This window comes from Scophthalmus maximus, chromosome 15, assembly GCF_022379125.1.
Source record: "Scophthalmus maximus strain ysfricsl-2021 chromosome 15, ASM2237912v1, whole genome shotgun sequence".
Classification (NCBI taxonomy): domain Eukaryota; kingdom Metazoa; phylum Chordata; class Actinopteri; order Pleuronectiformes; family Scophthalmidae; genus Scophthalmus; species Scophthalmus maximus.
This window is the reverse complement of record NC_061529.1, coordinates 14,797,460-14,941,281: the sequence shown is the minus strand read 5'-3', so window position 1 is coordinate 14,941,281 and position 143,822 is coordinate 14,797,460. Positions and strand designations below refer to the sequence as shown.

General features: G+C 45.9%; 5 protein-coding genes and 1 long non-coding RNA gene across 8 annotated transcripts; 2 read left to right on the top strand and 4 right to left on the bottom strand.

The window, feature by feature from the left end:
- Window positions 1-26,224: 26,224 nt before the first annotated feature.
- Window positions 26,225-40,407, bottom strand: LOC118286654. The gene is made up of 3 exons (XR_004785426.2): window positions 40,337-40,407; window positions 28,021-28,552; window positions 26,225-26,731 (listed from the first exon to the last, which is right to left on the bottom strand). It is a non-coding gene; the product is annotated as an uncharacterized LOC118286654 (long non-coding RNA).
- A 1,658-nt stretch (window positions 40,408-42,065) lies between these two features.
- On the bottom strand, window positions 42,066-44,789 carry foxa2 (forkhead box A2). Its single transcript, XM_035611244.1, has 2 exons — window positions 44,439-44,789; window positions 42,066-43,729 (listed from the first exon to the last, which is right to left on the bottom strand). Exons 1-2 carry the CDS (start codon window positions 44,508-44,510, stop codon window positions 42,551-42,553), a joined length of 1,251 nt encoding a protein of 416 aa, XP_035467137.1. The 5' UTR covers window positions 44,511-44,789; the 3' UTR covers window positions 42,066-42,550.
- Window positions 44,790-55,361: 10,572 nt separating this feature from the next.
- On the bottom strand, window positions 55,362-92,133 carry prkd3 (protein kinase D3). Of its 3 annotated transcripts, none has more exons than XM_035610103.2 (19): window positions 91,190-92,133; window positions 89,615-90,247; window positions 72,270-72,408; window positions 68,041-68,172; window positions 67,288-67,445; window positions 66,293-66,485; window positions 66,086-66,163; window positions 65,815-66,001; window positions 65,201-65,324; window positions 64,886-64,963; window positions 61,943-62,219; window positions 61,164-61,216; window positions 60,713-60,785; window positions 60,489-60,595; window positions 60,187-60,348; window positions 59,044-59,142; window positions 58,662-58,929; window positions 58,128-58,213; window positions 55,362-57,148 (listed from the first exon to the last, which is right to left on the bottom strand). In XM_035610103.2, exons 2-19 carry the CDS (start codon window positions 89,888-89,890, stop codon window positions 56,975-56,977), a joined length of 2,664 nt encoding a protein of 887 aa, XP_035465996.2. In that variant the 5' UTR covers window positions 89,891-90,247; window positions 91,190-92,133; the 3' UTR covers window positions 55,362-56,974. The 3 variants fall into 3 exon arrangements, with proteins under 3 accessions (XP_035465996.2, XP_035465999.2, XP_035465997.2); XM_035610106.2 differs by having other exon boundaries at window positions 61,164-61,213; XM_035610104.2 differs by having other exon boundaries at window positions 66,293-66,482.
- Window positions 92,134-92,253: 120 nt separating this feature from the next.
- On the bottom strand, window positions 92,254-99,462 carry mocs3 (molybdenum cofactor synthesis 3). Its single transcript, XM_035610107.2, has 13 exons — window positions 99,009-99,462; window positions 97,933-98,065; window positions 97,727-97,819; window positions 96,792-96,912; window positions 95,921-95,995; window positions 95,168-95,285; window positions 94,975-95,083; window positions 94,806-94,868; window positions 94,151-94,314; window positions 93,907-93,954; window positions 93,226-93,322; window positions 92,999-93,106; window positions 92,254-92,441 (listed from the first exon to the last, which is right to left on the bottom strand). The coding sequence occupies exons 1-13, from the start codon at window positions 99,099-99,101 to the stop codon at window positions 92,284-92,286; spliced, it is 1,380 nt and encodes a 459-aa protein (XP_035466000.1). The 5' UTR covers window positions 99,102-99,462; the 3' UTR covers window positions 92,254-92,283.
- A 586-nt stretch (window positions 99,463-100,048) lies between these two features.
- qpct (glutaminyl-peptide cyclotransferase) lies at window positions 100,049-107,564 on the top strand. The gene is made up of 7 exons (XM_035610108.2): window positions 100,049-100,249; window positions 102,556-102,702; window positions 103,114-103,395; window positions 104,847-105,014; window positions 105,499-105,598; window positions 106,194-106,310; window positions 106,411-107,564. The coding sequence occupies exons 1-7, from the start codon at window positions 100,118-100,120 to the stop codon at window positions 106,608-106,610; spliced, it is 1,146 nt and encodes a 381-aa protein (XP_035466001.2). The 5' UTR covers window positions 100,049-100,117; the 3' UTR covers window positions 106,611-107,564.
- A 2,434-nt stretch (window positions 107,565-109,998) lies between these two features.
- LOC118286093 (connector enhancer of kinase suppressor of ras 3) lies at window positions 109,999-142,081 on the top strand. Its single transcript, XM_035610219.2, has 13 exons — window positions 109,999-110,346; window positions 125,907-126,070; window positions 129,801-130,003; window positions 131,611-131,698; window positions 135,388-135,429; window positions 136,284-136,403; window positions 136,620-136,679; window positions 137,380-137,448; window positions 137,564-137,710; window positions 139,077-139,201; window positions 139,638-139,825; window positions 139,941-140,021; window positions 140,819-142,081. Exons 1-13 carry the CDS (start codon window positions 110,295-110,297, stop codon window positions 141,106-141,108), a joined length of 1,629 nt encoding a protein of 542 aa, XP_035466112.2. The 5' UTR covers window positions 109,999-110,294; the 3' UTR covers window positions 141,109-142,081.
- The last annotated feature ends 1,741 nt before the right edge of the window (window positions 142,082-143,822 follow it).

Sequence of the window (143,822 nt, the reverse complement as noted above, 5' to 3'; positions counted from 1 at the left end):
CTCCATACAAGCAGCCGGTTATGGCTTTATTGCCCGCCACACATCCCCTTCGTATCTGCCTGCTCCCCGGCCACAGCCAGGTAAGACCACCTGTCGGGCCCACAATGAGACAATAAGAGGGATTGTGTGGGATGGTAGCCTGGCAAGCGCTGGATGTGACTGCGGGCATAATAAAGTGTGTGTTTGGATATCTGTGGCCATGTTGGACTAACCTCAGTTCATTTAGTCAAGGTCATAATATTTACAGTGGGATGTATTTTCATTTCCTCACATTATAAGATTTGGTCCAATCGCCTATGATTTCCACTGGAGGGCAGTGTTGCTCACTGTCGCAGGATCATCTTTAATTATTTTCATCGCTTTTTGTCATTGCACTTGGTGTTCGCCCCCAATGATGTTATTTCGATTGAAAACATCAGAAATGTCAAATTAAGCGAGAGAAGAGGGAAGTCGAGACTGGCATGGCTACTTCCAGCATATGAACACAGCGTACGAGCAAATGTGGCTCCCTGTCGTCCACTTTGCCGGGGAGATCACGTAAAGGCGCCGCAGCCGTCGCCCGCCGCGGCTTGGTCAGCTTAGGCCGTTACACAAACAGAACATGGCTGATTATTTTTCTTGCCTTGATTTACCAACATGCCTCCGAGATCAACAGATCAACGGCCATAGCTTTGCGAGCGCGCCACTTCTCGGCGCGCTGCGCGGTAAGTCCGAGGATCTCTGTGCAAACAGCCCCTTTATGACAGAGAGTGAGGTGAGTGGCTTCAGACACTACAAGCCAGACAACTCATCAAACAAACACACTAAAGGCACTGAGCACACTCACCATGTACCGTCTGATTCGTATTATTAGAGCATTTATTGACATTAGCACAACATGAGAGCCGGCTATCAGTCACCCCGGCGCTGGTCCTGTGCGTTTCACACGTGTGTGTATGTATGGTGATTTGCATTATTACCTATAGAGAATAAAGCAGAGGTGTTTTTTTTTCGCGTCTGCACCGCACATTTTTCTCACCCCTCGCCCCACGATCGTGATAAGATCATAAGCTGCTGACTTTATTCCTTTCTTGACACTTGTGGTATTAAGAGGCATTTAGTGTTGATACAGCACATAGGGAGGTGCCATCTTTTCTACACGGGCCTTAGCACCTTTCAGCACCTCGCCAGCTGGCTCGACTCGCTATCTGAGTCTCGTCCGACGGATTCGCACAGGCTCCCGTTTCTTTTCACCACATCAACAAACCTGGCAGCGGCTTCAGCAGCTCGTCTCTCACCCTCCCCTGATTCCTCTATCAGTCGTTTCACCTTATTGTTTCTGGAATGTGAATGTTGAAGACTTGTCACCTTTCAAATCTCTCAGTGGGCCTCGTCCCAAGACGAAATGCCTGCTAATGGTTGAGGTGAATGCAGGTGCACGCGGTGTTCCTTTGCAAATCATCGCGGGGACAATCCTTACAACCACAGATGTATAAACTTAAAGCAGGCCGCATGTACTTTGAAGAAATGTGCAAAGATTTCTGCCTGCCAAAAAGAAACAAACGAGCTTAACATTAAGAATACCTGCTATTTGAAATGAAATTAGTCTTAGTGGTCAACACGTAGCACAAGCCCTGTCATATTCTCTTAGAAAAGCAACCACAACAGAGAGTTCAGAGAAGAGGCAGCCGCATCCGAGTCCGAGCAGCGTCAGCAGCCCGTGAGCGGGATGATGCTACAGCCACATCGGGAAAAACACACGTTCCCACTGGGTGAATCGTTCTCTATTTGAGTGTTTCAGAGCGAGCGCTTGGATGCGAGAAGTCCAAACAAAGGACATGGCGGCGGCCTCACAACGGCCAATCAAATCAGACTAATGCTGATGATGCAGGCCCGTCCGCATCGTTTTCCTCATATCCATAAACGGATGTTTTCGGAGCTGCATTCAAAGTGCGTAAACCAAAGTAGCAGTCAAATGAGCAACAACATCTGCTATACGTTAACGCCAAAAACGATTTCCCGGAGACAATGCAACGACCAAAAAAAAGATGCGACCGCGGATTCAAATGCCTCTATTTTCTTTTCAATTGCCGGATTTAACAGGGTTCCATCATTCTGATGACCATTATGAGGAATAGGTAAATATCATTCACGGAATCAATATCTATTTCCATATGGCATCAGAATGATAAAAGGGCCACAAGCTCGTGCAGATGGGCCGGCGTGGGCCGGTGGTTGGGGGGGCGTTTCACCGGTTCGCGTCCATGAAAACACGAGGTGCTATGGTTGAATCCTGTGGTCGCGAACAGTGAGGAGAGGAGCAACTGCCACAACTGTCAGTCTGGTGCCTTTAACTCCGCGAGCAGCTTTCTAACTGCCACCATCCATCTCACTGACATTCATCCTGCGCTGAATGATCAACGCAGCTTCTCTTCTTCTCGCAAAGTCTCCAGTTGCCCAGAATTGGGAAACAAATCTCACTCGCGTCCACACTGAATAACCCTTGAATGCGTTGATGGACACGTTAAGCGGCATCGGTGGAAGCACTGAGATGGCCCCCTTGTTTTTGTGCTGTTTTCCTTGGGGTCTTTTCCACGGTGCCAAAGTGGGCCTGGTCTGCAGCCATGTGTGACCGGGGCACTTACCGGCTCACACTAATGACCCTAATTGGGAAAGTGGGCTCCGTTTCAGGGTCACTGACAGACTGACTGGCATGTGAGGAATGTGAGCGGGTGGCACCCGCCCATTGTCTGGGCCACCATATCAATTAGCTGCTCACTGCAATGGACACCTTCCCTCCTGCTTGTCTCCACAGGTGGAACAAAAACTGACCCTAGTGTTTTTAAACCAGCTCACCAAGCCACAAAATGTCAAAGTGTGCAGCTTGTGTTTGGCTTGTGTGTTATATTTACCCCCCCCTTCTTGGAACTTTTAAAGATGCACATGTCAGAAACACGCAAGAGTCAAAGCGTCCCTCACACTTTTGTCTGAAACCTCCAAACCACAGATCTCGCTGTCATGGGAAACTTACTCTCACCTGACCTGGGAGGTTTCAGCTCATTCAGCGATCACCTCTGAAACCCATCGCCACGGCGCAGACGTGCTTTGTCTCCTTTGTCACACGGCTCGGCCACCGATTGATGCGCTTTGTTGCTAAAGGGAGTGGTGGTGGGCTACGCGCTCGTTGCTTCACTCTCGACGCGGAATCAGGTTTTCGGCGCGGCACTGCGTGGGATGACGTCCAGGTGACAAGTTCGGAGAGACAAAAATCCCGTCACTGTGGGGAGAAACCGTTGCGCGGTAACGATTCCGTGTTGCAACCCCCGGTCGGGAACACGTCGCCAGTTAATCAAGTGTTTTGATGTGGTTGGCCTCTGGTTGTGCCTCACGCCCTGGAAGCCTTCATGAATGAACCCGTTGTAGCAACTGCAGTCAGGAATTTTCTGACACTTCTTTAGTTTTGCCCTGCAAGATTAATATATGTTTGCACTTCTATGTCAGTCGCGATTGTGTGCCGTCTTCTGCGACTGGTTTTGATTAATAATCAAAAATGTCTTTGAAGCTTTTACTTGTTGTATAAAAAAACGCACATTCTGACTCCAGTTCAATAATTCAAGTAACATACAATGTGTTGTTAATCACTATCTTTATGATTAGGGTCTCTAGGAGCATTTTTACCCCCTATAGGCCACGATGTGCACCATAAACAGGCTTCTGTGTGAATCTGTGAATCCTATGTGGCTGCCGAAATCCATTCGGCGCTCTTCCTGAGCGTGCTACTCTCTGCCACCTGCATCCCCACAGTGACGCTCAGATGTGGTTTTACTAATACCCGTGCTACGCTCCTCTTATTTCCGACCCAGACATGCCTCAGAAGATTGATAGGCGTGTATGAAATGAAAGGCCCCTCTTTGGAAAATGCACTCTCTCATGACTTTAGGACAATATAGCCATCGCCACAATTGTGTGGTTGGTCACATTGTAGTTAACAGCAACCGTGTGGCCCTGCGAACGTGATGGGAACCCCTTTATGATCTATAAAGGAGATTTTTCCTCAGCTTCCAGCAGTAATATCCCCGAGAATCTTTCATAGAAATAATCGACGCCATGCAGCTCTTGATGGCGAAGAGTTGACATTCTGTGATGATTTATTTTTTCCCCCCCTTGCTGCAGCTTAGCACAAGTCTCTGAAAGACATGGGTGTTAGCCACGCGCAATAAGGTATGTGTGTCAACAGTGCTGGCCTGGAGGTGAACCCTTGGATACACCTTGTGTGCAGGGAGAAGAAAAGGGAAAGGCAGTGAGAGAGAGAGAGAGAGAGAGAGAGAGAGAGAAAGAGAGAGAGAAAGAGAGATGGAGAAAAGCGGGTGGAGGCCTGCTGTGCTAAGTGACTCGGGCCGGAGCCTGGAGTCTGCTGAGTGACAAATCAAATGCCGAATGACAGAGCGCACTCTGGCTCCAAATTCACTGGCTCCCTCCACTGCACAGGTGGTCTTTGTCTCACACATGCACACACACACACACACACACACACACACACACACACACACACACGCACTCGCTCGCACACTCATGAACACACAGACACACACACACACACACACACCTACAAACCACAACACAGTGCAACCTCAATGGGTGATTGCTCTCTGCATTAAACAGGTTAATCTCTCTGCAGGAAAAACAATACTATTTGAGTTTGGCAAACATTCCTGATCACACAAGGTGAATCAATATTCAACAGGAAAACAGAGACACAATTCGCACTTTTTCCTTTTTTTTCAGGTCTTTTTTTTTCCATTATTAAGACATTGTGGGTGTAATCCAGTGCCCTGCACATGACCCAGCAGTTGCAACACTACATGCCAGGATCTGACCTCATCCAAACTCGTGACACTTGATTAATGGGCTCTGAGGTGAACCCTGTGTGTCTGTCCCAGGTCAGTCTTTTTGTGCTGATCCTTGAAGGGAGTGGTCAAGTTGTCCCCAGTAAATTGATGGTGCTTCCAGGAAGGAGGGAGCTAAAATAAGTGCCACACAGCGAGACTCGCTCAACCTCTTTCTCTCTCTCTTACTCTCTCAGTCACACACACACACACACACACACACACACACACACTGGAACAAAGAGAAACCACTTTCAGTTGTCAGTCACCGGTCTAGTTTGCCTTGATAACTTTGGCATAATGTCAAACTTTAATCCATAATAGGTGTGTTTGCAGAGCAAAGAATCCCTAAGAATTATCTATTTGCTCTATTTCTTAGGTCTTGTTTAAATAAATGCATTACATAAACTCTTTCTGTATTTGTTTGTAAACACCAGGAGATGACGTGCTGAGCAAATTTACTCGTGTGTGTGTGTGTGTGTGTGTGTGTGTGTGTGTGTGTGTGTGTGGTCACGGGGGCGCTGAAGTAGCTCCAATTCATAACGCCATGCACCTCACAGCTGTGGGACTTTCGGGCACATTGGCATTTTGAAGATTTCCCTTAGACTCGGTTTTTCATAAAGTGAAGGTGAGTTTGTAAACATGATGGACCTGCTGAATGAAGTAGAATCAAAAGTTTCTTCTCTGACTGGTATATGAAAAATATGAACTAGTTGTGGGTGTAAAGTCAGAATGTGAAGCGCTGTGCCACTCCTAGCCCTTAAACCAGTTTCACAGCATCTGCAAAGTCCGATGGGAAATCCACTCTGCAGCATGATGCCCCCTTTGTGCATCTCTGCACACCATTGTACGAAACCGGATTTCCACTCGCAGGAATAACCAAATGTTCCGCAGCCTCACGCTGATACCATTTTTTGGGGGTAATTCTGTACATGTGAAATGCCCCGTCACGCTCGGCGTGTTAAACATCTCATGAACAGACTTGCAACCTGCCTGCCTGGCTGTCTGGGTTCCCTGTCTGTACTCCACCTCGGGAGACGGGGATTAGAGGCCTTGGAGGACTGACTGTATGGATGGTGTATGAATAACTTGGAGAGAGAGGTGACAGACGGGACAGATCGCGTCTCATCACCAATAAAGCCTCGGGGCTCCCATAGGGGACCGGTGCATCACACAGAGAGCTGCATAAAGGGCCGCCGCAGACGAAGGCCTGGTCAAGGCCTAAGCTATAGAAGCCCTGACATCTGGCTTTCTTCTATGCTTCACCGCCAACCTGCTACCCCAGTCTGGCAGCTATATGCACTTCATTATTGTGCCTTAATGCGCTTTTGAATCACAGTCAAAATTCAGTCCGGATATGTGTCTTTATTGCCATAAGATACACAGTAAGTTTTACCGGCATACAGTATATGGCGCCGCCGGCATCATTATATGGCCCACTTATGTACAAAATGTGCAATGTGTGTTGTGTTTTGGCCAACGCACTGTAAAGATGAAATTATGATGAAACAATAAAGGCAGGCTCAATCATTTTTGAGAGGGAAGACACACAGCAGGTGGTATGAAAATCTCTGACAGAACCCCTGATTTGTGCAGAATTGCGTTGCTTAAAGGATATGGCCACCAGATGCCCATTTGGATGAAAATCTAGGTTTCAGTCTAATCTGTCAATTTCCGAAGCCAAAAACGTGTCGGCTCTGTGAGCAACGCAAGAAACTTTGGTGCGAACGCGGTTCCAAAACACTTTTTTCACTTTACTAGATTGAGAATTGTCAGGCATGTGTTAACAATTTTATAATTACAATTATATTTTATTAATCTTATATACAAATATCAAGCAATAGCATCTTTTGGTCTTCCCATGGAGTAGTTGATTGCCTTTGTGCCGGGTGCACAGGACCTTAGCAGTCCTCGGAACATAGCCATAGATGGCAGTGTTTTGCCTTATTTTTAACAGCCCAGATCAGCTCTGTGGCTGTGCATACATTGAATATTGTTGAATACTGTTGATGTGGGGTGGAGGTTTACATTTTATTTAACAATTCGGAAATGCTCTTCTCTAAATTACTTCAGTACAATTTACTAAATTTATGAAGCAATTTATAACTGGAAACAGTCATTTCCATTACATTGATGTGAGTGCCTCATATGCTACGTCTTCCCACTGTTTTAAATTCTTAATATCAGATCATACACTGTTTTTCCCACTTTGAATTTTATAATTATATAATTCAGAAATGTGTCAATTGGCTTTTATATTTTTATTTTGATAAATCATTTCCATGATAATTTTGTCAATGATATATAGTACCACTACGCTTTTTCACTGAACATACTATTTTATTTGTTCGTATCAAATATGAATAATATTTTATAATGATCACGGATCCTGGAATTACTTAAATTGGAAATTTAACACAATTAAACAATTAAGACATGAACCTTCAAATACGGATTCTGCTAAATCCACTTTCAGTAAAAACATCCTGATATTCTTCTTCTTATTTGCCCAGTGATAGACAATTTGTTGACAAGTTCTACTTGAATAAATAGTGTTTAGACAACAGTACATTTCCTTGGTCTTGTGCTCCGACTGGGCCAAGGTCGGTTTTTATATTCGACTGAAATCATAAATTGACACTTGAGATAAACAGAATGTTTACCCTCCCCATGTGAGCTGAGGCTGATATGTAAATGCAGCCTTATTCTTTCATCAAATTTGCATTTACCCTCTTAACCAAACACTACAGGGCTCCAATTCAAACACCACTAATGATGGCTGGCCCTTTATGACCGATTGCCGTATCGGCGGAAAAGGGGAAGAGCAATTTAGCCCGGAATGAAAAGGAGTAAAGCATAGTAGCTATCTGTGAGCGGCTGACAATAATTGGATCAACTTTGCAGAGAAATGGATGTGTTTTGATGCTCTAGTGGCTGACTGGCAATCGGCTGGCTTTTCGCCTATTTATCATTCCCCTTTTATCTGCTGCTGCCAGACCTTTCCGCAGCCGCCATTCCAGGGCCGGCTAATCAAACAACTTTTTAATAAGACTAAACAGCATCTCCACCACCAGAGAACAGAGCAGGGCTTCACAGCGCAGGGAGGCGGAATCTTGGGGTGAATATCAATTAACGCTCCGACACGCCGGGTTCTTCCCCGCGATGGGAAGTTTGACACAGTATCAAGGGAGATTCGGCGGACTTTGTTTGCTGCTTGCAGATCTGCCCGGCAAGCTGTGCTCCGCAAGGCCACGGCGTTTTGCACATTAGGGCCACTTAGAGCTCATCAGCGAGAAAAGACCCCGACATCGCCGGACTTGACTTGACTCTTCGGCCTGGACGTCGACCAGAGCTGCTTTGTTTGCCGCAGCTGAATTCACACCTTCCAGTGACAGGACTCTGCTGCTGCTGACGCATTTGCCTTTCTTTTGCATTCTCCGAACATTGCTCAAACACACCAGGACATCCAGATAAACCCCTGCAGCCACTGTCAAAAAAACTAAGTTTTTGTATTTTTATTTTGTGTGTGTGTGTGTGTGCAAACTCAATTAAAACATTTTTTGAGAAGAAGCATTTTTCATAACATAGTTTCAATGGGCTAAATCGCCAATGCCAGGTGACATTGCCCGTGGTATTTGCACCGTTACACCTCTCACCGCTCACTAATCTGTGCTGGACTCATGGCTCCTTGGCAACAAGGACGGATGGCGTGACAGCGAGGAGGTTCAAGGCGCCGTCGAACGCGAGCCAGGCCCTGTTTTTACCTCCTTGTCCCGGGACAAAATTGATGCCTCGCAGTCCCACCGCGAGCTCACCAGCTGCCGCCTGTCCGTGCGGCTATAGAGAAGTTAACAAGCTGAAAACAAAACAAGTGACAAAACGCAACAAAGGGCAGCAGGGAGGGAACGGGGCCTAACGTTGCTGTCTCTTAGGGAGGATCTCCCCGTTGGTCGCCTACCACCAAAGGAGGGCAAGGCAGGAAAGGGGGACCTCGATTCGAGTCCTCGCTAGGTAACTGAGGGTCTTATGTTTGGAATGTGTCCTCCCTGCTCTTGTGATATCCCACCCTGCGAGTCCCGTGGCCACAGGTCACACAATTTGTCTTTGTTCCCAATGCCTCAATTATGTATTTCCTTTTTGAGTAAAAAAAAAGAAAAAAGGAAAAAGGAAAAACCAAAAAAACCGAGGTGGTGCCCTTGGATGAGAACAACAAACTCTCATTTTGAGTGTGCCTGTCAAATTGCTATCTAATTGTTGCAGGGCTGCAGGGGGAGCTGATATCTGCTTTTCTCTCGCCGCCGGCTGCCGGCCCCGGCGCTCACAAAGCCCGGGGATGCCACACACATTCTGTTTGTTCTACATGAGCAAACAGATTGTAAACTGGCTGATAATTTTTGTACTGACAATGTCATTTACGGCTGTCAGCCTTTTGTCTGCTCTGTTTGCTTTATTCAAATATGAACCGAGTGGACCTCCCCTCCGCCGCTCACTTCTGCATTAAAATCACATCAATTCCCTTCCATTTTGTCTTATCTGAAATTCATTGGAGGCAATCACTTGGTTGAATGCCCCGCCGTTGCCGTGGCGACCAAAGGTCCCGCGTGGACTTCAGGAGGATTAGGAACTTGTAAGATTTAAGTCTTGAAGTACACAGTTGCTTTGTTGTGTCTTCCTTTGATTTGATGGGGAGGAATTTGCCTTTTCTAACTTTGGACTGAGGTGAAATAAATCTCTCCCCATATTAGCATGCTGTGACAGGATTGATAAATATTCATCTACGTCCCCCCCTTGAACTGATTTATCTCTGAATTTATCAATTTCTGTAGAAGGCACTATAGTTATTTGCCTGACCCTGATCTTCATTCATATGGCTTAGGGAGATCCCAGCAGTCCGAAACAGACTGCTGCACCGCTCGGCTTCATTTGACAGGCAGCCATCTTTGTGCTGAAACTATGACAGTCCAAGTGGCATGCAGTGCCTGGGTGCCCTGGTGGCACCTCTCCGCCCTGCCGGGGGACAATAACTCCAACTCAGCGAAACGAGCAGGGGTGCCTTCTGGGTGCTCGCCTCCCCGGGCGTCCCGCTCCGATCCTGAGGCCCCCCCCCTTTGTTCGCCAAGGTCAGGGCACAAAGTGCTGAGTTATTCACATATTCACATCAAACTGTCTGGCTGGAAGCGGCTGCAGATGTTAATGTTTTTGTGTTTGGTTTTGTCTCCTCGTTCTCGTCTTTGCATCTTGTCAGCGCTGGCTGCCGGGGCGCTTGGCGTGTGAGTTTTTAAAAAGCTGAAAAAACGTGGCCAGTGAAAGAGACGTTGAGGCCTTGGCTCCTGCAGCTCGTGAATTGGGTTCCTTTTTTTCTTTCTTTTTTTTTTTGTGACTTTCTTTGCCTTTACAGCCAAAAGTACAAAGTAAACAGTCTGAAGTAAATGGATTCATTTTTAGTTGCGCCAGGCAGTTTGTGCACAACGGAGCGCTGCTTCTTTTTGTCCCCTTGACCATCAATGCTAACATTTATTAGGCTACCCTTTATTGTCGGCCATGACAGGCGGTTTTCAGAACTTAATGCATTCCAAATATTTTCCCCACTTTCTAACAAAGGTTAAGGACAAAGGGAATCTTTTGAATAGTTTGTACATTTTAACCAACAAAAGGATTGTCTAGATCAAAACACTGAATAACGTTTCTAAAATATGCTGTAGACATATGGAGTAATTTGCATCTCATTTCCTTATTGAATTGCCCCGTAGGCACTGGCCAGCACAGAGACAGCCAGAAGAATAGTGAAGATGCCTGGATACTATATATTATACTTTATACACATTTGACTAACAATGTGTTTGAAAAATGCATTTTATAGAGAGCATGTATAGGTGCTGTATTTCTGTTTTTGTCATCATTTAAAAACCTTTTATTTTTTTTAAGAGGGTTGAATTTGACGTGTAAGATTTATTGCTTAATCTGTCTTTGAGCACTGACACTTTGGCAATGTGTCAATAACTTTTTAGTGCCACTTCAACGTTCTGTGAAATTTGAGGGGTAAACAAAAGTTGTCTCTCTGTTGGCGCGGTGTCACCTGGAGCATCTAAACAATCAATGCACATTTGCAACTTGGTATTTACCTCGTGTTGACGTCAATGGCAGCCCTTTAAATTAAGGTCACTTTGTCAGATATTGCATGACATTACGCGTGGCATTTTGAGAGGATAACGAGACGCTGAATATAAAACAAAGGCGTCAATTTCACCTGCGTGTGTTAATTCAAACCTGGTAAAGTTTCGGAATGACGGGAAATCAGTAAAGGACATGTAAGTTGTTTATGAAATACATTAATTATGTATAATGGGAAGAAAATCCACTCTAGAGGGAAGCAGCAACAGTGAACAAAGCAAACATCCAACTTCTTGCCAGCGCTTTAATTGCACACTTCCTGTACTCAAAGCCAGGTGGCAAGTTTACATCATTTGTTTTGTCATTAAAAAGACATATTTCAACCTCGATCTTTGCAGATCTCACTAGGATTCGCCCCTGGAAAGGTTTTGACAGAGTCTTGCCGCTGCCTGTCGAGGCACTATTTCATCTATGGAAGGAGGATTATTCTCAAATACCAGCCCCTGTTTGAACAAAAGAAGCTGATGATGGCAAATTAGGCTTGGGCTTTTTTGACTGTTGGGAAAAAGAGGAGAAACCTCTAAAGTCTAACTTGGTGGTCTCCATTTATTCATAATGATATATCCACCTATGGTTTACATGATCACAGAAGAGAACGATCAAAGTAAACAGTAATGGAGAGTTAAATCTGCTTTCTTTTTTCAATGGATCACTGCACCAGGAACAAGGTTTTCACTGAGTGAAATGCTCCAAATCCAAAGCAGACATGGCAAAGCGCTGCATGTTACACTTTGGTCAAGGACACATCTCACGGGTTCGTTGACAGTCTTTATTGTGCCAAGAGGGAATGGGAAATCAATGGAACTGACCTGTCCAAGCCAGTGTACCTATAGGCTGACTGAGGTCACTGTCAGGAAAGATCCGGCTCAGCAGAGTACACAGAAAACTTTGAAAGGTCCTCAGGGACATTTTCCAACTAAATGGAGATATGGGCACATCAATATTGCAGCTGGACTGCGGCGGCGTTCCGTTTTTCCCACACAGCGAACTGCAACGGAGTAAAACGGATTGAAAAGTTCTCTATGAAACCAGAGCATTGCACAAGTAGATCAAAGATAGAGATCTGACAATGTGTCAGAGTCTGATCAGCTTTATCTCCTCTGTGGCGCGGCACGGCGCGGCTGCGGCCGCTGGCTGCTGCGCAGTTGTCTGTGCTATTGATCTCATTGAGGCTAAAGACACTTCATGTACCCTGAAAGCCTGCCACACAAAGCGGCGACATTGATAGGGCCACACTGAGGTGGGTCTTTTTGTGCCTGCCTGTGTGTGGGAGCTGGACTGAGGATGGGGGTGGGGACGGCGCCTTGTGCTGACCCACGCAGGACAACAAACAAAGTTCAAGAAACTCAGAAACTGCTTCGGGCTTCCTTTTCAAATCTCTCAATTTTATTTCTATCTTTTTGACTCATTTGAGGTCATCAGAGTTGCTGAATGACTAATCCCGTCCATCTACTGCGATATCTGCTGTAGACTTGTCGTCTTTGGAATGCTGAGCATCAAACGCTATGTTGTGAAAAATGTAAAGTGAATGTATATCATCGCATGCACAAAACACAGCATGACTGAAGTGCTGCCAAGTTCAACTCTCGCAGTGTCAGCTATGTTTGTACATTTTGTTCGTTACTAAAGGGTTAAACCTTTCTTTGTACAATGTCTGAAAGGGAAAGTCCGTTTGCAAAGCAATGGCTGTTGACAGGGCTGCACAAGTAGCCTGCGTGTAGCCACATGACACTGCTGCCTGCACATCTGGCCTTTATTTTCACAGCTAAGGTGTATCTAAACAGTGCCCAATTCGAAAAAAAAAACGGATCTGTTGTTTTAGGCCCAGGTGGAAGGGATGTCGGTCGACGCACAAGGAATTTTCGTCGCGCGCTGATTTCTGCCTCCGCTGCATTCCTTGCGTAACTTATCACTGTCATTAGTGCACACTTGCTCTTATTGTTTTCCTAAAAGGAGTCCATTTTGATGGGATTAGCCATCGCTAGCGGCCTTGTTGTAGTAGACTTAGTTTACCCAAATGTAGGAGCTGCATTGTGCCGCTCTGAAAGAGCCGCGGCCACCCAGATTTCTGGTGTTGCAGGGGATGACTCGGCAGGCAGGGCGTGACTGATGCGCCTCCCAGAGGAGGACATCGCCTTCCGAAAGGCAAGTGGGTAATTGATTTGGTGCTTTGTTAATCGCTCTTGGCTAATTGGGCACGCCGTGAGTGGCAAAATCAACAAAAGTACAGAGTGGGTTCACCTGAGGCAAAACGATCGAGAGGGCTCGATGAAGAAAGGCTTGTTGTTCTTATTGTTTTCTAAGGTTGGAGGCAGAGCATATGTCGTGAGACGTGGTGCACTACCGTGACTTACCCCTGACCTTTTCATCATCTTTTATGTCGGGGAATGGCCCCTTGCTGCCACAGAACGGCGAGAGATGAAAAAAGGAAAACCACTTTAGGTCGGGTCTTCTTTTCTTTTGTGGTAATGAAGGCGATAAATCAAAAAATCTTGAAAGTCCTGCAGTTAATTCAACTCTGCCTCATTTAACTTCGCGGAATTCAGTTATTTTTTGGCAGCCAGAGTTTGGTCTCGGATAATGCCACAGCATTACATCCAGCCTTTTCTTCTCGTCTCGCATTTCAATGCCATCCTCCGCTGTTTACAACGCCCTGACATTTCATCACTTCAGTGGCACATAGGGTGTCCCTAATTAGATCATAATGCTGATCTGCTGTCCTGATTAGCATTGAATAGACTTTGATCAGCATGTATTATCAGATTACCGTGATAGCCCACCTTTTGGATTAAGACAAGGTCCACGCTCATTGTGCTGTCTTGCTGGGAAGAAAGAAGGGGGTGTGGGTTGGCTGAGGATTAAGCCCGATGCCTCCTTTGTATGCGGGAAATACCACTTTATCAGGGAGGGCTGTGTCGAGCGGCGGGGTCCGGCAGTGAGAAGGGGGAGCGGGCTGCTCTTTCAGGAGACGCAGTCTTCTGTACCCTGGCCTCTCTTCCAGGCCCCAGCCTCCCTTTGTGGAGGCCCAGTGAGCAGCAACTTGCACAAGGTATGACACCTCTCGATCTGGCCTGTTTACCCAGGGAAATAATCACTAATTTCGGAATAATCACGCCTCCCGCTGTCCGAGACTAATTGAATGGTGGTATGCCATGGAGGCGCTGGGCCAGCTTTGCATCACGTCCGCCTTGTCAGTGGTGTTTGGCCAGGCAGCTCAGAGTGATTGATCCCCAGGGCCAGAAGACGCTATTGAGCTCTGAACATCGAGAGGCGGAGACGGAAGATATAGAAACATAATTAGTCTTGAATATGCCTCCATGCCCCTGCTGTGATGATCCTGAGATTTGGGGATTGAGGAATGCTGGATTACCCATCAGTGCTATTTGGACAAGCTGGCCGCATTGTGGCACTCGGGGATAGTTGGAAGAGAAATGTGACCCCAGCCTAACCCTTTTTCTAGAAATCCAAATTTCATATGTAGAGATTCTCTATTCATAACCATTGAGAGCACTTGCATTTCGTCATTATGATGTGATGCCTCGATCTTACTGCCAGCTTTGGAAAAGAAAAGAACCATCCCTTGCCAATAAATGGGTCATTCCTGTTGACATTTTTCCCAGCATGAGCCATTTCAAACACCCAAAATATCTTTGGGTTCAGACTCAAAAGAAAGAGGATTTAAGAACTTTATTCCGTCATTCAGCTGATAGACAAGGTATCATTCAATCTCCTCAGTCATTTTACCGTCCAGCTCATTCACTGAAACTGAAAGGGCAGCTTTGAGTGAAGTAATGGAAAATTTCAATCCATCTTTTCGCACTCACAACCCTTCCCTCTTTTACACGCAGCTTAATGCCACAAAGGCAGCTGATGTGTGTGTTTCATGTGCTTTGTGTGGTATTTTTGAAAGAAAAAAAATAGGCCTCTATGTTGAGATTGTTGTGAAGGAGAGCAAGGGTTTGATTTAGAAAAAAAAAAGTCAAAGAACATCATGTCGCATGTAAGTGTGAACTATTCTTTTGCTCAAACATTTTACATGTGATATTGTAAATAATATTCAAAATGAAATTGTACACTGTCAGCCCTGTTGCTTTTATCTGTACTACTAATGGAAGAGCAGATCATACCACTGTGTGCTCAAAGTGAAATTGAATGTGAAATACTCGGGATTAACCGGCGAAAACAAACACACAAGCTGCACTTCAAAATATTTTCGCAAACACATTTGCCATAAATATTCTAAAACATGCACATACATAAGAATACACAGACAGGGGGGGAAACTGAACGGCTGATATCAAGGTTCCCATCTGCTGTCAGATCAATATTTTGTGCAAGCCTTGTAGGCCTGTCTGTTTACCCTAGGCATCTGTGCCTAGCATACCAACCCGGTGCAATGTTTGAGCATGTGACTGTGTAATAATGGCAGATAGGGGAACTAATAGCCACTGCAATATCTGTAGCTTGACCCAGTGTGCCTCTCCCTAATTGATCTATAGATTAACATCAGACACATCAGTCAGGGGTTAACCTTTTCCGTTAGCTGCACTGTCTTTGCTGTGGATTATCAAGCAATTGGATGGCTGACAGCGGCCGGCCAAGAAGGAGAAAGCCATCCGCAGCCTTCATTTTAATTTGTTTCAAAAGGATGAGGTGCAAAGAGAGAGCAGCGGGAACATTATAACCACATCCAATGATAGACGAAGAAGGGTTAGGGTTAACAACTGTTTTTATGATAAATTTTGTTTTTTGTTAATCCTCGATTTGCAGACGTAAACTTTATCTGTAGACAGTCTCTCCCCTCTCGGCCCAGGTCTTTGGGTAATCTTCCTCCTCTGTGGCCTCTACTATAAAGTATCCGTTTCACCAGTATGGACTCGCCGAGGTCAGGCCAGTTCAGCCCCGCTCTGCCCCGCAGTTCTCCTGCCCTATATGTACACTTGCTCCGGCTATGCAAACTTTGACATGTGGGTGTCAATCTCTCCTATATTTACCATGGGCTTTATCGGACCATGATTAGTTTTCCGAGCAAATTTGGAGGTAAAAAAGGAAAACACCACGAGCAGTGTGTTGGCCAACACTGCGTGTGCCACTGTTGGACACTGCATATTTACAAGGGTCCTGCTTGTTTTGCTAAGGCTTTCTCTGTAGGTACATGTCAACTGAGGGCTTTTGGAAGAAGCAGGGGTTTATCAACAAAGAAAGGGTACGGCCGCGCACGCCGTCCACCCCGGCAGCTCCGTGTTTGTTAGCTGTGCCGTTGCTCTGCTTGTACTGTAAATACTTCAGACGTGGTGGATGTCAACAGTGGGATCCAGTGAAAAACCATCGCAATATCATCAACGAGTTTGTCCGGCACTGGGACAAATAGAAGAGGGACTCGGATGAGGTTCATAATGTACTCGAAAAGGAGTTAGTTCTATATTAAAACAAGCCAGATAGGATTATTTCCATTTATTGCATTATGAAAACAAAGGCGTAGAACACCCTAAGATTGAACTTGATAGGATTATATTTGTGGACACTGGTCAATGACATACGAGGGCCCTAAGTGTTTGCCTCAAACAAATGGTCCCCACTAAACGTGTACTCAAGCCAGAGTAAATTTGATTGTGGTGAATGGAGAGAGGAGGGGTGGCCTGGCCATTCCTGTAAACACTGGAGAAAGAGAAACATTTGCCATGACACGGATAAAGCAAAGATGATAATAGCATGCAAATGTTGGCAGATGCAACAGAGCAGTTTGCTCTTACAGACCTTGAAGAGTCCTCGTGGAATAATGACACTGGCGGCTGTTTGCACATTCCAGTAATACTGCGATTGGTCTGCAATGATGTCAGGAAATGAATATGTATTTTGCAGGGAAAAAAAAAAGCTTTTGAATGTCTAATGTTGTAAATCACACTTCCTTCAGAATGACCTCTGATTATCTTCTCAGTGTGACTTATAAACGCAACTACGAATCCGCCTCCCTGTGCCGAGCCTAATCCAGAAGTCAACTCCATGTATCCTTGTGCAATCTCAGCGCCATTGACTCGCACTTTTTAAAAGTTATTAATGTTGAAGTTCGACTTTCCTCACTCCCACGTTGCCATCTAGTCTGGACCAATCCGCTTCCACCCGGCACGGTGTCATGGCAACCAGAGCGGAACGCTTGGTCTCTGTTTAATAAACGTGGTCGGACCACGGCGAGGGTCCCATATTGACCACTCAGGAAGAGATTAAACGCCGTTGACATTTCCGAGGTGGAATTTGCAATTTCCACAAATATGAGGGCGTCCTCGAGCGCGGCATGACGGCACATAAAATCAATACAAATAACCTGAATCCCTAATACCATGATCCCTGTTAGTGGAGGGATGCATTACAACTAAGACACTGGGAAGTGGAAAACCCAGCCCTCCATACCCCCCCCAACACACACACACACACACACACACACACACACACACACACACACCGCCTCACCGCCACCAACGGGCTCTCTGCTGATTCCTATCGACTGTCTCCAGGCCAAACACAGACGCAATAACAATTAGGTGGGACACCGGCCCAATTCTCTCCCTCACCCTCTTCTCCTTCCCACATACACAAACACACACACACACACACACACACACACACACACACACACACGTCAGAACCCCTCATAAAACACACTTCTTTAAATAAATGGGACAAGTGGGAGAAATCAAATATAGATTTTCAGATTTGTTCGTTTAGGCGTAAATATACAGATATAAATGTAGGACGAGGTGATCGGCAGCCACTAGAAACTATTAAATGCCACACAACATGATTCACAAAGCCAGCATAAACATTCCTATTGATATTCACACTGTGGAAGAGATATCTTCTGGAACACATTGGCCACACCCGTTGTGAGTCATCACACCAAGCGAGATTAGTGGGCTTACCCCAGACTTAGCTGAGGGGAGACACAGAAAAGAAAACAGCCCTCCTTCTCTATAACCTTTTTTTTTTTTTTTTTTCCTGTGTGTTGCAAGAGCCAAAATTGTGTGTGTGTGTGTGGGGGGGGGGATTTTGGAGGTGTACAGGAGCTTCTGGGCAGGGTCTATCTGACACTGGAACTCTGGAGTTTTCTATTCACTAAGCCTTCGCAGAAGGGCAGGTGAGGAGAGGCAGGTGGCTCTTTTACTGCGTGGAAAGCAGTTGGCTGCTCTTCAAAGCCGGCGCCCGTAAAATGTCACACCGCTTTCTTGCGTCTGCGTGGAGCTCTCATAAACAAAAGGGGATACAACTGCGAGGGGCACGGGAGTTGGGAATTTCCCCCCCCCCCCCTTATCACGAGTGTTGATGTCTGGTCACGTGCGAGTCCTTTTATACATGTCTTAACTGTTGTTCGGTGTCACAGAGCGGCCTATCACCCTCAGCTGCTCTGCTTCGTTTCCTGCCGATTGTGACGTGGCCTCATTACCTTTCTATGGCAGGTGATAACGGTGCACCTGCTGCCTCTGCTTCCTGCGTCTGACCACGGCAGGCCCGAGCCCCTCCCTGGCAGCATGGTCGTGTGCCTACAGGTGGCGGAGGAGCTGCTGACCCCCGCGGCACTGCCAGATACACACACACACACACACACACACACACACACTCATCGCAAACAGCTCTTATCACCATGACTTTGTTTTCATCTGGGATTAGCCGTTATAGTCATTTCCAAGAACAAGTCAACTGGTTCAAATATGTCCTGAACATGAACTCGACAAATGAAGGTCAGTTGTCGTGAACGGTCCACAACTGCTCAGTTTGTGAAAAGAGTTATATGATGTTGTCTGCGGCTCTGGAGGGAGCTCTTTCCAAAATCTGAAACAACCCTGATGATTTCACGTTGTTGACCCCTTGTACTATCTTTTTTGCAGCTTGACCCCACTCAAGACTCTCCTGCCTCAGTTTTGACTGTTCTTTACCCTCTATAAGTGATGCTTACAAATATCTTTCATAAGATATGGAGTTTTGCATCTGCTACTTTTCAAAGTTTGTTTTCATATAAATTCTCAGTAATGGCAGTTATCATTCCTCTATATTTTACTGAACTCAGTGTCAACCATTGATGAACCCTTTCCACAGGGCCGGCCTGACACACAATAATAATTATTTGGTCCATTTGCTTGTGGATTTCGTCTTTATGCATGTCCGCGCATTTCTATTGCATTCAAATCTTCCTTAATCAAACACGTTCACTGAAGTGGGTATGTCATGATCCACCTCACTTGCCAACTTTCCCTCTCTTTAATACAAACACAGACACGCGAGCATCACTTTTCAGTAGGAGCAGTTCCTTCATCCCCTTCCCTCATGTGTGCGGTGAAGTCCGCATATTTATGTGAGTTGTTTCTTTTTCCGACTGCCTGAGATGAGGGATCACTGATGGATGTGAGAATCTGAGGCCCCGGCTCTAAAGCTCGCCTGTCAGGAGGCATTACTGCTCCGTCTTGTGCAGGAGGACAGTTGGAATCCTTCCGCACTGAAAACCCTAATCTGCGTCTTTCAGGAGCGCGACTCCTGATGAAGTGGTCACTGGCGAGGGGAGGGAGGGGAGGGAGGGGTGGGCGGGCGATCCAGGTGACCCGTGACGTTTCACTCGCAGGTAAAGCTGCGGGACATGACATGCCCGGACACAGAGACTCCTCACTCCTCCCTCGCCTTTCACCCCTCCACCACCTCCACCTCCACCACCACCACCACCTCCACAGGAGAGTGTTTGCAGGAGAGGGATCTTAAAAGCTGTGCCCCCAGTTAAAGCTACCATCATCATTACACTAAGAGGTTGAACTGTGGCGGCGTAATGTGTGTGCTGAGTTACTCTGTCTGTTTGAATGGCCCTCAGCAGAAGTGTGTCTGCTGTTGACACTCCCCATTTAATATTGTTTGAATTTTTCATCAAGATCCCAAGCCCCGTTGCAAGAGCCTTTTGTTTTCCAGCTTGTTTGTACATTCTTTGTGTGTGTGTGTGTGTGTGTGTGTGTGTGTGTGTGTGTGTGTGTGTCTGTGTGTGTGTGTGTGTGTCTGTGCGTGTGTCTACGTGTGTTTTAGACATTTATTAACTTATAAACATTTGTTTAGCTCGCAGCTAACTTAGTATGGCTTTACATGTTTCCGCATGCATTCGGATATCAATTATTACCAGTAGTTATTTCACCAACGTATCTATTCTCCTGTTCTGGTCCATCCAGGAGGTCTGAGGTGGTCTGTGGTGGTGCATGTGGAGGGGATTCAGACTCTGGACTGGACATCCAGCTGCAGACATCCCTGGTCCCCTCTCCTCCAGTAGCTTTTGTGCAGGGGACCCTGACGCAGCCCTGAATGCAGGTCACCGCAGGTTACCGACAAAGCTCGGTGAAAGGGGGGTTTTGTGTGTGTGTCTGAAAGACGTGCACGCGATTAAAAACAGCCTGCCCTCCTGTCAATGCATCGTCATTAAAAACAGCTGGGCCGGGCTCCTGTCTGCATTCAGCCACGTGAAAGTTGATTCTCCCTTTGTGCCGCTATCTTGTCACAACTCCCCTTTTACTGCCGCCCTTTGTTGGCTGCTTTGTGCGGGCGCCATCGCGGAGGCAAAGTCAGCCTCATAAAAAGAGTTCATTTTGGATTCACTGGCCTCCGATGAACACTGGGAACTTTCCTTTTTGTGCCCTCATCCATAAATTGCTGCTCACTCACCGGGCGCTGTCAGTCTGCCTCAAAAGATTCTTTATGGAGCATTTCCTACTTCTTCCCCTGGACACGTTTTGTCAATTCACCCATGTAGGTAATCAGCCGGCTCACCCTCTGTTGATTTTTAAGGCCGCCAGGACACCAACAATTTTGGCAACAATGATAATTGAATTTATGCAAATAAGGTGTGGAGAGAGAACAAATCCGCCGGTGTGTTTTTATTTGTGCTGACAGCGTCTGATTCAGATTAATTAATCAGCTCCGAGCTCACCGGGTTGTCAGAGGAGCTTGTGGGTCCATGAGAGTGTTTTCATTTGGCTGTCAGTTATGACACATTAGAGCTTTCATTGGCTTTAGGATGAGTCCTCTGAGTCTACAGGTAAAAGTCAACACACCGGATCCCACCCATGGAGCAGCTGTCGGCCTCAATGAATCAGCTCTACCTGGGCAACCGAGCTCCAGGGGTTAATGGAGGAGGAGGAGGAGGCGGAGGAGGAGGTGGCGGATGGTCTCTCTATGAGGCACAACCTGGTCTGTGAGACGTGAGGCTTTCAGGAAGCCTTCCTTTACCTGGCCTGTCATTTTCAACCACCCCCTCATTGTTCTACCCTCTCTGTCTCTCTCTCTCTCTCTCTCGCTCTCCTTCTCCCCTGGGCCCTCTCTTCGCTCCATCCAAGGCCTATTCTGATGCCAAGAGAGCACACACAAGCAAGCAGCAACATGCATGCTCACATCTACACACACACACACACACACACACACACATAAACACACAGTCTCATAAAGACAGACACAGAACAATCACACACAATCAGAAAGTCTCTAAAGGGCTTCTCTTATCTTATCAGTATTGTCATCGCTCTATCATCCACAGCCAATCCTCTTGTCTGATTACCCAGTGACTCCAAAAAGAGGAAGTAGAATGTAGGGTGAGATGTGAAATAAGCCTATGCTTGGATAAATTAAAACAATAGGGCTTTTTTTTTTGTCATATGAATATTTTCCTAATTTTTTTTTTCAATTCGTACAACTGTGTGTCATTCGTTGTTATGTAATCATCTTGTTTGTTGCTGATTCGTGTTTAAGCTCAAACGGGCCTAATCAGTTACAAATACAAATATGTGCAGTCAATGTGTGTGTGTGTGTGTGTGTGTGTATAACTTAATCTGATCAAAGATTTTTAGACTATTTTTAGTAGTTGCTGTACCAATTCATAGTGTGCACTAATAGTTCTACATGTTCTCCTCAGTCATAAGGCAAGTACAATCAATATAGTCTTACAGTTAGACGTAAGTATCCATGAAAGTTGATATCACATTTGTTCATAATTCTTATGGTTTTGCATGACTCCCTCTGTTGTTTTATGAACATCCTTTTTTAGTCATGATGAAATCAGACTGCTGAAATGAGACGGCTAAATGTATTTAGATAATGCAAGGATCAGGAAATGACACAAGCAGCAGACGTGTGTAGATGCTGATACCAAGCCCCATTTTTTTTTTTATCCTTACTAATTCACTTTGAGACATGATAATATATCACAGGGGCTTACAGCAGCTTGTGTAAGGCAAGTATCTTTACTACATTATGGATTCGGGCGTCATAAAGAGTAAACTCATCCTCTCATCCGGCTCATTTTCTCTCCAGCTCTCGGCTCTTTTGTTCTGTCTACTTTGGCCTCTGCTGCTGCTGCTGCTGCTGCTGCTGCTGATGGAAGGGATTGTCTGGTTTTATTAATATGACAGGTGAGCCTACCCAGCTGCTACCTGAGAGAGGGAGAGAGAGAGAGAGAGAGAGAGAGACAGTGTGTGTGTGTGTGTGTGTGTGTTTGTGCGCGCGCGTGTGCGTGCCAAACAGCAGCAGCTGCCTCATACACGCAACGCACACATGGTCTCACATGAACCGGTTCACACTGGCATTATTGTGGCATATATAGACTTTTTTATTTTCTACGATGTCATTTATTTACAGGATTCTATGGCGTGAATATGGCAGCAACACATCTTGCCAAACTGGTTGGAAAGCAACAGCTGGCCAGATGCTCTCCACATGGGAACCATATTTGTGCGTTATTACCCTCATATATTACCACTCTGTTTACTTCCTGGGCTGCAAATCACCAATGTAATTTCCACTGCCCCTCTGAGATGGCCATAACATCCCTGGTCTTGTATATAACACTTTATGATTTGACTCATATGTTGGGGGTTCAATACATTCATATTGACTCAGGTAATTGAACACGAGGGACACGGGCTGTAATCATAAAGGAGGCAGGCAGACAGTTCGGTGAATAGAGCTGCACTGGAACAGAAGCATCTGGCAGGTTGGTCGACGTGGTTTTTGCTTTGAGTGGGGCGTCGGGCTGTGTGTCTGTCATTGGACTGCACTTCAGGCATGACGGCGGCAGCGCAGAGGTCTTCCACCTGAGCAGACTGCGTCGCTCCATTACCTGAGTGGACCACCACCTTGTCCACCGCGATTGTGTCTTTGTGTGTTCTTCCTCAAATGTTTTTTTGAATATTTACGTCGAATGATGTCGAGCACAGTCTCCCCTTTGCCTTGTAGTAGAGTAGCGTGCTGCCCTTTGCTGCTGTCCGCCAAGTGGACTTTTGCTTAAAGTCACATCAAGCCACATTTTTAAAAAATTTAAAAGGCCTTTGGTGCAAATTACCCTACCTGAAGTTAACAGATACAGAACTGCCTCTCAGACTAGGAGACGGGCCTATTTCATTTGCATTCTCCATGGAGTCATTAGACTAGTTGGCTGATGGACCCAAATTGGTCACCACCAACAAATCAGTTGTTGTTTGACGTGCATGTCGGAAGGACCCAATTCATCGCCACATGATTAACAATCTGGCTTTCAGGAAACTGGGTGGATTTCTGGCGTGTCAGAAATTTTGGTTGTCTGTCTTTCAGTTTGAACAATTCAATAATCAGATTTCCAACAGGGCTGCTATGAAAATAGCCATTATCCATTAACAATACAGAACTGAACTTGAGTCAAGAACAGGCAGACACCATGTTCCCTGCCCCTCCATCCAATATGATCCTCCCCCAATTTTTGTTCACAACCGGATTGCACAGAATACCGCCTTCCTTTTTCCCCCTGAATGATGACGATGCAGCCATCTTGTTGCAATAAACCTTATTGGAATTGTCACTGAGTGCGAGCAGAGAGATCCTACGTTCTGGCTGTGCAGAAGAAAGTGAAGTGTGAGTTCAAACAACGCAGAGAAAGGCAACTTCCTGTTGTATTTGTGATCTTCAATCAACTGACGGGACGAGTCGTAAAGACTTTGAGTGATGACACTTTCACCCTCCAGTTAATTAAATCATTGCTGGTACAGTACAAGTAAGAGCCAAGAGAATGTCGCTGGGCAAACTCTTTGAATGGAGGCCATCTCTGTGTGTTGATCGGCCGACCTCTGAAGGCAGCAGGTAGAATTAGCACAAAGGTCTCCTCCCCTCGAGGAGGCCGTTCCTCGCGCACCACATTTTCCATGGAGCCGAATATTTCTTCTTTGTAGGTGTGGGCCTGTCAAAAGACAAGGGGTTAATGCAGTGCATTGCTGCTTAAAGCACACTTTGCTCTTTTCAAATTTTACCATTGTGCGCTGGCGAGATCAAAAGGGCCCCTTTCAACACGTCGCGGCGTTCAATGAGCTTTCATGCCTTACCTCATTACTGGAAAACTTTTCTTTGATTGAGCCGAGGTCTGAGCGGAGTTTGGTCAGACAATGGGGCCGGACGACTTTCACCGCAACACAATGGCGGGGCAACAAAGATGTTGTCTCAAATCCCTCTCGAGATGCTGGGCCCCCACGCTTTACTGTGGCCAACAGGCCTGTGAATTACAGTAAGACCCCTAAAAGTGAGGATTTGTAACTCCTCTGATCAGACTCAGCTCACGACCAGCGGAGGCTAAATCCCTGCAGGGAGGCAGCGGCGGAGCAGGAGATGAGATGAGCTCCTCTGAATATACCTCTGCCCATGTTAAACCCTTCCTGGTAGACTGTGGAAGAATTGCAGGTTAAATTCAACTTTAAAATATGCGAATTTTAGAAGAAAAATTGTAGCACAACTGTACTTTCAGGAGGCTGTTAAAATGATTTTCATTTTTAAGGGAAAAAAATAACACACAACACTTTCTATTATAAAGAGAATATTTTATTTATGCAGTTTGTACAAAGTTGAAAAGAGTTTTTTTGTTTTTTCACTTCTGACAAAGTCCTAACATTTCATGCCGGGCCACCAATATTTTTTTCCAATCATTTTTGGGGGGAATGGAGCAAACAGAGCCCTGAGTGAATCCCTGAGCATACACACCCTTCTCTGACTCTGAGAATTAGCCTGAGAAAAAAGGAAAAAAAGTCAGACAGAAGTGGAAGGGTCTCTGTGGAAGCTACTCCTGACCTTCCGCCTTCGTCATGTTTCCATCTCCTTCCCTCACAGACACACACAACATTTTTTCTTTCCGCCAATACATACGTACATCGGCAGTATATATTTTCACTCACTCACTCCCCGTCACTCTTTCGTCTTCTGCCTCTCACTTTTACAACTTCATTTCCTCTCCTGTTGATTTAAATTGTTTGTTTTAAAGCATTTTATCATCTTCCAGGTGATAACTGCTTTATAGGCTCAGGTAATTGCAGACTGTGAAACTCCAAAGGGCCGACAGGAGACAATATAAATATTTGAGTGATGAAAAAAATAAGAATTTAATAAAAAGCTGTTCTCGTGACCTGGGGTAAGTAGAAAATTGAAAATGGAATAAACTGCACCTATTGTGAATTTTCCAGCCCCGGTAATTTTCCTTTCTTCAGCGGGGCCAGCCAGCAAGAGCCGAGCTTTTGTTCTTGTTATCGCACGTGGTTCATTTGTCTCCCAGCCGGAAAGCCATGTTAAGATAACGCCATCCTATCATCTGATTGTCTTATCAAAGTTGAGCGACACAGCCCCCCCACCCCCCCCAACCTCCAGTCGCTCCGAGCAGTCAGTCCACCAAGTGCTCCACACGTCTCCTGCTAAAGTTGGCGGGTCGAAATACATCAACAGCAGAAATAAACAGTGTTTAGTTCACACACACAAACAATTTATACGAGATGTGCGTGTCTGATGTCAGTTTGAGGGCGTCTCACCACGCCAGGCTCACGTTCGGGGCCGGGAGACTCGGGTCCCGTTTAATTTCTTACGGCCTCCTCAAGTGCAAGAGTGTGCGACCCCTTATACCGCATTTGACACCGGGGTCAGTGGAATTGCCCCACTTGAACTAAAAAGGACATTTAGTTTGGTTTGGAAAGTGAAAAAACCAGGCCACCATTAATTTGTTTGCTCTCCCACTAGTCGTGACCACAGCAAATGCCATCACCTCAAAGAAGTGGTCGGCCGTCCTCTCACTTTTATTTGTTTGTTTCTCTGGAGGGTGTGAGAAGTCGTGGAGCACGGCTGGAGCGGACATTGGACTTGTCGCGGGGGGTGGGGTGGGGCCGGTTGGGGGGGGGGGGGTGGACTCTCCAGAGGGTCAGCTTTGCGGGGAGAACGCCATTGGGATCCAGCAAACAAGTTAGCTAGTGACTGAGAAGGGGTTGGGGGTGGTGGCGGAGGAGGCGATGGTGATGGCGCTGGGAGGGGTGGGGATTCATTTAGCCAGGCATAGCTGCTCTTGTTTGTGGTTGTCCCTGACAGCGTCGGCAACGCTGCTCCAAAGCACCTGTGTTTGCTCACTAGCTTTCCCCCAATCTGCTCGAAAAATGCTGTGAGCATGTCACATGGCGGCCAGATAGCCTGGGCACCATGGGAATACAAAAGCCGGGGCTTTTAGAACAGTTAATCATTAATGGAGGTCTCTCTTTTGTTCCCATTCAGCTCCGCGCTGACAGAGGCTTTGATATTACATATGGCGGACAGGTCAGACGCAGATATGGCCAAGTACATCGACAGGAAAGTGCTTTTGCGTCTGCCCGACGCAGGGTGAGGAAAGTGGACGGGGGGGGGGGGGCCAGCGTGTGCATCTTTGGAGGAGAGGGAGAACACACACAGGTCAATTTCGCACAAGATGTAATGTTCTTTTTTCTGGTAATATTGCACTTGTATCGCGGCTCTTCACCGGTAAAAGTTAATATGTGACAATCAATATACGGCGATTGTTCGTAAAAGCTCAATAAGTTCGCTCATGTGAGTTTCACAAGGAATCCTGAACGATAAATATTCCTGATTAAACCACCGTCACTGATTGGCAGGACGGCAATAAACAGAGCAGGTCTTCCCTGGGACGGGAGGCCAATTTACCAGCCCCGCAATTAATTAACATGCCCTAATCTCAGTTTGCTCTCCATCTTGAACTGTCAATGAGAAGTTCAGGACTCATTTCACGCCTGTCAAAGTGGGCTTTGGAACAGGAGGGGATGGGGAGAAAGGCAATGCATGAACTTGCTTTCACAAAGCTGGGCCAGATCTATCTAAAGGGGAGATTAGGTTTACACAGCCACATTCTTATTAAGCACTAAAAGGGTCAGAGACAAACTCTTATCTCCCATTTACCTCAGCGTGCCAATGGTTCTTTATTGAAAGTTAGTCTCGACCCCGCCCTGCCCTCCCCAGTGCTAATAATACTGTATGGGACTTGGAGCGGAGAGTGGGACCACAAACATTTACGGCTGAAAAATGCGGCACAAGAGCGGGGCAAAGTGGCCACTCAACGCAGGATGCTCGGTGCGCCGAGGTTCAATCATTAACGCAGCACTTTAAGTGATATCTGCTCTCTCGCTCGGCGTAGAAGTCAAAAGATAAATGAAGGTTGTGTTTCGGGGGGAGGAGGGGGGGGGGGGGGGGGGGTCATGAGAAACTCCAACTTAGGTGCTTTAGCAAACATACCAACCCACACATGGGTTTCTTTTGAGACGTTTTGTTGCCAGTTCTCATGTGAGAGTTTCGCCCAGACAACACGTCCTCAAGCTGGCCAACAATGGCCAAGTGTTGTGTTTGAGTTCATGTCAGAGTGACTGAATTCTATGGAAACACCTCAACCTCTCTACCATCAAATATACTAGCTTCTCATATTTGTCTTACACTTCCTTGTTCATCTATGAATAACTGGTGCGTGCATAATGAAATGGTTTTCTCCGTGAAATCGACTGAAACCCAAACCTAAATAGCATTTTCGACATTTTAAGCATCAAAAATAGAGATATACATGATTGTCTTCTCATTGTCACGTAACATAATGCGGACACTCTTAACGTTTCATACGCTCTTCGTCATGTGGGAGCGTCGCGCAGCCATAAATCCTTATTTTCCTTACGTGCAGCTTGACTTCACCACAGTGTGTTTATTTGCTAACCCTGGTCACCGATGATAAGGGCCCCCGGCGTCCCCAAACTGTAGCTCGCAATCGCTCTTCGTGACAGCACGCCCATGTTTCCGCCAAACACATCTGCTCTGTGCAGCCCACAATAAGAGGAAAAATAAAGAACAAAACATAGGTGCCAATAAATCCCCCGTCCCAGGCAATAAGGAAATAAATTAGGTTGAACACAGTCAAAGGATGGGTTTAACAAGTGTGTGCTTCAAACAAAAGTTCCTGTTTCAGGAGGGAAGGTGCATGGGTGATGGATGGCTTGGCAAACATAGCTGACATACCTGGCCAATGCCATGGGCCGGTCACAACCCAGGACTGAGAGGGACATTGTGCGAGTGTTTGAGTGTGTGTGTGTGTGTGTGTGTGTGTGTGTGTGTGTGTGCAGCTCTTCAGCAGCTATCCCTCTTCCCTCTGAGGCTTCATCTGCGTCCTCTCCTCCACTCGGCCCGTGGGGATCACTTCAGTCAGCAGAGCCCTGTTTGACAGAGACACAGCCTCCACATGAATTCCCATCGTCCTATTTATTTGATGTGCAGTTCTACTAGGACGCCGTCGATCCGTCCTCGGGGAGGCCGCATCTCAAAACACTCAAATAGTCTGGGTGCGGCGATAAGCACGGGGGCCGGAATTATACTCCCAAATTTACCAAATCCTCACAGAGCGTCGGTCCAATGCATTTTAAGACACATACACAGAGACACAACTGCCAGAGGATACGGACTGGGAAATTGCAGCAACTTCTGTTGTACAATTTTTTTTATAAATATATTTCTATTTGCACAATGTAAAAGGTAAATGGGGGAAAAATGTTAATATTGGAAAAGAAAAAAAATGCTCTTTTCCCCCCATGCGTGCAGTTTGTAGCGTTTGAGACGGGTCATTGCAGTCTGGTGGATGAGTGGGAGACCTTTATGGGGAACACCCAGGAATGTTTAGTTAACTCGCCCGTCGCATTCAAGCATGTGTGTCAAAGGTGTTTACAGGGTGTTGACATTCACACTCTGGCAGAGAGGTAGTGTGAATGGCACGGCCATGTCTGACTGTCTGAGCTGGGCCCTGAAAGTGTTCGACACGATTAATACGAAACAAACATTTTGCTGCCAAAATGTTCCGGTGTTGAACACTGTTTAAAATCACTCCCGCAATTCACTCCTGTAATTCATTTTTGATGGAATCCAATATCCATGCAACAAAAAAAAATTGTTTGGCTGAAAAGCACAAAATAGATATTTTACTTTTAAAATTCATGTAATTATAAATCATGAAAATCTAGAGGAATAAAGAGGATATTTAAATTTTTTTGGATGTTTTGTCTGTATTTGTTTTTTGTGGTAGTTTTTTCTGCTTCATTTTTTTCCCCAAAGAAATATTCTTAAATTAATAAATCTGAATGAAAAATACATGTATACTTAATTGTGTTTTTCACATCATAATTCATTTATTTTTTTTCACGTTTGTTTTGCAAATTATTTTGCCCCTGAAATAAATTGCAGCCTGTTGTTTTCAAAATGTATAGATTTCCGATACGAGACAATTTTTTGTGATCAATAATATTAACCAGGAAAAATCCATATCCAGTTACATATTGTTTTTATTAAATTTTCCTCAACAGTTAAATAAAATCACAAGTTAAAAGATAATTATTGAGCTCTTTTTAATACCCTTAGACAAATATTATTTTAATTATACCTTTTACAGATGTTCAAATTCAATCCATGTTGTTCATGCGGTTGCAAAATAAACAAAATGCAATTGCTCTGACAGTAAGAAAAATAATACGGTGACATGTGATATCACTGCATTAGCTTGATCGTGTGCGGTTTGATTTCCCTTCATGTAATGGCTCAGCAATAAAAACACAATTATCCAGTCATATATCGGTGAAAGGGCAAACACAAGATGTGTAAATATAAATGTTTAATGGTTTGTCCCAACAAAACAGAAGAAGTCAGGAATCGTCATGTTTTATTATAAATATGATTTCTGGTCATGAACAGAGGGGAAAAATATTAGAATGCCATAAATGTTATATTTTCTTTAAAAAAAGCTAAATACTGATCACATGATCATTTTAGAATATGATGAAAAAAATGATCGCTTACAGTACATTTTGTCTGATTTAAATCAGCTTTACAGCGTGAGTAAATGCCAGTATTTAAGTAACATGCAAGGTTACAAATGCCCTCTCTGGAGGTTTCCCTTACTTCTGATGGGCTAAGGTCTGTCTGTCTGTCATTCGGTCTGTCTGCCTGTCTGTCTGCCTGTCTGCCTGTCCGCCCATGTGACCACCCACTGAGAAGTTTGGAACGTGAACTGAGCACCTCTAACTTCCTCCTGTCAGCTTCATACTGACCCACAGGTGACAAAACACCTAAACTGTCACAGTGCCTCTACATCCAATTACTTGGAGTCACATCACACACTTAAATTTAGCCCAACACACACACACACACACACACACACACATCTCATCGCTGCAGGTATCACTCAGACCACTGCTGTTTAAGGTAATTGGAGGAGTGTTGTAAGTTTCCTCTATGACTCACACGTCTCTCTTTTCTCCACCCATGAATGCTGGAAGATTGTGGGTCGCAGTGAACTTCGAAAACCGGGAGCCCTCTCAACTCATAAATTACACGGCCGCGGACAACCTTAAGCGGTGTTGAAATGCCTCGAACAGAGCTTTATTTCAGCGTCGGTGGAGCGCGACGCTGGGAGCACCGCCCCACAAGGAGCCTGGGCTCTCACACAGGCACAAACGAGACGGCCATTTATCGCCGCCATACCTGAAGTCTGACATGCTGGCAAAACGCTGAGGGTGCACCAAGGGGTGGACGGGAAAAACAAGCACTTACTGTTTCTCAATGATGTTTCTCTTTGAGGTATCGCTTCCGTAACAGGGTCATACGCGGTTTTTGTGTGCGTGCGTGTGCCTGTGTGTGTGTGTGTGTGTGTGTGTGTGTGTGTGTGTGCGTGCGTGTGTGATTAGGGCCCTTCTGAATTAAGTCTTGTCTTAAATGTGAAAAATGTCTGCGTCAAACAAAAGGGCTGTCCTTCCTGGGACCTGTCTTGGCACAGCTACTGGCACTTTGAAATCTGATCTGCCAGATTAAGAGCTTAGCTATTACAATAAACCACTGTGGAATCATCGTGGGTTGTGTTTTCACTGTGGTGGAAGAAGAGCAGTTATCCTGTCGTTTCTTTGAGTGCAAAAGCCGCTTGTAACCGATTGTCCCTCTCTTCAAATACATTACAACTATATATATTCGCATATATGTATATATCTATAGATATATACATATTGAGTGGTTATACTAATTTCGACAGTGAGAATGCAACCCAATTATTCTCCTTTTTTTCAAAGGTTTTTCTTTACAACATCATATTGTGTAGAAATCATCCTCAGTCTGACCACCCAGGGGGTCCCTGACACCACAACCTTTACAGAGGGGGATGGGTGTGTGTGTGTGTGTGTGTGTGTGTGTGTGTGTGTGTGTGTGCGTGTGCGTGTGTGTGGGTGTGTTTGTGTTTGGGCAAGTGTCTGCTCCAAATGCATGAATATGCTCCTTCATCTCATGTGTATTGATCCTCCGGTGACATCCCCGCCACTCTTGTTTATTTGTTTGTTTGTTTCAGACACATTTACTATTGTTATTTTCATTCCCGGCAGACTTCAACCCCGCTACTTCCATTTCCTGCCACGCAGACAACATTACATGTATTGAGTGCGAATACACATCCAGCAGAGAACTGGTCAATGTAAATGCAAACACAAACCAACAAACCAAAACAAAAGAGCACAATATGGATCGTTCTCCGGGCCAGAGCCACTACACTTGCCGTGTTTGCCCTCTCTTCTGGCTGGAGTTGCCATTAGGTCATATAATGACTGCCTCTCATTTCGTTCTCAAGAGCCCTCAGAAGCTTTCTGCCTTTGGCTGGAAAAGTACATCTTTGTTGCGATCTCCTCCCTATTTAATTCCTCTTAAGCACACATTTTGATATTCCTCACTCTCCAAAACCCGGCGCTTCTCTCATTTTCATTCGTATGGAAACTGCTCTCAAATGAAAATTCGGTGTCGGCCCGGGGCAAAAAAGAAAAGAAAAGGGAAGGGAAAAGAAAGCTGTTGGGTTTTCGTTATCGCAGTGTGTGCTTGACTTGTGCTGCCTCCTCTAAGAAGAGAAGAGGGGTCAGCCGCGATTCCCCCTCCCCGCCTGCCACCCTGCCATTTATAGCAAAGTGGTAGCGATTCAATGCCTAAACGGGTACACATGCAAAGGTGAACCGAGATACACGCGCGATAGCCCGTTCAATTAGACAACACCGTCGTGGCAGGCAGAATGTGGACAGATAAATGACCATACAGTATGGTGTACAATGGGAATTAAAAGTATAGGGCAGCTGGGCTCTTATCTGGCCGGGGAAGAAGAAACCAGGCAACAAAGGGAGGCCTAAGACTAAGAGGCTTGATGCATGGGAAAGCCATGGGCCGGCCATTGTGGCTGCCCTTCTGCTGAGCAAATAGTCCAAACTGTTCATTCCCCATCTCCCATTCTCTCGCCGGTACATTGTTTGTGTCCTTGCATTTCATTCTGACTGGGGAAGATTGCTCTCAGGGCCAGTGAGCAAACAGTCCAGAAAAGAGCCAGCTATCTCCTGCCGTTCCCAGGAGAACTAGCATTTTTATTTCAGCTCCAAGCTGTCAAAGGATTGGAGAGTTTACGTCAGGATCCTGAATTAATTGCTTTAAGCCTTGGGGCCGACGCCGGCGTTTTTATCACCAAATGTTCGGTAAAATGTTTCCTCGCAAATTATGCGCCCGACCCCGCCCCGCCCCGCGCACCATTGCCTGTCTCGGTCGCCAAACATTTGGTATTGGATACATACAGGATGAGTTTCTGCAACACAAATGATGTGTTTAGTTGTTGTGACAGCACAATGGTGTGAATAGTGATGGGGCTATAGGACGGCTGTCAAGGATTTGGTGCAATGAAGGCAAACAGCAAACTTTTGTGTGTTTGTGTGCGTGTGTGTGTGTGTGTGTGTGTGCTGTTTTTTTCCCCCCCTGTCCCTCTCCATGACGGTAGGTACACGAGCCAAGCTTGGCAGTAAAATGAATAAGCTTACAGATGCCTCAATAAACCATAGCTGTTCAGACATTTGGTGGACGGAGCTTCAAAGGCTCCAAACTGTCCCCTGAACTGCCAAAGTGACTTCAGAACCGTCTGTCATCCACATAACACTCCTGTGCCACTGCCCGATAACTATACACAGTATAACATACATTTGCGTTTGCTAAACAATACACTGTTTGTATGCAAGCCGGGTAACCAACCTAGCTCCATTTAGCAACAACTTCAGGATCTTAAACTCACAGTTTTACAACAAACTTTGTCCTACATTTCCTAAAAGGCGCTAAACAAAGTCACACAGTCGATACTGTTGACAACTTTTGGCTGATCACACACTTTCCAATCCAGTTCGTCAATCCCAGACATCCCACTTTTTTTGAGTAAGAGTATTGCTGCAGGGTTTGTTTTTTTTATAAATATCATCCTGCTGGCATATCTGGACGCTCTGCTTTCATTCCCGGTGACTCTTACACCAACGGGGCCAAAAACTACACAGGGACGTGGCGGTCCAACAGTTCCAGCCTCCAGAGCCGCACGTCAACAACTGAACCTGGAGCCGCCATCTGGACTTTTCTTTACTCAAATGCGTCTGACGGCATAGTGGACCGTCACATTTGCATCTCAAAAGACATTCGTCAGATTTCACAGTGAAGCCTGTTGTGCTGGGCTATTTGTATACATGAGCCCTTTGACACACTACCTGTCATTCGCCCGGTGCGAGCTCCAATACAAGGTGGCGAAGCTCTGATCTTCAAAACGGACAGGGAGTTGTGCTTGGAAACATATGGTACAATACTACATTTCGCTTCATATGACAATTTTGCATATGAAAAAATGTCAATGGGAAATTTGCATCGGAACAAAAACGCAACTGTCACTGTCACCGTGAGCTCAAACAATGGTTATCTGTAACAAGTCTGAACCCACACGGCAGATTCAACTGTACCCGAGGCCCTTCACGAATACTTTATGATGTGCCATGCGTGCACCTTTGCCACCATATTGTCCTTCTGTCGGGGGCACTTCAAGATAAGGGCGGTCCCAGCTCGGACCAATAAATATGCCAGTTGACTCCTTAATCTGAAGGGACGTTAAGTGACAAACGGCGCGATGTTTTCTGTCAGCGTCAAGCAGGCGAGGGTTAAATAGTGTGTATCAAGGGACTACTCTGCAGTGGGGAAAACATCCTTCACCGGGATCTGCTCAACAGCCCTGTAGACATCGCCCGGCTCCCCTCCGTCCTTCAGCCGAGCATCAGCCTTCCCATTATAAATGCCACAGCCATTTATATGGGATTAAATTGGGGATTAATTTGATTCAAGTCCGGGTATGGGAATTCATTAGTGGGCTGAAAGTGGCGCTATACATGGGGAGAATTTAATTTGAACCCCCCCCCCCTCAAGGGAAGCACTGTGGGGCATTGGGGCTGTGTTGAAACGGAGGTCTTAAAGACAAGGGGGGGGGGGGGGTGTTGTTCAGATTCAGACACTAAGGTGGCGCTTTATTGCGTGTTGATGGGTTGTTATCAAATTAAGAGCGGCAATGCTATTAGGCGGGAGAGTCCTGAAGTAGAACAGAGAGAGACGGGCTTACCTTCAGGGAGAGAAGGCTCACCCTCACATCTGGCCTTGTCTATCTGCACGGATCAAGAAGAGTTCTCCGCGAGGAAGTAAATACGCGGGGTTTCTTTCTCCACACAGATTTTGGCTCACACTCATGTCGTATTGAAATGAGCACATTATTTGAATGTCAGTGATTCTCATGAATGTTGAAATGGCATATCCGTTGCCGCCATTTCCGACAAGCCGCGCGGTGTAAAGGAAAGGCATTAAGTTCAGCTCTGATGCAGATTACAGAATTCACCCCTGCAGAACACCGCCCTGGCATTCGCTAAATTGGACAAGTCCCTTTGTACGATGGCCTATCACAGTGCACGTATCTGTATGAGGGAACATATGCAGGACAAAATATTCCGTAGTTTGTTATTCCGAGGACAGCACCGGGGGCACCGGGCTTGTTTGCCTTTGCTGGGAGAGGAGATTGGATTGGGGGTTTAAATGAATCGCTGGCGCACCACGTTTATAGGTTTCATTAACTTTTAATGAGTTGGGTGTCCTTCGCCGCGATTGGCTGGCAAGGCGTTGCACTCACTTCCTGGAACTGCAGCCGAGGGGGAAGTGAGGAGATATCGCTGTATGTTCCACGTTATGGGCCATGTGGTGCTGAATGTGCCACCGTGGGTGGAAACGGTTCAGCAAAAGAAAAGAAAAGAAATATGTATATATACATATATATATATATATGTATATATATATAATGTGGTACTTTTCCAAAAGCAGAAGCCTTCGATATCCATCCATCAGCCCTGGCAACTGCTGAATCTAAAACCTGAGGGTGTGCCTCGAGGGGAATAAAGAAACCTTGGAAGATCAATCACGGCCAAGCAGGCGTCCCTTTACCACAGCTGACTGACATATCGCTTTATGGTAGCTTTGCGAACAAGGTTTGATCTCAAACACAGCCATGTCGCCCACTGGGAAATGCCTGAGGAATTACCAAAGCGGGGGCTGGAAACATGAGCGCGTGCATGCGTGCACACCGCAGTCAACCCAGGCAATACCCGACTTCATATTTTTGAGCATCTTTAATCTCCATCCAATATAGTGTCTTTCTACCTGGTTGATCGCACATATATTGCGTCTTGCATGGAGGGTTTTTCTCAAGCTTATCTCCCCCTCCTCAGAGTCCCACTTCAGCTGTCGAGACAAAACGAAGGCTTTGACTGTCATCGCCATTTTATTCCCATCACACTGACTTAAGGAAAGTTCCTCGTCAGAGATTTACATCATCTCCATTCGCCTTGACTTTTGTTCCCCACCTCCCCCAATGCAACCTGTTACTCCGGTGAGTTGGGGGGGGGCGCTTCCCTTCCATCTGCACCATGACCGAGCTGTGTTGCAATACTTTACGAAGATAAACACGGACCATCCATCCACTTCCAGGCATATAAAAGCCGCAGGGTAGTGAGAGGCACCCCGTGCTGGCCTGAATGGATCGCCTCTAGGTCACTGAACGTCCCACCAGCTGCTGCCTCACAGTACTCAATGGGCATTGTTGATGGACCTCTCTCTCTCTCTCTCTCTCCTTCTCCATCTCTGTCTCTCTCTCTCCCTTTCTCTCTCTCGGGACATGAAGGAGTCCTGCACTGGAATGTCACAGAGTCGTGTCAGAAGAGTGCAGACAAATCACAGTCATCGGCCGCATTCTCACCCTGTCCATCCTGCCATCCTGCCCTCACTTTCTGTCTCTCTCTCTCTCTCTCTCTCTCTCTGTAACACACACTTACACGTCTCCTTCTCTTCATCACAACAGAGAACCATAACCTGGCCGTCACACATCTATAGATTTTGAAAATAACAGCCCCATTAGTCAGTATCTTACGTTTCTTTTCTTTTTTCATCTTTCGTATACTGGTAGAAATGGAAATGTTGTATTTTGTAAAAATCTGCCTGTAGATGTTAAAACAGGAAATAGTCACATTTTCGGTGTGAACAGTAGAGGATGACAGAAAAATATGAGCAGAGTACGTATGACTCTGGTTAACATCTGTAAATGTCTGATTATACTGGGAGTATATTTTCAGGATATGAGCAGAAGTTACACTTCTTCTCTCTCCTACATATTGTTCCAAGTATAATTTCTGCACGACATATGATAACCACACATTAAGTTATTAACTGCACTATTTTTAGTCATATTAAAATGATTCAAGCATTATTTACAAATGCTGACAATTTTACATTTGAAAGCTCATCCAGAAATCTATTTCGTTTCAATTCAGGAAAAAAACTGTCAAACTGTGTGTTTGTAACTTTAAATTTATGTAGAGTTTTTGGCAGTTTAGTTTTTATTTTTTTTTCTTCAGATTTTTCAACTGTTTTAATTCCCTTGGTAAAACAGAGTATAAGGAGATTATGGCTTTACCTTTGCATTTGATGCCCCAAAACAAAATGAAGCAATGTGAGCAACAGCTTCAATGCTCACAGTTTCAACTCTATTCCTAAATCATGCACAGATACATTTGCCCAATGTGCCAATTATAGTTTATTTTCTCAATTCATTCATTTTTGCTAAAAAAAAAAAAAAAGTAGTGACAGGACATATAATAATGCAGACCTTTAGGTGTATTCATATTATAACCTTGTAAACTTTGACAAAATAAATAATATGTTTTACCATTTATTTTACAACTCAGCAATGCATTTTCTCTATAATTTACATTTTAATGTTATGACCAATATATTTTCTATTTATGTCAAAAATGTGAATTCAATTTGACTGTTCACTCAACATAATTTCACAATAGGCCAATTACCAGTTAAAGGAAGAGTGATGGCTGATATTAAAGAGCAGTGTAGTAGAGGCTAAAATAATCATTCATGATCAATTATTGTATTTGAGAGACAGATTAGATTGTCATTTAAAAAAATATATATTTTCAAGATGACACACAAACACACACACACACGTTTCTTTTTATATAATGGCAGCTAATAGCCAAACTGATTTATTCGGTGAATATAAGTGCGGAGAAAATTGGAGACACATACGGTCGATGGACGGACGGGACGACGCGGGACGACGCTGCGTGACACCGGGACGGACGGGGCCGCCCGCTGAGAAAACCATGGGTGGCTTTGAGTTTTGACTTCGTGGGCCCTTTAATATACTGAGGGACGGCAGTTTGCCTTGCTAAGATATGGGATTAGGAGTATTGCTGGTGAAAGGGGAGTTAAGTCGGGCTAGTGTGGACGGTCCCTCCCCTGCAAAAGGCTGAGACAGAATTACAGCTTGTTGGACCGGTGTCCCGCTGTCGCCCTGGAGACAGATCTACTTGGGTGTTCCAGTCCGCGGGCTGCAGCGGCGCGGAGCCTCTCTAGGTGCAGCAGACACCCTGCTGTATGCAACACCACGCGACTCCCGGAGATCACTGCACCTGATTTGATCGTATGCAGACACGAGCCATTACTCCTGATTATTTTTTTTGTGTTTAGGCCCATGCGGGAGCATCCTGCACAGGCACGGGCTCATCTAATAGGCCTGCTGCTAATGGAAACCCCACTATAGTTCTCCAACAATTTATATCTCTTGTAATCGTTATTTCAAATATCTTGCATGCGTAAAAAATGCTGCCAATGACGGCACCCACGCGCGCTGCTATATTCAGCTGACGCCCATGGGTGGATGCGCATGTGGCTTATTGAGTCATTGAAAATTGAGGCCCAAACTCGCCGAGGCATTAAAATACATTGCTGCGGGGAAAACGTCTCACTTAGGAGGTCTGGGACAATTAGAAGGTGTTAAAAGGCATGAATAGAAACAGGGGTAAATCGCTTGTTATATTACAATACTGGTCAAATAAGAAGCTGAAATATGATTAACAGATTTCTGTCTGTGATTTTTTTTAAATTTTTTATGAATGCATCATATTAGATTTCCCGGTCACCGACCTGCAGCCAAAGCCCCAGACTCCCTCCCTCCCTCCCGCTGCCAACGACACGTCTGAAAGCGCCGCGGGTTTGTGAGAAAAGCGCTCCACGGCTCCCAGGGCCTTAATCAAGAAACATGCAAATGCGTCCGAACAAGAAATGCAGAGAAATCAGGTTAGCGGGGTAAAAAAAAAGAAAAAGAAAAAAGAGGGGGATCAACAGGCCGGACCGTCCTTTATTCAGTTGCTATAACAACAGATGTGCTCGTCTATGATGGCGCGGCCAGGAGCTGCAGAGGTACAAGGCTGCATCCTCCCTGATGGAAAAGTTGGGAGACTGTGGGGGGGGGGGGGGGGGCTAAGGTGCAGCGATGTGGCCTCGGCGAACCTTTGTCCGTCTGTACAGATTGAGGTCGGTTACCTTTGAACCGGCAAAGCTCCGAGAGGCCAGTCCCCATCTCAGGGAGCGGCGGAGGGGGCTCGACTGCAGCAGAGCCGCATCTGGATACAGCTGTTTAATGTCGGCAGACGGAGTCTGTGGAGAGCTTTCGATATAATTAAGATTTATTGTTTATTAAAAAACGGCCTACTGAATATTATTTCAGAATTAGTGTTGCTGTTTTCATTATTATTAGCTATTATTATACTCTTGTTATTATTATTATGATTATTATTAATGTTTTCATTGTTTGTATTATTATAAGTAATAGCAGTAGTTCATTACTATTATTATTAGTAATAGTAGTAGTGTTATTGTCATTATTATTATTACATTTTGTTTTTAATAGTCTACGATTAAAGGGTTATCAATAAGCATCACCATCAGACTATGAATTTAAAATGGGCGTTATAGAGTTCCCATTTCAAAACAAGAAATAACATGTTTTGGCTCTTATACTTTCAATTATTAAAATCGCCATCGCATCACAGTCACGTTTTATTTAGAATATATTAAACAATAACTAGTCAATAAAAAAAATAAAAACAAAACTTCGATCAATTTGTTTAGGCAGCAAAGCTCGTTTTCATGGCATCAGTGCAGAAACAATGATATCGATCGGCAGCACACTGCAAAAAATATCCGTCTGGACGAGTCTCATATTATTTCACTGAGCAGGTGAAAAGATTCGCTTACTAACAATATGCATTTTGCATATTTTCTCGACACTGATGGTGTGTTACTACCCTGAGACATGTTTTTACCAGCACTGGAAAAAAACAACAACAACTGGAACTATCTCATCCACTTCAAAAAAAAAAAAAGTTTTCAATAATTTCCAAAGATGGTCTACTTTTTTTGCAGTGCAGCAGGATCCCTCTCCATCACGCATGCAGCTCAAAGACACGGAAACCTGAAGCAGCCTCACAACCGCACAAGCCGCAGATCAGCCCTCAGCTTTTGCACCACCCCGTCGTGAAATCCAATACGTCTTCTTTTTCTCATGAATTTCGGATATCAGCCTCTCTCTCTCTCCCCCCCCCCCCTCCATCACACTCCCCCCTTCTGTCATACATGTCCGAGAGAGGCCATCAAGCCTGCCTCTCCCTCCCGGTATAAAATTTAAAAAAAAAAGAGTAAAGTGTCCTAAAAGAAAATACAAGAGTGAGAGCGTTATAGAAAAATAAATGCTTTCATACCTGTGCAAAATAGCCGGTGCTTGTTGCTGGCAAGCCGCACAGGAGCCCATTGTAGAGGCTCAACCCGCTGCCTTCTGCAAAGGGCTCCAGACATCACGGCATTTATTTGAGCTCAAACTCTGTCACTGTTGACTTTAGCACAAAGCAAAGATTTCACTGCCCCGCTAGTTAAAAAAAAAAAAATGATTATTTTACAGAGATATCGATCAGTGTGCTATAAAAAAAAAGAAAAGAAATCAGCTTAGCATTATATGTCTAAAATGAATAGAACGAAATTTAATGTCTGTGTAAATTGACAGAGCCCCGCGCAAAGTTTACACTCGTGCAATTTGGTTTGTGTGTACTCTTCCTATATGCGGGCATAGCCCGCACTCCATTGTTTACTGGCGTTGTTTATTCGCAGATCACGCTGTTTAAAGTGCGATCTGTAAAAGAGGGTCTGGAGAATAAACGCACACTTTAGGCCCCCGACGTGTTCAAGGAGGCGAAGGGGGCGTCGGAGCAGAGATGTGCCCGAACTCCCCTGCGTGGCCTTGGATGTGAGCTGAGGAGACATGAGGAGAGGTTTGGGGAGGAGGTGTGTGTGTGTGGGGGGGGGGTCCTTCGATTCATCTGGACGACAACTAGCCTATCTTATCTAACAAGAGGGGAGGGTCCGGCTACTTTAAAAATAGGGGAGAAGACAATGGACCCCCAGATTGTGGGGAGAGAAGTTAGAGCAGCGCACTGAGGCGGCTCTGTTCCCAAATCAGCCTCCTCTTTCTCCTGCGCCACGGGAGGCTGTTTAATGGGACAATGACACTTAATCTTCGTCACCGATCTCAACTTTTTTTGGTGTGTGTTTGTGTGTGTGTGTGTGTGTGTGTGTGTGTGTGTGTGTGTGAGAGAGAGAGAGAGAGAGAGAGAGAGAGTTTGTGTGGCAGGGAGTTTGAGTGACATTTTCGATCAATTTATATGTGAGTGGGGAATTCAAAAATGATCGAAAATACTCACACACTTGTCGTTTGACCAACTCGCCGTGCATGTAAGCATAACATCGAAAGTGTGTGTGTGTGTGTGTGTGTGTGTATTTGGGTTGATAGCAGGATGTCAGCTTCTGCAGAAAAGCCTCGTTTTTGGAGTGTGATTTATTTATTTATTTTTTCTTTGGAAGATTTTTTCTGTCCCAAATATTACAAAGCGACTGATGTGTTGGATAAACTTTTCCCACCCCCTTTATAAATATCCCAATTTATGTCTGGGATTAATGAGAGTGTGTTGCTTTTGTTTACATGTTCTGAAGACAAACGGGGAGCATTGTACTCAGTGTTGTCCAACAAATCTATTAATCCCTGCTGAAAATATGCCTCTTGCTATAACGGCACATTGATGCCCAGAATTAAAATGAATTTATCAACTAAGGTGGGATGCGTCCCTGTTATTCTGTCATGATGTCATGTCATGATTAGCTGTATTTTTGTAAATAGTTGTATCTTCCTCTTCACGAATATAATTAATTTTTCATGTTTAATGTATTTAATGTAGACTAATCAAAATTGATGTTTGTATTTCATGTGAAATATTCGTGCTTATAATTATTTGTTATATCAATTATACTTTAAAGTTCAAACACGGTTGCTCTTGAGGCCATTTAATTGCTGAGAGGTTACTGCAGTAGCATAATAATAATAATAATAAAAATAAGAATGAGAATAATGAGAATAATAAATAACGGTCCAACACCATCATGTTCAGGAAACAAAACCAATAACACTTTAATATAGATTCTGTTCTTGTCACTACAAGAATACACATATACGAGCCATAAATAGGAATTACACAAATGATTGAAGAAAAAATCCTGCGAGGCATTAAAATTCACTGAGGAATCCAGGTATGCGGATGTGGGCTATTTTACAGCAAGTCTGTGGTTTGTCTTTGGGGATCCATTCCTGAAGCCGACCTCTGAACAGATCTCGTCACATTATCATCACTTTAAATCATCATCATCATCATCATCATCATCATCATTTTAATTATTATCGTCAACACCCCTTCCTCGGAATAATTAGGCTACTAACAAACTCGACAACTAAAACGGTGGGAAACATCAAAAAATATCTGAAATACATATTGTACACAAACTCTATATTTTTTTTTTTTCTCTTTACAAATGTACAAATTGAGAGGGGGAAAGAAAAAGTCCACGTGGGATCGCGGGGCGCGGCGGAGAGTTTATGAGGAGTTCATGATTGGCCTGGAATAGACGCCTTGGTAGTACGTTGTGTCGGGTATGGATGACGGATCCAGGCCGGCCTTCCCCGCCATGGAGCCCATGGACAGGGCCCCGGTCATCGGGGAGCCGTAGCCGGAGTAGTGCATCACCTGCTCGTAAGTCTTTAGGTCCATTTTGTGATGCTGCTGCTCCGACGACATGAGGTTGTTGATGGAGAACGGGTGGTTGAAGGAGTAGTGGTGCTCCGGCTTCAGGTGCGCGTCGTGGCCGAGCACCGAGTGATGCTGCGACATGAGGTGCTGCCCCTGCGACACCGGCGAGGCGGCGGCGTGCTCCGGGCTCAGGGCCTGGCTCGCCTTCATGTCCGACAGGGACCTCTTGTGCTCGCCGGCGGAGGAGTTGGAGTGCGGCGACTCGTTGCCGTTGCAGCTCTCGGAGCTGCTGTTGGAGGAGCCGCCGTCCCCCGCCTTGCGCCCGCCGCCGTCCTTCGGCCCGACCTTCTTGTCGCACTTGAAGCGCTTCTGCCTGCGCAGGTAGCAGCCGTTCTCGAACATGTTGCCGGAGTCCGGGTGGAGAGTCCAAAAGGAGCCCTTGCCCGGCTTATCCGGCGACCGGGGCACCTTGAGGAAGCAGTCATTGAACGACAGCGAGTGGCGAATGGAGTTCTGCCAGCGCTGCTGGTTCTGTCGGTAAAAAGGGAAGAGGTCCATTATCCACTGGTAGATCTCGGCCAGCGTCAGCATCTTGCTGGGAGACTGCTGGATGGCCATGGTGATGAGGGAGATGTACGAGTACGGGGGCTTGGCGTGCGTGTAGCTCCTGCGGTAGGTCTTGGGGTCTCGGGACCGGTTGATGTTGGACTGTCCGTATATGGGGCTCATGGCGTTCATGGTGTTGTAGGAGCTCAGCGCGTTCATGGACGCGGGCTGCGCGGTCATGGGACTCATGCTGGGGCTCAGCGCTGCGCTCATGGCCGTCATGCCCGCGCCCATGCCGTTCATGGCCCCGGTGCCCGGCGACATGCCGGTCATGGAGGGGCTCATGCCCGTGTTGACGTACGACATGTTCATGGAGTTGGCCGCCATGTTGGCGGTGGTGCCCATGCCGGACATGCTCATGTAGGTGTTCATCGAGTTCATTCCCAGGCCCGTGTTCATGTTGCCAACCGAGGTGTAACACTGTGGGTGAGGGAGAGAGGCACTCGTCAGTGTCATGGCACAAGCATTTCACTCATTCATTTTTAAACACAACTGCAACTGCTTAACAAAAAAAACAAAAACAACAACAAATAAAAAAACAGATTATTACTATTTATCTTTCAATAACGTGAAATCCTCTCAAATGTGCACTGGTCGTTCAAGGTTGAAAATAGTTTGAGAATCAAAAACAAAAGCTGGATGTGTCCAACAATGCGTGCGCCTAATGACACACGTTAAAGTCAATTGAGCAAAAACAATCCAGTAAAAAATGTCGACACCTGTAATACGACTGTATATGCTCAAACAACAAACAGCGACCGCAGCACGAATATTAGAATCAATCTCCGTTTGAGGAAAAAAATATCAAAGAGCCCGGGGGGTGTTTGTAGAGGGGAAACGTGAGGGGGGAAAAATAATCTGATTTAGTAAAAATGGATTTATGAAATTATAATCCGAGGGAAAAAAGTCGCCCCCCTCCTTCCCTCCCTCTCTCCCCCCTCTACATGTCAAGCAACTTTGTTAGGATAGTGCGCCGCGCGGAGATGGGGGAGGATTTGGAGGCGCCTCAAGTCAATATTTGATCACAAAGTTAATATTATCTCAGGGCTAATATTGAGTTGTATAAAATGGGATCGGCTTTAGACAGGGGGGGAGAAAAAATATATATATATATATTTAAGGTACCCACCTCGGGCTCTGCGTAGTAGGTGCTCCAGTCGGTGTGTTCGTGTCCTTCCATTTTAACTGCTCCAAGCATCATGGAGGACTTTTCACGAAGCGTCTCCCAGCAGAGGAAAAGCCGAAAGTCTCCCTAATAGCAGGCGACTTGGGACCAGCGCGCGTGTTCTGTTTCGGCTCCGTCGGCGTGTCCAGGTACGTCGAGGACTGGCGCATGTGTTGTCTTACGGAGCCAGCCGCGAGACGCGTCTGTGCGGTGACTGGAGTTCAAATGACGCTCCGAGCTGCCTGTTAGCGCTGTGATATAGCTCTGTGCGCCAGGCAAGCCTCCAATCCCTACTTCTACGCCTTGGGCCCTATTTGAATAATCTCCTCGCACCTAGATGTGAGACTCCTCAAGCTTTCCCCCCACCCCCGTCGCTGCCCCCCCCCCCTCCCCCTCACACACACACACACCCCCTCAGCCCCCCACCTCAACAACCCCAATTGTACACCTGCGCTGCCTGAAAGGAAGAGTTTCATATGAAAAGCTTCATTATAACCTGATCGTATTGTATTTTGGGTAAAAGAAAAAAAAAAGAAAAGAACAATAAAAAGGAATGTGTTGCGCTCTTCCTCGGTGTGCCTTTCTTTACACACATCCTCAAGCAGCGCAACGCGTTTGTTCCACTTCGTCTGAGCTGAAATCATAATCCATTTGTATTGCCTATAGCCTATAGCTATATTTATATATTTATTTTACACCAATAACATCACAGGTGAATAAGGTTGCGACGTTTAGAAGTTAAACACACGCATGGGGACACATCTTTAAATGAAATGCAAATGAAACCATTCACTGTGTAAAACGAATTATATTTCTGACAATAACACTACCGGGGCTGTTTGTGCTGCTATATGCATCCAAACGTGTTCAGCTTGTCCACAGATTTAGAATTAGGGCCTGGTTATATATATTTTTTTCTATCAACGCACAGATGGTCTGATCGCTGGGCCTGCGTGAATACATGTAATGTTGCATGTGATCCATTCAAACACTTTTGGTTCAATTGTGAATATTCTGGTGACGACGACGGGTCAGTTATGCTCATCGTCTTTGCCTCGGATGTTTCACAGTTGATGCTCTGGCAATAATAACAACAAAAGCTGCTGCGCTCCATACACCTGATTTCAATATTAAGGTGGTGCGCAATCTCTCCGAATAATCCCGCTGATGTTTGCGAATAGGTGAGACTTTTTTTGGTTATGCTTCTCTACTAACCCTGCGTGTTCCTAAATGTTTTAATTAGTGCTGAATGGAGCAGACACGGCTCCAGAGCGCCCTCTCTCGGCCCTTGTCTCCAACTGGCTCTGCTGTTCGTGGCACCGAGCGCGGCCCCGAAATTCTTTGAAATGAGAAAACATTTTAGGAGCCGGTGGACTTTTTTCTTCGAATCGATCAGAATAGATGCAAAACAATTCAAACCTCGATGGCGTCTGTGGGTGTTATCAAAACCGCAGACTGTGTTTGCCACCTTTTTATTTGCCGAACTGAACATACAGTTCATAAGAACCTCAGCGACGCCACTTCGGCACGCCGTCGTGTAGGTATACGGAGGTTTGTTCATATTGGTTTTGGTGACGCTCTCCAAATAATGGCAGTTTATTTTATTTCTTTTCACCCGCGGTGTCACAGTATCAGACGAGGGCCGAGGCTCCTCCGCCGCCTGTCTGTACAGTATTTGTATGACACAAACATCAAGGTGAGGCTGCAGTCCGGTGCCAGCCACGTGTCCGTGGTTGTGGATCTATTTGACTGCATATTTACGCAGGAGCATAACTATCAGTATAGAGCCCCATTAGTAAAGGCGAGTAAACCTGTCGTGTTGACGAGGGACTAACAGAGTCTGCTTAACTTGGAAATGAGATCATGAGAAAAAAAAAAGCTGTGTGTGTGTGTGTGTGTGTTTGAGGATTGGGGATTGGAACCGGCGGAGAGCTGCGCGGTCAAATCTGCGCTTTCTCCGCCTCACTCAGTCAACATTATTTAAAAACATTTCTTTTTTTTTAAATCATTCAAGATTTCATAATGAGTTAAAGAAACAACAACAGAACAATTCATATCCAAATATGTAATTCTATTTTATTACATCGACATATTAATATTATAGTTATATTAGTAGAGCTCTATCTAACAGGGATGCTGAGCATGCAGGTGTCCATATAAGGAGGATAAACGCTTTGTATACACTAGTGAATAATGCATACACGAATTTCACATTTGAACATATGGAATATCTAAATAAAATCATTTGAACCCACATAAGGGTTTGTTACTCAAGCAAGAGTGTGAACTGACCAAAAATCTCCAAGTGGGTGTTCAGTTAAATCAGACTTGACTCTTCCTAATTTGTAACCAAATAAAAATATCAGTATTCAAAACACACACACACACGAACACACAAACACACACACACACACACACCCTCAGCACTCTTAAATGCTCCTTGACCTGCTCGACATTATGTTCCTGAATGAGACATGTTGCTAATTCCACAGTTAATCATCAACCTGCCTGTGCCCTCTCACAGGGGTGAAGGTCACTTTTTTTTTTTTTAGATTTTGTCGAAAACAAAAAAAACTTCTCCAACTGCTCAATTCGGACCTGTCGCCCCTTTTTTTGTGTGTATTTCAAAAGTACTCTCCGGTGTGTGTGTGTGCCAATGTACTCGGTGTCCCAATGTCACAGGCGGAGAGGGGATTCTTGTAAACGGAAAAAAAAAAAAGATTTACCTTTCCACATGGGGGGAAAGAGAGTTGGGCAACATCTCTGACATCTCTCCTGGGTCACAGGGCGACATCGGTCAGCGTCAGTTTCACAATATCGAGCCTGAGTCACATATTCTAAAGAACTGAAACGTGGCTCCTTCATTTTTGTTTGGCTTGTCATTATTGTGATAAATAGCAGTATTGGATGACAGTTTTTTGTCTCCACCTTTCAATCACGTCACATGATTAAACCTGTTTTTCACGAGGTATCAGAAATCAACAAATTGTGCCAGCAGAGTACATAGAGGACAAGGACTGTGTGAGGACTGTGGCCACCATGACACCATGACTCCATATCTAGAATTCCCCAAATTTGCAACTTGTGCAGTTCCACCAGCAACAACAACTGTCTGAACATCGACAACAGATTTTGTGGCCACTGATCCTCTGAGATTGAATCACCTCACGTCCAACGCCGCTGAATTACACCCAGATTCAGATTCAGATCTGTTACTGAATGATTCAACATCGAGGTGGCATTTCTGCAGTTGTCTATAATGAGACGCAAATAGATTTAAAATGAACAGCAGCAGCATTTTAGGAAATACTGATTGACAAAATATTGGGGGGGGAAAAACAGGCCCTCGTCTAAGTCTGTTATATTTAATCAGCAGGATTTTTATTTTTAGAAAGATTTCAATGCACAATGAAAATCATGTGATTTTATTGCAGTTTCAACCTGCTCGTCAGATTTCAATCTGGAATGCGCGAGTCTTTTTGATCAGCTCACCACATTAACTGGGGCGTCGGGCTTTTTAACTGCCGGCCGAGCGTTATGCTGCAGCATGCGTTGCATTCGTCGTCGACTCCTCCTGTTGCCGGCTCGTGCTCTCACAACCGTGCGCGTGAAATGAGTACAGAATCACATTTGCTTGTGTTTTTAAAAAGACAAAGTCACGCGGCACAGTGTTCTCTCGTATGGAGCTCACACATTACCACTGATGGCGGTGTGTCCCACATCCCTGCTCCCCTCGGGCCAAACGTGTCCCCCTGCTGATCACTTGGCCTCCGTGATGATCGGTGTGGGATTTCACACATTCAGGTGCCATTCATCACTGGTTATGATAAGGTGGCAAACACAAAGTGTTGAAAGTTTAATGAGTCATTTAAAGAAGCGAAAGCACAACGCCCGCGGGAGCAAGGCCCTGCAGTGACCCCCCAGAGCCTAGTTCTCTGCTACAGACGCTGTCGAGTTTGTGTGTGTGTCTGTGTGTGTGTGTGTGTGTGTGTGTGTGTGTGTGTGTGTATGTGTGTGTGTGTGGTGTTTCTTCGGGTGCAGGGGCAAGGGGGATGGAAACAGGTTGGCCCCTGCTCTGCGAGAGGAAGGCGGAACTCTTCGGACATTCCTTCAAGCACCCAGGAGTTGTTGGCAGGAATGTGTTAACTTTAAGTTTCAACTTTCAAAGTAAGGGCCCCTTTCTTTCCCAAACTGAAATTTGAAGATTCCCCCTTTTTTTGTGCCTTTGTATCCAACCGAATACGCACGCGCGCACACACACACACACACACACACACACACACACAAAAAGGCACAGGGCAAAGGGTTAAGCGTGTAATTCATCAAAATGAAATTAATAACGAGAGAGTGTTCCTCTTAGAAAAGTGCTGGAGAGAAAGAAAAAAAATAATGTTTGCTGCCCACTTGCCTGTGGTGACAGTAAACATTCCAGAGCCGGGCTGGAGTTTGGACTTGCCATTATCTGCCACAGCTGTGACAACGCCTGTTGGCCGCAGGTTTGTGGCTGGCCACGCTGTGTTTACCTGGAAATGAATCTGAAAAGCGGCTGGACTGGGAAGGCACACAAGCCGGCTAAATAAAAGTGAGAGTGCTCATTGCAGCGGGGTGCAGTGGGAGGGAGTCCAGAGTTATTGCACTGGCCCCAGTGGGTCAGGGCGCAAACACAGGCGTAAACGCACTAAGGATATCCTCAAATATGCACCTTTTGATATTGAGAGGAATGCTGGCGAGGAATGCCATTCGATATGTTTCGTGTTGACTGTATCCAGGCCGCTGCAGATTCAATACTTGGCTCTTGTCATGTTAAAGGAGCCAGTGTTGACCGCTGCCCTTCATTTATCAAACAAGGTGACAGTTTATCTATTGGACCACAGGAGTAGAATAAGGACGGTGGGATCCCAAGTGAAGCACAGATCAGATGACACCGAAGAATGCATGTGCACTAAAGTAGAGTGAGAGCCCCCCGATGAAGTTTTTTTTTTAATTACAACAAACGCTTTACTCGTTATTTATAAATCATTCAATGATCCTTTATGGATTAATTATAAGCTACTAATGACACTTACCTTTGGGATGCCCTGTTGTGAAACTCACCTTGACTGGTGAGACCATTTTCTGCAAAAGAGCAACAAATAACACGGATCAAATCCACTTTTAAGAGCGTATTAATATTTATAACCACAGACTTGGTGGCTTTATTTGAAATTGAGACGCCCGTGAGCGTTTTATTAATGAATTACCAATATTTATAACAACATTAATAATAAACAAAACAGACAGACAACTGCCAAAAGGTGGGGTTTTTTTCAAAACACCACAACCCAAAAAAGGTGTTATTTTTTAATGGGAGTCATCCGCACGAATGTGTAAATCATTCATAAAGCAATTAGGTGCAACCTATATGCCTTTTCTAAGTAGCTCTTCATCAGAAAGTTGTGCCCCATTTTATGTATTGTTAAAACATTTCAGTGTGGAATGATGTTGATGATTCATTCTACACATCTGCCCAACAGACAAGCTAAAAGAAAAGAATCGAAACACACACCGCGGCCCCTTGTAACTGCTGTGTGAACGTTATGGGCGACATGGATGGGTCGTGTATTGGGGCCCAAAGATTTAATATCACCAAATCAGCACATTGTTATTCATTAGTGGACCAATTGCAGAGTCAATACACATTTAATCACAGACTGGAGGCAATTAAAACAGGAGGGGGGCCAGTGGTGCTATGCTAATTAAAGTGCCAGGCTCCCATGGGAAGGCCCCTTTGTCGAAATATCACTACAATCAAGCCCAGGCAATAATCCACGACGAGCTATTTCCCGTTTACCCTCGGCCGCCGCGCTGTCAGACCCCGTCAGCGCGGACGAGAGGGCAAACCTGCCGCGGTGATTAAAAAATGTGCATGTATCAGCTTGATGGTCTTTTCTAATCCTAATTGACTCGAGAGAGAGAGAGAGAGAGAGAGAGAGAGAGAGAGAGAGAGAGAGAGAGAGAGAGAGAGAGAGAGAGAGAGACGTGGTCATGAAACACTGACGTCCTTTTCCATGGCAGTGAAATGAATGGATCAGCTTTTATATTTCATATAATCCAAAGTCTTCAGTACAGTATCTTCATCTGATCATCACGATGGTCAATTTCCTCAAATGTGCTATCCTGCGACCGTCGCTGACAGACCTCTTGAGAATACACACACACACACACACACACACACACGACACACACACACATCTCCGTTCTAAATCTGAGAGAGGCTTTTGGTCCATTTCCTTTTTCCATCAGTCACTCAGTGAGTGAGTGAGTGAGCGAGGTTCATATCTGCTGCCGCCTTCTTATCTGTATTCCAGGTTGATGGGGAAATTCAAGTTTGGGATTACCTCAGGCTGCGGACCCAAACCCACCTCAGATGACTGGCCCCGCACCCTCCATTATTCTCGTGCTTCAAAGCACCGCACAACAAAATCTCACGCTCCCGTGAGCAGAGACGCGCTGCTGTCCTATCCAAAATCCCAATGTCTGAATCTTTGTTTTGTATGCATGAGGACAGAAATTAAAAGGTGATAGAGGAATTTTTCATTTTCCCTACATTGGTGTAGAGCATTGACTGTGTCTTCTGCCGTCAAGCAGGCGGTCTCCTTCCTGTAAGGGCTGAGGGCCCATCCATATGCAGATGGCTAATTTGTAGTGTTTACAGAGGAGCATAGAGGGGGCCGACAACTCATGAAGAGGGCTGAAAGGGAGCTACCTACATGTCACCCCGGGAGCCTGGTGGTAAAGCCGGCCCTACCACAGCAACAACATGAGTGTCCAATCTGTGTTTGCTTACCCGTGGACGCCGGTGGCGGAGTCCTGGCCAGGGGCCCCGTAAATTGTGCCTTTTTTTACAGGCCCTGACAGCTAACAGACTATTGGGAACAGGGGCCCAATGACACAGCCACTCAACAGATTAGCACCTCATCAGCCTCCTGCAGCTTCGGACAAATACGGCCCCGGCCTCTTTAAAGAGACAATGGGGCCACTGCCGCTAAACAGCCCCCCGCCAAGACAGCCCCCCGCCCTTCTGCAGCCACAAAACTTCCTGGTCTGGTCTTTCTCCGGGGGCCACAGCTGCATCAAGGGGTCCGTCCCCGGTCCCCGAGCCCACCCCGACCAGATGTGTGTATTTCAGGTGAGCAAATATTGCCACTTGCCTGAGAGTTCAATGGCCAGTCCTTTTTTCGGGGGGGGGGGGGGGGGGGTGCGTATTGCGCCTGCCCCCTTTGCAACGGGGGGCACATGTGGCTTCACACAGCAACCGGTCCACAGAACGGGTCAGGGGAATTCTCAGGGCACAGCTGGAGTCAGCAAATCAAACATACCTATATGGCTCATCTGCATTTTCCCAGACCTAGGACACTGTTCCCAGCTTTCATTTCCTCTCTCCACAGCTTTTACAACAAAGGGGTGACTTGATGTCCCGACCAGCCACCACACACACAGCTTTGACCTTTTTTCCCCCCTTTCAATACACAGTCTAAAAGCATAATTGCCTATCTTTCCATCAACAAAAATGCCCTGCCAATGCACACACACAAGTCCCGTGATACAGACCATTAGGCAATCGGTACAAATGCAGGGGAACCGAAGTTTGCCGACCACTCATCATGTTGCGGACTCCTTTGTCTCCAATACACACATCTAAGGTGTAAATGCCCGCTGGAGTTGCATCCATTTGTCACCCGGCACTTAATGTGGAAAAAACACAGTCAGAGAAAATACACGGTGTGCTGTGAGATGGAGTTAGAGATTGGAGATAGAGTGTTTCTTGGGACTTGTGCCCTTCATCGAGGACACGGGAGGTAAAAGTCCCGAGTGGTGTGTGGCTTACAGTCAGTAACACACAGAGGGCACTGGACTGATTAAAACTTTTTTTTTTTCCTTGTTGTTTTAGTTTTCAAACACTTATCTTGAGATATTGTTTAGCAGCTCCCGTTGATTCCAGGCAAACATTTGCCGAAAGTGTAGAGTATAATACTCATCAAATGAATCCCTATTTACTGGTCACGGCAGAAAGGCGTCATTGTGAGGATGAAAGGCCACCGAGCTGAATGTCGACCCACAGAAAAGGCCAGGCCCGCGGCCGAGGAGAACAGGTTCAGCTTAGGTAAAGGCTACAGGCCTGTGGACGCAGCCAGCTGTGTATTGGGTCAGCGCGGACCGAGGACCACCTTGATCCCCGCTGGAAGTCAAACAAGAAGTGTGGGTATAGCCGTGTCCTGGGAGGCCCTCCTCTGCCGTCACGGCGAAATGACACTGGCCCGGAGTGCAAACAAGATCTCTCTCCATCTCGCTCTCCCAAGCCCGGGCCAACCTTGTCTGGCTGATGGGTTTTTCTGTTGTTCTGTTTGTTTGCTTGTTTGGTCTGGAGCCCACGGATACCCCCAGCATGGAGTACAGAGGGGAGAAGCGGAGGGATGGAGGACGTGGAGGAGAGAGGCTGAGGTGGTGGTGGTGGTGGTGTCGGTGGTGGTGCAAGCGTGCACGACACACACAACAACAGACCTCCCCTCGAGGCGACGAGAGACCTGCCGAGAAGCTACCAGGCAAAGCTGCTCGACAAACACACGCACAGACCTCAGGATCAGGGCAACAAAGGCAGATCGCTGTCTCTCCTTTAGACAGATGTGACTCCTGACACACGTCAAATAGCGCCGTGTTAACTCATGTAAATGGCATATCAGCCCCTCAAACAGGTCCCGCGTCCGCTCGTCACATGAGGAAAACCTCCGACGTTCAGTCGCCCACACATGGACATTTTCTAAATGGGGTATAAAGTGCAACACGTGACATTTTTTTTTCAATTATTGGCCCGATAAATACATCTTCATTCATCTTAGGGTGAACAAATGTTGCACCAAACATGCCGTTTTAGAAATCTCTCACGTGGTCTCTCTTACAATCGCAGTGGCTTAACCTACGGCGAGCGACACTTTCTGGCAGCACGGGGAACTGCTCCCTCCATGGAGGCAGAGCATGATGAGGAGTCATGGGCATATATGAATATATATGCACAATATATATATACAGTACATGTAAATACTTTAGGCATGTAGACTATTCTTTTTATTGATGGTGTTGGCTCGTAATGTCATGAGATACACGTGTCGACTCTTTTTTAATGTGAATTTAAACCCACCAATTCAGTCTGGTCTCAGTAGTGTTTTATAACTTTTCTTTTTACTTTTTATCATTATCATCTATTTAATTCTATTTAGTTTCACTAAAATCTTAGGGTTGATGATTATCATTTATTATACTAACTTAACTTAACTTTTCTTGACCTTGACTGTCTATAATTTATCTTGTGTAGTACTTCTATTATTTTATTCATTGTCATTTTTATTGCTTGTTTTTAATTTTAATTGTGAATTAAAGGCACAAAGTTTAGGTCCTCTCCACATATGTTATACAATATATATATAAATAGTCGGCATTAAATTATCATTTGTGTCTCATATACTTTTTCATTTACCTCCAACCTTAACTACTAGAAACATGATGTTTCCAACTACATGGAGAAGTCCATTCTCAGTGAATGTGTGCTGGAGGCTGTAACTTTCCACATCACTCTTGTTTAAGTCGTTTACTGGCCCATGATTGGCCCTCGACCGACATCTCTCTGCACAATGAAGGCCAAACACTTGAATTGACAGACAATGACAAAAACACATATTAAGAGAGGAGGAGGACTTTAAAATATTATCCCTGCTAAAGCGAAACAACGCAGCATGAAATATGTTAAAATCTTTAAAGAAAGGAATGAACTGCCGAAACGAACATACTCCCACCCAACCAAAAGAGGGAGACATTGCGCCTCATTTCCCAGCAGTTGTGCCCTAAGATCCTCTAAATTACTGATGATACACCTCATTCCAGACGGTAATCCTTACATCTAACAGCGACACTGAAACATGAACTATACTATACCAGGGGTTTGTGTTCATTTTCTTCACTGCTGGATGCGTGAGGGTAAACTCAGCAAACTCACCGTTGTATTTGAGGCCGTCGAGTCTGCAAACGTCTCTGGGGGGGGGGTTAACGGGGTCGTCTGGCCTGCACGGAAGGTCCACATCTTGAAATCATCCAGACGAACACACACAGGAGAGCGGCACTGAATATCTTTGAGAGGGGACAGCAAAAAAACAAAACAAAAAAAAACAGCGTCTTCAACTTCTCATCATTTGGCTATCAGGAGACTGCGCTACAATAAGGCGAGCCGTGATTGCTGGCAGCAGTTACTCGGTATCTACAGTAAAAGCGGGCAACATTGGTGGAGGAAGCCGAGGAGGGCACACTTCAAAGATTTTGCAAAATTGATGACAGCTGTCTATTAAACTGTGCCTTCAGACAATGGGCCCAGTAAGAAGTGCAGCCCAGGCACAAAACATTTTATTCATGCGGCCGGAGTTGCAACACGCGTCTGATTCGTGAAGTGACTCCGTGATAGCATTTTGTCGAGCGATTTCAAAGTCGTCCGCAAACCCCCCCGCCCCACATCACCGCCACCCTCTTTAACTATGTCATTACTCTCTTATGGCGAGCGGCTGGCTCTGCCGACTGCCTCGGTGTGGTGCAACAATCACATCCAGCTGCTGAGAATGGGATCTGACATGTGAAACCACACACACACACACACACACACACACACACACACACACACACACACACACACACACACACACACACACACACACACACACACACACACACACACACAAGAATCATGATGCAACATACGCAGCAAGCCAGGGCTGCTTGTGCGTGCATGCATGCTCGGGCAATGAAATCCAAAATCTGCCGTGAACCTGAGGAGAGCCAAAACTGTGAAGAAAACTTTTAATTCTTAAGTTAAGAAGTTGTTGTTGTTTTTTTAATTCCATCGGTATGAACTGAAATACACAAAACACTGACACCTGCCAATCCAGCGGCAACGAAGACAGGAAGTGGACACCAGGAAACAGGAGTGCGCTCCCAAAAACACCAACCAATAAAGCAAACTATAGAACAGTTGCACTTTAAACTCCCATGTGAACCGAACTGTAATCACACTCAGTTTCTACCGTGTCTACTGTCAAAATGGTCCCGGCAACATTAATAAACAAGAAAAAATGGACACCGATACTTTGTTCCACGTAAAAACTGTCTGCGGCGAATCGATGCAACATTTCGGACAAAGAGCATCGAAGACACATACAGTACATTCAGAAAGTATTCAAAGACCTTCACTTTTTCCCCCAATTGTATAAAAAATATAAACATTTCTAACATGAATGGGGGGACATGAATGTAAATAATTTTAGCGTAAAGCTGCAACATAACAAAGTGTGGAGCGAGGCGAAGGCGTCTGAATACTTCCTGAACGCACCGGGATTTAGAGTCACATTCAGAAAACAACAAACAAACAGTCCATTGTAGATTTTTTCACCTCGTGTTGAGCGGAGGCGTTTGGCTCCATTATTGCATTTACTGAAGGTTTCAGGTCCGTGGTCTTGTAACACACGAGCAATCGACAATATTAATTAAGATAAATAGTTCGGAGACATTGAAATGAATAGTTTTTCTGTCGACGTGATTTGCCACGGTCAGTTTGTCACTTTCTCCGGGGCGAAAGTTGATCAAACTTAACGCACTATTAGCTGCAACCAATTAGATCTGACTCTAATGTTGGTTGAAAATACCTATTCAGGATTTACGCAGAGGCCGATGAGGTGTGGAGCGGCATCGACTCTCCACTGAGCGTCACTGTTTAACCCTCCGCACCTCGAAGGCAGTTTGCTTCTCTGTAGCAGCGAATAGTGTTTCTATTCATTCGCTATGTTCAGTGGTAATATAGTGCAAAAACCTACCATTATTACTGAATACATTAAAAAAAAACATACAAATACATGTGACAGTTCCAGTTTCATGCTAAAGGACAGTCTCATAAACAGAGGACAAACTCAAGTGTGTTCCATTATCAGGCTGTAGATCCCTTGTGGAAAGTGCCCTTTACTCCTGGGGTAAGATCTCTCTCTCTCTCTCTCTCTGTCTGAGCTCATCTCGATTGTACGCACGTTAACTAAACGTACTGACTTTCGGTTCAACCTCGCGTTTTTTGGCGTCGTGACTGTTCTTGAGAAAATCCATGGAATGATTTGGTGTTGTGCAAAAAGGAGGAGAGAACACCCTTCTCTCTTGACAGTTTTTTTTTCTTCTTTTTACTGTTTTTCTGTGGCGTCTCCGCCTGCCCGCTGCTTGCAGCAGTGCATCAAGCTGCGATTTTGGGGGGTTTTCCCCACTTTTAAAGCCTCTGGAGCGTAATTCTCCATCCGATCGGCTTCTCTCTCTCTCTCTCTGTCTCTCTCCGTTTCCACAACAAACAGTCCGGGAGGGGAAATCCGGCGATTCCAATAGCTTCATGCAAACAAGTCCCTGTGACAATCCTTGTCCTCAACACATGCTGTGGAGCAAGCCTCGTGCCACTAGGGGTCCTCTTCCATGTCGTCCAGGTTGGGAGCCATGATGAAGTGCTTGGGGTAAACGAGACTGTGCTCGTCCGCGTACTCCTCCCAGCGCGCGTCGTCGCTCTCGTGGGTGATGTAGCGCTCGCCCCGCCGCGTCTCAAACTCCCTGAGGTCCAGCCACGTCTGATAGTCCTGGGGAAGAGAGACACGGACTCAAAATGTGGTCCCTGTTGTACCTGATATAAGGTGATTGGTAATAAATGAATAACCCCATGAGCTCCAGCATTGTGCCCAGTCTTTGCTCTTGAGCAATTTCACAGTCACACCATGCATGATGTGTTTTTATCAGAATAAATATGGCTGCACGTACCACATGCTCTGGGGGGGAAAAAATTTATTGTAATATGCAACTTTAAATAGTTTGAGTTAGCTGCATTCAGACATGCAATGAAGTCCGGACATTTTCTTCAAATCTTCCAGGGGGCTGTATGTGAGAAAGCAAATTTTGCTCCGGACATTTAGCAGAACTTTTCTTGGCAGCCCCCATGTAAAATTTCCAGAAAGCAGGAAAATATCTTGAAAATTTAACAGAGGGCGTGTTGGTGACTGTAAACCAAAAACACTGATTGTCGCAGCATGTTTGACTTTCTGAGCCTTCATGATATCAGAACAGTTACTGACAGTGCAAAGAGCCAAACCCAGACGTTAATTAGATTTTCACACTCCACTTGTTATACCTTTTTTTAACTTATATTTGGGGTAATTACTTCAAATTCATGAATAATAGATCCCACAATGCTTTGGGGCATGCATGCAGAAAGTATAATATGAATGTATAATGTTACAAGGGAGTCAGTGAGCGAACTACATCTGGCCATTTGTTTACCTCTTGGTAAATTTTCACTTGTAAAATTAGCTGATAGCTATTCTTGTTTGCACTATAATAACTGTTTCAAAGAAAACAATCTGTGAATTACTTTTTGCAAAAAACTAAAGAAATCCAAACATTATCATTATTATTGGGTAAGATATTGATATCCTTGGAAATTATATGTTGTGCTGACTAACGGAAGTCAGTCAGCACAACATGAGGTTTGAGTTGTTGTTTGTCAATTTGAGCTGTTGTTTTTTTGAAACCGTATCAATTTAAAGGGTTAAAAAAAAAAGTCACCTGTAACCAGGGATGGCTGAGACACTTGTCCACGCTGTACCTCTTCCTCATCTTGACTTGGAGAAGATTGTTGATCAGATCTGTGGCTGTGAGGGAAACAGATAATGTGCAGACCGTGTTACTAAACCGATCTTACATCATCTCACATCAACCACATTCAAGAACAACAATGTGACTTTGAAAGAGGCACGGCGGCAACTTGTTCACAGCGAAAGATAAAGGTCAGGAGTGTATGACAACAAGAGCGGGGGGGGGGGGGGGGGGGGGGGGGGGGGTTTACAGTCGGGTGGCCAACTGTACATTAGCATCACAGGGTTATTTCACACTATGTGGGAGGAGCTGCAGCCCGGGCAGTCGAGGGAGATTTGGAAGTGAATCATCTCGACCGCAGACAAGAGAAGGCGACCCAGACGTGTAGGTGGGGAGGGAGGCTTCACGTCTGAGTATCAGTCTGACACGAAAAACACAGGTGCAAACCGGGCCACAGAGTGCTGACAAGGGTGATTCGATCATTCACTGTTCTGTGCAAGTTACCCTCCGTGGAGATGTCTTTCCAGGGCGCGGGTGGGTACATGAAGGCAGCATTCTGGATCTGATCATTAATGTCCTCGTCCTCGTTGAAGGGGAACGTCCCGCTCAGGCTGACGTACACGATGACCCCCACGGACCACATGTCTAAGGAGCGGTTGTAGCCCTTACTGCGCAGCACCTCTGGAGCCAGGTAGGCCGGGGTGCCCACCACAGAGCGCCGGAAGGACTTCTCGCCAATGATGCGGGCGAAGCCAAAGTCACACAGCTTCACCTGGATAAAGGCAGAAAACCATGGTCGGCGGCATAGTCACACACACACACACACACACATGTGGACAGAGCAAAAAAGGAAAGAAAGAGATATTTATTTATTTATCTTTCATACCTGAGGAAAGGGCTCTGCAGAGGCCAGGAGCACATTTTCCGGCTTCAAGTCACAGTGAACAATGTTTTTGAAGTGCAGATGTCTCAAGGCCACCAGGATCTGTTTGCGAACAGAAAGTCCAAATAACACATTAAGCTCTTTAAATGCGAAGAACAATAGTGTCTAAGTGGCCTGAAGGTTTTTTTTTAAGATGAGCGTCTAACTGTTTTCATGTATACAGCAGCATACGGTACAAACAGGGTGATGTTTGTAGAATCTATGGCGCTGCCATGTGGAAAAATCACAGTAGTATAAGCACGCTAATGCCCCTAAATACTTCCATCTTGACCAGTACCTTCGCATCACGACACGTGATCTCGTCTCATCGTCCCATCTATATTCATAAGCTAGCGCTGCACGCATGTCTGCCTATGTGGCCCTGTCCCAAAACCACAGTGCGCCTGGCTCCCCCATCCTGACCCTGGCTTTGACAGAAGTCCTCCTGGCCACATCAGAGCCAGGCCCCGCCACGGCTAATGCAGCTGTTGTTAATGGCCCCCTGCTCCTGTTCGGGACCCGGGATCCGCGGAGGCCCGGAGGCCCCGGGGGTCCGCTGCTCTTCTAATCAACCCCCAAAGCCATCGGGCGCACGGCAGGCTGCAACCCACAGCCAGGGAGGAGGCCGTGATGCCATGCAGACCGATTCCGTAAACAACCCAAACCCCGACACACACGCGCGCGCGCATGCATGCATGCACGCACACAAATTAGCTAACCACAAGAATAAACAGGCCCTGGAGCTGAAGCACAGACTCCCCTCCCAGTGGACCGACACCCCCCCAAAACAGAGCACGGGGAAAGATTTAAGGAAAAATATGATGGAAAATAAAGGGACAAATACAAAAATGCCAACAGGGAGGGAAGGACCATGCATCTTAAAAATGATAAAGTGTGTAAAGGCAATCTAATTGATCGTCAGTTTATTTGATCAGGAGTGGCTACTTTCAGAGAGAATATGGTCACTTTAGGCTGCGGATCACTCAAGTTAATATTGGTGAAGAGCAGCCGGAATCTTACATCTTGAAGAATTGAGAGGAGAAAGAAAGTGGCAGAAAGGGAGGGAGCAACGGGAGGGGAGGGCATATCTCCGCAACACACACACACCTGTGTGACTAGGAACTTGGTGACTCTCTCAGGCAGTTTGCTCTTCTCGCTGGACAGGATCATCTCCAGCATGTCGCCATGCAGCTTCTCCATGACAACAAAGACCCGCTCTGGCGTCTCGAACATGCACTCCAGGTTGACGATACCCGGGTGGTGCAGATTCTGAAGGAAAGCAGAGCATGACATCAGGTTAAAAAAAATGTCTGCTTTGAGAGAGAAGCGGAACGGTCTGCCCTTTGTAACACGTCATTACTCGCTTTAATGCCACGCTATTCAGTTGTTTTGTGGATTCTGGTCATCACCTGTAATATGGCCACCTCGTTCCTTAGCTGGCTCTCCTGCTTGGTGGGAAATCTCATCTTGTCAATGACTTTGATGGCCACATCTCTGCCGCTCTTTCTGTGTTTGCCTACGACATTACGGGGGAAATCGACCACTTTAACCAGCCAACAAATGTGATAGCAATTCATAACAGATCTACAGTGTGTAAAATGTAGGTTGGTGCCACATCACAGGAGAAACATACCTCCGTACACGATGCCGAACTGGCCTGACCCCAGCACCTCATCGGAAAATATTTGGTACACCGAGGCGATGTCCTACACAGAGATAACTCCATTATTTTGTTTTGCTTATACTTGTGGAAACACTCTGTCACTGGAAATCAGTGACTATTACATCATTGAAACGAGGCAAAAACTCTCTGCTTCTCCAAAAACGTTTTCTGGTGTTGCCAAATATTTAACTTTCACTCAATGCAGAAGTGGCACTGACGCCGAAAACCCCTTGAACTAAGACGCGAGTAGGCGGCAGCTTCCCCATTTCGCGCAGCACAAAGGCTTCCACCGCAGGTTTCGGTGAAACGATACAAGTAGGATCCGATTTCTGACGTTACCACAACAAGCTACTTCAACAGCACATGAATGTGTGTGTGTGTGTGTGTCTGTGCATTGCATGTGCCGGGAAATTGTGCTCACCACATTCTCCTGGATCTGGCAGTTGGACACAGATATGCTGATGGACAATTCTTCTGAAAGAGAAAACACATGATGTTTCCACATTCAACAACCGAAAAATGCCACTTTAGCAACGCATGACGCGGCCGGTCAGTCAGTCAGCCAGTCGACAAGTGATTGTAGTCAGAGGAACATTGCTCACATATTAGTATTTTGTTGTTGCTGTTGTTGTTGTTTTTTTTACAACTTTCCTTCTTATCGCAGCTGCACGCAATGAGTCACAGCCCAGCACAATGAGGTAGTTTTATTTCACAATAAATAGCCCACAAAATTGATTCGGAGAAGCTATCGCAGTGTGACTGAGTGGTTGCAAGGACGCAGGGGCTGATTCTGCACAACGAATAGAAAGCCAGCGATAAAATCTAAAATATAATGTTATGATCATTTGACACACAAAAATGAAGATAAGGGGCCACTTCTCATTTGCCGTGGCCCCGGTGCAGCGCTTAAGCCTCCCGACGAGGCCGGTAAAAAAACCCCTGCAATATGTCAAGTCATCAATGAAAAGGGAAACGCAAACTATTATATCAACCAGAAACCCAGTCGCAACCTGTCAAACCTGACTATATTCCTCATTGTTGCATAATACAAATAAACGACATTTGAAGTCCCGCTGTGAAACTAAGTACATTATAAATTGTCTCGATATTTAAAATTGATTTTCATATTCATTCATAATTGTCAGCCATTTCATTCTGTTTCACCCCAGGGACAAATCAGTGCTGTACATGTTCACTCACTGTGATCTTTGCCCTGGCCGGCAGCACTGGCCACACTGGCCTGGGGGGTGACGGGCATCAGGGCCTGTCTGATGGCCTTCTCCCAGCCCTGGGCCACCTCCATGCCGACTCCCGAGGCAGCCAGAGCGGGGCTGTGGTAGTGACTGCCGTTGTTCTCGCCCACATAGTAGACCATTGTTGCCGTGATGACCTCGAAGCAGTGAGGGTTGCTGCCCTGGGGCAGATTACTGTAGTCTCTGGACTGCTCCACCTGGAGGATCTCGGACAGAGGGATTTCCTGCAATTGGGGGGAGGGAGTACAATAATTAAAACAATGTCATATTCTGTATTTTCTTAAAAATACAAAATGAAAAATGTATAGTTCTTTTTCAATTTCTCTTGATTTGACAACAAATGCAGCTGGAGGCATAATGCATTACTTGGCTGAAAATAAATCAACACAACACTCACACATGCCTTCACCTTTTTAAAATTGTGAGTATACATTTTAAAGAAATTAAAACAGAACAACGTCTTGACCTACAAAAGTAGAGCTCAGCCTGCACGAACAAACTTCACAGAAACATTAAATTGATGAAGGCAGTAACACTCACACACAAACTCGCCACACTCAGTTGCTGGCCGTCGACTACAAAATCCAAGCTCTAACTGTCTCCCTTCCTCTTCTCTCTCTCTCTCTCTCTCTTATGGGCACATACAGCGTGAACAGATGCAGCACACTTTAAAAGTTCCCCCCCTTCCCCGTCGAGCTCGCTGTCAAATCAAAGAGAGGGAAGGAGGGCCGAAAAAATTAAAAAACACAGAGAGGTTTTTCAGCCAATGGGGGGCTCCCAGAGGCACACGCTGTCCCCTCGGCGTGGCTCACCGCAGAGTATCAGATGAAGTGCTTGTGGTTAGCGCGGCCGGGTCACGTGAGCTGGGGGGGCCCTGCGGCGGCCGAAGCGCTCTGGTTCCCTGATTACAAGGCAGGGCCAGCCAGAGGCCCCATCTGAGCGGGAGCCGCTGGCGCTACCGCTAGCCACTGAGACGAAAGACAAGGCAACTACCATTCTTCTGCAGGGTAGTGTGTGTGTGTGTGTGTGTGTGTGCGTGCGTGCGCGCGCGACGTTTGATTGTGACAGGACTCAATCTGGCAGAGACAGAGAGAAGCCCCCCTCACCCCATGAAAGGGTCTTCAGAGAAAGCCACAAGTACAGGGGTCTCTTCTTCAAACGGGGAGCCGTTATGGCTTCCAAATGGCAAAAGTGGCTGCCATGCCTGGCGGGCGGGCCACCACACGACCACCACTAATCAGATTGGAGGTATGAAGCAAAAGGGGAGGACAGTGGCCACACGCTGATGAGCGGCGGGCTACAAACCTTCAGAGAAACGAGAAGGAAAATGCCCAAGACGGTCGATTTCAAGGAAACAGACCAAGCAGATGGAGAACCTGTGGTTTTTGAAAATAACCGCTGAAATAACCTCTTTTTTTCACTGTATGTACAGTACAGGAGACGGCCTCAAGTTATCTATCACATCAGAAATCTACTGCTCTGAAGCAACCGGAACGCGAAAAAACTTTGAGCATGAAAAGATGTCATTTACAGCGAGCCTTCAATTAGCCCCCTGAAGGTCATAAACGAGGCCGAGTGCCAAGTTGATAATAAAGAACCACATAAAGCCGCCTGTAAACACACCCTGAGGAGTCGGCCCCCACGGAGGTTTCCTCTCCGAGGCTTCAGTGGCAGCGGCGGCAGGGTGGGACCCAATATCTCGGGGAGAGGGGTGAGGGAAGTGAGCTTGTTTCACAACCGGCCCAAGAGGGAGACGGTAAGAAAGAAGAAAAGAGGGACTGTGCATGAAGCTGCCTACGAAACCACCAACTTAACACACACACACACACACACACACACACACACACACACACACACACACACACACACACACACACACACACACACACACACACACACACACACACACACACACACACACACACACACAGGCTCAATGTGCCTGCTCTCGCCCTGGAAACCCCATCGCGCCCTACACACAGCACCCCGCTGACCACAGCTCGAGGAGGCATCACAGTCTCAAAACATACAGAGCGACATGAACAATAAAATGAATTACACACTTCCCCCACCCTGCACACACACACACACACACTCACACACACACACACACACACACACACTAACAACCGTCCAACACACATGTGGAAGTCTTTACCTTGCAGGCTGTAGTTCCCTCCCTTGTTCCTCAGTGTGTAATTACTGTGCTATTAAGCCCCTGCGGCAGCGTAATGACTGACTTCGGCGCTGGCACCGTGCGGGAAGTGTCACACGCGCTCCACAGCGGATTTTTTTTATTTTGATTTTTTTCACTCACACGAGCACTGCTGACCTCGGGGTAGGGTTGCGCAAGGGACTTATGACCCATTGGGTGGGAGTTGCGGATCGAAAGAAGGATTACTTCTTAGCGACGTTATCCCCGGTTTTCAAAAATCGAACAGTTGATTCCGGTCGTTTTCGCATGGGGCGCACAGTTTCGGTACCTTCTCCTCAAAACCCCTTCAAATGTCCCATCTGACCCGATGCACAGCAGCGAAACTCAGTCGGTGACTGCATCTTTTTCGCTGCTGCACGGTGAAAAAAAACCACAGGGGGAAATTTCAGTCAGACGAACTGACCTGAAGGTACTTTACAGTCGCAGCACCACGGCCCTTCAAGCTGAGTCACACAGGAAGCCACTGATGACATTTTTATTTACACACCGTCTCACCATAAACGTGTGACAGACAATACTTGAATATGGATATGAAATAGCATCCCCTGGTGGTGCCAACTGAGGACTTAAGATATTAGGATATTATTCACCAAGACTCAACCATGGAGTCTTCTTCCATTCATTTCCGACACTTTAATTAATGTCACTCTTTGTAACGGCTAGTTTTGCGCTTACTTTGTAGAACTTGGCTCCGGTGTCGTTCTGGAAGAGACTCAGACTCTTGCTGTCCAGCCTCCAGTAATGTCTCTTCCTCTGTCGAAGGAGGGGGGGGGGGGGACGACGACAAACACCGTGTCAGTCTCAACGGCAGCAACATTTCCCAATATTGCCAGTAGTCTAAAAATTTTGTTTCTCAAGCAAAATACCTTCTGTGCTGAATTCAACACATGCGAACAGCTTTGGAGAGGGAGTTTTCCCCAGCATTAAGGCTAAGCACAGCCCATTTCAGACTGGGCTCCTCTGTTGAGCTTTTGGGGTTATCACTCTTACCAGGTTGTCCCTGCTGGTATAATGTACCATCCAGCCCTCCTTCACTACAGTGGAGCTCCGCCTCTTGGTGTGTTTGATGGACTGGACCACCCGCATTAGAGGGATGTTGCTGCTAGTGGAAGGACTAGACACACACACACACACACACACACACACACACACATAGAAATTAGATTTCATTCATTAATATCACAACTGGTTTATAATATTTAAATGTGCTTTTCTGAGCAGCCAGGTCGTTCCTGACAGAAAGCCTTCATAGAAAGCGACGCATTTTAATGTTTGCAACCGTGGTAACACAGCTGCAAACATTAAACTCTTCTGCCGGTGTAGAATAAACACAGGCATTGGGCAGTTGGACCTGGTGGTTTGAAACACAACCACAGAGTCCCCGGTTTGAATTAGGACGGTGACCGTTGCTGCAGGTCTTCCCCTTCTCTCATTGTTTCCTGTCACTCTAGACTCAACTATCGAAAACAATATTTTAGTTTTAAATTGGGAAGCTGGCACGAGCAATGACAGCCATCGTGGCCGAAGTAACGAAAACAAACAGCGCCACCTACAGAAATCTACACTTCATCGAAAGAAAAAGTAAAAGATGTCAATCTTCATACCTAATGGTCTTGATGGGCTCCTCATCCTTCTCCCTATCCAAAAAGGGCGAGTCCATGTCAAACATCCTCTCGTCGGGTGTCGAGGGTTCCTCTGGGTCGTCCAGTCCTCTGCCGCCATCCATATCACTACTGTCCACCTCCATGGTGTCCATGGTACTGTCTGAATCTGGGCCCGGGCTGGCTGGCTCTGTCCGTGAAGTTTGCAAATGTTTGAAATCACAAATATTGACACACATTCCGTTGTCTCGGTGAAACTGGATGTGGAGCTCACCTCCATTGAAGTCCACCTCCCCTAGGCAGTCTCTCGGTACCTTCGAAGCACATCGCTTATGGCAGTTGAATCTGCAATCTGGCCGATTAAATAAAATCACATTTTAAAAAACACATGATAATTATGGTCAAACGTTGCCACGATGTTCTAAAATGAAGCACAATGTCTTTGAAACACACTTTTAGTACGTATTTTAAGTAGTCTAACCTTTACACTGCATGCCCTGGCGAAAGAGACCCTTGAGCAGACGCTTGCAGTACTGACAGATCGTGGGCCGAGTGTAGGTGTGAATGGCGAAGGTGTGCGGCACCTTGACCCGTCCCAGCACCATCTTCTCCATCCAGATGGGTCTGCCGCTCCAGGACAGGATCCGCTTCCCCGCCTCCTGGTGGGACCTCTGCTGCAGGGGGTTGGAAGGATAAAGAAAAAAGAAAAAAGAAATGGGGGAAGATGGAGGGACGTCAGTAGGAATTAAAAACCATATGCAGGAAGGAAGCAAATGGAAAAATGAAGGAAGAACAGCCTCAAAGGGGAGTATTTGAGTGATAAGGGGAAGACAGTGAATAATGACATGGCAGCAGAAGAATAGAAAGAAGTCAGTGGAAAGGGGGAAAAAGAAATCTGTCACACTGAATTAGCATGACTCTGCGTAGTCTACACAACCCCGGTGGTCGAAACGAGCTTATTAGATTTGTTGTGTTTTTACCACATATGAGCATTTACCCCTGATTTCGTATGAATAAATTGAGCAGTCTGGAAGCTCCGGACAGAAATGGGAAAGGAAGCTATCTCCATTTTTGCCAGCAAGTGAGCAAATACGTAAACATGCACTTCGATGGACTTTTAATGTCATTAGCATAATTATATTTCCTGATGACCTTTTCGTGGGGACACGGACAAGAGGAGAATATTCCAGCGTGGGGGCTCATCCTAAAACCGGTTTCATAAGACCTCATTGAGGATCCCTCCACGCTGAGCTATGTGCATCTCAATTCAATTTTCTGAATCAATGGTGTCCTGCAACAAGGCCCAGGAGATTGGCTCATTCACCGGGTTGATGTCAAATCTCAGGGCCAGCTAATTGAATACGTGAGCCTTTGTACTGATGTCTGTCCAACTTTTTTTTTTTGCATAGTTTGGGGTTTGTCCTTTGATATACAAGCATATGTATATAAGTCACACCTCCCGCAATAAGTGCTCACCTCATCAAGGACAACCACGGCATTCTCGGCAGGTACCGGTCGGGGGACAGAGAGGGACGGTGCAGGCAGTGAGACATTGGACAGTCGCCTCTTCCTGACACCGGTACAGTTATTTGGGATCTTAAAGGCACAGCGCTTGTGGTAGTTTAGCCCACATCCTTAAAACAAACACAGATGACATAAAAATGTCATGAAAAGTAGGAAAACAGTGCAACTGGCTGTCGGGTCAAAACACATTTCATTTGGCAAATCGGGCACAGGATGGATGAAAAGGCGCGTACATTGGGGAATTAATTACTGTGTGTGTTTCACTGGTTGATAAATCTACAATTTGAATTGAATAAATGGTCAGAGATGTCTTCAAATGCAGCCTAATGACAAGGTCATGGAAGAGTGTGATTCAAATTTGATCCAATGATGCGTGCCTGCGTTGCCATAACTCCACTGGGATCTGAATGTCAAGCATTTCACTTGCTGCAGTGCCCAGGCCAAATTGGTCTTGTTTGCTTGTGTATCTCCCCGACACATTCTCGAGGCGTGTTATTGTGCATCTGTGCGGCTACAGTAGGAGGCCGGCTGGATTTTTCTAACAGTTGTCCCCAAAAGAAAATTTAAAAAAAGGTCTAAAAGAAGTCAAAAGGCTCGGGTGAGACAGTGTGCTCCGTGGTATTTGTCAGGGTGTGTGTGTGTGTGCGTGCGTGCGTGTCAGTGTGTGTGTGTGTGTGTGTGTGTGTGTGCGTGCGTGTTTCTAACCTTCACATTTGAGCCCCTGCCGCACCAGGCCCCACAGCATCTCCCCACAGTAATCGCAGAAGGTGGGGGCCTTGTAGGAGTGGACAAAAAGGGCATGGGGTCGGATCTGGAAGTCTTCAACTGTTGCTTGAGCTACAAAAAACACACGAGAAGGTATAAGTAACGCTTGGCAAAAGCATAACAAACCCTGGGAAATGATTTTTCAAATAAAACATTATAGGGAAAAAATATGCGAAGCAGTGACAAAGGAGTCACGGGAGCAGCAGTCCGTCACACATTTTTTTAACGACTATTCCATACAGGTTTTTTTTATGTCAAAGCGATATTGCAGACAATAGACGGTCTCCCCGTATGCGAGTGTGTTTGTTTCCACCCCACTGCAAGCCCACTCTCTCACAGGAGTGCTGTATTCAGACTGTTCCAGGAGAGGGCGTCACATCTTCAGTGGCACGGCTTCGATTTCATTTCATCCCGTGGATCAAAGTGATGGGGCACACCCATGAGACACCAGGGACATGCAGTGTGACCCCCGTCGTATCAGTCCACCTTTGTTATAATGCACAATAATATCAAACTCAACAGAGCTGTGACTTTTCTGCTGTTTGTGTGTCAAACAGACGCACTGAGCTCACTGCTGGAGGCAACGCTCGGTGGATCATGACTGTGGATCATCAAAGATGTGAAGAGGAGTAAGATAAACCTGAGTGTGTGTACGCGTGTGTGTGCGCGTGTGTGTGTGTGTGTGTGTGTGTGTGTGTGTGTGTGTGTGTGTGTGTGTGTGTGTGTGTGTGTGTGTGTGTGTGTGTGTGTGTGTGTCTCCTCTGTTGTGTTCCTGTGCAATCATTTGACCAGTGACCGGCAAGGGGAACGGTTAATCTCCACACTCAGGTTGAGCCGCCAAACTCGTGGCGGCGGCGGTGACGTCACAAAGCGTGTGTTACTGATTCAAACAAACACATTCTTTCCTTGAACAAGTGAGGACCGCATTCTCAGCTGTTGTTGCAGTGATGAGTTGCAGACTCGCATAACAAATATGATATTTGGCCGGTGATTATAAAAAAAGAGGCTCTTCCTTTGTCAAGAATCTGCACAAGCTCCATACAAAATAAAGAGAAAACATGCACGGAGAATTAAAAAAACAAAAAACAAGAGGGAAATCACAGAGATCTTTACAGCCAGTTGAACTGAATCAATCTGATCCGTTAATTTGACCCAAAAAAATCAATTCTTCCTCAAAAATGATAGGTCGAGGAGCAAGTCCCCAGAAAGAGACATTAAATGCGAGCGCAGACAATTCGAGGAGACTCTCGGGCCACATCTTTCTCCACTCAAGAGACAAAGAGCAGCTGGTGGGGCGATGTTCCCCGTTTGATTTGAAAGATGGGGAAAGAGCACAGGCAGGTCACATGTCGCAGCTCCCTGGCACAGGCACATGAAAGGCGGCATTCATGGGCTTTTTCACACACGTCGGCAAAACAACTGGCTGCCTCTCAGCAGTCGCAGTGTTATGAAATGCCCGTCGTGCTTATTAGCATCAAACAAACGGCGAACATAAGCTCGGCGCGTTGTTTTTCGCGGCGCTTCTCACGAGCGGCGGGGCTCACATGAATGCACTATCTGTTCGCTCTGAGGCGGCGGGTTTCCATTTTTTTTGCGGCCCCAGAGTTTCCACTCCGACAAAAACAAGTTGGCCGTATTTATGGCAAACAGAACGCGTTATAAAACACCAATTTCACACCGCCGGTGGTGGTGAATAAGGCGCTTGTGAAAGCGGCTGGGAACTTCAGGGAGTGCAAAACAGAACAAAGGGACGATCGGTCGGGCCCAAAACCTCAAACCTCATGGGCCCTGGGATGGCCCTGTGCAGTGTCCGCTGTGACCAGGGCCGCCCGGCGCGTCAGAGCGTGTTTACACTCCGCGGGTCTACTACAATCACTTACTGCAGCGCAAACAAGCCCTCGTCTTTGAGCACACTGCCAAGAAAAAGCCACTTCTGCCTCCCTCTCGCAGCATGGGAGACCCTCAGACCGTCTCTCTCCCACAGCCGCAGCATCCAACAGCAGGCTGGTCAAGGAGCGCCGAGCGGAGAGGATGACGGGGGGCAAATTGCGGGTCGCAAAAGGTTCATATTTTCTCTGAACCAAATGAAAGGCCTGGGAATGTGGCTCTCGCAGCTTGCGCATCTCAAACAAAGATCAAGGGTCTGAGAATTGCAAAGCCCCCCTCTGAAGAAGTGGGGCCAAGTTTATTCCATGTTAAATGAAAATAAAAAGAAGAAGAAAAAGGAACTTCAACTTCTTATATCACCATCAGGTATATCTCCGGCCGTAAAACTGTGGCGCTCCACCGCCGGGGCTGACACCTGCAGATGGATTTGTTCAGGTAGGAGGGATTAGGGTGAGGAAACGCAAAAGGAGGGGCAAGAGAGCCGCGAAGGCTGACACAAAAGAGAGTACAAGACAAACAGACAGTCGGAAAACGAAAAAAAGGAAAGGAAGTTCTCCAGTCTTTAGTCTACATTCCTCAGCCCTGATGCCTGAAGTATCGCCAGCTCCCGAACCTGCACAATCATCCCACCTAAATCCCCGCAAACAACAGTCTCAGAGAGAGAGAGAGAGAGAGAGAGAGAGAGAGAGAGGAGAAACTCGGCACAGGTGGTGTCAGGCGCTTCCTAGTGGAGACAGACGGAGCAGGGGAACAGATTAGAGCAGAACAGATAGTCTAGGCCATTCGCCGCTCTCAGCACCGCACAGGAAGCCGAGTCATTCATCGCAGGAAGCGACAGAGAGAAACACCTGCGTGGGAGCAACAAGCTGAAGACAATCTGGGGTCCGCAGAATATCTGGCTTTCACTGAGCCGAACATTAGATAGAATAGGAAAAAAAGAACATGAACCACAGTAAATCATTTCCTGTTTTTTTGAAGTCAGGCTAAGGACATACTGTAATAATGTACATGAATTATACCCAAATATCTCACTACAGTAAGTGATTATTTTTGGCTTTCTGCCTGAAGCTAAAAAGCAGAGAAGTAGCTCATGTCTGCTGCATTCAACCCGCCTGGCATGTTCACTCATAATCATTGGAGATGTTTAACTGTGTGTGGATCATTTTTCGGGGGAAAAACACATCAGAGGATTTAATTTATTTCCAGTCACCATCACAAAATCTGAGCTGCATGAACACATTCTTTGTGTTGATGCACTTTCAACTTAAATGAGGCCATAATAGTTATGATGTGTTATATTGAGTGCGATAAATTCTCCCTCTGTTTGTCAGAAGCTCTGTTTTAAAATCCAGAGTGGACAAATCTGCAACAGCAAAAGGCTTTCGACTGAGCTATAAAAATGCTTATTTTTATTTATTTTAATGTTTATTTGATTAGGACACTGCAATGCATCCCAGCATCTGTAGCAACTACTAAAATCCTTATAGACAAGCCATTGCTTTTTTATTATCTGTCAACTAGTTTGTCCTTGTCAGGATCCGGTAGGCATGACGACTCTGGTTGTCAACTGGTCTGATAGGGCAGTGGTTGGGCAGTGGTTGGTTCTGATCCAATCCGCTGCTCCAGGGCAGGGTGGTGTGCAGCATGTGCCCCAGGAAGAAGCGAACCCCTCAGTTTAAACCTGAAATGACCTCGCTAGCCTAACAGAAGTCCTGCCTCGTAGCTCCGACGGGAAACTTTGATGAGGAACAAAGAAACTGAAATACAAGAGAGGAAAGTCCATCGCAAAGTCAAAAAGTGAGTAAAAAGTTGGCAAGCGAGGGAGAGAGCGCTGTGTGATTCAGTCCCACTCATTCACCTGGCGACAGAAAATTGCCCAAGAATAGCGTCAAATTCGGCCAGTGGCGGTCTCAGTTTTGTCCTCATAGAAATACAAGGGTTAAATAGGCTCAGGTTTTCTCACCGATCAAGATTAGCACTTGTGATGTTTCCAACGGCTTCAAAGCCCCATGATGGGGGGCAAAAAGTTACTTGGATATGTAATGAGAATGGAAAATCAGTTGGATACTCACAATCCCTGTGACTGGGATATAAGCACCTCTTATTCAAACTGTACCTTTATATTTGCCAAGAGCAACACTTCTAAAGGTGGGTTGAGTCAAAGTAGCTATTCATTTTGTGTTAACTAATCTGAGATGCTGGAGAGAAAGGACGTGCAGAAACATATCCCAGGCAATACAACTAAAGGAATCGATAGTGTAGTTGCAGTGCAGTTTACGTACCGGAGAGCACCACCTCAATGAGGTCTCCTTCGTGGATGTCTTCTGCCGAGGTCAGCCTCTGCAGGATGTTGTCGTCGTTTAAGTCGTGGCGGAACAGCAGGATCTTGTCGTACATGCCGAAGAAGCCACACTCTGGGAACTGGGGAGAAGTCAAATATATGAGTTAGATAAATGCAAAAATACAAAATACAGAAAAGACCCCCAAAAAAATAGTCTGACAGAAATGCAGAGCAAGTACTCTAATAGTGCAAGTTAAGATGCTAGTGAAACAGTCAGCATGATCAATAATGAGGTAATGTGTGAGCACAATTTAAGGTTACTACATACAGCAAATCTGATAAAGAAAAGAGAAAAAGGTTGTCTGACTCATATTCCCAATAAACACACACACACGCAAATTACATCATTTCCAGTGTCTTACATCATTGTCAGTATGAAGAGTATTATTAAACCAAAATGAGGAAGAGAACTCTATTCAGACCTGCTCCCCTCCCCTCAGACCAATCTACCCCATTCAAGGAAGAAACCATACCACAAAAAAGATCCATTTCCCCTTCCACAATCAAAACGGGTGGAAATTCATTTCCTTTAAGACAAAAAAATCCCAGGTGCACGGTTTTGTGCCATTTTTATATTTCACATTGTTTCCCTTAAAAACATTGATATCTTAATTCAAACCAGGAAGAATCGTGATAAGACACTCCAAAAAAATGTTACCTAGTAATGTACTCGGTGTAAGTTTCCATAAAGGTGCACAAAGTTTCCTTTCGGCGACTCTAGCGGGACCAAGACCGCCGACGACAGCTGTCGCCGCCATTGCCGAATGTCTGGGCCCAAACCAAACCCAGACAAAGCAGGTCATGAACCGGAGAGTTCACAGGGTTATGAGTGCACTGACGTAAAGTCACGTGACCGAGGAAGGGGGGCGGCAGAGGGGAGGGTGGGAGAGCGAGACGCAAAGGAGGAGGAGGTAAACATCCTGAGAGGAGTCGAGGAGAATCAGCGCACAGGAAGTGCAGCGCCAGTCAATACTGAGCCACTTCCTGCACTGACGGCATGCACAGCCTCTTGGAGAGCAGTGTTCTTGTCATACGCGTAAGGCGACAAAACCAATTAGACAAACGCACACTGAACACAAAATGCATATGTGCAAATATCTACAGCATCTGTATATCTACATCACATTCCTTTTGCGAGTGCAGCAGCGGATGGATGTTCAGAGCCGTCCTGCATGGTAGGAATTCAGGAATTGAGGCTCTGTAATTTTACACCAGAAGCATGAGCTCAGGCCCAATGCCAAGCAGGCTGGTGCTGGGCGATCCCCCCAGCTGTTTCCCGCCGAAACAGGGTCACACACAATGGGCCCCACAGAACAATACCACTCCAGCCCAGGAGCGCCGAGACTGGCACAGTGTCCAGGCACAGACGGGGGGACGCAGAGAGACACCTGCAATCTTCCAACGGCCAAGACACACAGAAACAGAGACGGCGAGACAGACCGATGGCCCAGTCAGACACGGGTATATAAGACGACTGGTGTCAACAGAGCCAGAGGAATGAACCGTCACAAGAATGTGATCCTGCACAGACACAGACCGCCGCAGTGGCTTGTCGTGGTCGGACGCAGAGAGATGCTCCGACGTCGACGAACCCGGCGCTGCTCTGTATTCAATTCACCTCACATCACAAATCTCGAAAATCTAAACTATCAGCATTACAAGACACAAGAGGGAAAGACGGGAGGCCTGCGGTGTGTTCCTGTGTTTCTGCGAGGTGATGACGGCAGTTCATCTTTTGTGCTTCCTGAGGTTTTTTGTGTTCCAACTTCGAGAGGAGAGGTCACTTAACCCCGTGGAGGATTTTGATTTCAGCTGCGTGAAAACCGCAGCAAAGACAAACACGAGAACGTGACCTGTTTACACGGAAACACTTTGAGAGGAGAAAGTGTTGCCCAGCTCTGAGTGACACGCAGGGGGCACGCGCCGGCATAATGGAACATTTCCATCTCACCCGCTGCTTCTGACACGGCTACATCCCAAATCCTGTCACCCTCCGAGGTGATTAGTGCCATGTGGCCCAGACCATCGCCACCACAGGCAGGCCCCCCGGGGGACGTGGATGGGGTTGGGGGGGGGGGCATCCTTCCTGAGGCGGCTGCAGTGTCATGGTGGGGTTTTCCTCCGCTCGCCTGACAGGCCTGCTCTCAGAATCACAAACCGGCACGCACATGAAAAATTGTGGGCCCATGCCCAAATCTAGCCTCCTCTTGGCACTTTGCACAACACTTTCCAGTGAACAGAGCGGGTCCCATTCCAGGGCAGGCCGGCACGTAACGGCCGCGAGGCCAGAGGACACTGCTTTTTTCCAGGATCCATTAAGGCAAGAGGAAGCCAGAGGTACAAGAACAATAGTTTGGCAGGTTTATGGAGCGTTATAACAATATGTCGTTCAGATCCGCCCATTATCTATACCCCTCTATCCTAGAACCAATCCCTGCTGACATTGGGCGAGAGGCAGGGTTCACCCTGGCCAGGTCGCCAACGTATCGCAGGGCCAACATACAGGGACAAACAAGCAGTCGCACGCATGGAAGATTTAGAGTCTCCAACTAGTCTAACCCTGATCTGCATGTTTTTGGACTATTGGAGGAAGCCAGAGTACCCGGACAGAACCCAAGCACACACGGGGAGAACATGCAAACTCCAGACATAAAGGCCCCTGGTTGGTTCGAACCGGGATGCGAACCAAGAACCTTCTTGTCGTGAGGCGACAGCATTAACCACTACATCACCGTGCAGCCCGTCATTCCCATCATGGATAAAGGTTAAACCTGTGGGGGCATGCATGCATGCCATGAAGCAGAAATCCCGGCATTGACACACTTCTCCTTCCTGCGTGTAAAAATTTAAACCATTCACCTGCGCCGCGCTGCCATACACACACACGCACGCAACCGCGCGCCACATCACCCACACACATGCTACTGCGTTCGTCTCCGAAGCCCATAGTGACTAAGCACGTCTTTTGTCATCTTCAAACGCAAATCCATTCAGCGGAGCTGCCGCGACCACACACGCACACCAAAGACCCCGGCGTGGAGGAGCTTTGTGTGAGGTCCACAAGTCAGGCCTGGAAGGACGAGTGGAAAGGGGCTTTGCAGTAGTAAGCTTTTGTTAAACGAACTAATCCGCCATTGATATGCGAAATCCTGTTATATGGAAAGAGAGTGAGAGGCCGGAGAGGAGAGGAAAGAAGGGAGATGATTTGGGTTTGGGGGGGAGGGGCAGTCTGGTTTGAATAATCATCTGTGCAATTGATTTTCGTTGTACTACAAAGCTCAACATAATCAAATTAGAGAAATGACTCATGAGTAACAGCTCTTCCATTCAAATCCAATGATAAATGTGACATCAAAACTAGGGGGAGGAGGGGCTAGAGCTTGTTTTTCCGCGTTCCGCTCAATTTCGTTGCCATCCCCGCAAAAAAACAAAAAACAAACAAAACCAATGTGTGGAGGCTCTCGGGCCGGAGAGGACAACAAGAGCTCATGTCGAAACAGAATACTGATTATGCGGTCGGACATCTGAGTTTCTGTGCATGTGTGTGTGATGTGCGGCGGAGGTGGGTCGCGAAAAAAGGAAGCGGTGCTGAGAGCGGTGCGCCGGGCTCTGACAGATGACCATGTGATTACAGTAAGGAAAAGTATGCTGCTCGACCTCAGGCTTCCTCACACCTTTATTAGTCTGGCGGCGGGCCACACAGATGTGGAGGAGAGCGCCAGCTCCGCACGGGCATAAGGTTATTCGTACATGTGCAGCTCTTAAAAACAGGCCAGCCACATACGCAGCACCGCCGCGTGCCGAAGTATTACAGCTAATAGGAAAGCAAAATGGCTCCTACGTGAGCTGCTTTCCTGGACTTTTCCGGAGCCTGGGGACAAAATGTACGCGAGAATGCAGCAGGAAAATCTCTGGAAGATTCACGGCGCGCAAAGGGGGGGAGGGGGCGTTCGAACCAGGCGCACGGCCCTCGCCTGAATGTTCCGGACCCGGACAATCTTCCGCTGGATTCCTTAATGATACGTGAACGGCAAACACCGGAAAAATTTCCAGACCCAATTTTCCAGACGAGTTCATGGGTGAAAACAGCTATACAGTAGTTGCGAGCGTTGCCTATTATCTTCTCAAATAATCAATTAGTAGTAAAACAATTGCTACCACTTTTAAAAAGCCCAAAAACTAAATCCTCATCATCAAATGGTTTGTTTTTTTCCAACCAACACCAAAACATACAGGAATCTGGTTTACCATAACAAATAAGATGAGGGAAAACATCAGAGTATTTCATTTGAAGAACAACAACAAACAAAAAAGCTGACATCAACAATAATTATGTATGTCCTCAGTCAGCAGTGTCACCAACAATGGAGCTTATTTATTAACACTCCTCGAAGCTGGATGCATCAAGGAAAGGAAAAGAGAGGGCCCCTTCAAAACTACATATTATTGTCATGTGACCACTTGCGTCTCGTTGTCATGTGATTCGGTTTTTTTGGACTTGCTGGCTCATTCCATTCTTAAGTCCCGCTCTGGAAAGAATTCATCTGACACAGCCGGAGCTTTAGATTCAAATCGAAATTAGAGTCGTCACTGTACAATGCAGTGCATTTACACTGAGAGAAGCCCCCTAAGGGTGTTCTTTCACGCAGCCCATAGAAGTACTATGGCTTTAGCGTTTCAGTGCCGACGGTGCACATGGAGACGTCAACCTGAAATGATAGAGTGGATGGAAAACCTCGGACGTGTTCTTGTCCTCGCGCCAATTTGACTCCAAAGTCCAGCCGGGGAACACTGTGGAGGTGAATGAGCAACAGGTTTACTCTGCAGCTAACTTCCAAGGTGCCTTTGAGCCAGGCACTCAGCCCCCGGGCTGAAGGCCGCCGTTGTCCTGGTCAAGGGCTCCCGCAGGTGAGAATGTGCAGACGTGATTTAATGAGCAGCAAGCATTACGAGAGCCGGGGCCAGAGGATTATCTCACCTCCCTCGAGAGGGCTGAACCTAAATACTTTTCATCAAGGTACACAGTTCTTGTGAAACATTTAACCGCAGTCAGGAGGGAGGAGGCGCTCCTCCGTTTCGCTGGAGGTGGCAAGATAGAGACTGTCACAAGATCCGAATGGCACAAGGTGCTTTTATTCGCCGGATAAATAAGTCCATTGAGTGATAACATTGCAATTATTCAATAGCGCTAGGGCACAGACCGCACTGCCCCAGAGACCTACATCAGGAGACACAGGATGTTGATTTCTCTTTCCTTGTTACCTGCTTGAAGAGCCCCGAAGACGGGACCAATAAGAGGAGAGCTGAACACAAATGGCACATGTACATTCAAACTTGGTGAATAACTCCGAGCGGCACTGGATGCGATTTCTGTACAGCGGATTTAATAGATAACATCTGCTGCATCGACGTGCTCCTCAGTCAGTCATGAAACCAGAAGTTCCACTGAGCCGTACCGAGGGCTTCACAAATAGGCAAAACAGTGTTTTGAGTCAAAACAATGGGGGGAACATTATTTGACTTTGAGGTGCACGTCGGTGCCCACAACAGAGGAAAATCCACTTCAAGAACTCGTCAAACGAATGCATTGGAAAATCCAATTATGTGCTCACGCGAAACCTTGAGGGGAAAGCTGCGTAATTACTTTGTTCGAGTCACATCAAACACAGTGTGGAAAACTGTGTTAATTTATTAAAGTCAACAGCGGAATTGTATTTGTTTTCATTGCGTATTATTAATGTAATACCAGGCAAAACGTTTTTCCGCGCAGCGCCGGCATGAGAAACACATGCGCAGCGAATCAAGCAGTTACGAGACGCGGGCATCGACGACGGCCAAATCTTTCATTTGTCACTCGGAGTGAGGCATCAAAAGAGGGCACGTTGGAAACACTCGCGTTTTCCACAGCATTGTTCAACACTTAGTGTTTTCTCGGTCCCGCTTTAACAGTTTCCATATCATCTGGCTGCATGATTTCTGAATAATTCCCTTTGATTGCGCACGTGTCCTCACTTGCGCAGTAGAAATTAAGAACATTTTTTCCCCCCATTTTAGATGAGGGGGAATGTTCCAAGTTGGAACGGATATTCTTATATACTGTCGTGAGGAACTGCACTCAGCGGCAAATGAACACGCAGCTAATAAATAAACCTCTAGGTGATGTGTCATGCGTGTTGGATGGTAACTTTTACGCGACGCCTCGCACAAGGAGCAAACAGCTGATGCAAGAATGACACATATTTGTTAGAATCATTAAAATCCAAAAGTTTCCAATGCCACATGTGAAGCATGAAATAACTGTGCTGTTTGAATTTAAGCACGTGATACACATTATGTACTCTCGGACACAGATGGACTAGGTGAAAAAATGTAATAAATAAAAAAGTATCCAGCTACATTAGGTCAACAGTTCATAGACTATCGACATATGAAGCCATTTTCAGACATGAACTCTGGAAAATTTGGGGGCGATACATTTTCCAGGGTTTGTCACATGAAGTCATATGAAGTACGGAGCAGGAGTGTTTCCCAAACCCCGAGATGATGTTTTGATTTGTCCGCACACCAAAGATATTTAGTCTACTGTCATAGTGGAGCCGAGAAACCAGAAAATATTCACATTTAAGAAGCTGAAAACAAAGAATTTTGACTCTTTTTGAATAAAAACTATGTGAACCGTCTAGTCGATTATCAAAGTAGTTGGCGACTAGAAGCCGATTACTAATCGATGAATCGATGAGCTGTCGCAGCTCCACTTTGAACCTTTCAGAGGTTTTCCTGCTGTACTCTTACACGTGCTCACTGGGACGTTTTTTTCCGGACATTTTAATTAGGGGGCTGGCAGGAAACGTTCTGGAAAACGTGCGGAGCGACATTTCATGACCCTTGTGTTCTCTGCACATAGCCCCCCTTGGAAAAGTTCAGGAAAGTGTTCCGTACTTCAGTGCCTGTCTGCGAGCGGCTGAAGACAGAGGACGACCACACCATCTGCCACGACACGCGCTTCTTTGAAAAAGTGAATTTTCGCCCTGACTCGAGATCGTTCACCGACGACAGCCCGTAAGCGAGGCAAGCGACTCCTTGGGCCGCGCTTCCAATCCGGCTCCGCAGCCAGTCCGTGGAAAAGAAAAAGGCATAGGACGCACGCTTCATTTCAGCGGTACATTACATACAAAACGATTTGCTCCTGCGTTTGCAGGCACAGGCCAAGACAAACACGCCGCAGCTGGAAGCAGAAAGGGCGAGCGGAGGGGGGTAGGGGGGGTTTACGTGTAGCCGACTGGCAGAGCACGTGCCCCGATTTGTGGGCTTCAAGGCGGGCGTCATCGATCACGTGCGGGGTCGTCCCTGTCACAAGACGTTCGCGATGCGTGCTGCTCCTGAAGTCAAGTCAGCTTCTTTTTTTTTCCCCACCTGCAGGCGGACGTGTCGGCACCAAGGGTAACCGAGGCGAGCAGAGAGGAAACGCGCGTGGTCGGGAGTGCGGCGGGAGAAGCTGTGACTTTCTCGCTCTGCGGGCCGACTAACTCGTTTCCTTCCATGTGGCAGAGTATGGCTCACAGCTCATTCACAGCTCCTGCTTTTTTTCTTTCTTCTGTTACCGTACGAGTCTGTATCATCGTGGAACGCAAACACTACGTCGTTCAGCGCTACATATCCGGCCGCGTGACTGATGCTGATGCCTCGCGGTGAGCGTCAGCCACGCGTGAAATAAGTCTTATCTTGATTTCAGGCTAAAAAAGAATAAATAAAAAATCTTCTCTGCCACTCAGCTGAAAGTCTTCCTGCCTTGACGCGGCCAACGTGCTGATTCGGCCGTTTCGTGCGAACAAGTGTCAAATGACACAATGACGAAGCAGCTCCGGGGAACTTTGCCTTTTTCGTTGTGCATGTTTCAGGACAAGTGTGAACACGCCAGTCTGGCAGAGATACAGCTCACTGGTAAGATGAGAAACACAGGGGTCTGTGTGTGTGTGTGTGTGTGTGTGTGTGTGTGTGTGTGTGTGTGTGTGTGTGTGTGTGTGTGTGTGTGTGTGTGTGTGTGTGTGTGATTGCAGGCGATGAGAACATAAGTGTATCTACAGTCCTGGTGCAGACGAGGTGGAATCAGGACTCTGACCACCGAGCTCAGGTCCAGACCGCAGCGTACAGTACACCTGTCATCCTAGAACCTCTTTCAATCATCAGGAGACTCGAACAGAGCCATACCGCTTACCCAATTTACATCCGCCACAATAGCGGAGGGGTTCTCCAGCCAAGTTCCCTCCCCGCTCCTACAAAACTCCGTCGCCGTGAAGCTCTCCAAAGAAAATCCCTCAATTATTTCTCCGGGCTTTTGGTTATTTGGATCCAGAGAAACAATACTCCTCTGTGGTAATTTGGCCTCAAGGACTGTTGCACTGAGGTGGAGTGGAGCTAATTGTGGTGAGGTCACCGTTTGGTTACTAGCCACTGTATCTCCGATGGAAGCCAGGTGGCTTTTGGCCTAATAGCAACATTTATTCATTTTTAACATCCACGACAGAAACGTTCTCATCTATCTGCGATGACTTATGTCCTGCACATGTGTGAGTGTTATGCATGTGTGTATATATATATATATATATATATATGAGTGTGTGTGTGTGTGTGTGTGCATGAGTGTTACATGCATTAACAGTGTCCAGAGGCCAGGCGGACAAGAGGAAGGTTGAGTCACAGGAACCGAAGCCTCTCAGGAAGAGAGCAGTGGGATCTAAAACATGCTCGGCCAGGCCACCGCACACTGCCGATGAGTTACAGCCCCGCTGCGCTGCGCCGCAGGGGCCGTCCGACTCTGCAGATATACTGCGGCGCACACTCCATCTCCCCGCCTCAGGTCTGGGGTAGAAGGGGACGGCCACCAGGTTGGCCTCCACACGGGGCAAATAAACGGGTCAACCTGGGGGGAATTCATGTGAGATCGATGGTGACAGCACTTTCTCTTGTTGCGGTGGAGCGGGAGGTCTGGGGCTGGGCAGTAATAGCAGGATGTAGGAACACGCTGCTGTTGCTCAACAGAAACATTAATAATTGCTCTGTGTCCCGTGTAATAAGTTGGGCAGGGATTAGCTGCCCGAGGCCTTTTTTCCTCCTTCTTCAAGATTAATAACTAGAGCTGACTTTTCGCAGAGGTTCTTCTGTTGAATTAGAAAATACAATACAATAATTAAAAAATAAATTCAACCAAATACGCCGGTCCAGCCGAGCTGTCGCCGTCCTCGACGCAGACACAACGAGCGGCCGTTTCTCCAGATCGTTTCAAACACACAGACAAGAGTGATTGCGAGTGCAGTGTGGCGGAGAAGGAAGAGAGCCATTTGAACGCAGGCACACACTGACTGCACAGGCAGAGCTGCTCCGCCGACCACAGCAGATTGGAGAGCAGGGGCGGAGGGAGAATGTGGAAACAGGGAGCGGCTCTGAGGGGAACTCACCCAGCGGCGAGCGAGTGCGGCGGGGGGGAAGAGACGCGGTGACGAAGGGAGACGCGGATTTTTTTTCCCCGATTGGCCCGCTGGTGTTTCTCATTAGGTCAAGTGTTGCTGGTTACACGGCGGTGCCCTTTAACTGAAACACCTTTTGCCCTCACGGCGCTCCGAGGTCTCTTATTCCATCAACGCCGAGCGGTATCAACGTGTAATTGCGCTTCCCCCCTGCCCCCTTCGTATCGGTTTGACGGATCACCCTCTTGCGCCGAAGAAACAGGAAAGGCAAACAGTGCCGAGAAGAACCACAAAGAACGAGACAACATGCAACCTGCTCGGACCGCGGGGATCAATAATGCCACACTGGGGCGACTGTGTGGCTGCAGCGGAGACCACATGCTCCACGTTTACAGATCTGCTGAGGTCACGATTATAGCATCTGTACGCACTAATCTTCTGAATTGAGGGGGGGACATGTTCTTGTTATTAAGAACCCCCTTCATTCAGCCTTCGTCACGGCTGAAGTCCTCCAAGTTTGCTGAGTGTGTCAGTGAACGCAGCCAAGGTGGACGGGGGGAAACTCAAGCCGTTAATGAGTAAATTAATAAAGGGGTGATGAAATATCCTCTTTCAGCCAACCGTGTTGCGCCGTTGCAAATTTATGAATGGATACAAGTGAGTGGGTTTTCAGGGTGTACTCTGAAAATCAACACGTGCGGTCGGCTTCACAAGGACAAAGTCAACCAGGATTCCTCGAGTATTCAATTGTTCTGAATTACAGCTGCCTACCACTCCAATACAATCGCAATCAAGCGAGATCATAAGAGATTGGAGCGACGCCAGATTATCACCCGCCGCAGGCCCGGAAGTCAAGTGCGGTGAAGGGCATTCGGTGCAACCTGGAAGCAGCAGCAGCAGCAGCAAAAAAAAATAAAAAATAAAAAATTCAAAAGCAAAAGCCGCGCTCGGTGGCGGGGGCGGCGTTCCGCCGACGGCTTTGGCATCAGACATCGGGGACACGGCGGCCACAACCCCCTCTGTGGCCCGCCTGAAAGCCAGCCAACGGGGCTGTCCCGGGCCTCCCCTGCCCCCGTTTCCCCGGAGAGGACCACTCTTCTCCACTCTGTCATTCCCCGACTCTTGTGGCCTGGGCCCTGCGTTCTGCCTTGCCACTTTACATTTAAGGGAGAGCGAGGCGGCAGAAATGTGCACTGCAGATGGTAGAAATTACTAAGCTCACTTAACTTCAGAGATATTTTTTTTCCTTTCCCCTCTCTCTCTCTCTCTCTCTCTCTGTGTTTTCCACAAATTACTCCAAGGCTGGGGGAAATTGATAGATTCCCAGTGCAAGCAAGCTTTTGAGTTGTCCATGGAAGACTCAGCATTCCCAATTGTGACATACGTTTAGTAAACTCCATGACTTTGGAATACGCTGGTACGCCTGCAAGCGAACACTGCAAACCACCTAAGCGGGGAAACAGGCTAGGGCCGTAACAGTGTGTGTTCATAACCAATACCAACAGCGAATATTTTCATTCAGGGGTGACCTGTTTTTTCTTGAGAGGGAGCTGAATGTGCTTTCCAGGAAACGTCTGGCTCCATGTGTATCACACATAAAGCCCTGTGCTGTTGGGGCGTCCCCTGGGGTGAAATATGGCTGCCAGCGCCATAGGAACATGCAGATGTGGGCTTATACTGTTGAAGGGAGGGAGGGAGGGAGATGGCGGTGATTTATTTCCCGTGTGTTTCAGTTAACTTTGGTCAATGCGAACGGCAGTCCCTCCGTTTTCCATCTGCACCCTTCTTCCTTGCTATTTTTCTCTTTCTCCGCACAAACACTTGAATTTTTCTCCTGCTCCGCACGGACAACTATTCCCCAGACCAAGTCTACCTCAATCACAAACTTTAGCGCTGTATTAGGATCTTAGGTGAGATTACAGTCACTTATCAGTTTCTATGATCACCAGAGATATTAAAGTATACAACTCTAGTCTAAACTATCTTCAAAAGGAATGTTGAGCCAAGTGTTACCTTGCATCGCGCTTGTGATATCACTCAAGGGTTTGGAACAATCCGAGTACTCTGCCATTTTACAGTATGTTTTTCAATGTAGCCCGTTTCTGTCTCAAACGGCCTTTTGTCTCGCTTATTACAGAGGCAGATGTACTGTACGGCCCTCAACCAGGACTGGGAGTCGCAGCACTGACAAGAGAAAAACCTGTGGCTGAGGCTACAACATTTCCAGCTGTGGTGACAATGCAGCACAATCCTAACTAACTCATTAAAATAATAATATCTGTGCAAAAGTTTTCATGTTTTTTTTCCCAAAACCTACGTTGCCAGAACAACTTTGAATTTCCCTCCTCCTGCTGAGCTTCATCATCCCCTGTGACGGGCAGATGCATTTGCAAATGTTCATGCACCCTATCCATTCTCGCACTTTTGGGTAATATCTTCATGGTTGAATGCACTTACTGTAAGTCGCTTCGGACAAAAGCGTCTGCTCAATGAAGGAAATGTAATGTAACGCCGAGCTACACTGTAAATTATGTATTTTCCATTTCTACCAAACATGTTCGCTGCAAAACATTCACCCAGAAAGCAAGTGTGCGAAAATAAAATCAATAGAAATTTTGTGGAATAGTAAAAACAGTCCCTTTAACAGTTAAAATCGAGCTGTGTTGATCACAGAGTTGGCATCACAGCGTCCATCAAATCTGTCAGTGCAAGTGTTCAGCTTCAAATATTTCAGTTTCCGAGCGGTCTAATCCCGTCCATCGCCGAGCAACATCACATCATCCTCCAAAAATGCCTGGGTGAAGAGGAATGTGCTGTAGCTGGCTGGCTGTCCAGACTGACCCAAGTGGCAAACTGGGAGTCATTCTCTGGGAGTCGTGAACTTTTGTCCCGCCACTGCTCCCTTGCTGGCCCGCACGAGAGAGGACTTGGGCGACACCAAACAGGAAGTGTTCAACAAGTGGAAGCTTTGGATGTTTATCTCGCGCCATTCATCAAGCCCCCCCCCGAAAACCAGATAGAGAAGCCGAAGCCCGACCAGTGAAACAAGGCAGTCCTGACTCGGAGCTGCATGCAGCCACTGAGGAGGCGTCGCCGGGCCATCGTGGGTGAGATCTGAGCTCGATGGTACCCGACTGGGCGGGTCTCCGCCACCCACTGGCTGGAGCCTTTCCCACAGTCCTCGGGGAGCCGGAGCCAAGAGTCGATACCATTGTGCCAAGCGGTGACACCAAAAGCAGTCATGTTTTTAAATATTCAACAGATTTCAGGAGTCGTAACTGCCATAGCTGCTCTAGGAGACTAAGCATATCAGGATCACGTTGTCCATGACTAAGGTTGACCTTAACCACAAGACTCGGTGAACATGGTCCAAACCACCACTATCAAAAACTTCAGATCAGCACAGAGAACAGAGAGAAAGCAAATCTATTCTGCGGGACTCTGGCTCAGTCATGTGGTCAGGGCCGTAGCAGGAAGGGGAACGAGCTGTACAAAATCTATTCAATGCACAGCTATTACAACAGGCTGCGTGGCTCCCTGTCAAACAATGAGACTGATTCAAAACTAAAGGGTTCGGGAAAGATATGAAATGTCAACCTTAAAGTCACGACGCAAAGTAAATAAAGAGAGCACCCGCAAACATCTGGAAATTCTACAGCTGCACAACTGAATCCAGAGTGCCTCTGCTACAGCAAAAAAGGCTTGTACAGTATGCACAGCCTGTGGAGTTTTAACGCCGCAAGACACAGTCATCGTTGACGCGAAGAGCTATTGTCTCAGTGGTCAAATTAAACGTTTCACACAGCTTATAGTTGGGCAAGCCATCAGAGGAACAGGTTCCAAAACAGAAAAACTAAAATAACCAAATAATAAATGTCAACAACAGCGGCAATGCAGCAAAGTAAGGCACCCGCTTCACCACAGAACCGACTCTCTGTCCTTAAGCTATGGTCACAAGCTTTGAGAAGACTCAGAGAGAAGGAGATTGGAGATACAAGCAGTCAAAACAGGGTTGTGGTATTCTCTGTGAAGAAGTCTTGAGCTGGAAACACGCTTCTGTGCAAAAGGGGTTACGCCATACCCACAGCAGCGTTGTGCGTAGGTGACGCCGCGGGCTACACCGTGGCTGACATTCACCTCGTGAAAAAGTGGAACTGTACGCGTTGGGGGCTATGGCAGCGAAGGAGATACTGTGTGGGAACTGCACGAAATCGTGATCGATCAGCATGGGCTGCATGCGCTTTCGTTCTAAGTTCCTGATGCCGGTGGCGTTTTTTCGAGAGTAACAGCAACAGACCCAGTCGTTTTCCTCTATTCAGTGACAAATCTCTATCAAAGCAATCACACTGCAGAACTAGGGGTTTGTCGATTTTTATTCGAAATTCGAGCATTCATTCGAACGTGGGGAGAAAAGTTCATATTGAACTGTAATGACCTGTTCAAATTGAAAATACACAGTCTAGAAGCGCGTCAGACCATAGTAGTAGTTTGCCTCGTGATCCAGCAGAGGGCGCTCACTATCCGCTTGACCAATCGCATGCCCTCTTGACCTATCAGTAAAGCATGCCAGTAATGTTAGGTTGTTTCTTCTACCAAAATGGACAGCTCTAGCAGGCAAAGCCGTCATGAGCGTACAAAGCATAGCATCTGGGAAGGGTCCACCACCGTAGATGGCAAAGCAGGGAACAAAGGTAAGGCTGTGTGTCGCCTTTCGAATACATACGAACAAATTGTGTGTGTCGCGTCAACTTCTTTTTTTTTTTAAAGCGAAAGCCCTCCTGCGGACCTTCAGGTCAACACGATTGTGCTCTACTGAAAGTTAAACAAAGCAACTGTACCGCAATGGTCTCTTAATCAGCAGTGACACGGAGCAAAGTGACCTTGAAGTAACTCCGGCTCGGAAGGTATGTGTGAACCCCCGCGTCTGAGTGTATCACAAAGTAAATGAAAGAATGTAAACACTCTTATTCACCTAGTGATGATCAAATCAACAGTTGATATCCAATAGCCCGAATTCAAACCCATACACTGTTGGATTCTATAGCAGGCCTCTCGTGTTTACTATTAAACCAGCTCTGCTAATCCGATTGGTCACTGAGGGGTGGTGGTGGTAATGCCGTGCACTGGGAAAACCCCAGAGCTGAGAGAGAACAAAATACATTTTCAAGTAGGCCTGAAAGCAGCTTGAGATCCCATGAAAAGAAATGCGAGGAAAAGTACTTCTGGGATGCTGCCCTTGCCCCTGCTGGCACATTGACCCAGGCCCTGGCAACCAGCGGAAAGATGGACAACTAATTATGCCATTGAAATACATCGGCTGAAGGCAAGAGCGTGGTATCTGTGTGGTTAATGATATGGTTTACATACGAATAAATCCCACACTGAGAGCTCACAACAGCTGACACAGCAGAAAACCTGACACAGAGCGGACAGTGGGGATAAGCATCCATGTTTGTTGCATGGCTGAGTGGTGAGTCACTCGGTGGAGCAGGCCAGCTCTCAGTGGAGGAAACAGTGGCGTGAAGGGGGGGTACGCTTCAAGCCAGACTCCATCTCCGTGCAGATATTACCACATTGAGTGGAAAAGAAGAAAAAAAGCGTTTTCCGGTCTCGCCTCTGCTGACAGACACCTGAGGTTCTGCTGACTGGAGACATCCTGGGACGACTGTCAACGGCTGAGCCGGGGGGTCAGAGGATCCCCGGCTGGAAAAGTTGTCGGGCGCGAGTGGACTTGTGAAAAAAAAAGGCTCACCATTGTCATGCATATTTCAGAAGAAGCAGAAGAAGAAGAAGTGAGACACGGGGATGGATGGGAGAGTGCAGAAGGCCCACAGTCATATTTTCCATTGATATCAAAGCCATATGGCTGGATTTCATGAAATAGTTGAGGCAGCACACTGCACTTGGCAGTGTTTGATAGGAGAACTGCACGATAGTGTGGACGAACGGGGCTGGATAAGTCCTGTGATACTGATGTACAGTATATACAGTGTGTTCAGTATATATATAGCGCTTTTAGTGTTCCCATGACTGTTGGCCATAAATTAGACAGCTTCCTGCCACATTTTATTGGACTCCAGGTCATCTTGAGATGAGTGCATGTGATATGAAGTGATATATGGCCATGAAATTGCGCAAAAAACAATTTGTGATCTTGATCATGTTATGGCAGATTATCAGCAGCCACTCGCGATGGACACACTGCTTTTTCTTTAACGGTCCCCCTTCAAAGCATTGCACATCCCCACTCTTTTCCTGTTGCAGATTCTTGCAACCATGCCAGTGTTACAGGATCCCTGTAAATATGCGCCGTGATGAGATTTTCTGCTCTGCGGACCAGAACCGTTCATAACTAGCTAGTGAGAATCAGCAGACCTCGTAAAGAACAACAACATTACCGTGCTCCTCTGGAATGTCAACTTGGACAACATGGAACCAAAGGACACACAGCGAGCTCCTCCGCTATCTTCCACTTGCTGCTAAACACAAGTTTATCCTTCATTCATATCCCCTTCTGTCCGTTATCTTCCCCCTCGAGCACAAACACGGCTCTGACCTACCTAGATGTTCAGATACCGGTCGGCTGATGAAAAGTGCTTTGATTAATCACCCTGTTTTTATCCAGTCAGTGATAATTGCAGACACAAGTGGAGTAATCATCATTATTCACGAGAGGTTGGGGGAAAACAGCAACGTGTGGATGCACACAGGAGCCATTTCATTATTCCAACAGGCTTTACACACCATTAGTCCAACACAAATATGAAGTGCAGGGCCGATCCATGGGCTCAAAGGGGACAAAAAAGCTGAGTCAGAGGTTTGCAGAACGTACATATGTTTAAAAGGCATTTGTAATATTACAAATAACAGATGTTAATTTTCAATTTGCAATATTTTTCTCAGTTTACAGCTAGTTTAATGCTCCAGCATATGTGAAATACTGTTTTGGTCTTATTTTGTGTTTTGCAGTGAATTTGGTTTTCTTACAGTGAAAACCACTTCACATAAAAAAGGGCTGAGGTGTCTCAACTTTACAATGCTTATCATTACACGGGGCCTCTTCGAATTTTAAAAACAAAAATGAAAGCGTTTCGGCCTCATATTTCAGTTTTTGCACGTGGTAAACACACACTGCCAGACAACAGGCCGTGATCAGGACTTCCCGGACCGCTCTCGGCACAAACGAACAGGAACATGCAAATTAAAGCTGGCGCCTTTGATTTGCACTTAACATATTCTCACACAGTCCAATATGAGATGACAGACGACGTGGAATGGTGCAGCTTAAACTCGCGTTTAAAGACACTTCTTATGCTGGGGTTATGGCCCAGTGTCATTACAACAGATTTTCAAAGTAATGGAAAATAAAGCAGATCCAACATCACACAGGCAGAGCAAAACCACCGAGCAGTTCTGTATATGTGTGTGTGCACTTGTGTGTGTGTGCGCGCGTGTGTGTGAGAGAGCTTGTATACAAGGACTTGCATCATGTCAAGTCCAGCAACATTACACCGCAATGTAAATAACTGCCGCTACTAGATCGGGGTCCTGTAACTGGAGGAGCATCGGTGCTGCTTTTGCCTCTGTGTGGTGTTTGAGTCATTTTTGGAGCACGAGGCCCAGATGTCTGCTTTAGAAACAAAAACCTAAACAGATTAATAGGTTAGAAGATGGCAAAACAGATTGGTGGGTGCATCGTCATGTTATCCCTCTGCTGTCTTCAAGCAGACTGTAGGGGGTGACGGTTCACATGCATTTGTGGAAAAGAAAAGTTTGATGAGAGCTGTCCTGTACAAGTAAATCATGTTAAAGGCCTCCATACCTTCTGGTCCACTATGGAGCACACCAGGTCCTTCACAGCAGACAGCGACAGGTCACTGGCCTCCAGGTTCACCGTCTCTCGGGTCAGTCCGATCTGCAGCAGGAAGGACACCCCCTGGAAGGAGCCGCGGGAGTTGGTGGGGCTGGGCGCGCTGTGACTGCCGTTGGACAGCCGCGTGTAGAGCGGTCCAGGCAGGCTCGGCAACGAGGGCGGGTGGTGCGGTTCGAGCAAGTGGAGGAAGGCTCGGGGTAAGGACGGGGGAGAGGAGGCAGACATCGGGTTTGTTCCAATGGCAACGTGAGGCGCTGAATGGTGGAGAATTCACGGAGGGGACAGACTCTTGCCAGGGGGGAATCTTTGGTCCTCATCAGTCGCAGTGACTCGGCACTGTGCAGTTGTTTTTTTTTATGAAAGCGACATCATTTTTTTGGGGGGGGTTTGGAAGTTAAGAGGGTGGTGACCTTTGCGCCCACCTGAGCTCACACAACACACACTCATGAATAAAGTGGGAAGGTGACGGAGAAACAGTCTCGGAACAAATCCTCAGGCTTGTGCTGGTAAAATCACCTCATACCCTGAAGTGGTGTTCCCTCTCCTTACTGAAGTCAGTGATCCACTCTGACCACAGGAAACCTGTCAGCGCAAACACACACACACACACACACACACACACACAGAGGGTCAAACACAGAGAGCTATGTTCATGATGAAAAAACTGAAAAATCCATCTGAATACAGTAAAGAAAAGCATGTAAGCAGCGAGGACTGTCGTGGTTTCTGACATCAGCAGTTTGAGCTGTATGAATAAATCAGCTACTTTTCTTGGCACCGTTTCAGGCAATATACCTTTTTCAGTTAGAGAACTCATATAATGGGTTTCACCACAGGGTAATAAGGAGTCAGACACACCTTCTTTTTTTTTAAATTAAGTCCCCAAAATCCTCATCAGTATTTACATAAGGATTATATTTCAAATCTTGAGATTCTATTTCTCCTAGATATTATCTCTAAGACTACCTGTTGTCCTGTTCTGTTCTGGCACTGTTATGGTGTGCCTGAGCCACATCCAAGGGTTAGCTCCGAGCTAATCCATATTGCCTTACTGTATATGGGCCATGCTAAGGCAGCCACACAGCCACACAGCCACACAGCCACAATACTTTGAACATTAATATTGACCATTTTTGACTTAAAGGTAGCACAAGAATCACAACTGGTCTTTACGCTCGTGCGTAAAACGTTAACGCCACGGGCCAAACGACGCGTAAAAGTTGATCACGCGTCTGCTTCTTCTTTTATTCTTTAATGTGTTTACACGCGCTCAGACTCCACAAACATCTGGCACCGAGGCTTCTGAACATCTGCACCCCTCCCACTTTCGATTGGCTCGCTGGCAGGACACAAGCCGCGCGGCGAACGCCAGCAAAACAAGTTATACAAGCCCCCAGAACCGTGCGCGATCACCGGACACTTTGTCGAAGTCGAGCCGTGTGTGTGTGTGTGTTAGTGTGTTCACCCCGAAAACCCGTTAACCGGCAAAGCGTCGAGTCGAATTGCACAGAAATCATACTCTACCTTCACAGTCGCTGAAGGGCGCTTTCCTCTCCATTGTGAGTGGACCGACGAAACTTTTAAACTCCATCAACTGGGGGAGAGCGGAGCCTGAACTTTTATTCCTCTGCTCTCTTTTTCTTTATAGACGTAACACGCGAGAGCGCAGCGTCGTGAACTGCACACAATGTATACCAACTTGACTTTGACGCACGGGCGCGCGGAGAACGCGCGAGCCGTCCATTTATGGTCTCTTATCTTTTATTTTCCAGATTGTAAATTCATGCGCATCTTATTATCCTTCCAGCTGTGACTACTCCCCCTGCTCGACGAGGTGGGAGAAAGAAAAGAAAAAAAGGAGCAGCGGACCGTTGCTGGGGCTTGAAGTCTTTTTGTTATCTCCGCATTACTGACTTTCCATGTGCGCGGAGGAAAACTTGAACTACAGCCCCTGTGAAGCAATGGCGCCTCCGACGGCGCTCGAACCAAAATGCGCATGTGCAATTCTTTTCCGTTATTTCAACTTGGCCATGCCGAGGGAGAAAACCACACGACCCGGTTCGGTTGTGAGTCCGGGGGAGTTCCGGGTCCCACGAGGGGATCAACACGTGTCCCCAGTATATGATAAGAAATGCACTGATTCACAGATATATACATATATAAAAAATAAAGAAGTTTGAATTTTCTGATCTTCTGTCTCAGCTCCCATTCAGCTTTACACAGATGTGTGAAGGGTTCTGTTGGTCGTTGTGATTGTGTCCACTCAAGGGCCCTGACATAAAAAAAAAGGGTAGGTGTAATGTATAAGATATGGTAAAGTTATATATTTAACTAACCAGGATTGGCAGGAAACATGACAGGGAGATGGATTTTACATAACAAGAATGCTTATGTGTCATTTAACTGCCAGCTCATGTTTTTGATGATGCACAACAGATTGCGCAACACATTTGAGGAACTGCTCCATTGATACAACACAATCTACCTTGAAGAAAGATTCACAGCATACATACAAATTCTGTGTGTGTGTGTGTGGGGGGGGGGGGGGGGGGGGGTGTAAACAAACATGTCAAATAGAATGTTGTTGTTTTTTTTTTAAAGATAAGCTTTTTAATAAATTAATACTGTGGAAATGTGGGGTCTACTCTTTTTGCCCAGGCTGTCAGTCCCCCTCGGACGTCTTTCACTGTGATAGTGTCCACTTCTGATCCGCTCATCTGCTCAAGGACCTGCACCGCCTTCTGAGAGTCGTTACCCAGCTTACAGATCACGTACACTGCAGGAGAAGACACGCACACAAGCCTGTCATCGTCCGGTCAAATCAATGGACTAAACTACATTTTTATTTGCTTTAAATTAAACTTACAAATGATCTTAAACAAACTTAACATCAGAAACACCACGACAGACAACAAAGCTGCACACAAGAGTTTCACGTGTACATTTAAATAGAGATAAACGTTTAAAATAATAAACACTTAGTGTGCAAGAACTGAAAATGTTATAGATAGTAAATACTGCATAAAGTGCTCAGATAAAACGCCCCTAAACCCTAAATTTAGCTCATTGACAAAGAAAGCTCAACACAGTGAATCTGAATATTAATTTCTCTGAAGCAGGCCAGCTGCTCAGGTTGACCACACTTGTTTTGGAAAAGGGGTCACCTAGCAACCTCATTACAACCTCCTGGAGTACCGAGTGTCCAAAATAAGCCTCCGGTCCGGCGGTGTGAGACTACACAGTGGACAGCGAATGAGCACAAACGGCTCTGCGTGTCTGTTCATTTCAAACAACGCGTACGGTCGAACCCTGAGCGGTGTTTTGACGTGTTACCTGGAGGCCGGCGGTCACCTGCCAGCTGCTGCTTCAACTGGCCGAGTCTCTCCTGAAATAACTGTACGTGTTCACTCTTCCTCTCCTCTAAACTCGAGAGTGGGATGTCTGGCACGAATAATAAGGAAAATAATCAAACGGAGAAGGGCACAAACATGAGGTGAAAGTACAGAATTGTTGACACAGTGAGTGAGACTGATGTTGTGTCTCCATCACCCAAAGGATACTGAGAGAGAAGGGTAATTGGCATATATCCACCTCCACAAGAGGGCGCACGTCCAACAAAAGATGGGGCTCAGCTTTGTCCAATATGGCTTGATAATCCTGGAATTACATTAAAACAGCACTTACTGAACTTACATTATAAACTTCACAACGACAGTGCGGTGTGGTTTTATTCTTTGAAAAAAAGACATGATGATGATTTATGTTCACAGTTTAACAGGGAGACTCAAAATAACCGAGAGCAAATGTTGAACTGTTGCTTGGCTTTGGATTTGTGGAGTAATTCAAGCATTTTAAATGCTTTTCCTTAAATCACAGGAAACAACACCGTTTCTATCTGGAGCCCCTTTCACAATCTTGATTACAGCCCAATCAATCATGATCCCCATCTCTGCGCCTAATGACTCAGCAGCTTTGAAAGCGCCAATTCTGCAGAAATATAAACTGATGCAATCCGCTGCCACTGCGCCCGGTGCCAAACAGAACACGCTATTCTTTTCCATTGAAAATCCACAGGCACATTTTAAGTCATTTCCCATTCGTGGGCTGGGTCAGCACCGAGATGTAATCAGTTTATGAATGCACATGAAAACTGAGAAAATTGTGAGTAATCATACAATAAACAGCGCTAAATACAGGAAGTCACGCAATGGCCCAACTGCTGTGGAGGAAATATTCCCTACCTGCACTGTGATCCTCTGATCCCCGGAGAGGAGGTTGAGTTTGCGGCACTGAAACACACGGAAAATAAGGGAGAATTTTCCTACGATTAGGGGATAATTATATGTGTTCTGTAGGTGTCACATTAAAACGGCAAAATCCAGTTGATGCGAGAAACACTTCACTTCAAAAAGCAACTTTTCAGCGGAAAATCTTCATGAATCCACAATATGACGCATGGGATCAGTTTCATCTCTCATGACCAACCTTATCTGTGGCAGCGGACCCACAGAAGCTCTCGTAGTCCACCAGCTTGGTCACGCTGGGGGTTTTTCCACACACTGCACAGTCGGCCTGCTTGGGCCGCAGCTTGATGGACCTGAATCTGGCGTCTTGAGCGTCAAACATGAGAAGCTGCTGGCCACAGCAAGCTGCAACGCCCCATCAAGGATAAGGCCACTTTGTTTGAAAAGTATCAATTCACACAGCTTGAATTTGGAGAATCAGCAGACATGTTGTGTGTACGAGCACCGTAGCAACATTTTGGGCATTTTGGTACGAAAACAGTACAACACTGTACTGTTCCCAGGGCTGACGCATCACAGCCAGGTGTTAGCAGGAGTGTCGCGGATGGAGATCAGAAGGCATGACAGAGCAAGTCTATTCTGCGACGTGTGTCTCAGCGGCGTGAGAGCGGGTGAGAGCACAGCAGCTACATGAGACGATGGCAAATGAGTAGTGAGCAGAAAAGGCAGACAACAAAATATATCTGGTTTTGCTTTGTTTTATCAGAGAGGCACAAAACAACCATCCCAATCCCTTTTGGCAGTTGAGTGTTGCTGATTCATCACAATGACTAAGCAAAAAATATGTATGGCAAGGGAAGGGAAGGTACTGTATGTAATGCGGGAGTTGAGGATACAGCCTTGTCCAGAGGCGATCTTGACGACTTCCAAAGCTTGCAGGCAGCCCATTATCCCTGGAACTTCAAGGACAGTACAAACTGTTACTAAGAGCTGTATCATGTGCAAAGACTGAACTTTGTACAAAGTTAATGGTTTCTGGGGCAAGTAAAAGGGGGCAAGACTCACCCACTCCTAAAACCCCTCCGTCAGAACAGTTGGTCACGGTCTCTGGGGGCGGGGGTACTGGGTACAGACATCGGTAGCAAGGGCCTCCACGGTAGTTGTATACTGTCAACTACAAACACACACACAAATGATTTTGCAGAACTCGAGGGACCCTGGCCACAGCAATGGTAAGAGAGAGGGTCTTCCACCTCACCTGTCCCTCCATTCTCAGGGCACCTGCTGACACCAGAGGCCTGCCGCTGAGGACACAGGCGTCGTTCACCAGATATCGAGTGGGGACGTTGTCTGAACAATCGGCCACTATGTCATATATGAGGTCCACAAAGTCAAGGCGTCCACGCAGAGTTGATCATTAATACGCTATATTAGTTGGTAGGTTTTTCAGCTCGATTCCAAGACGTCCTTCATGCATTTTGATAAGAAATAATTAGCTTGAATATTATTATTACCATTGCAAACTCCTGCTTCCTTTCCAGTTCTCGCCCTGGCCACCGCCTGTTTGACTCCCTGCCGTACAGGAGGCGCTACAAGTCATTAAAGACTCTCACTCTCAATCAATATACAAAATTAAGTCTTATTTTACCGTGCAATAACTATAGTGGTCTGTGCAATAACTACTGTGGACTGCGCTATCTGCTGACTATGGCAAGTTGTAATTATTTATTAATTTTGTATTATTTTATGTTTATCTATATTGTTGTTAACTGATTTATCATGTACAATGTGTTCTTTTGAACTGTATTATTCTAATTCTAATGCACCAACCAGGAGTAGCACTCTCAATTTCATTGTTTTTACTGCAATACAATGAGAAAAAGGGCTTTCAATTCTATGTTATTCTCATAGAACATAGTGGACGGCAACTGTAAGAAATATCCATGACAGAGAATTAGTAAGGAGCCGCTCTGCAGAACTGATGTTGGTTGAGGACTCTGCAGCAGGATACTGTTGAATGAGTTGCAAGGCGTTCTCAGGCGATAGCTGCAGGTGGTAGGGGATACACTCGACGGTGGAGTTCAACCTGCAGAAGTCACATTCATATAAGTCAGATATGGTCGTCTGTAATACAAACAGACCAGTATTACAATTTTTTTTATAAAAGCTAATACCAGAGCTGTGCTGGTGTATTAATTAAACTGAGAACAAATCACATAACAACATGTGAGCTTTGAATCTGACATGGGATCCGAGTCACATGTCCCCCCCCCCCTCCTTTCCTCCTCTTAATCCGTGCCGTCTGTCTCTCAGCCCCCCAAATAGGTGACAAAACATATACATCTTGCACTGTGCACGCAGCAGAACCCACCAATGAACAATAAGAGAAGGAAGAGGATGGTAGTTGTGTGAGTGACACAGCATTAAAACACAGGGTTTGTTGCAGGGTTTGTTGTTGTCTCTGCGAGTCAGTGATATGATGCCCCCGTGTGGCCGTGGCTGCACTCTGTGAGCGCTGACCACAGTAGGCCCAGTGTGAGGGAGAAAGGCTGCCTATAAAATAACATGTTTACACAATATTTGCAGACTGAGGAGGAATACACAACCAAATATAATCTGCGGTGAGACTGGAGTGCGCCGGCATACATTACACAGCAACCAAAGGGCATGTAAATACACCAATTATCATAGTTACTGATATCTAATTTACTAATAAAACATAATAACAAGGTTCCAGGTCCATTTTTGCAAGTCAGCAGGAAGGAGAATATTTTGGTGAAAATGTGCTTTTGACCCCCACATTCTGTAGATTATCCCACTTCTATGTGTAATTTGATGTAGAATGTTCTTTTCAAGAAATGTGTATAGGTACCAGTCTGTACCTTCCAACAGCATTAGCAGCGGACAAAGCCTTGGCCTGGCCCTGGTTCTCCTCCCCATGCAGCACCTGTCTATGAAGGTTACTGAGCTCCACCTCGTCGTAATCCAGCAGACCGAGACGCCCTGGAGAGAGACACAGTCAGAAAGGCTTTGGAATAAATGACCAACCCTGATAAATTTGGCAAATAATCAAAATTTAAACTGAATGCATTTAGCAGACGTTTTATCTTTAGCTCTTTCCTTTTCTCAGACGCTCTATCTGCTCACCACTGAACACATTAGAATAGAAATCTTTGTTGTCCAGTTGCCTGGACATTTGTCACTAGCTGAGCACATGGTGCTACACAATGGAGAATAAAGGCACATGACAAAGACAGTTCATAAATATATACATCAAATTCCACTTCCAACATAGCCTGAAACTGATTTTTTTTCTGTCTGCAGCAGTAAACATTTGAGGTAAAAGTGCAGCTCATTCAGTGATTCTGTCCCTGACCAGGATGCTATTATTAACATGGCTCTGCACAAACTCCTACACCACTTCCCTTCCAGTTATCCCTAGTTAATTATAGAGCCAAAGTGAAGTTGAACGTCTGACTGCAAAAGAAAAACATGCAAAAATAAACAAATACGTCTTAAATTAAAGCCTCCGAATGCACTCTTATCTCTGCAGTGCGTTTTCACAGTACACCAGATTTCATTCACCGAACGGCACTAAAGCGGTTAGTGGTGTATGTGTCTTTAAAAAATGTAAACAAATAATTTGCAAAGCCGCAGGTAAAGTTATTATGTTCAACAGCTGCTCGGACGAGATCAATGATCTAGGATTCTGCCTAAAGTTAAAGAGAAGTTAACACCTAATTTTAAAAAAAGGACAATTACAGAAGGGCTGATGATTTCATTAACTGGGCACAAGGTCAAAGGTGAGATCGCCTACCGATGCCTGCTGCTGCGAGGTACAGTGCCAGTGGGCAGCCGAGTCCTCCACAGCCAACGATCAGCACTGATGTCTTGGATAAGTTGAGCTGACCTGTGGACAGTCAAGATGAACAGTACTCCATTAGTCATGCCATAAAGAAGCTCACTTGACAGAATGCTCACTCTGCTGCAACACAGAATAACGCTGCCTGTAGCGAGCCATACCTTTTACACCCAGCTCGGGCAGAAGGAGCTGTCTGCTGTAGCGCATGATGTCCTCATTGCTGAGGGATGGTTTGCCTTTCAGCGGGGTTAGGGGTGTCACTTTGTCACGCAGCTCCGGCGCTGAGGTACGGCTCTGATATCACACCAGGGGACAAATCATGAATGGGCAAAGTAAAGGGAACAAGAGCTTTTTTCGTGAACATTTACAACCAACATGTTGTAAGCAACTAACTGCGAGTAGCTTCACATAAATAAGGCCGCTGTATTTTGCTGCCATCTGCTTTATAGTTCCTATAAGCTTAGAGATTTGATCAGTGAAGTGCTTCAGAAATATCCAGTTCACTAAGGGACAAATTAAAATACATGGGATTTATAATTCTATTTGCCCAGCTCAAAATTGTGTCAATCTACGAATGTAGTAAGATTACATTCACAAAAGGTACATGGTGTTCACTCCCCACTTTTAAACTGAGCACGTTGTCCTCAGGTGAATCTGATCAATCACGGCGGGCGACGTCTCATCCCTGACACCTTAACCCCCCGACTGAGGAAGACCCATGGGTAGTTGAAACGCTGATAAAATGACTGGGAATGAGATAACAGTGAGGACAGCACAGCAGTGTGTCTTTTTGAGCTGGTTACTGGTAAAGAATCTGCAAAGAATGAATGGACAAAAGGAACCAAAGAGGTGTCTCCATATCAGGCTAATGCACACACAGTGGCCACTTTGTTAGGTTTAACCAATACAATCTAATGCAATCTAACTCAACTTTCCCACAGAGGACATTAGATTAAGATGAGTCTCTAACTGATTTATTTTTGCTATCCCCCCCATTGACATATATGAGTGGGCAGAATATTAGGAACACCTCTATGAGAGTGTCAACAAAAAGTCCACATGCTAACTAGCCTAGCATGCTAGCTAGCTCAGTGTAGTCCATGCTATGACCACATGTCGCCTACACAACAAGCTATTTCTATTTTGAAACAAATCTCTGCAGGTACAGGCGGCACACGTGGACAACTGTGAAAATACAACACCAGCTTGACATTTAGTTAAAAAAACAACTTTAAACCTTTTCCCGTTGAGACAGTTTATTCTTCAGGGCAGCGATCTCCTTCTCTTGCTCCTCGAGCTGTGCTTTCAAACGGCAAACCTCCTGAGACATCGCTGCTGGCGAACACAGAGGGGAACCGGCCGCGGCTACAAAAACTATAACGTATGTATTATCACAAAAGACACGTTAAGTCCGCTTCAGCTACAACTTTTAAGGACAATGTTGACATATGGAGCAGACTCTGTGCAGCGTACTTCCGGGTTTGACCACGTGAAAGAAGACCACGTGGTAGATGACGTAGAGGTTGTCGTACCGTAAGGGCAAATCAATTTAAAGGCAAAACAAAACAAACATAATTATTTAGAGAAACTTGTATTAAGTTACTTATTGTTTATATACATATATGGTAGTTTTCCATTTATCCTTTCATTATCGTTATAATTAATATGATTACTTTTTATTTTAATTTTTTTTATTTATCAAATTCACCTCAAGCAGCATTGACATGATGATTGTATCAAACCTGAGCAGGTCACATGTAGAATTAATATTTTTGCGATGCCAAAAGTGTATTAGGTTTTTTTTTCATTTGATTATAAGTGACATCATGTTAAATAAATAATTTATTTAAAAAAAGAAAATATTCTATAATATATATTATAATATTTTTTTAGGAGCTGTCATGACGTCCATCTTTATTTACAGTTTTTTAATAAATATATTTGAAATAATAATATTTTTTATAGCATATATAAATTGTACTTATAGATGCTTTCCCAGACAGTGACTCGTAGACCACACAGACACAAAAAAGCATGAGTTCCGATATAGTTACCTGCATCAACAATATATGACAGATATTACTTATTGCGTGAAGGGTCCTGTGACCCCCCCCCCCCCCCCCCCCCCCCCCCCCCCCCCCAAGGTATTTTGCAAAAGTGCTGATGTGTTGGTGAAAAGGAGCAATTATCTAAGTATAGGTCAATAATGTTCACACACGCACACTCACACTCACACACACACACACACTCGTCTATACAGTGACGCGCTGCCGAGCCTCGAGTCCTCCCTCCTGCTCTTCACATGATCCGCTGCTCCGTGAGCTCGGTCTCAGAGGAGAGGCAGGAATGTGCAGAGGAGCGACAGCGGCGATGGCCGAGCGGAGCCACGGTCCCTCCACGATGCGTGCGTTTTACGCAGTGGCCGCCTGGATCACGTTCATCCACTGCTCCGCTGCAATTCCCTGGACAGAGGAAAAGGTAAATCGAACGAGAGAGAGAGTCTGCTGACGTGGTTCTGAACGGTTTTTTTGGGTGGGGGGTTTTGCCAGGTGAAACGGAAGGAAACTTTCCATAGTCAGTGTGTTTGTATTTGTAATATCACTATATGTTTGTATTGTCATGTAGCTGACTTTTGACAAGGCACAAATGATTGCTTGCAGGTATTGATAGGCTCCCAATGCTTCCTTTTTATCATTATGATTGCATATGTAACCCAATTTCTTTAGCAAGTTTATTGGAGAAACATTGCAAATGTACAGAAAAAAAATATTGTCCTTGATTTCAGTTTATATTTCGTCAGTGTCTGTGCTTGTTTCCTTTTAAGAAGGAGATCACTAGGGGTTAGGTTACTGTTATTCTTTATGAGAGAGGTCAAATAATAAATAAACATGTTTCCAAATTCAGCTATTATTATTCTTCTTATTTTTATGCTATATCCATTCATACCAGCGAACGACTGAACAGTACCTTGACACTCATTGCGGGACTCTCCTGAGATCTACCTGGGTATCCATGGCCACTCGTGTTCCCCATCTATGTTCTTCCCCTCCTCTTCTACTTGCCCCGTTGCTATGGCAGCACGGCGATCACCATTGATCCTCCAATTGCAGGACTTGATATTTATAGACCTTAAGTGGACCCCCGTTCTGAGCTCGGGGAGCCCCAGCTCAGTCCTACTCCGTCCGAGTGACCACATAATTACACCTCTTGCACTGTACATGTGCCACTGTGTGATTACAGGAGGGATGTGTGAGTCCGCTGGTAGTGGCCAAGCTCATACTGTGAACTAAAGGATGTGGCCCTGTTGCCTGAGATTGTGAAACCAAACGAGGAGAGGGACGATTCTGTGAATTATCTTAAAGAAGAAGTTCAATCTAAAGGCTTGGGTATGCTTATGCAAGGGTGCAGTGAGTCAGTAAATCCACAACGCAATCAATTTGTCGTGTAGTGATTCATCAAGGCCAAAATGCCAAACATTGGTGGGTTTTGTTATTTAAAGATGTGATTATTTGCCGCTTATATCACTGTAGACTGGTATTGAACTTAAGTAGTGTCTCTTGAAGACATCCAAGATCCGTGGGATCTCAGGAGGATAATATGCTAGGTATTTTTACTAATTTTTTACAATTTTCTGAAACTTTATGGATTTCACAATTAATTTGGTTAATTGTATCAGATGAATTGATACATTTCAAAAACAGCCGTTAACGGCAGCCTGAATCAAGAGCATGGATTCCACGACGCCACTGTGCCTCTCCTTTCCGCCACCTCGCAGCCTGTTGTTTGAGAGGCTGGAGCGTTGACTGTGCTCTGATAGTCACCAGCAGCTCTCTCTCTCTCCATCCTCATTGTCAGTTCAGTGTTTGTTGCCAGGGCAACCGTGATTCTGAGCTGAACTTTGAGACCAAATGAAACGGAGCCATGGGACATGCGGATCAATACGTTGTGTTTTCCTTTTTTGTACCCGTGACTGTAATCCGGAACACACTGGATTGACACACAGCTTGAGACACGCAGCTACCTTTATTCTTCAGAATCATGTTTGCGTCGGAGTCGAAGTCCTACAGAGCCAGAGTGCTACGTTAACAAGAGCCACTCACTTTGCCGTCTCTCTATTCAGCAAATCCCCAATTCACAAAAGCAGCCGCTGTTCACTCAATCAGCGTCAATTCACACTGCTTTAATTGGCTCTTGTGTCTGAGGAGGCGTTAGAGTGGACTTCACAACTGATCCAAAGCGAAATGTTTCACACAAGATCAAATCATTGCTTTTCATTATTTCACATGAACATGCCGTATGGCTACTCGAGACGTCGTTACCCAGGTGATAATGTAATTAGCCTACTGTGAATAATCCCGTTTAGTAAGATTGATTTCTGTGCTCGGATGTCGCAATAAATCTTGTAATAAAAACTTCCACTGTCAGTGGCTTCCAGTGTGACACGCTGACATAAGTGGTTTTGCACGCTACTTGTAATCCACAGTGTTGCTCAATTTAAATGCACCAGAGGAAGATTTCCACTGCTCTTACTAAGAAGATGTTGAAGTGAAACTGTGCAATGGCAGACACTGGTGGAAAATACTGTAGGTGTAAACATTACTTGATAATATTCAAAGTCGCAACACTGCCGTGATTAACGGTGGATATAAATGATCTGATCACACGCCACACTCTTTACCTTATTGCAGGTTTATTTCCTCCCTAAATATGAATTAAAACCAGTGTTATTTCTCGTCCATTTCTCGTCTCGTGTTGTTTGTTTCCTCCCTCTCGGTCTCGTGCAGCTCCACCACCGAGCCATCACACTAACGCAAGATGAGACTCGCACGGCACTGTCTCACACTGACCTGGAGCAGATGTGGCAGAGGGATCTGAGGCCGCTGCTGGTTTCCAGGTACCCGGGCTCCACGGGCAGCCAAGCTGTGCAGGAGGTGAGTTGTCTGAGGCATTTGTAGACAACAATCCTATGCAGCGTGTTCGACAATCATTGGCAAGAAAAATGTAAAAGAGAAAAACCTACATTTTGGAAGCAACATCATGGCAACCTAAGACAACAATAAGACATCAGATAATATCATACTGTTTTTCACTTATGAGTGATCCCTGCACATTTGTTTTCCTTTACATTACATGTTGTTCCCATAGGACATGTATCCAATTCAAGAAGTTATTACATATTGGCCCTTGCTTCATTAAAACAGGGAAGTCACAATCAAATTCTTCTTTTTCACAAGTTTAACTGCCACAGACTTATATCAGATGATTAGCAAGGTCAGGTGGTGATAAGTTAATGGGCTACTCGCAACTAACAAGTAACATGTATGTTCTCGTCTTGCTTTCAGCATATCAAAACAACCCTCGGCTCCCTCGGAGCAGGCTGGGAAGTCACACAGGACACGTTCATGTCGCAAACGCCCTATGGCCCGCTGCCCTTCACCAACCTAATCGCCACGCTCGACCCGTCGGCCAAGCGCCGCCTGGTTCTGGCCTGTCACCACGACTCCAAGTACTACCCACCACAGTGGCACGGCAGGGAGTTCCAGGGCGCCACGGACTCTGCCGTTCCCTGCGCCATGATGTTGGAGGTGGCTCGGGCCCTGGATGAAGAACTGAAGGCTCAGAAGGTAGTGGGCTGAAAAGTGACTTAAACATACGATACACTACAATACTACTAAACCTTTCGTCTCTGTTTGCCTGCGACCTTACGCGTACCCCTTTAATCCATCCAGTGTGCATTAAACATGCTTTTGAGTGACAGTCAGGCAAGGTAGAGGTGTAATAGTTTCTGTGGTTGTGGCAAGTATTAACCTGTGGCCATGAATCGTACTCTAGAGTAACAAGGCCAAACATGAGTCACACGAGACCATAGACTGTATAAGACCAGTTCCTGGAACTGGGTAAACATCAATGACGCTTTCCTAAACTCATACATGAGAAACAGTTGTCACACGACTGGGTGTTGCACCATATGTGTCTGTTTTGTGAACAATTCTCACATTGTAAATCCTTAAACAAGGGTAACAAATATATAGTTTCTTTTCTTTTTTTTAAATGCAAAACAATTTTTCTTAACTATCGGGGACATAGTTGCTTTTGACAAAAAGCCCTGAAAAAAAGAGTAAATAGCACATTTATTGTCTGTTTTCAGCTGGATTAATACATTTAAAACCGCAGGAACTAACTCAAAACATAAATTACAATCCCCATGTTCTCAGACGCACACAATGACAATACTTTTGGTTTTGACAAATCTCGTGAAAAGACCAGAAGTGACTGGAAAAAGATATATATTGATGAATTACACATTCTTGACCTTAAAACGGACAAAATAGACAATCGCTAGATATTTGTGGGTAAATCATGTCAGCAGCCTTATCCTGTGAGTCATTCAATAAGGGGTTGTTGGTTTTGCTGGTCCTTTTTATAAGCTTAAAGAGAGTCTCTGATCCAAAGTCGTGAATACATGAATAAATAATGAATTAATAAAAACTAAACTGTGTAAATTTCAATGCTCAAACTCAACTTCAGTTGTAGCATTTCAAAAACACGCGCCCTATGTTAATTAACATTAATCTGCCGTCAACAATGTTTCATTGTTGCACGCACAAGTGATGCAGAAGGAACACACACTCGGCATTCATGTAGCTCGCTCCCCCTGAACTCCTGCTGTTTGACAGTTGAGAGCCCCGTCCGTTGGGCGGACGGGCGACGGGGAGATCAGCCAAGGGACATGCTTATCAGACTCAGCTGCCCGTCACAAGGGTCACTGTGGGGAACAGGAATCCCTCTGAATACAAATGCACCGGCCGTGGTGGAGGAGGACGCACGGTCAGTCACTGCTGACGCGTCACGCAGGAGATGCCGTGAACTTAGCGACACTGAAGCATTATGTCACGAAACCCAACAATCAATGGAATTAATATTTCACTACTTTTTTTTAAAACCCTGTGGCTGTTATCGTGACAATGTAATCTTAAAGCCACTAGAGGGCAGCAAATCCTTTTGAATGAAAGGCAAATTGGACTTGTATGTGGCTGTACACTATTACATTTTTCTACTGTTGCCTCCCATGTAGAGCTCCAGCCCCGACCTGACCCTGCAGTTGATCTTCTTTGACGGGGAGGAGGCCCTTTTCCACTGGACCCCCACCGACTCCCTGTACGGCTCTCGCCACCTGGCCAAAAAGATGGCGAGCACCCCACACCCCGCCGGGGCCACGGACACCAACCAGCTACACGGCATAGTACATATCGGTTCCAATCATCCCTCGCCGAGACTGGCGTAATCACTTAGTCACGCCGAGAGTCATCCCTTTGTTAGCCCACATCAATTGAAGCACAAACACACACACACACACACACACACACGCACACACACATGCAGCCCACACAGCCACCTTAACGAGAATAGTTCTGCATTTTGAGAAAATCTTAAAAGCTCCCACCAACACCCACTCTATCATTTAGGAGGCTTGGGTGTCGTAATATTAAACATCATTTATTAGACTCGTCTCCTACTGTCCGTTGGTGTATGCAGTGTTTCTGTATCCTAGCTATACGGAGATAGTGCAACTGTTCATCACCAAATGGAGACATCTCCCGTGTGGACACGCGGAGATAGAGCAGACGAGTATCGAGGGTCACTTCATCATGAGCATTTTTTCACGAAAGCTCGCCAGCGTCGTTCACGTCCCCCTCATCCCCCGCGTGTCTTCCTTCTTCTTCCAGGATCTGTTGGTGCTGATGGACCTGATCGGCGCGCCCAGCCCCCGCTTTGGAAACCAGTTCCCCAGCACGACGCCCTGGCTCACCAGACTGCAGAACATTGGTGAATGATCCAACATTTTACTATGATCGCGTTACTATGAAGGTGTGCCAGAAAGCACCCATCAATCTGCTTCTGAGTCATTGTGATTACTAGTCATAATTCAAGCTGTGTGTGAGTGTATGGAGGCCAACGTGCCAACTGCGCTGACAGTCTAATTATTGCAGTCACCCTGTATCTTTTCCGTCTGCTTTGCTTTGATTGCTCTGTAGACGTTATAATCTTTGAAGCCAAAAATGCTAATGGGGCATTAAAGGCCACCTTCGTTCTGTGTACAAATGGTTGCTTCATCACTAGACTTTTTTTCTGCCAAAGTCAGAAGATACTTCTTTTTTTCACCTTGCGAAATTTTGTCGGCGCTTTTTCTCACTGGTTTGAGGCGGACGATGTCACATATTGTGTACGCCAATCAGAATTTGGCAACATTTCAATCCAAATGTGTTGACGTTTGTTTGTGGTGCCAGCGCTTGTCCGTCCGAACGGATCAAACCAAACCAATACAGTCCTGATGAAGCAAACCGTCCTATTCTTGACTTTTGAACTATTAATAAATAATACTATACATATGTTTTTTTTACATTTTGTCCGTCCTCCACAGAAAAGCGTCTCCACTCCATGAACCAGCTGGTTGATCATCCCACCAGCGTGCAGTATTTCTGGCCCGATCGACCAGTTGGCCACATACAAGACGATCATATACCATTCCTGAACAGAGGTATACACACTTTCTATTACACAAGTAATAAAACAAATCAATCACCTCATATAATGTGTTAACGCTGTTGGTGGATCCCCACCCTGCTCCTCTCGGTCAGGTGTACGCTGCCTCCACCTGATCCCGTCCCCCTTCCCGTCTGTGTGGCACACGTTCGACGACAACGAGCAGAACCTGGACCGCAACACCATTCAGAACCTCAACAAGATCGTGCAGGTCTTCGTCCTGGAGTACCTCAACGCCAGACCGGACGTCCCTTTAATCACGCCGGTCCCTTCGAACCCACAGAGCGCCCCGTAAAAATTCCCCGCATAGTCTTCCGCAACTCTTGTTTCCATCGATGTCTCGCTGTAGTAAAGGTCTTCAGCTCGTACTTTATAGACATGGCATTTACTGCTTTTTTAAATGCCAGTATGTGGGTGCAAAAACTGGAGAAAAATTGAACATGTTCATTATAAAAAAAACAACTTCCTATGTCATTTCGAAATCCATATGTAAAAGTTTACATTTCGTGAGTTTATATGAGAAGTGTTTTCTCTGTCAATGGTTTCATATGAGACTTTAAGAATTCCTGGCTTCATCTTTCCTCCACAGTCCACAGCAGTGAGACCAGCACACAGGGTCTTCTGTGTTTGCCACACTGCTTTCTTTATATCCGCCCGAACCCCACGTTTAACCTGCAGGGAGGCATCTTAGAGTCAGTGCCGATGTCCAGGATCTGCTCCACTTGTATCAGAGATGAGAAGGAAGCGTTTAGGATAAATCATATCTGGGAGCTGTTAAAATACAATGATGTGCTTCATTTTACGATTTAAATACATTAAAGCATTTCAAGTCCTGAAAACACTTGCAAACAACTTTAAGAATCTGTTATGATAAACATATAAAATAGGCCATTCACATGAATTCTACCAGAACATATAGGAATCTGAGTATGTGGCAACAAGATGTTTTTCAGCTACAGGGTACGTGATGTTTCTTCTCCGACAGTAAATCTGTTCAGTGTTTAGAGAGTAAACCTGTCGGTGGCAGGAAGTGGGTGTATTTGTGTAATCGCAACATATTTAGCACTTCATATCCTGTCATCGCGGATAGTGAGGTGGATAACTTCCTGTGGCTGATGTTTCACATGCCTGCCTTTATTTACGTGTCTGTATTAGCCCGATCCTAGAGTGGATCCCAGAATAATATACGATGCCAAAACTGGACTTCCTGTATTGTGAAGCCGAAATAAACGTGGATTCAGAACCCAAAGCAGGTCGTGTTTGAGTTTTCTGATCTTTCCGAGACTTTGTTTGGATGCTGGTATATTGGGAGCCATGGATACAGAAGTTGAAAGAAGGGGGACCTTTTGCAGGAGGAAGTGTAAACTTCCTGTAACTCAAACCTCACGGCAAAGCAAAAATAGCAAATAATGTTCTTCCAGTATCTGCATCCACTCCTCATGTCCCCCCACCCACCTCTTTCTCAGCCTTGAAGCTTGGGCCCTCTCTTGCTAAGCAGACCAAACAATCCCTCCATCCCCTCCGCCTCACCTCGACAACAATCCCGTGATTCACTTAATCCTGTCAGGGAGGACCTCCCCTGAATTCCACACCACCCAAATCCCCTTCAATCCAGCCCACTCCCATGAGAACTGAACGTGGCACCGACTCCCCCGTTGGCTACAGTCAGTGTTTATGATGCCTGGTAACAACGTGCACAAACATACTGAGTATCTCTGTCTTGAAGGAGATTAAAAGTATAAATACTTCAAAGACCATTATTCAACTAAGACATGGACGTATTGTATGATCTCCACCCAAAATACATGAAAAGAATTTTGTTTTCATGCTTTCTTTGACTTATAAACAGCAGTACAACTTTACTGTCCTGCTTATTGAAGCACTTCTTTATTTGATTCTGTATTTCATACTACTATATTTGTTCATTGTTCACACTCATGCTTACTCCATTTGTACTTTCTTTTAAGTATAGGTGTTGTGTTACCTCGCTTACCTCAACCTGCCAGCCAGTCATCACCAAAAATGATTTGGCTCAGGGACAGCAATGAAAACATCAGTCTGTCTAAGAAGATAGCTATTAATTAAATTTAATCTAATGAAAAGACCAACCCGGCCTGTTGCAACAAGGAAAGCGAGGAGAATCAGAAATAAATTGTTTGACAACACTGTATTGTGGCTTTCAGTAGTTTTTTTTTTTTTTGCCTTAAAGCAAACTCGTGCATTGCCCAGGAAGTTTAATGACAGCTGAGCTTTAATCTAAGGGCTGATTACAGTGCAGCAGTGGAGTCATGGGAAGGGCTGGGACTCTCCCGAGAAAGGTGCGTTTCAGATTGTTACAAAAACAATAAGCCTGGAAAGGTTATTCAAATGTCAGAAACCATAAGGATAAAAAACTACTTGAAAATGTCCCCTCTGTTGACGACCTATCTTGCGGTACTTGCAATAAGTCTCTAAGCCTTAGAGTAAGGACACATTAGCTTTTTTCAACTAAAGAAGGGCTTTTTCTTTTGATTTTGATGGGCAACCTTTAAATACAGATCTTATTTGATGTGCCTTTTCTGTCAGCTGGTACCCACACACTGGCGTTTCTCAACAACCATAGTCTGCTTTTAGTGACATAGTATCCCAGAGTGTGATGATTATATAGTGAGTAAGATTTTCTTACATGCTTTTATCATTATTTATTATTGGAAGGTTTTACTGGGTTCACAAAAATAAACATAATAAGCTGCTGAACTCATCAGTTTGTTTAGTTCAAGACAATATGTCAGTCAGTAATTATATATTTATAAAATGTACATTCAATGAGAAAAAAATAAAATGAAAATATAAACATCTTTCAAACTTGGTTCTTCAAATACTTCTAAACTGATTAACCCAATGTGGCTGGGACAGTTGTCCTTCATATCATTACATTATTGTATGGGATCAAAACAGTTAATGAGACTTTATAAAATGTGCAACAGTATTGTGAGCACGTGTGAAGGTAGGTGTGTGTAGGTAGGTTTGTGTAGGTAGGTGTGTGTAGGTAGGTTTGTGTAGGTAGGTGTGTGTAGGCAGGTGTGTGTAGGGCAGCCTGCTACTGACCTGCAGTGACACGAGTCACCGACAGAGGGCGGTGGCGAGTCACAGTCAGTTCAATGGACAGAAGAAAGCCGGAGAAACAAACACTCTCTGGAGACTGAGCTGAACGCACTGTTCATCTACACACGCCTCCACTTTCAAATGAGGGCGGTGAACACCCAGGAACCGCCTCCATCACACGGTGCATTCAGGTGCTCACCGTAAAACCCCCTTGTCCATGTGTCAGTTCGGGAAAATAAACACTGCTGGGTGTTCATGTAGTGTTGGTCAGAACAAACAATTTCCGTTATGACGACCGGTTTTATAAGAATCAGGAAAGAAAACGTTTTTCTCTGACGGAAAAGGTAAAAATGCATCATCATAAATTAGAATAGATAAGGACACACGTTTGTGAGCATATCGATACAACGATATAAATACAATGTCGATAAAACAGAAACAAAATAAACTATGAAGTTATAGCGATTTCTGTTTTCCATAAAAAGAGAAAAACAGTTGTTGGTTTTTTTTGTTTTGCTGGGTGGCTGCTTTGCATGGAGTGGCGGTTTTCCCCCGAGTATTCCCGGCGGCACGTGAACGCACCACTGATCCCACAGAGCGGGCGGCGAGGAGCCGTGGGGGATTTGAGGACCCGCCTCCGGTCCGGTCACGCGTGTACACAACAAGTCGCGGCGCGGCGGGCGAACGCGCACACAACAGACGAGCAGCGGCGAGAGCGGCTTCGAGGAATGTGACGGCACAACTTTTCCTCTCTTTCGACTCAAAAGCATCGGCAGCCTCGTCGCCGTGTCTCGGCACATTTTTTTTTTGTTTTGTCGTTGTTGTTGTTGTTGTTGTTTTTGCTGCGCGCCCCTTCTCTCCCTTGTGACGGACGGTGCGCCGGTCGGGAGACGCCATGGAGCCGATAACGAAGTGGACGCCGAAGCAAGTTGTCGAGTGGATGGAAGGTAAGGCTGAGGGCGACCGGACAACCTGCTCATTCGGGGTTGTTTGGTCACACGAACAGTGAACCAGTGTCACACCGAGTCGCTCCCGTCCTCGGGTTATCTTCGGCTAGTTTCGTAGAAACTGCTCCTGTGTGACAACATACCTCCTCTTCCTCCTCCTCCTCCTCCTCTTCCTCCTCCGGGGCGCGTGACAATGGCTCTTGCATCTGCTTCTCCTCTCACCACTCGGCTGAGCGAGCGTGTGCTTTTTAAAAATGAATGTGTGATTCAGATTGTTTAAAAAAAAACAAAAAAAACCCACTGGTTCATCATCTGTCAAATGGCAGGACAGTGTCTCTCCCCCCCCCCCCAGACCTCCGACTCCTGTCAGTCAGTGGGCTGCTGAGGAATGACACTGCAACGTCTCTTCCCTCAATCATTTCACTCATTTTCTCAATATTGAGTACAACTTTTTTTTTTTTAAATCACTTCCCTCATGTTGGAAGTCCCAAGTCTTACACTTGAATAATAATAATAATAATAATAATAATAATAATAATAATTGTATTTATATAGCACCTTACAGAAGTAGCTTCACAGAGCGCTTTCACAAAAACATATAAATCACAGACAATTTAAAATGCAGCATTCCAATAAAACGGTTTTCAGGTCACATATCTGTGTATATATATCTATATATATATAGATATATATATATGTTATATATATTTTAAAAGATATAAAAAGACTAGCAAGTCTATAGAGCTGGGTTTTTAAAAGAAGGCACAGACTCTGCCAGCCTCGTCTCCTCAGGCAGGCGGGTTCCAGAGTCGGAGAAAGCTCGGTCCCCCTGAGATTTGAGCCCCGACTTTGGAACAACCGGTAAGGACCCACCTGAGGATCTGAGGCTGCGAGCTGGCTCGTAGGGGATCAGCATTTCTTAAAATGGACGGGCAGCCAATGAAGTGAGGCTAAAACTGGGGTCATGCTATGCCGTCTAGGGAATAACACTTTTTACAGTCAGACCTCTGTGTGTCTGGTGCTTTTCAGGGTCTGACACCTCCATAACATAACAAAGAGTGTATTTATTCCGTATATTTCTATAGTTTTGTGGTTGTTATATTTAAATTTTTGTATTTCTTTTAATACTTTGTTGTGTGGGCCTGATATCTTGCTGCGGTAATGTACATCTATCTATCCAACTAACTAACTAACCCGTCAGGAATGCTCGCTATGGTAATGGCCTCATGCCCTTTAAACCCCGGTCCTGTCACGGCACAGGTATGTCTAGTGAGGGACACCAGAAGGCACGTGAAGTATGGAGTCGCAGCGGTGCTGTGTCATTCCGAAAAACGCCAGACCAGTGAAGTGTGTTTGTATTAACCGCTGCTGCCAAATGAGCAACAGGCTGTTTATGTGGGGACTTAAGCTGTTGGTCTTTGCTCTACCAGTCAAGCACCTTTTTCGACAGCTCCCAAAACAAAACCATAGGTGCTTTCCTCTTTTTTTTTTATTCACACAATTTGATTTTCATTTGATGGCAGTGCGAGCGGCATTGCCCTCCAATGCTCATCTATGGCTGAAGGGGGGATTGTGGAGGGGGTTAGTTTCAGTGTGTGCGGTGAGTAGAGCCCCAGCCGGCGCGCGTATGGACGGGGGATTAGTTGTCCACACAGGCGCCGCTGCTGTCATTCTCCCCGAAAAATCTGACTCAGCAGTTTGTTCTTAACCCCCCTGGGTTTGCAGAGACCCCCTGCGAACAAACAAGCCATCTGAAATGACAGCAACGCTGCCCGTTCGCCTCCAAACCAGGTGCGTGAACGTGGATATGTCGAAACGCAAGGTCAACTTGCAGTGAACCGTTCACAGGACCGAGGGGTCCTTCGCGCGGGAGAGAGATCGGTTCGCAATGTCACCTCAGTGTTGTTTCCCGCAGAGGACTCGGCCAAGTGGATGATGTCGCCTTGTGAGATAAAATCCCTGAAACGGAACTTTCCTCATTGTGGTGCAGAAAGGCTGAATAGTCATTTGCTCGAGTGGCGCCGTCTATAGGTGCACACTACAATTACTTTGGAAGCAATTTGACAGGCAGAGCCACCCAAACAAAATAAAGCTCTCAACTAGAATTCAAAATGCAACGGAGCTTCTTCTTGACGTCATCAACCAAACCACCTTAACAGGGATATTTTCCATGCCCCATACTGTCAGCTCTCATGCTCCTAAAAGTAGATTTAATGTCCTTGTGTTCAGAAACAACAAAGTGTGTGGCTAAGAGAGAGAGTGGCCACAAGTTGCAGCAACGGTGTCCGTGGTAGAAAAAATACCTTGTGTTCTCCTCACCGACTGCTGTACCAAAACACGGCATGCAGCCTCTGGTGTTGTTCGGCTGAAGAATAACTTGAAGCATCAAACCGCGGTAGAACCCTTGTTAAGAGCAGGGTCGTGGGCCTCGTGTTGACCTGTTCACACCGATGGCAAACACGGGTGTTTCCAGTGCTGTTGTGCCCGTGTGTGAGAAGTAAGTGCTCTGCGTGTGCGTTTAGACCTCTGCTCTCATTTGCCTCAGGTTGTTTTCCCCAGTAGAACAGGGACTTTTTGTGTATTGAGACTGTTGTTAATCACTTGCATTGTTCAGGGAGATCAGACGGTGGTCGGTTGATGTTTACTGCTGGTGAAAGGGGTTTTCGGCTCTTCAGATTGAAACACACTGCTGTGTTTTGTTTTTGGGTACTGGAGATGTGCCCCGGGGCGCGTCACCTTCACCACGAGCCCTGGTCACCCAGCTGGACCTGTGAGTGTCGTGTGATGGCCATGCCATGTGTCATGTGTGGAGCTGCTCGCCCCAGGGGGAAGCATGCACTCTTCTAATGGCAGTATAGATGGCACGACACAATAGGCCTGTCTGTAAGTTAATTAAATTTTTTCAATTTGTGGTAATGACACATCCGGCACTTTTTTGTTTTGGATTTGAGGAGCTGAGGCATTGGGACACTGACCTACATCGCCACGTTCACAAAGTCAAAAGTTCAAGTCACCTGCTGCGAGTCATTTTCCAAATATAGTCCTGAATCCTCAGGGGCAGCGCTTCAGCTGCGACGGGCCGGCAGTGACCAGCGAGTGTTTAGCTCCAGCTCAGCCCGAATAACTTCCCGTTTACCAAACACACTTTCTTTTTTGTCCTTTTCCGCTCCTTCACCTTGTAGTTACTGTGCGACTGCCAGGTTTTAACAAGGCGTCCCAGAAATGCAAACCCACACGACTACTGTCTTGACTGAATGGCTGTTATCCAGTTCTTTAACAAGCCCCCGGCTTTGCAGAATACACACTGGACGTTCTCCAACATTTTTCTATACTTAAAACACCAGCTAATCAAATTTCAAAGCCATGTGTCTGGAAGGCAATGAGGCGTGCAAGTTTTACCGATGAAGTTTATTTGGAGCATGAGGTCACGATTTAAGTCCTCCTGATCTAGTGACCTGAATAAATCTCATCCCCCTTTTAGATCAAACTGCCCTGTTTGGCACACACATCCATACACGGCCTGACTCTATTAGTCTATTATTATCACTGATTGCAGATGTGTGTCTTGTGTGCGTGTGTGCGTGTGCTTGTGTGTGTGTGGGCATTCCCCATAACCAGAAGTCTGATATGAATGGTCAGATACAAGTTGAGCAGATGTTGGCTATCCCTGGTGTGTGAATGGAAAAGTATGAGGGATAGGAAGGGTGTGCGTGGCTGTATCCTGCCTCTCAAATAGCACAGAGGTGCCAAGAGGGTAATTACGTTGTCAGACAGTGATCACATTTAAACATGGAATTTGTTGCTCTAGTTGCTCTAGTTGCTCTAGTAGCCTCTCACAGACATATCGGTATAGGCCAATATATTTATAGCCTGACCGATATAATCGGCCAACTGATATGAGCCTTTAAACGTGCATTTATTTTTACAGTTTAGGTAAAATAAATGTTATTTCTTAATTCAAGTTCTATTTTTTTGGTTGTTTTTGTCTTCTTCATTTTACGATAAAGGTCATGGTTAAACTAAAATATCAAGCCTCAATTAATAAATTTCTTTGTCAAGAAATGGGGGTTTGTCAAAGACATCTTAAAATCATAGATACATCATACATATATATATATATATATATTATATCGGTCAATGTATCTGTATCTGGAATCTTCTACTCCCTAATATCGATATCAACGTCGGCCCCAAAAAATCCGTATAGGTCGGCCTCTAGCTGCCACCCGATGTTCCTTTTTTTGGTACTGTAGAACTGTTTTCAGACATGAACGTCCGGACGTATGAATGAATGAATGTCCAGACACAATTTTTCGTGTCACACTTTCAACAACAGTGGGACATTTTCCGGGTCATTCAGACCTGGGACGGCGCCTGGGTAGAGCGCACTCTCGCTCGCCATGAATCTTCTGGAAATTTCCCTGCTGTATTCTCACATTGGCTCACTTGGACATAATCTGGAAATTTTTCCGGGTGGGGGCTGACAGGAAAAGTTCTGGAAAATATCTGGAGCAACTTTTGCATATATTTGCATTCTCACATATCAGGAGAATGTCTGAAAGCAGCTGTTTTGTTGTTGTTTTCACCTCTGCAGCGCTTGCATAGTGGCGACACCGTACTGCTCTATCTCACTGCTTTAATTGTATTGTGATTGATTTTAGTCGTCACTTATTGTGTGAACAAGGGCTGTGCGATATGACGAAAAAGAAGACTCCTCATTTATGCATGTTAATAAGAAAAGTCTTTAATCTTTACTCTGTTACTTTCTCGTCCAGGTGCGCCACTCTCAGGATTCTAAATTTGTCTCTTCTATTTCACACGATTCGGTTAGTACCTCTAAAAGTTCAGCGGTCAGTACCCAGCCATACCTGAGAGATGACAAATATGTATTGAATTAGATTTTTTTATTCAACCAAGTGTGTACACAGAGTCCCCCCGTGATGAACGATTACACTGAAAGGTGTCTTCAGCGGCCGTATCTGTAGAGCTGATAGTGAGGTGTGGGCAATGAGGGCCCGTGATCCCTATCTGGCTGAAACAGAGACTCCTTTAAATGCAGCGTGAACAGACGTTATGCAGACACCTCGACCCTTATTAAGGCATCCATTGCCTCCAGTTTTAGTGCTGGATAGCCTCCACGTGCATCATTAATCCACTTGATGCTGTAGATGCATCGGGGTGGACAGGTGTTAAATTAATCCCGACGCAGGATTATAGGAAGAGCAGAAATCTTTACACCCCTTTCCAGTGGCCTCGTGTATACAAGGAAGTAACGAGGTTAAATAATTATTCAAATGTTAAAACTCTTGCCTTTGTCATTTATCAGTTTCCAGCCAGGCAGCCATTCAGCCTTTAAAATTGACTGATTGTGTTCCATTGATGGGCAGATAACCATGTTACTTTTCCATAGAAAATGGCCTTTAGAGTTCAGGGGAAGTGCTGTAAGAGGATTCCCCCCGGGGAGAGACGACTGAAAAGGCACAGCCATGGTTTTGTTCCTGTCGGCCCCTCGGCAGCCTGTTTCTCACACGGCCCACTGTCCCGGCCCCGTCGCCTCAGGAGCTCCGGCATATGGGGACTTGTAGAGAAATCATCAATAGTTAATGTCGCTGTACTGGTGACAGAAACAAAATGGGAGTGAGTGTGTTTAGCTTTGATATTGTGTTTACTCAGGTACACAGTAATGATCCTTCCTGCGCGCTTCACCTTATAGGGTTTATGACTTATCAGTTTGCATTTGCCTGTACGTCCAACCGGTCTTCTCACTGTGTCAGTTGAGGAGACCGAGTGCCACCTTGTACCCCTGGCCAACCAGGGATAGACCAGTTTGCTTTTCATTCAAATCTAAAATATGCATTGCAAATCTCCCCTGATGATCTCGGCTTAGCAGGGCCCGTGAGCTATTTGGCCAGGCTCTGCTCTAAGAGCATTGCCCCGTGAAGTGCCGTGCTTAAGCCGCAGGAGTAAAAAAGCTCCAAACCTGAGGTGACGCGGCGGGTGTAAGTGTAAATACGGGTCACATGCTGACTGACTGACCTCTCGTGCAGGGATGTCAAGTGCGTGCACCTGCCCACACCCGCTGGTTTATGTGCTTGCGTGTCTTGGCTATGCCTGACAACGTATTATCACATCACGTGATTGGAGAGTTTCGGTTCTTGCCAAAGTCTCTCACCAGATCCGCGCCGGTGCACCGGTGAAGAGAACGAAATAGGAAGTGTTTGGCTGTGTTGGTATTGCCTATCAAAGCACTGCTAATGCATTTATGCTCAAATAACCGCAGAGCACGAGAGGAATGCAGTCAGGTTTTTTTTTCTCCCCCTGCTATCAAACCGCTCGGCGAATGTGCAGTCAAAACAGGTCGCACATGTCCTTTGTTGCGTTCGGGGCCACCAGTTGCTTTTAACGGATTTAAATGGCTGAACCCAGTCGAATTGATGGTTCCCCCCTCGCCGACCAAATACACACAAAGCTCTTTCATCCTTGCACCAGCTTACACTGTAATGGAGTGCAGTGCCATAATGATTATGAAGTGACCTGTAGTTTTATGAACTGTTACCCACTTGTGGGTATAGCCGGGCACTTGGGCGGAAGCCAGAATCAGAGCTCGTTCCTAACATGTCCAGACTAGTCCTCATTTTTTCCACTCCTCCACAGAGACTCACTGGATTCTTTTCCTGCCATTAAACCAGTTTAAAAATCCTGTGGTTAAATGTTAAAGCGACTCTCTAACTTTCATTTTGCAATCCATTCTCTTTTGCGTTTGCATGATATCATGCTGTTGGTATCACACGAGAGTTGTTATTGTTTGTAGGTCTCCATGCTCTTGGAGATTTCCTTGGCATTTTACTTGCTGCGAAATGCCTTTTGAATCTTGTTGACTGGTGACATTAGAGAGTGCAGAGAGACACGGCAGCTTTTAATGGGCATGTGTGTGTCTTGACACCACTGGTGGTGAACGGACGAGCCCCCAGGCCCCACCATCCAAATGGCTTCATGTAGCCCGAGAGGACAGAGGGATGAAAGTGTTTTGGTTTCAACCAGGAAAACTACAACACACCTGGGAGATTAAAGGAACATTTCATATTTTCTTTGTGGTTATTTGTGTGTTTGGTTTTCCACTGCACACAAAGAGACATATCACTTTGTTAGAGAAAGGTCATATGGCTCAAAAGGCTCATAAGTGAAACTTCAGTTTTCATTTGGTCCCCTTCGAAAATCCCCTTTGGGAATCCACAGAAAATTCCATAAGCACATTGTCAAGTCATATAATCACCATTGTGTGTAGGAGCTGTTTTACCTCATGTACATAAGGGCGTCCACATCACCATGTTACCTTCAACACATCCACCCTGACATGCTGAATAATTGGAATTCGTTGTGAAGCCCCCCAACCCACTGAACTTAAAATCATCTACGTTTTTGCCAGAGGCTGACACTTGACGAATGTCATTTCATTTTTTCCGCAAAGTTTGACTTGGGGCTGAAAACACCAGCAAGTTTCCAACCAAACCAAACAATTGTCCCCATTGATCTCTACGCAATAGCATGTACAAAGGACGTTAGAGTGAAACGTTGGGTTTGAATTTGTTTAAGCAGGGAGTGGCAGCTCCTGGGCGTGAAGAAAACATCATGGGAGATTCTGATGAGATTCTCCTTTTGTTTCCATCGATGCAGACACCTGGGGAAAGCCTCCCACCTGCTGTACATCTCGGTTTGTATGTGGCAGCCTTTCCAGTCAACAGCACCCTCTATCATTTTTATGAACATGACTGTAATATGTCATGGCTGCTGGAGAAGACTCACAGGTGCTGACGAGAGTCAGCGCAGTAAACACAGTGTCTGTGTGGCTACGTCGTAGGTGCCCTGTCCCGGCCTGCGGGTGACACACTGCATCCCGCACCGCTACCTTTCTTTGAAGATGACTCACCCTCCCCCACCCGCAGCCTCTTCGCAGCAGGGAGAACAGGATCAGCCGCCCACGGCCTGCAGGCTGCCTAGGGATGTTTTACATTGCATAATTAATTCTGGTGTTCGTTAAATGTTCGCTCCTCTCTTATTAAGAGAAATGAGTCATTGAGAAGTGTTTTGGGGAAAACTAATGACCTGTTGCTTTTGTTTGTTTTTCTAAGGCGTGCTAAGTGTCTTTTTGTTGTTCTGCTCTTGTACAGAGAGGATGGGCAGACTAATGATGCTCTCAATCTTTTTGACCCCCTGTCCCTTCCTCCCCTGACCTGCCCACAAGCCAGCTATAAATCGTTGGGTTGTTGTCACGCACTCCTCCCCCTCCTCCTGCATTTCATCATCTTCCATCTTGCCCAAAACTTTTGCCCTCACCACCACCACCACCACCACCAACACCAACCCGACCTCTTCCCTGGCTCTGTGCGAGGGTAAAGCGCACGCAGCAGCGCCCTCAGATTTGCGTGTGGACTGCCGAGGCCGAGGAAGGGACGTCCACTGTTCCAAGGTCACGGGTGGACCCACTGTCAGTTTTGATCGAGTAAATCCTCTCCATGGCTCGGCAGTAGAAGTCTTTCTTTCCGTTTTTACAGCTAGGCTTTTTAACGAGATTTGAGCAGGGGATTTGCCCCCGGGGAGATTATGGCAATTAGCAGGTTCTTATCCAAAGATGCTTATGGGGATCCACATTAGGACTAGAGAAAGTACTACACTCAACCATATGAGCCACAGGGGCAATGTGAAGCTATCTTTAGTTCAGTTAAAGAATCCTTTCGCTCTGTCAGATGAGTTTTTTCATAAAAGCCAGATATTGTCACATATTGTCAACATAATAGCACAATAAGTTAAAATTTACGTTTGCTGTGTTACTTTTCCTCCCGGCACAATGTTCCCACGGCAAACTGAAAGAGTGGGGCTCATTTCCTCCATCAAACCCTGTTCATCTTTATTGTGGTTTCCATAGGCAGCTATTATGGTGCTGCTAAATTGGCCTGTAATCAGCAGGCAGGGCCACCCTGATCATACACCATACAGTGCATGTGATGGGATGAAAGCACTAAACAAAGTTCCCTTTTTGTTGTTGTTGTTGTTTTTTCCACGATCTGTTTATGTGACAGTGGCAATGACTTTGAACCCGGGTTTATGTTGCATGGGGGCTGTCCATTCTTAAAGCTGGTCATTTTCCTCCTTGTCTTTTGCCGCCTCTGCCCTTTGTTCCTCCACTTTTTTTGCCTCTCTCCTTGTGTCTTTGCAGCAACTCCTTAATTACAGTTTGGTCTTCTGCAAATGATGCATTGGCTGCAGCAGAGCGAGTCCTTTAGATGTCCTGTTGACACACAAACAGCGCCGTCTGTTATGCAACATCCCATCTCCAGGAGTGACTCTCAGGCCACACAGAGTGAATGTCCTCGTTGCTCCCTGCTTGAACGACTATTGTGATTAAAACAAGGAGATACACGACCAATTCCCGAATTCCAAAAGTGACAGTCTCCGTTGTGTCGTGCATTTTTCAAAATGCAAAGACTTGCGACTATCTTGGGATACTTATCAACAGAACGGAACCACAACAATATGAACGTTGGAGGGGCCGGGAAAGATGGAAGATTGTGGTGGGTGGGGATGTAGGAACAGGACTGGGAAAGAAAGAGGAGGGGCGGGGGGTTGAGACATTTTTGAGGGCTTTGTTTCTTTCTTTAGAGGGTGTTTATGCCAGTGGTAACCAGCTTCAGTGCGGCCCGGTGACCGACCCACTGGAGAGTGATGGCTGTTTATGTTGGCCGGAGAGGTTATTGCTCCAAACTCTGCCCCTTTTCCAACCCCTCAGGACCCGGCTGCACTACCTGCACACACAGTCGCTGACCATGGCTCGTGTTCTGACCAGAAAAGACTATGCACTGCACTTATGTCCCCCATAAATAAATCAAATGTTTGACCAACCACATTCCCTTTTTGTTACTAATGTGCCTGCAGCGTTCCAATTCCTTTTTTTTTTTTTCTTCTTCTTTTACTATCTGTCTCGCTCCATCTTGTTTTTTTGCTATGTTCTCAACTGCTTATGACCAGAATTCCTCATGTGTCATGTCAGGCGACAGGCCAAAATACCTCTCATAACCTCCTGCTCCAGAAGTCACCCCTCACCTCGCCCCCGTCAATATTAGCTTGAGCCGCCTGCCGCTCAGTTTGGAGGAATTTTGGAAATCTGATGAGGTACCAAACTTTGTGCCAGGGGTTGTGTGCTGCCAGATGTGAGGATTAACTGAGCCCAGGGGCTGGTACACACCCCCAGCCACGCAAACTTTGACCCCCTCTTCTCTCATCAGTCATCGTCCATCACCCTGTAAGAGACAGAGCTGCTTTTGTCTGCCTGTGGAGGGACTGGCCTCAGCTGCTTTTTCCTCACTTAAGAAGCCCACTCAGGACACGTCACTGCCATTTTGTAGTTTGTCTGTGTTTCAGATCAGGGTACATGAAGTGAAACACTCTTTGTTTGCTGGAGGAAGCAATGATAAGATTAAAACAAGGGTCGTACACGGTCACAGCTTGTTAAGCACTCAAGAAAGTGATGGATTTAGAAAACGTGCTAACCTTGTGCAGCATCCCTACAACCTGATCCAACAAGGGCCATAAAACTAGATCATTTGAAAGAAACTATCACTTTTTTAAACAAAAGACATAGGCTACATCGATACTGCTATGTTTTGTTTTAAAGAGACATTTTAAAACTAAAAAAATCTCTGTCCACACAAGCATTTTAGCTCCGTATCAGTATTAATCTCAGTCTATACCAGCATGCCTGAAAACACATATCATGTGACCATTCACGTACACTGAGCATGGGTCGGTGTAAACAGGAAGCAGTTTGTCCACACTGCAGTTGATTACTACCAACAATGGTGAAAAGTAAGAGCAGGGATTTCTTCTCTTGCATCGACGACAAGGTGGATCTAGTACTTAAAGTACGTATTTGCAACTTTTTGCCTTTGTCACGGGTAGTGGAGAAGTGGTGACTGATGAGAACCCATCAGGAAGCGAATGCAGGTCACCGCGTCATCGTTACCATATGTCTCAGCCCTGGAGTTTTCAAACTAAAACAGGGCAAGCAGCCCTCCGAAACCTCCGGAGTATTGTGGACGGAAGTGATGCATTTTAAAACAAAGACTAGAGAAGAGTAGTCATGTAAATGCAGCCATAGATCGAACACTGTAAGATTCTTTACTGTCCAGGGATGCGAACACAACATGCTGATTTGAGCGATGTAGCGCACCATTGTGTAACGCCTATCCCCAGTTCCCATTGGAAGGGCCTGCCCAGTGTCTGTGTGTGTGTGTACAGGCTTTGTTGTTGTCCTGTGAAGTCATGCATTAGAGGGGTAGCTTAGCAGTCGCGGAGAGGAGCTTTTTCTTTCTTTCTAATTACAACACGGCCCGGTCCGGCCAGGGACCATTGTGCGAGGGCGCTGTGAATTCCCACAATGGAGCTGCTCAGCAGAGAACAATGAGTCAAATTCCTGACCATTCCCCACAGGTTCAGAGGCCGGGCTGACAAATAAAGACGGCGGAGTTACAGTGGCTCTGCTATTCTACACCCAGCAGCTTTCCCACTGGCCAACTCCAGTGGGGATATTGGTTTGTGTTTGTGTGTGTCCTTGTTTGTGTTTGAGTGTGTTACAGGGTGGCTACAGCTCCCACTGGGACCAAAGTAAGGGGTTGGAAGATGGGGGAGGTGACGAGAAGGGAGCTTTTTTCATTCTTTCTGCAGGAGGCAAAAGACTGTTCACTGTTTTCTAGTTTAATCAAACCCCTGAGAACGAAAAGTTGGCAACCAGAAGCTGCGCGGAAGAACAGCGAAGCTCGTATAAGACGTCATGTCCAAACCCGTGTGATGATGTACTCGGCCAAAATTGTTGACCCGATCTTCTGGGGTTTTTTTCTGCTTCTGTCGGGATGTGGGAATGCTTGAGATAATGACGAGAATAGCCCAGCCATTTGCAAACGGGTGCTGTCGTTGACGTTGCCAAAACTGCGTGCTTACACAGCCTCTCTGTAGGCTGCCGAGCTCATAAGGCCTCCAACTGATTCCAGTTCCACTTGTAGCATCCAAACTTGGGATCTCTGGGGTTCGTGCTTTCCCAGCTGTTCAAGAAAATGGCCGTGTCTGTGACTGCGCTCCCTAAACAGTTGTGTTTGCAACTTGTGCTACACATAATCACTGTTTACTGAATGGGAGCTGTTGGGTGGTAAGACCCCACAGTGAACAGCAGGTGCCATACTGCGACACAAACCGACATTTGCCAATCTCCTGCTGCTCCTACTGACAGATTATATCCAGATGTTCTCTTCTCTCTCATACGGGGGGATCTTCTTAACCATATCTAAGAAATTGATTATAGATCAATTTGACCGCATTAAACTACAGCATTTTGTCTCTAACAATGTTCTTCAGTCTGCTTATTTTTAATATTTTCATTTTGCCCTTTATGTTTTTCTTTTAGTATACAGGATGAACAAAGTTTTTTACAGATTTGACCCTGTGATGTCTTAAATCTAACATTCAAAATACCCAAAGGTATTAATTTTACTGTGATCTGAACTGGCGAAACAATTGCAAATTGGAGAAAATCATATGGAAAAATAGTTAGTGGTAAAAAATTTTGGCAACTCCTTTTTATTCAGATCTGGATCCATTTTTATGGATTAAATGTTCTACTATTAAACTGATATGCTTACAGGATTTTGAAACCTTTTGAGGGTTAGTTTACTTTTTGCCTTCTTTTAAAAAAACAACACCTGAATAATTCAAGAAACTGACAACTGAAAGTTATATATAAACTCTGTAGAACTGATTTATTCTTTTTAACTGAAATGTGACACCAAGCTTTTGCGTGTAAAGTATTTCAATGGGTCCCTAAAATTTAAATTTCGGTCCAATCCTTTGTCAATTTCCTATCATAATGACATTTTGGGGCCGATTATTGTCTGTGACTATGCAGTCCAAGTCGTGCGTGTCTGTGCCTTTACTACACAGTCACACCCACTTGCTCTGGTTCGAGGACGATTGCCAAGTGGTTCACAGAGGCCATAAAACTCCAAAGTGTTTCATCCTGCATAGGCTTTTGAAAAGCATTTCACACAGTCCTCCCCGCCGCCTCCCCCTCCTCTCAATTCACAATAACGTGATACTCTATCTCCTTTATTACTCTCTCTCCCTTTAATGAAAATTGATAGTCTCACACACACACACACACCCCAGAAGCTATTGATCGAGGCCCTGTAAATGTTTTATAAGCCCCACTGTAAGGACACCCCTCTTTCATTCAGAAGGTGACGATGGTTGAGTCCACGGGGAGAGATGGCCGTGGTATGTTCCTGGGAGGGCCCCTGAGTTCAACACATTGTGTCCGTAGCACACATTTACCCTTATTCTCAATCACTTATACTACTAAAGTGTTAGGTCTCTTTCTCTGACACACATGACGTAAACACACTTACAGTTGTGCCAATTCAAAGCAAATGCAGATCAGTCAGGACCCTGATGTGACCTCAGGTTTCTAAACTCACTAAGGCCTGACTTCTAGGATCAGGGATAGATGTGGGGAGAACGCACTTTGCCAACGAATAAATTAAACTGAAGGCAGCCTGGAGGAAAGGAAAGACCCCTCATTCATCAGTTAGTGGGCGAGGAATCATTCCCCCACTCACTCACTCACTCTGTTGTTTCTTTCCACGCGGTTTTCCCCACATCTAGTCTGCACGGGTTTTACAACAACCGAGCAAAGTCGAACACACAACGTGAGCCCCGGCATGTTTTATTGTAAGCTGAACCCCACAATTCCCTTGTGCCCTTTCTTCTTCTCTCTGCTGATCGTGGTGGCACCGTTCCACAGGAAATGCCTTTTTAACGCAGCAGGAAGGAGAAACTTAGTCCCCTTCTGGATCCGAGTCTTTGTCTCCATCTAATCGCATTAAGTGCCTAGCCTAGTGTTTGAAATTGGCTTGTGTCCGTGTTGGTGCAGACGGTTTGGCCCTTCAGGGGTTAAGTTTAAAACTCTCTCAAAGTCTTGCTCAGGAATTGGCATTCCAAGGAATGAGAACAATGTAATGCGCCTAACTGGACTTGACTTGTGCGGCGGCTAATGGTTAACGAGTCATGATGGATTTTCCCCCTTTGATTCAGTGGAGATGAACTGAGCTCGCGTATATTTTTCCTAAGGGCTGAAAATGCTGTTTAAGGGGGAACTTTGATGCCATTGGGGAGTTTTAATGGATTTAAAGGGAGTCCCTTTGAAGGTATTTTTTAAATATTAGGGCCACACAGTGCAGCATATTCAGATGTATAGTGTCATTGTTAAGTGAATGTTGACTATAGATAAATATTCTATAAAGTAACGTGGCTGCTGTTCCAGCTTTTATCAAACAACCACTTAACATTCCAGGTTAATCAGGTTGTTCACAATAAAAGCCCTCCAACCTAGAAGTCTGATGAATTTACTTTGTGTCACATACACAGGCACACACGCACACATGCACACAGTATCTCCTTATCCCTAATGCATACTCCTTGCAACACATGCATAGACGAAGTGTCACAGAGGCATGAAGATATGAGGTGATCATTCACAAAAACAACTCGTTCAGCAAAGTACACATCCAGTGTGGCTTCACCAACTACATGCTCTGCGTTCTATAAGGATGCTGTTAGAGTTACATGTTGCTAAAAAAAAAGTCGAGCCCTTGCGACTTGAATGTCAAACTGAAAACGAAGTTGGCGTGCGCGTGTGGTTGGAGAGAGGGCGAGTGTGTCGTGCAGCTGACGGGTCATTCAGAGAAACAGGGCACAGGGCCATGTCGCTGCAGCTGCCCCCTCTCTGTGCGCTCTTTGATGGGGAGAAATATGGTGTTTTCTCCTACAACCACGGCTAGATGCACACATGAAGGCACACAAAGGCTTGTTTCTTCGCGCCGTTGTCTCGACACTGCTTCACTGGCCACCGGGAGACACATTGCGTGTATCCAGGGAGTGTGTTCATTGTGAGCTTGTTCATTGCATTGTACTTTACTCTCTCTACAGTATCAGAGAAGCCGTTGCAGTGCACCACAGTACATGGTATGTTCCAGAGCCGTTGGTAGCTTAACGGTCCAACTCATTTGTTATTGCTGCTTTAAATAGTAGCAAGGGGACGCCCCTGACGCAGGCGCGTTTATTGAAACACCCACACCCACGTACACACACAATCACACACACACGTAAATATAACCATCCATTGTTTAACCAGCCCAACAGTCTTCGAAGGCTCAACTGTTACTCTGCTTATAGTGTGTTTATCTAGCTGGGAGCAGAGATAGAGGGCCCACCTGTTCCTTATCTTCACTGTGCATACACACTCTTACACACTCTATTAGGACACATGCTAATTAGACTGACAGATGCACGAGTTGATCTGAGTATTACCGTTGAACTAACAGAAAGGATTTTTTTCTTTTTACTGGGGCAAAGAGCTCCAATGCGAATGACAGTTGAACAAGTTTTCCCAAATGTCCAAAGCTGCTCCTAACTAGTCTAATTGGTTTCCCCCTTTGTCTTTTGTCGTCTTGTGTGTCCAGGTTTGGACGACAGTCTGCAGCAGTATGTCTGCAACTTTGAGCGGGAGAAGATCAGCGGGGAGCAGCTACTGAAGATCACTCATCAAGACCTGGAGGACCTGGGCGTGGCCCGGATTGGACACCAGGAACTGGTGCTGGAGGCCGTCGATCTGCTCTGCGCTCTGGTCAGTAGATCTTTGCTGCGTGAATGCACGGTATCGTCAGGAAGGTTTTGTAACAAATCACGGGCTTTTTTGGTCACCACCCCACTCTTCCCGACTGCGTCCAATTTCACTAAAGTCTCAGCATGTAGTTTCTGGTTCGGCAGCTAAAGGAAGCAGCGATGCATAAGGGCTCATCGTTTCCCACACAACTCAGCAGGGTGTGGAGACACCACAACACATGAAGCGGCCTGAGGACATTAGGGAACAACAGCGTCTCTTAGAGAAGAGGAGAGATCAGGTCAGAGCTCGAAGCTGTGGGATCGGAGGCAGATAACGGTGGTTATCTTGTAGCGGTGATTGAAAGTTTGATCTGTTTGATAGATGAGAGCTCTTTCACTCTCCCCACACTCTTACATGTAAAATCTTCTTCACACACACAACACATTGGTTTTGAAGTTATTTGATGGTTTCTTTAGCAAAACGAAGGGAATGTCGGTTGGTTTCATTCCCACTGCTGCGGCCTTCTGCTTACCTGAGCCACCTTCCTCTCTTGGTTCACTCAAAGGCTTCCTGTTTGCCTTTCTGGGAGTGAACCAGTTGACCCCACTGTCCATCACCACGGCTCCAAAAATGTCTGTGCCCTCTCAAGGAGTGAAAAAAGGACGATGAAAACCATCCATGCTCCAACTTAAAGAGAATCCGTTTTTTCAAACCAGATGGGATCGATTTGGAGTTTTTATCACTTCCTGTGCCATAAAAGTCCCAGATTGCGGTCGCGGTGTCAGCATTTCTCCCTTTGTGCTCGCTTAAAGAAGTTTTACATTAATCCTTTGGGGCACAGTTATTTTTACCCCGAAGAAACCGAAAAAGTTCAATCCTTTGTCTCTTACACAAGGCTCCATCTTCCGTTGATGTTGATCTGAAAGCTGTAGGGGACAAGGTTTTTGATTTGTCAGTGATCAGAGATCTCAGCAGACTGAAGCCATGAGTGGGTCTGCTTGGATACTGAGTGAAGCAGATACACTTTTCCCTTTTGAGATAACTTTAACTGTATCAATTTTCCCATTGTGAGGTTAACATAGCAGTCCACTTCCTGATTTCAGTATCTTCCATACCTGTTACCATTGGAATTGACACATGGAAGCACTTGGTGCATGAATGGATGCCTTTCTTGTGCTGATGGATTTACTCCTCATTGATATAATGTACATCCTGTGGGCCATAACCTCTTTCACCATCACAGTTAACCAGGCCCAGATTTCAGTTCAGAACTAAGAATCTTTGCATCAACACACTGAAATCTCCAGTGACTTTCCTCCAGAGCTGGTTCATAAATGTGGCCTCCGAAGTGCTTCCTCAGCTTGGTTTTGTTATTTTAAGTAAGTCCCTTTTCCTACCACGTGAACTTCAATCCCCATTCAATATGTGCGGCTACTTTGTTGTGCGTTGTCTGTGTGTATTTTTACTGTATTGTATTATGTAATTTAGTGAACACGTTTTTGGCCCATTGCACTGTCCTCGTCCCTCTCCTCTCCTTAGAGCGAGGAATGCTGCTGGACTCTCTGCAACCTTTCACCTTTGATTGCAGCAGCGAGGCAAAATGTTTTGTGTCCGTTAGGGCTTTCCTCATTAAGAACGAGGCCTTAACCTTCCTCAGGCCCCCTGGGAGGAAGTGAGGCCCCCGATTCAATTAGCTTTAACTGTGGCAAGGTCACTGCTACCGACAGGACCACAGGGCCACCAGCAGCAAAAAAAAAAACATCCTACCCTCCACTCTCCCTCCCTTTTTATTTACTGTTAGTTCAGACACTTCCTGTTCAATCTTTTTTTTGTGCCCATGCTTTCTAAATGTTTATGTAAGTGTGCACAAAATTGAGATTTCACTATCATAGTATCGTTATGCCCTGTGAGCAGTTTCCTACCCAAATCATGATGACCAACGCCCTAACACACAGCCCACAGCTTCTCCTAGACCTTAAAAGCTATCAAGACCTAACCGCCGTCTCGGGACAAAGAAAGAACATTTCATTTCATTTCACAGGCAAGCCGTGATGCCTTCTGCAGAGTCAGTGTTGAAACCCAATCCTTCATTATTTGTTCTCAGACCCCGGTGGCCCCCTCTCAAAGACGAGCAGCCTCACTGTCAGCTCATGACAGTCACATGCACATTAGCTGTGTCCAACAGCCAGCGAACATGCAGCATACAGCAGTGTCCTCTGGTCGCAGAGCAGCTGTAAATGTATTTTACTGTTGCCTCGGGTAGAATTTGTCCCAAGATGTAATGTAACCCTCAACCTTCGATGGAGCATTTTCGCAGATGCACACATAAACACACTCTCTGTCCGCGCTCCGTCCGAGCTACACACATTTGTATCTTTTACAGTCAAGTCAGATACATGTAGTGCCTGTGGCAAGGGGCAGGAAGTGCCGTGTTGTGATAGCCAGTATCCAGTTCTCCCGAGGACACTTCTATCAGTATGTAGTCCCTTCAAAGAGAAGCGGAGCCCTACTCACGCAAAAGACCTCTGCCGTCTTGATTCTAGATTAACTCTGGAGTCTATAAAAAGGCACTGAAAGAATGTAAATGTGGCTTTAAATGTTGTTGCGAATGAAAAGAATTGTATTTTATTGGAACCACAGATCTTTTGCTCAGGCGTGGTTTTCGGCTCAGCTCGCAGCGCGGGGAGGCTCGCGGGACATCTGTGAGCCAGTCAGAGCTGCTGTGGCCGTGTGATCAGCCTGCTAATGAAAAAGGCAGGACAGAGGTTTTATCTGAAAAGTGCCGAACGCCACCTTGGGGCTCAAGTTTTCACTTGTGGACCGTGCGAATGGCCAAAAGAGAAATTAAACAATCAAAGGACTTTACCCCCCCCCCCCACACACACACACACACACACACACACACACACACACACACACACACACACACACACACACACACACACACACACACACACACACACACACACACACACACACACACACACACACACACACACACACACAGACGTTTTCTCATCATGTTTGCTTCTCTTTTACGGCGTTTCAACAAGCCGCTCCATGTCAAGTGTGGCAGGAGGAACACTGCCTACAGCTACTGTTTAACTAGTCCAGTTATTTCAGTGATTCCTTAGGGACCGAAGTGAGTGAAATGGTTTGTGTGTTTTTTTGAGAGCACGTTGGAGAGAGGCAACGGAATAAACACGGACACTAACCGCTTGCAGATCCCCGTTTTTGTTGCCAAATGAAAGTTTTTCTTTACTACTTGCAAAGCATATTTAGCTACTGGAACATCACATCACACGTACACCAGTACTGCTGACAGCGATGCAACACCACGTAAGCTGATATTTAACAGGACAAGAGACAGTCTACCCCCCTCCCCATCACTACAAACCCATGTATTCAATCAAAAACATGGAAAAGAAAAACAATATCTTAAAAACACTATGACAATTGGTCATGGTCAGACATGCACTCTGCAGTTGTCCAGTTCATTGCTGGATGTGCATGTGAGTAACCTATAAAGTGCAGGAATGCAGGAGCAGGAAACAACCCAGGCTCAAGAATGCAAACTTTGCTCCGCTTCATAGGGATCAGGTGATGGCACGTGTGCGTTCCTTGTACAATTCCGGAGAATGAGGGGAAATTTACGGCCCGTGCTCGTCCTTCGAGACGAGTCCAATTAAATCTGTTGTTTGTTGTTGTTTTTTTTGACATAGTTAAAATGTGTATTCATTTACTGTTTCAGAACTACGGAGTGGAGACGGACAACTTGAAGAATCTGGTTGTGAGGATGAGAGCCGCCACCAACAGTCTACACATGGCCACGTGCGACAGAAGGAAAAGCCCCGCGTATGAGGGCAGCGCCTCTCGCAAGCCACCCAACGACTTCCTTACCTCCGTGGTGGAGCTGATCGGCGCTGCAAAGAGCCTCCTGGCTTGGCTAGACAGGTAATGAAACTTTATCACCACCACCTACATGTTCACTGTGGATCTGATTAGATATGAGAATGGCTGCCATTTGATCATTGCTTAAACTGGCTTCATACAAAAGCAAATGTCATTTTAGTTTTCCATAAAATGCAGAATTTAACAATACATTATGTGTAGTATGGCTTAATCTAGAGTGAGGGCGGGTGAAAAGAAGACTTCTTTGTTTGGATTGCCTTTCACTGTATCCCCTCTGCTCTCGTGATGACCTACTCCAAAACACATTACACCGTAAAAGCAGAGCATATTAAGCGGGTTGCCAGGATTGAGTGGTAGTGTTAGCTGGCTGATATTAAGCTTCTTATTTTTTGTGGCAGGCTCGGTGAGTGACATCATGATACAACACGGGCTTAACAAACAAACTTCTGAGACTCAAGCTGCTTTCAGACATGCACTGAAGTCCAGACATTTTCTTGAAAATTTCTAGAGGGGGCTGTATGTATGTGAGAACGCAAAATTTCCTCTGGTCATTCTTCAGAACCTTTCCAACCAGCTCCCCTAGTAAAATATCAGAGTGAGCCCATGTGAGAATACAGCAGGAAAATCTCCAGAAAAATCACTGCAAGCAAGTGGACACAAAAACTCTGCTTTCCACAGCTTAATTATCATCACGTCCTGCCTCCTGCATGCTCTACCCAGACGCCACGGAATGTTCCGTAAAAATGTTCCTGTTGGTGTGAACGTGCCTGACTTAGACAACCTCCTCCTGCCTCTGTCATATGTGAACGGCGAACTCCGGAAAGTGTCCTGTGCCATTTTTCTGTACATTTTCAAGGACAAGTTCATGTCTGAAAACAGTCTAGTGTAACTGCAGCTGATGGCCTCAGCTCAGAGGGTCAGACCGTAGAAACAGATCTACCTGAGCACTTTTACATATATAGTCAACATTTTTATAAATTCATATGCAATTTTCTTTATTTTCACAGAGTAAGCAACAAATTATGATTCACAACAAGCTTTAGGAATCCTTCATTCACTTCACCCATTCCTTTGCCTGTGGATAAAGCGAGTGCCATCTGCGTGTCTGCCCTGCTGCTCTGTGGATGTTTTACTAAAGATTTCACTCGGATATAATCTAATATGATGAGGCACGCAGACATACCTCAAGGACTGCGTGGAGGTTGGGGGGCCTGATGTGTGGGGAGCTATTTTCGACTGCATACGTGTGTGTGTGTGTGTGTGTGTGTGTTAGATGGAGTCATGGGAGAAAAAGAGACAAAAAGGCACCAGAACGGTGAAGGTTCTTGGGTTACAACCAAAGTCTGTCTGTGGTCAGTCACCCGCGCACAGTGATCACAGCAAGGTTCGGTGCATCTGCCGTGAAGCTCAGTGTTATAGCTCACTTCATGTTACGACACAGTCGTATATCCAGTTACTTTTTAAAGCATTTTTATTTATGACTTATGGATTGCTTCAGAGATTAATGTCGCACATTGTTTTTTTTTCTATACATAGATTCTAAAATTGTGCAGTCACGCAGTTTGACTGAGGCTACCAAATGTCAACACAACTCCAAAGACCGTCGCTGGCTCCTAATGTTCTCCCTTTCCTCCTTTGTCTGCTCGCAGGACGCCTCTTACAGGGATCAGTGACTTCACAGCCACCAAGAACAAGATCATCCAGCTGTGCCTGGAGCTCACCACCACAGTTCAACAGGTCTGCACGCCAGTTAGTTCAGCAGCGCACATGTAGACAGTCCCCGGGAAACGTACACACACACACAGCCACACACATAAAATAGCCTTTTTTTTTCCACTGAGCACATACCAGCTTGGGGGCACAGACATGCAGAATAAAATGTAGGAGAAGAGGGTTATGGGAAATGTGGTCTGGCAGCAATTGACATAGACCTGAAGCCAGCACTCTTGAGCACATTATTGCAAATGCCGTTGTTTTTCTTGGGATCTTGTCCCCTCCTCGTGCTGGCTAATAAGGATCACCCCTGAGTGCTGGGGTGTTTTAATGGTAAACGTCGCTTTTGTGTTTCCAGTTTCATAAAACCCGCTGGTGCTCGTTTTAACAGTGCCTGCAAACATTCTCCGGGCTGCCGTACTCCCTCGGCCATGTCGTTCCTGTTTTTGCCTCTCCAAGATGCTCGCAGTGGGAGCCCAAACTGTCTGAGAGCACTTCCTGCATGGAGGTCTAATGCCGGGATTGCGGAGGTGGTCCATCTGACTGCCAGATAGACGGCTAACTGTTTAAACAGAGCATCAGCAGACGTCCACTGCTACTGTATCTCTCTGCAGAGAATTGCTCCAGGATTGCATCATGGCTCAATCGGGTGCTTCTTCTGTCAAATTTCATTCAACTCATACTTCATACTTCATACTTTTTTCAGGCAGCTGATTGATCTTTCCTTCAGTATCAAATCTATTAGCTTGTACATACAATCCCCCCCCCCCCCCCCCCCCCCCCCCCCTTCCCCCAAAGGCTTTGTCTGAAAAGCAACTAATTTTACCCTGCCAGTGAAAGCGGATGCTGTGAGCGCAGGTGTCATTTTTTAAGAGGGGTTATTACATCAAAATAAATTCCTTTCCCAGAGTGCCTATTTCCTCGCTACAGTCTGGGATTTCACCACCTCTGGTGATTTACTGTGGGTGTATCGGTCATGGTCATCCAGTGGAGTGGGGGGTATACATTTCCCACACTGCCGTGGAAGGCTGGGAGGTTATGGTGTAGAATAAACTCCTGATAGGTGCTGAAGGAGTCTGGTACAACTGGATTAGTTTCCTCCAGCAGCTGGAGGGATGATGTTTAGTCCCTTATTGGTTTTTAAATCAACTCACAGAATTAGATGCGTCAATCTAATGCCATCGAGTTAGCATCTGATCTTTCACACAAAGATTCTTGACTCTATTTTGCCATTAAGACCATTCAGACTCCCATTTGTTTTCCGGTCACATGCAGACAAGCATACGAGCCACTGGTTCATAAAGTTGGTTGCACAGGAGTCTGCCACAGTGATTACTTTAATGATGGGGGAGGAACCGCGTGAGGTTTGCCCAGCACCGTTCATGAACTTCAGACAAAAATTAGGGCTTTGCACATCACACAATTTATGTGTTCTGCTTGAATGAAGCCTGTGTGCACACACACAATGGGACACGGCCATAAAACCGTGCATGCATCGCCAATCTTGGCTGGGCCTGTCTGCGTGGAGGTCACCAGTTCAAAGAACGCACTTTCCATAGATCCCCCTGGGTCTTTTGTCCTCACTTCTCACTCCTGAAATTGTGGATATGATGTGTAGAATGTTTCTCTCCTTTTTTTTTTCTTGATTATAAAGCAGACAGAGACTCCATTATGTGAGCTTTAACGACACATCCATCATATGATTATCCATATGAATAACAGGATGTTAGAAGGCCCAGTGTCTTACGTATCGAGTCCATGTCCTTTATTTCACTTGGGTCTAAAGGCAGCTACTCTCCAGCTTCGCGCACTGTGCTACTCCGTTGCTCGACCATGCGAATCGGCTCTGGTGGCAGATCAAAGGCCCAGGGAGCAGTTCACACAGAGAGTCATCTGATCCACACGGGCTGTGGGATCAAGTTCGTGACGTGCAGGATCAGCACACCCAGGGGAATTGTCCCTCAGCCTCTCTCTCTCTGCTTGGTTATGACCTGGCTCCTGTCTACCAGAGGGACTTTTGGTTTCGACAAAGATTTGGGATTATTTCGGATATCAGGAACAGCAGGATCTCGGCAGGATTATTGCTGATATTGTTTTTCGCACGATTCGTTTGGGACCATGAAACAAGACAAATGTTCCTTGAATATTAAAAGCTTGACGGGGGACGTGCCAAGTTGTGTCCGCCGCACATATTGACGCCGTTATATTTCTCGACCTCTAAACAAACGAAAATATGTATTTTTAGCTCATCCCTCTTGGCTCAGTCAGTGGCGTAGTCATCCAAACATGGGCCAGTGTCAAAAAAAGAAATATGAACTCGCATGTTTACACACGCACAAGCAAATTCCCACCGAAACCACCATATGTTCTTGGCCGAGTTTATAAGATATATTGTGCGGAAACATAAATGTGGGACCAATATAAAGTATATTAAATTAAACCTGTTATGATTCTCCTTTTTCCTACTTGATGTTTACATTGGGTTTTAACTTTCCCCCCAAGTTAGGCAAATATGGAAAAGTTACATGCGTGTTACCAAAAGAGCTCAGTTCTTCAAGCAGGGACTCGGAACATATAATGACGATGATACTCGGGAAGCAGAGAGTGTGCTTCGCCACGGACACTCACGCATATCCCGCCAATGCAAACAAACCAACAATGTGACAAGCCGAGTGCATTTGAATACAGACTCTCGCCTTTAGCCCAGTGGAATGTGCAAGCTATGGAAATATGGAAAAACTTGCTCGACCCCCCCCCCCCCCCCCCCCCCCCCCCCCCCCTCCATTTGCTGTCTGCACAATGGATTTTCAAAAAGCAACAGGGCAGGCTTTTGTGCACGGCACATGTCTATGCACGTCGCTAATGCTGCGAGGCCCGTTTCCCTTTATTTTGCGTCCACAAAGGCTCCTGGCTCGTGAGGGCTCTCCAGAAACAAGAGAGTATTTTCTCTGCTCTCTGGTTTTTGAAAGAAGCGTTCCACCTGTGTTTTGACGGATGGCTCTGCTCTGGGCATTCCCATCACAGAGCCATAGAAGCCACCCCCCCACATACCCCACACCCCAACAACAAAAACACACTTTGTGGACCAACCCCTTCCTAACCAGGGGCCCTTTCACCACCGACAACACAGTTGTCAGGAGAGGCTGTTGCCTCAGCTGTGTCCAGTCCAGCAACAGTCTACGAGTCCTGTGTTGGGCATGGTGGTCAGTTTCCCAGCTGACCTTGCACATTTGATCCCCCCCACCCTCCTCAATAATCAAGATCACAGCTACTAGGCCTCGTCTGACCCCTGCCTTCCAAATGTTTCCAGAAAGAAAAGAAAAAAACATTATTTGCATCAGGAGGGCTTTCTGAACTCGATGTTTTCCCTCACCATGTAATCTGCACTGTATTATGTTTGTATTACATGTGTATGTGTATATATGAGCATTCAGGTGGCATTTAAATTCAAGTATAGTTTACTCAACCACACTGAGCGCTGTGCAAGTTTAGCAGCTCCAGAATGAAGTTAAAGAGGCACTTTAAAACTAAAAGCTGTTTATTTGTGGCCGTCCTTCCATTTTTCTCAGCTCTATATCTGGAATGCTGATTACATCGTATTTACCCAACCCCTATACTTTTCCCCCCTGTCTCTCTCTAGCCATTAAATAACCTCTTCCCTGTTGTTTACTGCTCTCAAGTCTGATCTGTCATCGCTGTCTTCTGTGCAACAGGACTGCAGTGTTTACGAGATGGAGGAGAAGATCCTGGAAGTTGTAAGTATACTCTATCTCCTCTCTCTGTTTGCCAAAACATAAACTAAAAGGAGACCCAGAGGTTCCTGTAGATGGGGATAAACGGTCGGGTTTTTTTTCAGGTTGTTTGGGTATTGCATTGCATAGTGATTGTGTGACGTGCTCTCAGTAGCTAGGTCAGTTTTCTGAGTGAACAGAGCAGACAGGTCTATAGGCTTGCCAGTGGAGGAGGCGGCACTAATACGCCCCGGCCATCAATCAGTGTTTCCTGCTGCTGACACTCTCCAGACTTAGGCTGACACTGGGCTTCCTCCAGCACTCTCTCTCTCTCTCTCTCTCTCTCTCTCTCTCTCTCTCTCTCTCTCTCTCTCTCTCTCTCTCTCTCTATCTCTCTATCTATCTCTCTCTCTCTCTCTCTCTCTCTCTCTCTCTCTCTCGCAGACAACCCAAGTGAAGTCAACTGTATAGACGAAGGATCTCTTTGTGAGGTTTTTGATATTTGTACTAGTCTTTTGTTCCCAGCCTGTTCCCAAAACACATGTGCCACAGACAAGATCCCTCTGATAATGACAAATTACAGTTTTTGTTGTAAAAACAAGCAAAGGGACGTTGGGTGTGTGCGCCGCGCCGCTGCACTTATCGTCCCCTTTTTGCCCATTAAACCTACACTCTACACACAAGATCTTCATGTCACGAGATTCACGGGTCGCAGTGTGACCTGACTTGTTCTAACCCGTAAAGCACACAGGTTATTAAAGACGCAGTACTTCGTGAGAGGGTTTAACACACCACTTACAATCAAAAGTTTATCAGAGTCTTGTGCGTCTTATTTTACTCACGGGAGCATTTTGTTTTTCCGCCTTTTCCCTCTGCAGTCTAAGATCTTGAACGGCATCTGCGATCAGACCGTGAGAACCACCTCTGACCCCCTGATGAGCCAGTCGGCCTGCTTGGAAGAAGTCCAGCTGAACAATATCAGACCGGGCGAGGGTTTGGTAAGGAATGCTTGGAGATTTTTTTGTTTTTTGTTTTTTCTCCCCAAACCCTAATCTTGTTGTCTGCTTCTTGGCTTTGCCGGCCAGGAATGCCTGCAATGTGTGTCAGATTGTGACCCTCACACCGCTGTCGTACAGTTGTCTCCCTCTGGGAATATTGTATTTTAACCAAAACCCTAAGTTAAGCTGTCATGTGTTTGTTGTTTTTTTGCTTAGGGGATGTACATCAAGTCTACTTATGATGGGTTACATGTCATTACGGGAACCACAGAATATGTAAGTATAACAATATGCCGCCCACAAAAATATATTCAGCCCCTATCTGTGCTTGAATTTATAATCTTTGCAAATACATAGTTTGAGTATTATTATATCACAATTAAGGAATTACTGGCAATTTTGTTGTTGGTGCTTTTTTAAAAATCTAGTTCCTTATTCTTAAGAACGATGTTCTCCTATTGTTTGAAGAAAAAAAACAAACCTCACGCTTATCCTCCTCCTCCAATACCAAGGGCACACTGTGCTACTGAATCTGGAGGAGTTGAGAACTACTCATTTGTTTCTGCCCTCCAGTAAATATCACACGCAGCAAAAAGAAGTTCTACCTTTCTCCCACACGGAGACAACAAGTCTAGGACTAATGCGGCAGCATCACTGCCACAGTCTAATGCTCACACCTCCGGTTGTAAAAATTGTGACTCAGGACCTGAATCATCACCAATAACGTCTAGTTGATCCCGTTTGACATCTGTGTGACATGAAAAGGACAATTGAACTGATATTCATCAGCAGAGAGTGTTTGCACTTTCTTTCGATTTGGAACTCTGGGTTGTTTGTTCATCAGATGTTTGCTTTTCAAAAAACGTCTTACTCATGCAAGGATTTGTTGATGAGTTTTGTGTTGGCAGTGAGTTTAGCTTTGTACAAACGTGGTCTGTCAGGCTTTGACCGCTTAAGTGAATGTTTTTTTGTTTAGTCGCCCGCAGACCTGACCAGGAAGATCCACGCAGGTGACGAGGTGATCCAGGTCAACCAGCAGACAGTGGTGAGGACCTCCAATGTTTACATACAGTATCAGCTGTACATGTTTGTGGTCAAATGAGCACAAGCACAATAAATTGACTGTATGTGTCTCTGTGTTTTCACATCATGGTAACCAGGTGGGCTGGCAGCTGAAGAACCTGGTTATCAAACTGAGGGAGGACCCCAAAGGCGTGGCGCTCCTCCTCAAGAAGAGGCCCACGGGCACAACAGGTTTCACCCCGGCCCCACTGAAGAACATGCGCTGGAAGCCCCCAGTACCTCAGGTATACACACACACACACACACACACACACACACAGAAGCACTGACACACTCTCACTCCTTTCATCTTTGAACGTTAACAAAGGCCTTTTTTTATTGTCGACTAATTATCAGATTTTTTTTAGGGTGTTGGTTCCCTAAAACGGCAAGTTCACACAAGTGTGACAGAGCCACCCTGACAGTGCTGCCGGCTCAGTTGAACGTAACATCGAGTTTTTTTCCCTCGCGCACACATAATCGGATGCAAACAAACAAAGTCTCGTGATGTCATTCAGTCTCTGAGATAAAGCTGCCAGCTTATAGAGTCTGGTTAGACGGTTTATGTTTTATGAGAAGTAAATGGCCCACATGTTGCCATTAAAAGAAGAGAATAGGGCTTTGGTTAATCCATGTTACTTAGATTACACCCTAAATATCTTTTGTTCAAAGAAGAGTCGGGGTAGCTGATAAATATCGGGCTAATATGGTTATGTGGCTGTAATCCAATTTGCCCCTCTTCCTCGTGAACACATCAGGCCGGGCTCAGCTTTTAACCACGTCTCCGCACCTGAGTCCCTAAAAGACAGACACAGACAAGGACATAAAGCCCATTGTAAGCTTGGGCTACCAAAATTCACGCTCTGACACTGTCCTATCATGCGCAGGCAAGGTTTATTTGTTTTGTTTTGTTCTAGAGCCCGAGAAGGCAAGACGACAGGATATCAGATAAGAGTTGGGTTTCTCAAAATAACAAAGAGCCTCTCAACACAAAGGTGGCCACTGTCAACGTGTCCACCAGCATCTTGTTTTAACAAGTAGTCTGAGGTATCAGCGTTAGCCATCTCGCTTATCTGTGAAACCAAGGCTGCGGAGAGATACATCACACGCCGTGATTCAAGACTGACTGGCACAGGCTTTGTAATGTTATATAAATTGTGCACATGGAATCTATTTGAAGAAGACGAGGGGTGAATGATTCATGATCGGCTGTTTAGTTGGTCATTAATACATCACTTCAACTGGTCTGTACCGTCAGATGGATCATTTAGGTCTGACGAGAATGGCGGTGGGGACTGAGAGTAGCACATTGAGTCAAGGGCGCAATGTTGTTGAGTGTCGGGGCAACATAGCTGTGGTAAATGAAGACAGATTTAAGTACATGTCTCACGGACTATTTTGGACTTCACTTACAATCTTTCCATACCTCAAACAAGAAGGTTTGTACTCACAAGCACTTAAATGTCTCACCACATCTGGTGGACTCCTCCCATTCGCCAGCATATTTTAAAAAAACACAAACCGTAGGAAGAAGCAGGAAATGTCTTAATTTATTTTCAACATTAAAGTCATATTTGATTTGTAAGAAGCATTTGATCCCGTGTTTTCCAGAACAATTCCTCCCTGATCAGAGCCCAGTCTCCCTGCGGCTCGGCTAACGGATCAACCAAAAAGGAGAAGCCAGCGATCCTGGACTTGTACATCCCCCCTCCCCCTCCAGTGCCTTACACCCCACGGTGAGTCGTCCCGTTTCATCTGCCGAGCTTATTCACTTATCAACATATTAGGTTTTATTCATCGAAAATTTTAGGCATCAAACAATAAGCTATGAAACAACTTAGAGAAGATGGATGGAGGCCAACTTCCACCACCAGTAGCCCCCTCAGTCAACCTTTGCCCGCACGCTTTTTGAGGACGGAGGATAATGAGTGTGTCCTGGGCCCATTATCGCCTCACATCTTTCCCCTCCTACTGTACTTTCTGCTTCAGCCCACTCTGCTCCCACCAGTCCCACCACAGTCCTCCTTACGCAACGGCTGCTTCATCTTCAACTCTCTGGAAAAATGACAGAACGTGTCCACTTTGCTTAAAACACTTGAATAACACGGAGGCTAGTAAACTTGCGGATTGGCATGTTATGCTGTGACGAATAAATGCCCCCCCCCCCTGCAGAGAGACGAGAACAGAAACCTTCTCCAGCATCAGTAAAAGACCAAAGGGCTCAGAGTCACCGAACTCCTATCTGGACCAGGAGAGCAGAAGACGCTGCACCATCGCAGATTATGACAAGCTGAGCGGCGGCTGTCCCATTGAGGCCAACGTGATACAGCCCAGAATGAGAGAGCACAAGCCTTCGCGTGGTCAGTACATTCTCAAAAGGGTCTCTTATGATTACTCCACTGATGGAAATCAAATGTTAAAAAAAATGTTCTTAAAGTAATGTTATACATAAATATGAATCATTCTGGCCTCCAGGAAAGCCCCGACCCCTGTCTATGCCAGCGGATACTTGTGTGATTGATCCCTATGCCAAACCCTGGGCACAGGGAAGGAAAGGTATGTCCTTTCACTATTGGGTAAAAGATTTGTATTTCCAAGTTTTATATAAGCCAAGTTCAGACTACATGACTTTCAAAGTCGTCTTATCGCTGTACAGTTCATACTACACGACTGACTGGAGACAGGATCACACACTAGATGATCTTTCACTGGGAAAACCCCCACTACTATGTCTGATCTCCAAATGAAAAATTGGTTTGATTGCTCTTGCAGATTTCTGTACGCATTCATAAATCCCAGTACGCATTTGCAGAATGTGTTACACATTTACAACTCCCCACACACTGACATCAACAATATTGCTACAGTACTGGCCCCATCGTTGACTGTTCAAATGAGTCCGAACAATCCTCCTGCTCTTCTGTGCATCCAGCTCCCAGACGATGGCTTTTATTTTTAAAACTCTCACTCCATCCTGTGCTCCAATTTGCTGATAAGATAGTGTAGCTATTTAGCCCGCCAGAAATCCATTTGGGAGTCTGTAACGCGGCGGCGAGCCTCTCGAATTGAATCTGACCTGGGTCTTTTGTTGGCGCGTGGGAAATCGGGCTAAAATCGCATTGTGTGTACTAAGCAATAAAAGTGGGAAGAAGAAAACATCCCGTTTGACACGAACAAATTCTTTATAGTATATTTATGGGCCATCTGACAACATCTCAGTAACGGTGACAAAATTAAGACTAACAAGACCTGGCTTGTTACAAAACCACCTTTGAGCTCTGAACCCACGACTGTGGATGTTTCTCCTCTGATGCTGCCGATCAGACTGACTCGTCATTGTCTCTCCACTTCAGGTGAAGACCTCCTGTACAGATACCTGAGCAATGAGCGGATCCCCACCATAGTAGAGGAGGTGCCATCGGTGTCTCCGCCCTACAGGCCTGCAGGGGAGCGGCACCTCGTCAGGGTTGACCACATCCGGGGCAGCCGCTACTACTCCAACTCTGACCTCCACAGCAGCGCCACCATCCCCTACCAGGAGGACACGAAGAAGGCCCCCGTAGCCCCCGCCTCCAAGCGCACAACCGCAGAACGCTCACTACTGGTCAGTTGGATCACGCGGCTTAAGCTATTGACTCACTGATGATGCGCTTCCTGTCCCGGGGCTTCCTGTTCCTGTCTTGTGTCCTTCCTCAGTGCCTTTGATTTTTTTTTTTTTTTATAACGTCCAGCTGTGTTTTCGGCAGCTTCAGGCTTTCTCACACTCCTCTCTACCCCAACCTCCATATTTCCCTGGTGTTACTACTACTACCAACTACTACTCCTTTTTGTAGTACTCACTACATTACGTCATCACCCCTTTAACACTGCCCACAGCCTCCCCCCCGTCTCTGACCGCAAGTCCCGTCTCTGCCTCAAGAGGAAACACTCGTACAGGTTTAGGACTCTTTGGCCTTGCGTGCTTGTCTCTGGACTCCTCTGTACATATTCAGTGATGTCATGTTTCAGTTGAAATGCTCTCTGGTACCAATATTTAAGACTTGCCTATCACTTCTTCCATTTTCTGATTTTAATTTTATTTGCATAATTAAGTTATAAAAAAAACCTAATTGAAACAAACAACAACATGTTTTGTAAGTAAAACTGTGCTTTTACAATACATGTCATTATTTTTCTTTTCTTTTTCAAAATACTCTTTTTGTGGTCAGTTAGTTACATCACCCTCTGCCAATGGTTGCCTCTTGTAAGCTATGCATAATACTTTTTAAAGTCCCTTTAGGCGACAATGCTGCTTTGGTTGGTAAAAAGGGTCTTTATATTTTGGCATTAGTAAAATATCTGTGCTGGCTTTAAAGCTATGCACTCTATTCCGTAAAGTCTGCAATCACCCACCTGAAGGGGCCGACATATACATTACAGTAATCACTAGTCTTCTTTTAAAGCCAGTATTTTCAACCAATCTTTAAGGATTCAAAGGTCAAATGGCCTCCGTTCAGACCACACTTCACAAGAGACAGTATTATTTAAGAAAAACACAGGGAAGACGTGTCTGTTGTTGCTTGACCTGCCTTTTTGTAAGATTTGAATAGCGTTTATTAAAAACTTCCGTTACTTCAGTGATCTTTTGTGTTGTCTTCATTTTACCATTGGTCGTGGAGTCACTGTAATTGTAATGTAGCATGTGGGCTAATGATTTCCCTTTCTGAAAATGACACTTGCGAACTGTGTTATTCTAGCTCTAATTGACGGGCAGCTTTTAGTTATCGACTTCCACTCTCGGGGGCTGGATGCAGCAGCCGTCTGTCTTCCTAACCTGCTCTGACCTTTTGAGCTGAACCCTGCTGCTGTTTTTTTTTGCGTTGCAGTGAAACGGGATAGCTCACGTCAAGATACCTTTTTTTGTCTCGATGTGTCTCAGATGGTGATGGTTAAGTAATGACTTCCCTCTTTGATCAACTTTAAATTCCAGCTGGGCGACCATATGGTCGAAGCAGGTTTTCCGCCGGGAAACCTTATTCCTGCACATATGTGGTCTGTTAAACCTTTAAGAAACGTGAGGCTAGGATTACTTTACCTGGCAGCTTTCGCCATTTTCATTGATTTGAAGCGTTTGCCTGGGAAGGACCAGCAGCTTTCACCGCGGAGCAGAAGATCCGACAGCTGTCGGGAGCGACCCACCACTCTAACCACACCTCCCTTCCCCCTTGCATGACTTGGTGCATGTTTTTACTGATGGAGATGGGCCTCTTTTCTTATCTCCTCTTCTTCTTCTTCTTCTTCTTCTTCTTCTTCTTCTTCTTCTTCTTCTTCCTCCTCCTCACGTCCCACTCTGCCCAAGCTTGCCGAGCTTTAGTCGCCTGCCGTCCTCACTAATTTGCACTTTCTGAAAACCTGTAGTCTGCCTAAGTGCTACCTGCACTCTGTTTAACCAACTGCTAAGTTTTGCTAACCTCTAACATGTTAATGCCGGCACATCACAAATGGTTGCGCAGGACTGATGTGCTGAATTGTCGGTCGACTGTGCATGTGAGATTATTTCTTTTTAATTTATCTAAAACTATGGAGGAGATTATGTGAATGTGATGAATGGCTCCTTCTCGGCCGCCTTTTTGTTTTTTCCGTGACGAAGATGGAGAGTTCCATTTTTGCCGCGACACAAAATTAGGCAAATTGTGTGTAATCAAATTCAAGGTCACCTGCTGTTAAATGGGTCTAACATTTGGTTTGCCTGCGAGAGAAGAGGCTGCAGCTTTAGCAAGAGCAAAAATGACCGAACAAGACCAGAAGGGCCGAGATCAACATGCGTTAACACACAGATCTTTATGTATCACAGGGACCTGACTGGTACTCTAGCAGTGACTTCCTCAACCGGTGAGTTGCCCTTTTCTTGACACACACACACACACACACACACACACACACACAAACACACTGCTGCATAGTCTATAGGTCAAATGTGAAATACAAGAGCAGGGTGAGTCAAATTTTCTTACAGGGAGTGACAGCAAGCTGTGGAATCTCTTTAGGACGAGCCACAGGGTGCGGGGGGGTCAGTGGGTGGGCTGCGTTTATGATCAGGGAAAAATGCCATAGACGAACCAGTCTGCGATTTCATAAAAAACAAACAGATGGTTACGGCTGTTTCGGTAAAAAAAAAAATACAGCTTGAGGAACTGCGACAACATTGTTGGAACTGAACTTTAAACAAATATATAGAGAATGTAAAGGTATTGCTTCTCTGCTTAAGCCTGAGAATTAAGAACAAAGAAACGATAATTAGTCACTATTGATTTACCCTATCTAAAAAGATGCCTGTCTTTAAAATGTGCACCAAAAAAACCTCAAAACAACTTACCT

Bases quoted from the DNA above. Each gene is read 5' to 3' on its own strand.
- foxa2 (XM_035611244.1), bottom strand. From the start codon at position 44,510: ATGATGCTTGGAGCAGTTAAAATGGAAGGACACGAACACACCGACTGG. The intron at 43,730-44,438 runs GTGGGTACCTTA...CCTCACCCACAG, and splicing joins CCTACTACGCAGAGCCCGAG to TGTTACACCTCGGTTGGCAA.
- prkd3 (XM_035610103.2), bottom strand. From the start codon at position 89,890: ATGTCTGCCTCCTCTCCCCCGTCCTTACCCCGAGCCTTCCTCCACTTG. The intron at 66,164-66,292 runs GTTAGACTACTT...TTAATCGGCCAG, and splicing joins CCAGGGCATGCAGTGTAAAG to ATTGCAGATTCAACTGCCAT. The intron at 59,143-60,186 runs GTGTGTGTGTGT...GTTCGCAAACAG, and splicing joins CCAAGTTCCTAGTCACACAG to ATCCTGGTGGCCTTGAGACA.
- mocs3 (XM_035610107.2), bottom strand. From the start codon at position 99,101: ATGTCTCAGGAGGTTTGCCGTTTGAAAGCACAGCTCGAGGAGCAAGAG. The intron at 97,820-97,932 runs GTATGGCTCGCT...GACTGTCCACAG, and splicing joins GCCCGAGCTGGGTGTAAAAG to GTCAGCTCAACTTATCCAAG. The intron at 95,084-95,167 runs GTGAGGTGGAAG...GTGTGTTTGTAG, and splicing joins CCCTGAGAATGGAGGGACAG to TTGACAGTATACAACTACCG.
- qpct (XM_035610108.2), top strand. From the start codon at position 100,118: ATGTGCAGAGGAGCGACAGCGGCGATGGCCGAGCGGAGCCACGGTCCC. The intron at 100,250-102,555 runs GTAAATCGAACG...GGTCTCGTGCAG, and splicing joins TTCCCTGGACAGAGGAAAAG to CTCCACCACCGAGCCATCAC. The intron at 105,599-106,193 runs GTGAATGATCCA...CGTCCTCCACAG, and splicing joins CACCAGACTGCAGAACATTG to AAAAGCGTCTCCACTCCATG.
- LOC118286093 (XM_035610219.2), top strand. From the start codon at position 110,295: ATGGAGCCGATAACGAAGTGGACGCCGAAGCAAGTTGTCGAGTGGATG. The intron at 135,430-136,283 runs GTAAGTATACTC...TTCCCTCTGCAG, and splicing joins AGGAGAAGATCCTGGAAGTT to TCTAAGATCTTGAACGGCAT. The intron at 139,826-139,940 runs GTCAGTACATTC...TCTGGCCTCCAG, and splicing joins AGAGCACAAGCCTTCGCGTG to GAAAGCCCCGACCCCTGTCT.